At 32.8% G+C, this 144,179-nt stretch overlaps 8 protein-coding genes and 3 pseudogenes across 18 annotated transcripts; 3 read left to right on the top strand and 8 right to left on the bottom strand.

The window, feature by feature from the left end:
• Positions 1 to 1,984: 1,984 nt before the first annotated feature.
• On the bottom strand, positions 1,985 to 4,741 carry LOC123229288 (pentatricopeptide repeat-containing protein At1g12775, mitochondrial-like). 6 transcript variants are annotated; one of them, XR_006504848.1, is made up of 3 exons: positions 3,217 to 4,567; positions 2,579 to 3,036; positions 1,985 to 2,406 (listed from the first exon to the last, which is right to left on the bottom strand). XR_006504848.1 is itself a non-coding variant. In XM_044654994.1 (3 exons), exons 1-3 carry the CDS (start codon positions 4,600 to 4,602, stop codon positions 2,657 to 2,659), a joined length of 903 nt encoding a protein of 300 aa, XP_044510929.1. In that variant the 5' UTR covers positions 4,603 to 4,741; the 3' UTR covers positions 2,491 to 2,656. The 6 variants fall into 6 exon arrangements, 5 of the variants coding, with proteins under 5 accessions (XP_044510929.1, XP_044510927.1, XP_044510928.1 ...); XM_044654994.1 differs by lacking the exon at positions 1,985 to 2,406 and having other exon boundaries at positions 2,491 to 3,036; positions 3,217 to 3,561; positions 4,425 to 4,741; XM_044654992.1 differs by lacking the exon at positions 1,985 to 2,406 and having other exon boundaries at positions 2,491 to 2,585; positions 2,616 to 3,036.
• Positions 4,742 to 34,005: 29,264 nt separating this feature from the next.
• On the top strand, positions 34,006 to 35,637 carry LOC123228722 (annotated as a pseudogene).
• A 12,970-nt stretch (positions 35,638 to 48,607) lies between these two features.
• On the bottom strand, positions 48,608 to 52,249 carry LOC123229281 (pentatricopeptide repeat-containing protein At1g63330-like). The gene is made up of 2 exons (XM_044654978.1): positions 49,166 to 52,249; positions 48,608 to 49,013 (listed from the first exon to the last, which is right to left on the bottom strand). The coding sequence occupies exon 1, from the start codon at positions 52,203 to 52,205 to the stop codon at positions 50,262 to 50,264; it is 1,944 nt and encodes a 647-aa protein (XP_044510913.1). The 5' UTR covers positions 52,206 to 52,249; the 3' UTR covers positions 48,608 to 49,013; positions 49,166 to 50,261.
• Positions 52,250 to 57,018: 4,769 nt separating this feature from the next.
• Positions 57,019 to 57,761, bottom strand: LOC123228721 (annotated as a pseudogene).
• Positions 57,762 to 75,493: 17,732 nt separating this feature from the next.
• Positions 75,494 to 79,422, top strand: LOC123229294. Of its 2 annotated transcripts, none has more exons than XM_044655001.1 (7): positions 75,494 to 75,604; positions 75,700 to 75,736; positions 75,821 to 75,894; positions 76,300 to 76,444; positions 78,019 to 78,141; positions 78,254 to 78,478; positions 79,029 to 79,422. In XM_044655001.1, the coding sequence occupies exons 1-7, from the start codon at positions 75,504 to 75,506 to the stop codon at positions 79,167 to 79,169; spliced, it is 846 nt and encodes a 281-aa protein (XP_044510936.1). In that variant the 5' UTR covers positions 75,494 to 75,503; the 3' UTR covers positions 79,170 to 79,422. The 2 variants fall into 2 exon arrangements, with proteins under 2 accessions (XP_044510936.1, XP_044510935.1); XM_044655000.1 differs by having other exon boundaries at positions 78,233 to 78,478.
• A 1,295-nt stretch (positions 79,423 to 80,717) lies between these two features.
• LOC123229293 (pentatricopeptide repeat-containing protein At1g63130, mitochondrial-like) lies at positions 80,718 to 84,602 on the bottom strand. The gene is made up of 3 exons (XM_044654999.1): positions 83,669 to 84,602; positions 81,385 to 81,499; positions 80,718 to 80,936 (listed from the first exon to the last, which is right to left on the bottom strand). The coding sequence occupies exons 1-2, from the start codon at positions 84,561 to 84,563 to the stop codon at positions 81,462 to 81,464; spliced, it is 933 nt and encodes a 310-aa protein (XP_044510934.1). The 5' UTR covers positions 84,564 to 84,602; the 3' UTR covers positions 80,718 to 80,936; positions 81,385 to 81,461.
• Positions 84,603 to 91,308: 6,706 nt separating this feature from the next.
• On the top strand, positions 91,309 to 92,717 carry LOC123228720 (annotated as a pseudogene).
• A 2,099-nt stretch (positions 92,718 to 94,816) lies between these two features.
• On the bottom strand, positions 94,817 to 97,592 carry LOC123229284 (pentatricopeptide repeat-containing protein At1g12300, mitochondrial-like). 5 transcript variants are annotated; one of them, XR_006504847.1, is made up of 4 exons: positions 96,097 to 97,588; positions 95,798 to 95,916; positions 95,459 to 95,710; positions 94,817 to 95,286 (listed from the first exon to the last, which is right to left on the bottom strand). XR_006504847.1 is itself a non-coding variant. In XM_044654985.1 (4 exons), exons 1-3 carry the CDS (start codon positions 97,481 to 97,483, stop codon positions 95,537 to 95,539), a joined length of 1,680 nt encoding a protein of 559 aa, XP_044510920.1. In that variant the 5' UTR covers positions 97,484 to 97,590; the 3' UTR covers positions 95,310 to 95,467; positions 95,498 to 95,536. The 5 variants fall into 5 exon arrangements, 4 of the variants coding, with proteins under 4 accessions (XP_044510920.1, XP_044510921.1, XP_044510919.1 ...); XM_044654985.1 differs by lacking the exon at positions 94,817 to 95,286 and having other exon boundaries at positions 95,310 to 95,467; positions 95,498 to 95,710; positions 96,097 to 97,590; XM_044654986.1 differs by lacking the exon at positions 94,817 to 95,286 and having other exon boundaries at positions 95,310 to 95,710; positions 95,798 to 95,829; positions 95,887 to 95,916.
• A 9,313-nt stretch (positions 97,593 to 106,905) lies between these two features.
• LOC123229287 (pentatricopeptide repeat-containing protein At1g12300, mitochondrial-like) lies at positions 106,906 to 108,738 on the bottom strand. Its single transcript, XM_044654990.1, has 2 exons — positions 107,332 to 108,738; positions 106,906 to 106,945 (listed from the first exon to the last, which is right to left on the bottom strand). Exons 1-2 carry the CDS (start codon positions 108,716 to 108,718, stop codon positions 106,941 to 106,943), a joined length of 1,392 nt encoding a protein of 463 aa, XP_044510925.1. The 5' UTR covers positions 108,719 to 108,738; the 3' UTR covers positions 106,906 to 106,940.
• An 8,635-nt stretch (positions 108,739 to 117,373) lies between these two features.
• On the bottom strand, positions 117,374 to 120,022 carry LOC123229286 (pentatricopeptide repeat-containing protein At1g12300, mitochondrial-like). Its single transcript, XM_044654989.1, has 2 exons — positions 118,460 to 120,022; positions 117,374 to 118,073 (listed from the first exon to the last, which is right to left on the bottom strand). The coding sequence occupies exons 1-2, from the start codon at positions 119,844 to 119,846 to the stop codon at positions 118,069 to 118,071; spliced, it is 1,392 nt and encodes a 463-aa protein (XP_044510924.1). The 5' UTR covers positions 119,847 to 120,022; the 3' UTR covers positions 117,374 to 118,068.
• Positions 120,023 to 134,343: 14,321 nt separating this feature from the next.
• Positions 134,344 to 137,020, bottom strand: LOC123229292 (pentatricopeptide repeat-containing protein At1g12300, mitochondrial-like). Its single transcript, XM_044654998.1, has 2 exons — positions 135,680 to 137,020; positions 134,344 to 135,293 (listed from the first exon to the last, which is right to left on the bottom strand). The coding sequence occupies exons 1-2, from the start codon at positions 136,674 to 136,676 to the stop codon at positions 135,289 to 135,291; spliced, it is 1,002 nt and encodes a 333-aa protein (XP_044510933.1). The 5' UTR covers positions 136,677 to 137,020; the 3' UTR covers positions 134,344 to 135,288.
• Between the last annotated feature and the right edge of the window lie 7,159 nt (positions 137,021 to 144,179).

Genomic DNA, 144,179 nt, shown 5'->3' with positions numbered 1-144,179 from the left:
TAATGGCCAAATGACTATGTTCCACCCAAGGTGTAATGAACTTTGTTTCTGATACTTGAAAAATAAATTAAAACATAAAAAAGTAACATAGTCTAAAAACCAACTATAACCTCAGTGTCTGGCTCTTTCTCTCAAAAACACAACACAAATTAGGTGTCGTTGTTACTAGGGCTGGACTCGAGCCCGAAACGAGCCGGGCTTTGCTCGGCTCGATCGAGCTCGAGCTGAATCGGGTTGGCTCGGTAGATTTTTTTTTAAATTTTTTATACAAAACGACGTCGTTTTGATTCATATATATATACAAAACGATGTCGTTTTGATATGAAAAACGAGCCAAACCAAAAACGAGCCGAACTCAAGCCGGCCATAAATAAACCGAGCCGAGCCCGAGCTCGGCTCGAATCCAGCCCTAGTTGTTACTGTTAAGCCTCAACATTTCTCCAATGGGTTGCTATTGCTTTTCTTTATGTAACTAATTTTCATAGCTATATGTCTCCATTGTTATAGTTAAATTACCAAATTTAAATTTTAATCAACCCTGATTGCATAATTTAATAAATGAATTATTTCAAAATAAAAAAATAAATCGGTAAAAAACTTCATTCCACCTGAGATTTCTCACATATTGTGTGTTTTGACATGTATATGAAAACTATTAATTACCCCCCAACATAAAATATCTATACCCCTATGCAATACATAATGTAAAATATCTATAGGCCCCCACACATAACACATTATATACCCTATATTTTCAATTAGAGTTAGATTCGAAGCAAGTTTACAAGCTTTATGAATAAAACTTAATGATTAAATGGTTGTTCTACTGAAATAAATCGAGTTGTTAATGTAATGGTATCAACTTAATAATTAAATGGTTGTGCTCTTGAAATAAATCGAAGAAGAAAAGTATTGGAATAAATGGTTATGAATGTACTGTGGTATCCATTGTCAAACTTCACTTAACTGAGAAAGAAAAAACCAAAAAAAAAAAAGGTGGATGCCTTATGGTTCACTGACAATGGAAACTAAGGGTGGTTCTGGTTTAGTTCATTAGAGTTAACATAATAAGATGCAGCTTTTCTATTTGAGAAAAGTAGAGCCGAGAAACAAAAAAACATACGCTACTAGTGATGTTACGAGCTCCAATGTCCAACTTGGATGAATTAGAAGTAGTTTAGAACTATTGGAATCATAGGGACAAAAATTAATTTAATTGAATATGTTTTTTTGATAAGTTTATTTGGATTATGTTACTTTTAGGTGTTATATACATTTTAATAACGTTCTGTTGTTCTCTTCTTTCGCTTTATTTTTTATTGCGTTTCAGGGTTAGGGAGTATCATGTTATTCAAGTGGATATATTCTGATTTATGCTAGTATACTTTGTCGAGATTCTGATGGTGCTCCAGTTAGTGCTCCACCACACTTAAGGGATTTGTATGATTGCCATTAACATAATTAGTGTGAAATGCAACTTTTTCTATTGGTGGATATATGTATAATTGAAGTCATTTTTATTATTTTGTAAATGTGAACTTTATAATTTCTTTTTTATTTTTCTTTTTGGTGTTTGGTGGGAAAAGTTAGTAACTACTTTATAATTTGTTGCACACTAGTGTTGTTGACACCATAATTAATAGTTCCTCATGTACATTTATAATCTAATTGTTGATGATGCTGAGAAGAGACTCTAATTTTGACACAAGCCTCAAAGACAAGCCCTATTTTCAGTGCATGAATTAAAGCAGAAGGCTAATTTGTGTTGTGTGATAGCAGTAGTCTTCCACTCGCAATTTGAAACTCCATTCTGCTAGCAAACTTTAAAAGCCCATTTTTGAGATAACTGAACTTAGGTACCAAAAAGAGCAAAGAAATCAAAGGATGCAGAAGAAAATCGCCAAATTAATCAGAAGAATTTTGTTGCCATATAGAATATTCAAAAAGCACCACAACTCTCTTAATCACTAACCAGACTTGAATCTTCGTGTACTTGTTTGGCAGTTACTATTAAGAATAATTATTCCACGTAAACAATAAATCGAGAAGTAAATGTATCGAAACCTCTCAAGGACCCTCTAGTGATGGATCACAAGAGAGATTCCCTTCTACCAGGAAGGCAGCATCATCATCCAAGTTCAACTTAGCATCAGCTACCACCAACTTCTTACTAGAGACTTCATCAAGGGGATTCATCTCTCCAAAGAAATAAAGATTCCCACTAACATTGATTGGTAAAAACGAAAAAATGTAGAGACTATATTTATGTATGTATATTACAAGTAGCACTAAGAGCACACAGATGAGACATTAATGTTCATACCATTTCTCAATAGCATCATTTTGATCAGTGGCCTTAGGTGCTAAACCATCTACAACCTTACGAGCATCTTCGTCAGTATTTTCCTTTGAAAACAAAAATAGGCAACTGTCAGAAACAAAGATGTATACTAATACAGCAACTTGGTAGTCAAGCCAAATCAACAGAGATGAAGACAAAATCTATAACTTCAATTATATGACTTCTTCATTAATGGATTCACATAAATACAATCACCACTACAATGTTGGCACACACCTTTACACGGAAACTTTAACGTTTGCCAGGGCTCTCTTGATAAGCTATACTCCCCTGGAAAATGCACTTACTCAACAATCAACATCCTGTTGGTTCTTGGGTTGAAAACGATGGTAGCAAATTCAGGACTTCACGATAATCTTCATGCTTTCCCAGTAAATCTAATATTGTTGAACCTATGGATGCATCTGGTTTCACAATTCTCTCTTTCATTTTGTGAAGAAGTTCCACCACTTTTAAAGTCTCATTATTCTGCAAGAAACCAGACATAAGCGTATTGAAAGTGACCAAATCTGGCGCAACACCATTTTGCTCCATATCTGAGAAACATTTACTTGCCATTTCTAACTTTCCTTCCTTACAAAATCCATGCATTATAATGTTATATGTAATAACATCTGGAACAAAGCCATTACTATGTAATCTGTTGAACATTTCCCAAGCAATATTGAGTCTCCCTGTTTTGCACAACCCATTAATGAGACAATTGAAAGTTGTGATGTCAGGTTGAATGTTTCGATTTATTAAAGTATAGAACAGTTCAACAGCCTCCAAAACACAACCATTTTTGCAATAACCATCAATAAGAATACTATACGTAAATAAATCGGGAGGCAAATTACTAAGTTGCATCTTACCAAATAGCTTTTTTGCATGTCTGACATTACCGTTCATAAAAAGCCCAGATAGCAAGGTATTATAAGCAACAACATCTGGCCTAACTCCCTCTGAAGTCATTTCCTCATAAAGATTCAAGGCTTCATCAATTTTTCGACTCTTGCAATACCATTTGATCAGAGTATTGTAGCTAACTACATCAGGTGTGCATCCCATACTCAACATTGAGGCTAAAAGTTCCTTGGCATCATCAATTTTATTTGTCAAGCATAAACCATTCATCAAAATATTGTAGCTAAAAACATCAGGCTTACACCCCATACTTGCCATGGAATCAAATAGCCTTCTAGCATCATCAATTTGACCTGCCAAGCAAAAACCACTCAAAAGTGTGTTATAAGTTATTGTGTTGGGACAAACACCTCTATTAATCATTAGTTGGAACAACCCATTGGCTTCGTCCATCTTTCCATTGATACAGAGCTTATCAATTACCACGCTAAATGTCACCACATTAGGTTTTACACCTTCCTCCAACATCTCTATAAACAAAGTTTTAGCCTCCTCCCAATTAGATGTATTACACAAACCATAAATTAGAGTGGTGTAAGTAATCACGTCTGGATTAATGCCCTTGGTCTTCATTTCTGAAAACAGTTTCTTTGCCTTGTCTACTAACCCATATTTGCAAAGACCATCAATAATTGTAGTATAGCAAACAATATTAGGCTTACAAATGACACCAAATTCACCATTCCCGTTATTCATTTCTTCAAACAACTGAAGGGCAACAGTGACATTACCAGTTCTACACAACCCAGTAATCAAAGTCCCAACTGTAACCACATCCGGTCTACAACCAACCGAAACCATTTTCCTAAAAAATTCAATGGCCTTCTTAATCTTGCCCGCCATACAAAGACCATTAATCAGATTGTTAAAAGTCAAAGCGTTTGGGTAAAAACCCTCCTAAAAATACTCCCAAGAACAACAAAACCATCAGAATCGCGTGCCATTTTGCTTAAGCAATCAATTAAAATATTCAAAATAATGAAATCCGGCAACAACCCAGCTGAAATGAATCTCGTGTACATCACAAGAAGTTGATCAAAATGTTTTTTCTTAACAAGTGCAGAAAACAAAATACTGAAGGAAGACATAGCAGGAGTTGGGTGCATATGAATCATATAATTGAAGGAATCAAAAGCTTCATCAAGAGAAAAGTTACCTGACCTGCAGTTTACACGAAGGAAATTATAAAGTTGAGAATGGTGCTTAAGAGTGGAGATGTGTTTGGGTGGTGATTTGGTGTGTTGATTTTGGGAAACTGAAGAAAGAATAGATGAAGATGAAAATCTAACATTGAAAGATGATTTTGAAGAAACAAGTGAAGTTTTAAGAAACATTTTCAGAGGACATTTGAAAAAAAAAACCCTAAATTTTTTTTTTGAAACAAATCAGGTCGATTCGGGTTTATCAAAGCATGAACTACATCTATAAGACATTTTACTGTCAAACATTTCTTTTTCAATATATAGTTTCTCTTCAAATTTCCCTTTGAGCTACTCTACAGATTTGCATATTTAAAAACAGAAGAACTAATCAAAATTTAATATGAAAACTACGTCACTGTTAATAAAGAATTAAAATTTTTCAATCACATCACATATATTAATAAGGCACTTTATTTTGCATATTCAGAATTAGTAATATATTTAATAAATAAAGGTATATGTTTTAAATAATTTTATTAATTTATTTATATATAATAATAAGATATTATATAATTGAATAATTGAATAATTTATTATTTATTTTATTTTAAAATTATTTAATTATATAAATTAAATTGTACAAATAAATTAATAAAATTTATTTAGGTATATAATATTATTTATGTTTAATTATGTAGACAGGAATATGTACAGATAATAAAAATTCAAGAAATTTTAAAGATACACACAAGAATAAATTCTTGAAAATGAACGGCTAACACTGACGCATCCCATCAAACAAATCTAAACTGCAAATTAAAAGAAGAAACAAGCCTCATCTAATTTAATTTAGGCCAAAAGACATCCCACTGCTCTCAAACTTTCATCCATAATGTTTTAAAAACTCAAATACCTACCTGTTATTCAACTTTTGTTAAGTTTTCTATTAGAGTTAAGAGTAAAAATATCATTTAACCTGTAATATAAAAAAATATAAAAGTTTATATCATTTCTCTCTTTGGTTTGGAAAACTAATAATTTCTCATAATATTAAGTTTTGAAAAGTTATATTTTTCTTCTAGGGTTTCAAAATCTTCCTTCCATTCTTCAGCAGCTGACTTTGGTCGAGCCATCTTTTTTTTTTCTACTATCGATGATGGATGATAACACCTTTCTTTCTCCCTCCGGCGACAAAGGCTCTCTCTTGAATGAAGGCTTCGTCCGGATGACAAAGGATTTGCCATCTAGACAAAGATGAATCCCTTTCACCTGGATGATTTGTTGTCGTTTAAAAGAAGACAAGATGATTCATCTTTATCTTTGTTTGGATGAAGGATGGCTAGACTTTCCTTCTCCATTTGGGGACAATGATGACCCAAAGATGACGAAGACGGTGAAGAGAAGATAGTCGAAGATGGATTGGTTAGTCACAAAAAGAGAAGGTAGCCAGACAAAGATGGAAGGTTGCCAAAAATTATTAACCCTAGGGGGTAGAATATAACATTTTAAAACTTAATCTTAGAGAAAAATTATTAGTTTTACAAACTAATAAGAAAAATGATATAAACTTATATATTATTGATTAAATTGCATACTCTATTAGAGAATCTTAATAGAAGTTGAATGATGAGTGAGTTTTTGAGTTTTTAAAACATTGCAAGTGGGAGTTTGAAGATGGACTAAACCTTGGATAAGAATAAGTTTTTTGGCCTTTAATTTATTATGAATAATATTTTATTTTCTCTCGATTCTTAAGGGAAACAGAACAAACAAAGTGAAACAACCCTTAATGTAATCATGCAAACTTCTAATAAATTTTCAATGTATAAATATAAATAATAGAGAGAAAGAAAATTTAAAAAAAAAATTATCGATTCTCAAATATTTAATGGTAATTGGTAAGCACAATTGTTAACAAATAATCATACTTTTCTTAAATTTTTTGCCACATAGATAAGAAAATTAAAGCATTGCAAGAATTTCATCTTTGAGCAAATATAATTTTGATTTTTATTCATTATAAAAAACACCTACAATTTACAAGTCATACTTTTTTCTTTTCCCTCTTAAACACGCTTGAGCACTTTTTCCTTTAATTAAAAGGACACAAACAAATCATACTATTTAAAAAATTAAAATAAAGGCCAAAGGACTTTTTCCCACCAAAGTATACTGATTTCTCAAGTTTCCCCTCGTTAATTTAGAAAATCCTATTTACCCACCTATGGATGGTTAAATTTAAGGGTTTCAAAGGTAAAATCATCATTTTATCTGAAATATAAAAAAATAAACTTAAATTTTATTTTATTTTCTCCCCAAACCTAAAAACTAACATTGTCCTCAAATCCAAGTTTTCAAAAACAACATTTCCCCCAGTAGGATTTCCAAACTTTTAGATATAATTTTTTCAATGACGACCAAACATCTACTCTTTCTCTCTGGCGCCTTCTCCTTCCGGCCGTGCATCTTTTGACATTGTGTGGCGCCGTCGTCGTTGACGAAGACAATGTCACACGACGTCGAAAGATGCATGACCAGAAGGAGGAGACACCAGAGATGAAGAGTAGGTGCTTAGAGATCACTAGTCATAAAAAAAAAATTGGATCTGAAAGTTTGGAAATCCTAAGGGGGGGGGGGGGGGGGGGAATATTATTTTTGAAAACTTGGGTTAGGGGACAATGTTAGTTTTTAAGGTTTGAGAGGGGGGGGGGGGGGGGGGAATGATATGACTAACGAACTCAGTTAATTTTAATCGCTCATAAGTGGGTAAATGAGATTTTCAAAGTTAACAGAGGAAAACTTGGGAAATCAATATACTTTGGACGGGGGGTGGGGGTGAATAAGTCCTTTGGCCTAAAATAAAAAAGAAAATAATGCAAAGTATATCAAGTATATGGAGGCTCAAGCAATGTAAACACTGTGGAGAAGGGTGGATGACTTGTGCTCAACTTGCATCTATAGTGTCAACTCATGATTGAGTGATGCCAAAAAGAAGAAAATGAAAAGAGAAATCGTCAAAAAAGGAAAAAGAATCAATACCGAAGAAGAAGAATATAAAAAACCATTGAAGAAGAAGAAGCATCGACATGGTGAGATTAAGTGTTACTATACTAGTCAGATATCAATCTTGGGTAGAACAACAATCTAAACTCAAACTAGCTCATATCACATCCACCTTAAACTATGAGAGACCATTTTCTCAATATTGCCAACACCAATCTCCAAGAGCATTCCTCATTCCAACCTTTCTTTTGTTGTCTTTAACTCAATTCTAGTAAATTCTTTCCTTGATTCATCCAAAACAAGCTTTAGAATCATACTTGACATGTTACTATACTTAGTGAGCACACTCTATAGTCACATGTAGCTTTCTAAGGTTTAAGACCCAACTTCACTTCAACTTGGTTCAAAATCGTAGGCCCACTAAAATATGCAACTCAAAAGACTGAGTTCCAATCTGACATATCTAAGCATTGTAATACCTATATTAGGTTGTTGTCAATATGATTCGAAATAAGGTTGGTAACTTGCTTTCTAATATGAAAGGTAAGCTCATGCTCATGAATACTCTAACTAATAGTTTCAAGAAAAATGACCATCTTGGTCATACATTGTTTGTATATGGAGATGAATGATGGTTAAGACATAATCTGTTGACTAAGAAAATGTTAAGTTTAGGATATCCACTGATTCGATCTAGATTTGAGTTCCAAAACAAATGCCAATAAATATTTGAAATTAAAATCTCTGGCCAAAGTATAATGTAAGTTATGTGAAGGATGTTTATGATCAAGTGTTTTGAATATATCAATTGACGATCTGTATAGAATTAAAATTAGGGTTTTGATTAACCATGAGCCTAAAATCGATCAGGATTAGATGATAGAAAGATCTTATCTACACGAAATGTACGATTGGAGATATTAAGTTCAATGGAGTGTTTCTTTATCTTGGTTTAAGGGCTATGACACATTGCTAGATGTTTACCATAATCGTTGAGTTTTCAAATGCACTTTTGGATTGTCCGAAAAAAGACTTAAGACTATGTCATGGTGAACTTAAAATGTCACACTAATAAACCAAACTTTTGAGAGTAAGGAGTAAATTATCTAGGGTTGGCTAACACCTTTTGAAGAATAATTAAAATTAGTATTAGATAAAATGTTATATGGGTACAAAAGTAACATTTTAAAAGTTAAAATATTTGTGAAGTGGAATTAGGGTAACTAAGGTATATAATTGATATACATATATGATCGTAGTTTAAATTAAAAATTTAAAGAAACCAATTAATAATTTCATAATTGTTAATTAGCCACCAACATAAAAATGGCTCATTAGTTTATCTTAAATGAACTAAGCTCATTTGAAACAAACTTTCTGTCACAAAAACAACATTCCTTTCTCTTCTCTCTACTCCACAGGTTTGGGTGTTTTTGGCTTGGAAGTGAAACTTTTTTGAGATTCTTTAAAGTGAGAGACTCCTTCCATCATCCTACATCAAGATTAACGCAAAGGAGTCGGTAATCTTCTAACCTTCTCATATATGTTTCTTTTCATGCTTTGATTCTTGCTTTTATGTACATGCATGTCCACTTTGCTTTATTCTTCTTCCCCATTTATTTCAAAAACTATGTCACTGTTGATCAAGAATTAAAATTTTCTCATCACATACATTAACAAAACACTTCACTTTGTATATTTACAAATAACAGTATATTTAATAAATAAAGTTGTGTGTGCAAACAAATATTATCAACTTATTTTTATAAACTGATATAATAATTTGAAATTGAATAATGTGATTGTTTATTTTTATCATATTTTAAAATTATCTAATTACATATTGTTATATTTGATTATACGAATAAGTTAGTAAAATTTGTTTGTATATAAATTATTACTCATGTTTAATTACTAAAACTATAATGTGTATTTTAAATCTTCATACATTGAACTTGAAATAGTATTAGTTAGAAAACAATTAAACATGCCAAGATTCGAATTCTGTGAAAACTGTAAATACAAGTTTCGCGTACCCATTTCCGTTTTCGATGAAGCGTCTTCGAATTCTATGCAAGGTGTTGACGTTAGTCTGTTTCCACGACGTCATTTGCCCACGTACTAATTTTCATTTGGGAGACTAATTTACTGTGCATTGGTTTTGGCAGGAGGGAAGAGTTTTCTGTAAAAATGGCATTCTCTCATCACTTTTCTTTGGGAGGCAGTTAAGACTTTATATAAAAGTCCAACTGCTAATAATAACCGCCAATAACCGCTAATAACTGCCCTTTGGTAGTTAATCAAATCGGGTTGGGTGGACCCGGATCCAATATCTTTCACTCACACATGATGGAAGACCCGAACCAAATGCGTAACCACAGAAATCTCATATAACAGTACATTTCAACTTGCAAATGTGTCGTGCGACCTCTCGAGCAACCTGCACTTGGGAGCTAAATACTATGCATCTATTAGGAATAATATAGTCGCTTCAATCCGAATAAAACAAAAATAAAGCGTTAGGCTCGCAGCACCCCAGACTTACTCAATAACACTAGCTCCCTTTAATCCCTCATTTTTCATTGTGTTATTTTCCTATGTATCCATGATCAAGTCCAATCTTCATATGAGTGACATGATTGGCCGGCCAATGGACACACGTAATATATATAAGTCTTCCTCTTCTACTCGAAATTCTCAATTTAAACTTAACTGCTTTTCTAGTCATGTTCCATAGACCGAATCATGCGTGGCCATAGGTTCCAAGCTAAGATAGCAACACTAAGAGTAAATATCGAACAACAGTAAAGAGTCAAAGGGCACCAACATAAGTTAATCCTCATAAAGTCTCACACAGTGAAGGAGCAGGGATTCATCCTTCCACTACTTTAACTGGTTGTCTTACTTATGCACACATGGTATGAATCATGTGCTACAGTGTGTATTTTCTCAAATGTCATTCACAACACTGTACAGATCTTAGTTCAGTCGCTACCTCGAGCGCCTAACCTGAGTTCTTAATCATCTTCACACTTGCAGGTATTTATTTATATTAAGAACTCACATCTGGTATTCACAAGTTATTTGGACGTGAGGAATCCAAATCGGTCATTTTCAAATGTATCTATTCATGACCTCATCTTGATCAATTATCAAGGCGACATTTTTTATTTCGATAAATCTTTTCTTGAGAAATTTGTCTCTCATTGGTATGCTCTCTCAGCATCACAATTCTCAAGAATAATGTCTCATCTTTGCTCGCTCTCTCAGCGCCAAAGGCGATTGCTCGTGTGAGTGAGCCAATCTCTAACTTGTGTGACATTACAATCTTGTTGAGCTAAAAACGATGTGTATGTAGTGAAAACCCAAGAATTTCGGGACATAAGTTCAAAACATAAAATGAACTTAAATTCATGGTTTTCGACGTTGTGTCATCAGTACAATATATAAGCTCAACACTCATCAATCATTGTCTATGCAATCCGAGAAATTTAACATGTGCAAGATATACTTTTCTTGGAAGAATCTCAGTCAAAGGATCAGTGACCATATAATACGTAGAATTATATTGTACGTTCATTTCCCTCTTGGAAATTGAGTCTCTTATTACGTTGTGTCTAGTGTCGATATGTTTGGTTATCTTATAAAAAATCAAGATCTTTCATTTCAACAGACACCCATTGCTCTGACAATATTGTCCTGTTTACTCAGATTCACAAAGAATCTTCTTAACCAAACAGTTTCTTGCACATTTACTGAACAAGCTATATACTAGGCTTCCGATGTGGATACAGCTACGCATCTCTGTTTCTTATCGCTCCAAGATATGGGTCCTTTTGGAGTAAGAAAACTTAGTCGTTATCTAATTTGCGTTGGTTTAAAAACACTTCCCCAACTGGCATCTCAATAGCCAATCAAACACAAGTTCGATCCTTAATCACATAATCAATCATCCACAGAGCCTTAAAAATATCAAAATTCTACATACAGCCTTTCAATGTTCTTTTCAACATTTACTTATATCGACTAACCAGCCCAATCAAAATAAATATCTAGGCATGTATGCATCATAGCATACATAATACATCTGATGACATCTGAATAGGTAACCTTTGACATTTCTCTGCTTCTATTTTAAGTTTTGGGACATATCTCTTTTGGCTTAATAATTTGTCATTTGACACAGGAATATCAATGGGTTCACAAAATACCATATTGGATTGTTCTAGAACCTTTTGAATATTACGCTCTTATGACAGAGTCAAAAGTTTCTTTGAATAATTCCTCTAAATGTAAATTCATAATATGTATTCTGTTTTACCACATCCTGCAAGTCAAATATATGGACAACCATCCTTTGATGATTATCACTTACTTTAAATCATTTCTAGCTATCTATACATCATCACACACATTGATAGAATTACAAATTTGTCATCAGACTTTGTCACATAGACATGATGGTCTTGATTAATCATTTCAAAGTTCAAGTACCAGTATCTATATGACAGTTTTAGGGCATTCAATGTCTTTGAAGCTTGCACACTCTACACTTCAGACCTATAACGATAAGATCTATATCTCATTTCATGCAGATTTCTTTGTCAAGTTTTCCACTAAGAAAAATTGTTTTGACATTCATCTGGTGTAATTCTAAATTCAAATGTGTTATTATAGCTAAAACCAAATACATTGAAGTAAATATTATAAATAACGAAAATATCCTTCTACACAATTTATACCTTCTCATTAGGTATAGTTTTTCGCTATTAAGCAAAATTGTATCTATTTATTGAGTCATCTGTCTTACTACTAATTCAGGAAACGCATTCATTCCCAATGAATTTACAATCTGGCGATAAGTCAACTAAAACCTAGAATTGGTTTGTTTTCTTTGTATTCCATCTTTTCTTCCAATGCATTTCAAAATTTTTCTTATCAAAGGATGAGATATTTATTTCAGGTTCTTCATCATCTTGGGGAGTGGTTATGAAAACTTTGTTTTCACTTTAAAAACGTCACTTGAATACTTTTGGACGTCCACTCTAATGCAATTGAGAATTAATGTTCTCACTATCCGAAATAGATTAAAGCTTTATCTCAATGCTCCCACTAGGGTGAGATGAATGAAGCAAACAATTAACAAATATATTCACTATGTTCCCAATCATCTCCCATGACACAAATGCATGACATTTTAAACTTTAATCTAATTGCGCCAATATTAATTCTGGATGAGAATTTCATTAAATTCTACCAATCTCAGAATTCTCACACTAAACAAATATATATGATACAACGAATGCATCATTTATTTTGACTAGGACTATTTCATCAACCCCGTATCGATCTTTGAGTCACTTTATCCATGATAAAGTCTTTATTACATTTGCATTAGGTCAAATACCTTGCATCTCTTTAGTTTTGGGAATACCGATAAAATAATGGATATTCTATCGTACATTACTAAGCGTCGCTCTATAGCAAGCTGTAATGAATCCACTCAGTCCCAAAAGGTTTCAAATTTTTGTCCCGAATAAGATCATTGATTACGGGGATCATATTCACGCATGGATATTATCTCTTTTCCAACTAAGAGAATTCAATAGGATATTGATAGTTTTGACATGCAACGTAATGGTCCCTAATCAACAAACTTGCATGAAGTAGAAAAATGTATCCCAAAACACCATTATGTGTTTTTAGGAGTCGGAATAAGATATTACATGTCATTATATGCCGTAAGACCCATGAAACACATCTCATATACCGATCGAAGTATTACACAACTTCCAAGGACTAGAAAACAAGTTTCACGTGCCAATACACATTGAAAGTGGGTGTTTATGCGCGGAAATAAGCACATATGCTCCTTCACGCGCCAAGCAAACACTGCACGTGCCTCCACGCGCCGTATATATGTATGCACGCGCCCTCACGCGCCAGGGATGACTCAGACGCGCTGAAATAAGGCTGTCACGCGCCGCCACGTGCCGAACAACTCATTCACGGGCCGAAAATGGGTCTCACGCTCGGTCAAATGTTGACCTTTGACTGGTCAACTATTTGACCATTGCCCGGGTTATCCATGGGTTAGGATCCGGGTTGGGTGACCCGGTTGACTAAACGGGTTATCCTGTTGACCGGTTCGGGTCTTAACCAACCCGTTGACCTTCGGTTCGGGTAATCAGGTTTTCCCAACCCGATTTTGACCCGAAATCGCATAATGAACCCTAATCTTGTTGTCCGTCTAATTGGCCATTTTCCGACGACAAGACTATAGGGCTTTTGTAGTCCAGTCTACTCGGAGTCGAATCGTTCCAAGTTCCGACGCCAATGGCGCCGGAATCCATCGAAACGACGAAGAAGAAAAACACGCCTTGGGTCTCGAATTTGGGTCTATTTCGATCGATTTCGGCGTTAATTCGAGTCGTTTTTCAATTTAAAACATATAATATCATTCCTAGCATTCATCCAACATGTTTCCCAACAACAATTTCATGCAATTTTGGTCGAATTAAATTCATCCACAAAAACGAAATTTTAAACAAACTTCCATATACAGATTCTAATTGGCATAATACATGCAATACCATTCACAGAAAACATTACAAATATGTATCCTAGGCTCTGATACCAATGTTAGAAAACAATTAAACATGCCAGGATCCAAATTCTGTGAAAACTGTAAACACAAGTTTCGCTTACCCATTTCCGTTTTCGATGAAGCGTCTTCAAATTTTATGCAAGGTGTTGACGTTAGTCTGTTTCCACGACGCCATTTGCCCATGTACTGATTTCCATTTGGGAGACTATTTTACTGTGTATTGGTTTTGGCAGGAGAGAAGAGTTCTCTGTAAAAATGGCGTTCTCTCATCACTTTTCTTTGGGAGGCAGTTAGAACTTTATATAAAAAACCAACTGCCAATAATAACCGCTAATAACTGCCCTTTAGCAGTTAATCAAATTGGCGGGTCGACTCATCATGGGTGAACCGGGATCCAATAGTATTGATACTAAACATAGTTAAAATTAAAAAAATTTTAAAAATATATAGAAGAATAAATTGTTGAAAATGTTATTAGTAATACATCCTTAAACAAATTTAAACTGCAACCTACAAGAAGAAACAAGCCAAAATTATCTAATTTAATTTATTATGAATGTTAAAATATGAATAAATTATATATTTAGTATATTAAAATGTTTGAATAATAGATAAGTTTATACCTATAATAAATCTTATATAAGATAATAAAAATTAATATAAGCAATATACAATAATATAAAAAAAGAAAACATATATTTAGAATATTTGTTAACTTAGGAAATAAATTATTTAGAATATATTCGAAATCTATTCAAATATATTATAACCGAAATAATATATTTGAAATATATTCTAACACCCTCCTCAAAGTTAAATAAGCAAATAATATAAAAAATAATACATATTTTAGTTAGGCTCGCTCACGCCCTCGCTTTCATATATGAGAAAAGTGGAAAGATGAATTTATTAGTTTGAATACGCTTATGTCTTCACTTATGTAGAAAGTAAAAAGATGAGTTTTTAGCTCGAACATGGTCACGCCTTCATCTGTGTAGAAAGTAAAAGGATAAATTTAACAGATTCATGCATTCACCTATGTGGAAAGTGGAAATATGAGTTTGCAAACTTAATGTTCGTTTAATTGAGTTTGCAAACTCATCTTTCCACTTTCCACTTATGTGAAGGCATGAGTGAACCTGATAAACTCATCTTTCTACTTGCTACACAGATGAAGACATAAGCATACCCAAATCTTTCCACTTTCTATATAGGTGAAGAAATAAGTGTGTCCAAAGTAATAAATTCATTTTTTCACTTTCCACAAACATGAAGACGAAGACGTAAGTGAGCCTAACTAAAATGCCAGGAGGATACTCATCTCTAATACCATGTAAAAATACGAATAAATTGTATTTTTTGTATATTAAACTATCTGAATAATACATAAATTTATACCTATCATAAATTCAATATAAAGAAATACAAATCAATATAATTAATATACAATAATATAAAAATGAAAAATATATATTTAGAATATCTATTAACCTAGGAAATAATAATATATTTAGGATATATTCTAATACATAAAATAATATATTCGAAATCTATTCAAATATATTCTAACCAAAATAATATATTTAAAATATATTCTAACAATAAATAATATTTTCTTTTCTAGGTTTTCTAAGGGAAATAAAACAAACAATCATCTAATTTAATTTAATTTAATGTAATCACGCAAACTTCTAGTAAATTTTCAATGTATAAAATTAAAAAATAATTGAGAGGAAGAAAATTAAAAAAAAATTATATTGATTCCAAAATATTTAACGCTAATTGGTAAGCAAGCTTGTTAACAAAGAATCATACTTTGCTCAAAATTTCAACCACATAGATAAGATAATTAAAGCATTGCCTAAATTTCAACTTAGAGTAAACATAGTTTTGATTTTTATTCATTATAAAGAGCACCTACAATTTTCAAGGGGATATTAATTAAAAGGCCAAAAGACATATTCCCACCCAAGGTAGAGTGAAATCCCAAAGTTATACCCTCAAACTTTCAAAAACCCAAATACCCACCAATGAAATAATTTCTATTAAAAATCTCAGTTAAAGTTAGGGGTAAAATTGTTATTTACTAATAACTTTAAAAAAATTAAAGTTTTATCACATTTTCCTCCCTCATGTTTTAAAAACTTGCAATTTCCCTCTACCCAAAGTTTGAAAAATGATAATTTTTCTCTAAGGTTTTTTTCTCTTTTCCCTAACGAGGATCCGCCGTCTTCGACCGTCGATCATCTTCCCTCTTGGCCTTTCTCCAACCACCAATTGAAGAAAATTGTTTGGAAATCTAGACAAAATTCGTCTAAAAATCCAAACGATTTTCGTTGTTCAGTGGTTAAAGAGGGGTTGAAAGGGAGGATGGTCAATAGTCGAAGATGGTGGATCGTCACCAAAGAAAAAAGCCCACTTTCCAAACTTTGAAGGAAAATTTCAAGGGGGAATTGTGATAAAAGTTTAGTTTTTTAAATTTTTTATTAAATAACAATTTTATCTTGAACTCTAACTAAAATTTTTAACAAAAATTACTTCATAGGTGGGTTTGTGGGTTTTTGAAAGTTGGAGGGTATGATTTTAGGATTTTACAATACTTTAGATGGGAATAAGTCTTTTGGCCTAATTAAAATAGACACAAAAATTTATGCCTAAACTTTTTCAGACAAACTTTTAATGAATTTACTCTTTTAAGAAAACTCAATTTTTATTCCAATAATACCCTTATCTGGTAATTATCTTTTTCTTCAATCGTGTTTTTTCTTTAGCAACATTTTCTTCTATAGCATACTCCAGCATCATTGCATTGATTGTAAGTTTGGTAACTTATGAATTGAAACATTCATAAACTTGTTCAGAAACAAGTCAATTTTTGGTTTGATTATTGATTCGTCTAGATTAGAACGAAAAATAGAATAGATCTGAGTGTGAATGTAAGTGCAAATAGTACGGGTGTGAGTGTGAAGAGTATGAGATTTCAGTATTTCAAAATTGTTTGAATTTTGAATTAAAAAATTGAATGGAAACAATTGCTTGTCATTAATGTTTGGATAGGGTAGATTTGGAGGTGGATGAAATTATTTACTGTAGTTTGGCTTGACCTCTTGATTTATAAACAAACCAACACTTGTTTGTTTCAAGAAGTTAATTGATTTAAACAAACCTGTGCACTTGTTAGTTTCAAAAAATTAATTAATTGATTAGAAAAATGGTAGGAGTGATATACATGCTTGGATTTGGTGGGCAATGGCTTGATAAGGGTGATAATATTTTTAAATATATTGGTGGAGTTTAGACGTTAGTTTCAATTTATAGGAAAATCAATTATGATGGATATGTGAAAGTAGTGTCTTCTTATTTGAGTATTGATTGAAGTTATAATAAGGTAAAAATTTATCCATTTTTTGGTATAGAGCCTCGTAAAGATGTAGAAAATGAGAGAATTGAAATTCACACAGTTGCATCCCAAGATGGAAGATTCAAAGTGAAATATCAATTTGCTTGTAAACAAATTTTAATAGATATGTTACCTAGGGATGCATTAAAAAAATATTGGATATAAAATGTGTGCATCAACAATACAAATGGAAAGAAGGAGGGGTGAAGTTAAGTAACAGTGACATTTTTGTGTTATGAAAGCTGGGAATACATACTTATCTATGGGATGTCATAAGAACTTATCACAGAAAAATAGACAAAAGGCCACTTGGAAAAATATTGCGAACATTGTTAACTACAGGTGATCTTGTGTATAGGTCAAAAAACATCATAACAAACATGATGGATAGGTATCAAATCGATATCTCTCATGCACAAGTTTGGCATGCCCAAAATTGGGCTTTGAATGAGATAAAAGGTTCACCGAAGGAGTCATTTAGACTATTACTGACATATTGTTACAACCTTGAGCAACGAAACGTTGACACTATAACACAAATAGATACTGACGTGGATAATCAGTTCCATTTTGTCTTTATGGCTTTAGGATGCTTTATTAGAGTATTTCATTATTATTGTCGTCTTGTCATTTGTATTGATGAGACATTCTTGAAAGGTCGATATTAGGATACACTTTTTATTGCTATGGGCACGAATGAAAATAATCAAATTTATCCACTAGCATTTGGTGTTAGAGAAAAAGAAGAAATGATAACTTAGATCTCATTCCTCCGAGTGTTACATAGGTATCACTCATTGTGTGAGAGAAGTGTTCTTGAATATGCACCATAGTTGGTCCAACCATTATATAAAGAGGAATATATGTAATCAGTATAAACAAACAAAACATATAAAAAGATTATTTTGGAAAGCCATAAAAACATATCAAATAAAAGATTTTGAGGAGGCTGTGTAGATGGTTAAAACTGGAAATCCCATTGCAGTAGCTTATTTGGAAGGTATTGACTATCGATGATAGGCTTGTGCCCATTTCCCAGCATCTGATATAATATCATAACCACAAATATGTTTAATGCATTCGCACAACACACACACAAGTTACTAGTGATGATGCTCCTTGAATTTCTACGTTCCACCTTATAGAAATGGTTTTATACTCATCGTAATATGATAGGTTTGATCAATTTCGTGTTTCTTTGGTTGTCAAAAGAGTTAACATGAAAAAACTACATGTAAGTGAACATGACGTGATACGTATAGATGCACTCTTTTGATGCCTATGTACAGGTGTACTTCAGTATTATGATCGAGGAGATTGGATTTCTATGAGAGATTTTATAAGGCTATAATCATTATCTTATTCTTCACTATCGCCAACATAATCCACAACATCTCTATACCATGAAGATTCCCTCTCGACCATAGACAAAATCAAAATAAGAGTCATGACATTCTGTTACATGTGACAAATATTTAGCTAAAAATTTGTAAAAATAGTTGTTTTCACGTATAATGTTATAACTGTAATAACATACAAGAGAAGTCTTAAAGATGCGATCAACATCCTCCCACCCTAAGCCTTTCAAACTTTTCCATCTTAACATTTAGGGGACATTGTGTCTGGACTTGCAAACCACAAAATCCCCTAGATTACTCAGAGTTTTATATATCCACAACTACAATGTTAAAAATACGTTATTAGTTTTACATAATCATTCATGAAATGTAAGAGCAAAATAGTCATTATCTTAATACTTAAGTTACCTAAAATGTCACTGCATATCTCATCATCTCATAAGAGATATCTTCTTTCTATGGTGGATATGCTTTCGAAACTTCATCATGTTTCTCCTCTATCGTTTAATTCATACAACCCTATCATCATCGTCCAAAAAATTTTCACCCATGGATATCTATTAAACGCATCCTAATCATCAACTAGACCGAGGATACTTTTCGATTTGACTTTCCTATTATTTGATCCCATCAATCCATAATGAAACAAATATTGGGCAACTACTTTCACCACATCTTTATCATTATTCCTTCATGCCTTTTCTTTAAAACTTTTGTGCAGATCATCATAGGACACATGTTTGACACCTGGAAAGTACCTTTCTCTCAATTGTGCTTCCCTCATGGTAACGTAATCACTTGTATCCATCTTTTTACTAAATTTCAACCTCGTTATCATAACAAACTCAATAGGGTCAAATCTACAATCCACCCCATTTAGTTTAAACCAAAATATCTCTTCTAACACTTATTTATTAACTTGTCAAAAGACTACACAACGTATCAAAGTTGAGTTATGCTTATGAATTTCAAGATCCAAAATTTGTCCGAAACAACTTTCCCAAAACATTTCTTTCTAGTGACAATTAAGATTACTCTTTATATGCTTAATTGTTTCTATGTGACTTTGAACTTTAAAAGTAGCCATGAAGCTATGAGCATCACTATATCATTTTTCCCCAAGCTGATGATTAACAAGAATTCCTTGAAAAAAACATTTGCAATATTAATCCATTTAAACAAAAAAAATCCATCCCATGAAAAGTGTAGGTGCCAGTGCAAAGAGTGTGGGTGCGATGCGAAGAGTGTGAGTGCGAGTATTGCCAGAATCCGGTTTTCTTCTCCATTAACGACAACACAATCAAATCTGGCCAAAATATACCACATACAACTATTTGCAAAGTAAATCATCACAACCTGCAAACCACAAGCCAAACGTAACACTCAAATCAAAATCGAGGCAAAAAAACACCCATTTCAAACTTAACAACCCTAAACTGAGAGGGAAAAAGAAACTCATTTCAAACTTAACAAGGCAAGGAATCAAACTTACCTCAAATGACATTGTCGAACGCTATTGTGTTTGTCGATCTTCAAAATGCAAGAAATGGAGTTGTCATTACTTTTTATGTTTTTTGAATGCAACAAGATGAAGCTACTACTTAGAAAGGAAATGTTTTATTAGATTTTAGATATAAGGATGAATGGGTAAAATGGTTGTCTCTCGTGTTCTTCACACTCACACTCGCATTTATCCTGCTTTTTGTTCTTATTTGGATATATCAACAATCAAACAAAAAATCAACTTGTTTTTGAATAAGTTTATAAATGTTTTCATTCATAAGTTACCAAACTTATAATCAATGTGATGATGTTGGAGTATGCTACAGAAGAAAATGCTGCTGAAGAAAGAGGTTATTACCAGATATGGGTATTATTGGAATAAAAACTAAGTTTGCTTAAAAAAGTAATTTCATTAAAAGTTTCCCTAAAAAGGTTTAAACACAAATTTTTTTGTCTATTTTAATTAATATCTCATTTTCAAGTCATACTTTGTTTTGTCTCAAACACATTTTTGCAGTTTGTCCTTTAAGTAAAAGACAAACAAATAATACTATTTAAAAATGAAAAAAAAAACAAAAAGAATGCAAATATATTAAGTCTATGGAGGCTTAAGCAATACAAGCACTATGGATATAAGTGGATGGCTTGATCTTAACTTGCAACCATAATGGTCAACTTAAGATCGAGTTCAGTTTGTTTAAGTTTTTCATTTTGTGATACCACAAAAAAGGAAAAGAAAAGTCATTGTTGAAGAAGAAGAATCATCACTAAAAAAAAAAAAGAACAAATAGTAACTAAATAAAATGAATCATCTATAAGGTGAGATTCAATGTCATGATGCTAGTGAGATATTAATTTTGGGTCAAACAATTATTCGAGCTCAAAATAGCTTGGATCACATTCACCATAAACTGTGAAAGATCATGATCTTAATAGTAAGCCAACACCAATCTCGAAATGCACCTCCCATTCCAAGCCCTCTTTTGTTGTCTTTAACCCAATTCCAGTTGACTTTTTCCTTGATTAATCCAAACAAACTGTAGAATCATACTTGATAGATTATTATACTTAGTAAGCACACTTGTAGTCACATGGAGCACATTTTAGGTTTAAAACCCAACTTCTCCTCAACTTGGTTCAAAATTGTAAGCCTACTAGGAGGTGCAACCCAAGATATCAAGTTCTAGTCTGACATATGTAAATGTCGGAATACCTCAATTAGTTTTTTCTCCATATGAATTGAAATAAGGTTGATAACTTGCTTTCTAATAAGAATGGTAAGTTCATGCTCATGAATACTCTTACAAATAGCTTCAAGGCATTTAAGCACTAATGTTAGGGTTTACAAATAGTTTCAAGGTTATTATGCACTAATGTTGGGGTCATAGAGACTAATTCAAAATTGAGTTTTTCCACATTAAGAATTGGATTTGCTTTGCATTATCTGCAAACAAATAATAGGTCAAAGAACATTAACATCAGTTTCATTAGGGTAATGAAAGTCATCTATAGTTATTTCAAGGCAAACAATCAGGACAGATGTATCTTTAGTGTTTTCAACCAAATCTTTAGAGTCACAAAGGATAGTGCCACCTTTATTACAACCTTGTTGATACAACATAACTCATTTCATAAATAGGTCAAGACAAGTTAAGTTGAATAATTTTTTGGTAGTCATACATTCCCACATGTGATGATCCATAGTGTTATATCAGACAGAATGAGTGATTTTTTTGTTTAGGTTGACCATATTTTGCAATGGCCTTGTTGTAGTTTCCTTCCCTGACTACCATATCTTGCCTAGTATCCAGTTAAGGTGTCTTTTGATAGTATTAGAACATTCAAAAAGGCCTATTAGGTTGAGATGTTTCTTTGAATTACTCATAATTTGGTGTACTGAATTTGGACATTAAGAATCAATAGGTGTGAAAATCCATTTCTAATAACACCCAAGTAAAGGGCTTTTTAAATTCCAAAAATCTACCAAAAATCATGTTAGTAATACTAACTTTTACTAATTTCATTAATAAAATTACAATTTTAACCCTTAGAGAAAAAAATCCAAAATCACTAAAACACCCCTAGGCACTTTTGGTTCTTTTAAAATTTGTTTTATTAGGTTTCTTATTATTCACATGTATTAGAACACATGTACAGTTATGTTCTACCCAGTTTTCATTTTAAATATTTCTTAAGCATAACTAGCAAATGAAAAAAAATCTTTGAAAGGTTTTTTTTTTTTTTTTTACATTTAAATACTTCGATTCATTTAATTTTACATAAAAATTTTAAGGGTGTAATTTTTTTCCTTTTTGTAACGAGAAACTTGTAATACTCACAAATAATTTATACGGGTATTTGTAATACCCTCAGGTACATTTTAGGGGTATTTATGTCTTTTGACTCAGTTTTCAGATATTTCCAGTTTTAAATATATATATGTTCAAACGTATATGTGGATATATATATATATATACACACACACACATAAAACAATTACAAAAAGACAAATATATATAAATATTAAAAAGTATGTATATATATAAAGACAAAAAAGACATAAAAGGAGAATTTATGCCTTTTCCATTATCTTCTCCCGTCTCTTCCATAAGAAAGCAGCCTTCTTCATGCTTTTTCTTTGTTTTTGGAAGGAAAGTGGATGATTTGTAGGGCTTTAAAAGAAAAGTAAGGAAAGAAAAAAAGAGGAAATACTTTAGGTATCTTGGTAACCAAAAGATCTTTTTCTTTTCTCTTTACCTATGTTTATATATATTGGATGCATATTATATAAAGATGTTAGTGTGTTTTGGTGTTGATTTAAGGTAATTTTGGTGATCAAAGAAGGAAGACAAAAATGAGGGAGCTAACTTAACAAAGATTGGCTTGAAACAAGGTAAGTGGAATCATTTTTTATATGTTTCATGTTTTATACTTTTGGTTCATTTCCTCTATGTTATAAATGATGATTTTGAAGTTGAGAAATGTTGTTTTACCATTTGGGGTATCTATGTGTGTGATTTTTTCCATGACAAAGAGTTAAAAAATATTTACTGTTTTGCCACTGATTTTGTCCCACATTTGGATTGTCTTATCTGATGAATTATGAGTACTATTATAGCTTATTGGAAAGCTCTTTGAATCTTTATTTCAATAGCTTGTATGAATTAGAGATCGTTTAAACTGTTAAATTGTATTAACAAAAAGACTGCCCTACTAAATAAACAATCCAATGAACAATAAATTACAGTTTTTGGAATAAAAGAAAGAAAGAAGAGGAGAAAAAGAAAAGGGAGAAAAGAAAGAAAGGAAAGGAAAGAAAGAAAAGAAAAAGAAAAGAAATAAAAGCAAGAAAAAGAATTTGGGGCTCAAGATTCAAGGGTCGTCCTAAGAGTATGGTTTGGTGGGTTATAAATAGTTTTAGATGGAAACAAAATTAGTAAGAGATAACGCACGCATGCATGCTACGAACTATAATAGGGCACTTTACGTTACACCACCTGCAGTAGGCCATGTCTGCAGTAAGACATGTCTGTAATAGGACATAGACTCGCAGTAGAGTCTGCTCGCAGTAGAGCATGCTCGTAGTATAGCACAATTCAGATTCATAAATGGTATAGTGAGAGAAAGGAAGAGAGCTTGAGTTCAGAAATGTGTCAAGTCCTTGTAGTCATTTCCAGAATGTATCAATGAAAACCAGATGGGACAAAATGTGACTCAATAGTAAAGGATGAACTAGACTATCCCCTCGTTTCCTTAAGAAGGTTATGATGTAAGATTGAGTCATGAGTGATTTAGAATAAGAAATGAGATAATTTACTTCATTCTTTCCTTTAACTGTATGTTCTTATCTCTCACTTCCATTTCTTTCATGATTGCAGGTACAGGTGATCGAGGTAGCTGCAAGGCAAGATCAGATCAACGAAGATAGATTCAGGCTGAGACAGGTTATATATGGTTTTTGGTTACATGCATATGATATTGTTGACTTTTAACTCTATTCAGATAGTTGTATAGTTATATATAGGGGCATGTATATGATTACTTTATGATCTCAGATGAGTTTTCATATGAGATATAAGCATCTTTTGTTACTTTCAAATTTGCAGTTTTCTCAAAATAATTTCAGAATGTTTTTAACGACGAGTTCATTTTAAAATTTGTTTTAAAATAAATGCCCCAGATATGAATTCGTAACATTTTTCCTCCGAAAGACAACATTTCTAAGGAGGGATGTTACGGTATTAGTGCCCATTTCAAAAATTTCGCTTTTGATCTGAATCCAATTCAGACCAAAATTGGGTTGAAATTGAGAAGTTTATTTTAATAGTTGGCCCATATTAGGGAAGTTCAATTACGAATTTTATGTAATTAGTTTAAAATTAATTAATTAATTAATTAAATAAGTTGCCTATATAAGACTTCTTGTTATATTAGGGTTCCACATAGGACAAATTCCACCCAAAGTTGGGATTTTTTAGGGGTATTAGAAGTTTTATCACAAAATAGGCTTGCCTATATAAATTTACCATATTTTTCACATACTAAACATTTATAACACAAGATTGGTTAAACACCTAAACTACCTTGTCTTTAATCTTATAAAACAAGGGAAAGCCAACCTTTTCACACCAAAAAAAGAATATATCTTTCAAAGATCTTGCAGGAAAATTATCCAAGCCTAGGTCAATGTTGATCCATACCCTTTATGTTATATCTTTTCTTGTTTAACAATTGAAATTCAAAGAATGTGTGCTAGACAATGTATGTGATTTATGTGAAATATAATTTAAGCTATTTGTTTAATGTTGTGATTTCATATTTTAATAATATAGTTAGAGTACTGATAGTGAAACTAGGAATGAGTTGACAAAGATCCAGACAAATTGTGGATAAAAAACAGCATGTAGAACTGGTTGGCGAGGTTGCCAACCATAGGTGATCTCGCCAACCGTTGGTGAGGTCGCCATGAATCCATGAATTTCTAATTAGTTATCCAAGGTTATTGCTTTATGTTTCAGGTTTAGTTTAAGCAAAAGATGGAAAAAGCTACATTTAAGGTTCGCTATGGACAACAATGGGATTCAGGTGATGATGATGTGATAAGATATGTTGGTGGGAATGAGAGACCAATCTGCATTGACACAAATATTGATTTAGAAGGATTTCGCCAAGGCTTAAAGACCTCACCGACCTATCCTTACTTGATTTTTATTCCTAAACCCTAAATCTAACAAAATAATGCATCTATCTATAATAATCTATGAATCATGCCATCAACCGGAAAGAATAACTCACTTGCTCTCAATAATCCATGTTTGGGTTTTGTGTGATTACATTTGTAGACTTTCGGTTGTAAAAATCGGTTCATGAATGAATAGTCAACAAAGTTAGAGAGTCACGCATCCAATAGTAATGCAGGGTTATTTTTTAGACTTAATAGCTATTGTGGTATAAATGTTTAAACATTCAAATGTGTTGTATTTTCGTATAAACACTCACTTTTTATGGCAGAAATTTTAATATTCCATAATAAAATAACAAAAATTAAAGAAAGATTAAGGAAAATAAGGAGAGCTCGCCACTACAAAAAAGGAAGAAGGAAACAAGCCACCGCCACCACCCCCTTGCCTTCTTCGTATCCTAGATGTAAGGAAACAAAAAGGAAACTAGGGGAGAGAAAAAAAAAAAGCCGCCACCAACAACCAAGGAGAGGAGCGTCGGTAGTAGCTTGAAAGAGGGGAAAAAGAAGTGATTGTAGCGACAATCTCGATGGAAATTTTCCACGCATGTAGGTTTCATCCTCTTCCCTTCAATGTGTATAAATCTTTGTTTGATTTGTGCATATTCAAAGTTAACCTCTCTGGTTTACTACACTGGGTTCTTGGTGAAGAAATTTGTAAGGAAATACCTTTGAAAATATAATACTTATGTGTTAAACCTAGGTGTATGTTTATGTGTTGTGTGCGATGATTTGCTGTTTGCTTTCCTAAAGATTTTGGCCAGCTGTGATGGATGTTTTTGTTAGCTGTGTTGCAGGATTTTGGCACATATTTATGGAAGGAATTGTGGCCAAAATCTTGATGCTTTGACACAGCTAATGCATGCAAAATTGTGGGATGATTTTTCATGGCTGAATGTGCTAGTGTGTAAGTTCCTTTTACTGTGTAAGTGATGTTTATTAAATATGTTATAGAGTTGTTCCATGAGTGGGATGCATGGGCTCATTATGTGGCATGAATTATTGAAGTTGTAGCATTGGAAAAATTTATGTATTTTGGGATTATTCATGAGGAAAATTGCAAATAGATGAAAGTGGCCATGCCGTGAAAATCATAGACATTTTGTGTGTTGCATGCTTAAAAATTTTGAGAAATTTTCAAGTGTAACCCGAGAATTAATTAAGTAATGGGTATTTGGCTCTTGAATAGAAAATCCACCCAAGCATCGGCCTAGTTTAGGTCGTGAAGTTTTGTCTCCCGAGGACACCAACAAGCTTTTGAAAGGTACTCCGTGGGATGACTTCATATGTTTTAAATGTAAGTTATTCGTTCTAGAGTTGTAAGGTAAGTGAACATTCAGTATAAGACGAGCATCTACTTGTGGTAGCTATTAGAGACCGAGGGAAGAAGACATCTAGCATCATTCAAAGTAGACAAAAATTACCATTTTACCCCTAAGTTAAGTGAATGATAGGGATTTAAACTAGAATAGCCTAGGAAAGTATAGGAAAGGGAAAAAAGGTTATTTGGCCAATTAAAGGTGTTAAACTATGTGAAAGACAACATCAAACCTTATCGAGTCAGATCCAAATAAAAAATAGCAAAAGTTTAGAAACGCATATATAGTTAGATAACCACTAGTTGTGTGCATAAGTGACAAGCTATGTAAAAGCAACAAGGTTATATGAGAGATAGATATTCATGAGATGTATTATGCACTTGATGTTAAGGTGCATGTGATAAGGGAGGGAATATGATAAGAGGGTGGCTTTAAAGTTAACTTTTCACGTGGTTATTGAGATGTATCACATATGTGTTCGTGGTTAGGGTCACTCGAGGGTGATTTTTAATTAGCGGTCTTGTAATTATGCGTATGTGACAAGGGAGGGAATATGATTAGCTCCGAGTGTGATAAAGGTAAAGTTATAGCTAGTTGGTCTGATAGTTCGATCGACATATGCGCAAAACACAATAATTAATGGACACTCGAGGTGTCAAATGCTTTCACAAGATGTCAGATAAGTCAAGTTTAGGTTAGGTCTTATTAGACTATGTGAAATGACCTATCTTTAAGGCATGAGGGTGTCGAGTTATGAGCACATAGATTTTCTAACATTGAATGCCAATTTCAGTTATGTTTTGCTAGATGTCAAGAGACCACCTACTAACTGAGTGTTCTTTTACTTACATATTTCTTTTCTATGGTTTTACAAGTAGAGGTGAATAATGATGCATGTAAAGGAGCCACTAGTTCAACTCAGTTGGTTACATGAGACAGATGGGCAAGATTGCCATTTTCATAATTTACAAATCAGACATGTTATTTTAGTATTGCAATTTGTGGTGGATTTATATTGATTAAGCTATACTATGACTACTTTATAAGTCGAACTTTTTTATTTGTTACACCTTTTGCATGCACATGATTAATTAAGTGTTTTAATACATGCTCATATACTATTGTCATGTTAAGAAGTTGAGTTGTGAACGTCTTTTCAATCATATTCCATGTAAATATATATATCCAATATATATTTGAAGAAGAGTGTTATAGAATTCCACGCAAACCAAACCATCCCTAAGGGTGCAATTTCCTTTGCACTTTATTATTAAATGTTTTGATTTCTTTACTTTATTTTTCATCCAGAGATGAATTATTTCGAGATTTATCTACCCTATGTCAACCAAATTACTAAAATCCTGAATTTATTTTAAATTATTTTTATATTGAACATTTATCTTTGATAAACGGTTTTATTATGCATTTATCTCCTTTAAATTAAAATAATTAGCTAACAATAATTTTTTAAACTCATCAACATGAATACAAGAAAATAAAAAGTGATATAGAAGTGTTACATGTATCATCTAGTTGGAATCCTTTGAAAAAATTGGAAAAACAAAACAATAGAGAAAATTGGTCCTTTACCAAAATCAAATAAACATGTAAAAGATCACACATGAAAGTATTTTTTTTGTAATAATGTGAAAAATAGAAATGTATTCAAATATTAGAATTAGTGTATAAGTCACTACTTTTCAACACTATTAACCAACAAAATTTGAACAAATTAAGGATTCCAAAGCAATTAAAACAAATAATAATGTCATGTAAGGGAATTTCATCTAGTTCAACAAGTCCAAGGCATAGCAGCCCACAAGACCAAAAAACAAAGAAACAACAAAATGATGTCACAGTTATAGTCAATAACCTATAAAAAATTGCTATGTAATATTAAACTACATGTCAGTTTTACGGATAAAATAAGGGATGACACACATTATATTTAGAAACTTGCTTAATCACATGGTTTCTCCAAAAAATGCATGGGTAATGCGAAGAAGAAATCAGTCTTGTACCTTTTCTCAAAAATATGCTCTCCAACATCAAACAACTCTTGCCTGCTAAGGCCATCCTTTTTCATTAATGCACTGAATAACATCATTCTAAATTAAAAGAAAATTATATAAATTACATAAATAAATTAGGTAGAATTATTTAGAAAGAAATGATGTAAAACCCATATATTATCTTCAAAGAACCACAATCATGTTAAACAATGTAGCAAACATATGAAAGAAAATATTAAAAGATGTAAAAAGCTTAAAATTAAAGGCGAAGAAATGTCTCTTATTATAGATATTGAATAGGTAATTGGTCTTCGTCTTAAAATATAGAAATCACCATACTGTAAAATTGTCCTTATTCTCTGGTGTTTCCTTTTTGGTTTTTATTGTAATTTAAAGGTTCACAAATCCTTTTGTTTCCAATTTTTTCATTTTCTTTATTTTCAGGAATAAATTTAAACTAACCATAATTTCGAGCCATTGTCTTAAAAAAATCTCATTAAACTCTAATATGACTACTTAATAAAGTCTAAAAAAAGGCTGAAAACACAAACTAAAGTAACATACAAATTTTTTATTGAATTCATTTTCTTGAATTTTATAAGGAAACAAACAGATCTAAACACATTAAGCTGAATCTAAGTTAAATATATCAATAATAATAAAAAAGAATACAAAATATGTAAAATCAGCCCCAAAATTGAGATTTATATGCATGAATAACACGAGAAGTGAAACTAATTGTTAGGAGAGTAAAGTAAAAACTCCTTACTAATTTGTTTACAGGAATCCATGGGAAAGTGCAAGAAAATCATACAAAAAAGAACAAACTGGAGGGGACGTTTAGCATCAATATCTTGTGGACTTGAAGTCTTTGCACGAATAGATTTCTTTAATGAAAGAGTTTCTGAAATTATATTTTTTTGAAGAAAATTAATTAAGCTAATCGAAGACTTTACTAGTTCTTTCACTATAACCAATCAGGACAATAACTGAAAATTACTTGGTTTGTATTCTCCATAAATTTTACATTGTCACGTAAAATTAGTAATAAAAAATAATAAAACCAAACATACCATAAACCCTAAAAATTCACTCACATCGAAACCCAAAAATCAATTGCAAAGAAAAAACACAAAGTATAAAGAATAAATCGAATCCTCCCTAATATATTTAAATCATAAATCAAACTATCTACTTTAACCCAAATTCAATAATGAATAAACAAGTAAGATTTCAAATCAGTGTGTGGGGAGACAAAAAAACAACTTTATAACATTAAAGAATATGACATGTGAGTCACATTACTAGAGTCGTAGTTGCAAGTTAAGGGAGATCAATCCTATTTACGAAGGAATACAAACAAAGTGAGATAGTATTATGAAAAATGAATTGATCTAAATTTTTTTTCATCTTATATGTTAATCAAAGGGCAATTTTGTTTGAAATAAAAATTTCACAAGTTAAAAAAATTGATTTCATTCAACCTTTGATTCAATGAACTGTGCTTAGCCCCCCCGCTCATGAAACAGCTCTACTGCAATGGATGGCAGAGGGTCCGTAGTACCCAAAGCACTGGAATGATCCAATAGCCGGGAAAGGGCCTAGAAGTGCCTACTACACTTGGCTCTACACATTTACTGAGCTAACCCCTGTCCAATGCCTGGCAGAGCTAAGGGGGCTTCAATCCTTATTCCTTATCCCCATCTTTGCCCAGGCTAACGGGGCGTGACTTTTTTTCATAGGGGAGAGCCTCAAGAAGCACTAGCACTGTTGAGAGGAAGATCCTTGGCCCCTTTTCATTCTCTGTAGGGTTAGGGTTCCAAACCTTTCTTCAACATAGGTGACAACAAACGGGTCAGAGATGGAAGAGATCGAACACGGGAATACGAAGCAAGCTTGCCTTCCTAATAAAATATTTTTCATCTTATATGTTAATCAAAGGGCAATTTTGTTTGAAATAAAAATTTCACAAGTTAAAAAAATTGATTTCATTCAACCTTTGATTCAATGAACTACGCTTAGCCCCTCCGCTCATGAAACGACTCTACTGCAATGGATGGCAGAGGGTCCATAGTACCCAAAGCACTAGAATGATCCAATAGCCGGGAAAGGGCCTAGAAGTGCCTACTACTACACTTGGCTCTACACATTTACTGAGCTAACCCCTGTCCAGTGCCTGGCAGAGCTAAGGGGGCTTCAATCCTTATTCCTTATCCCCATCTTTGCCCAGGCTAACGAGGCCTGACTTTTTTTCAAAGGGGAGAGCCTCAAGAAGCACTAGCACTGTTGAGAGGAAGATCCTTGGCCTTTCTTCATTCTCTATAGGGTTAGGGTTCCAAACCTTTCTTCAACATAGGTGACAACAAACGGGTCAGAGATGGAAGAGATTGAACACAAGAATAAGAAGCAAGCTTGCCTTCCTTTTTGATCGTTTTGATTGAAGGGGACGAAGAAAGTATACAAAGCATACTCACATTTCCCAGTCGAAAAGATGGGTTCCTTTTTCTTCTCGCATTTCTCATCGAACAAATACAGGAAAAGAATCATATTGAAAACATTCTTAACCCCCTTCATAGAGCTGTGTATTGTAAGTGATCCGTACCTACCCGGAGCGAGCCTCTCATAGAGGCAAGTCAAGTTAGTGAGCCGTATGATGGGTAACTATCTTCTGTGGTTCGGAGAGGACTCAGTTGTTAGTTAGTACCCCCTTGGTTTTAGGGTGGACCCTTTCACTCATGTTTTTGATACACCTAGGACATGGATTCTATATGAACCAATGGATCATAACAAGTTGTTACTACTAGCAATGACTTCCTTTTTCATTACTTCATTCTTTATATATCCCTCTCCCTTGTTCTCAGTTACTCATTGAATGGAACTCAGTTCATATCTTTAAGTTCAATCATTGACAGGGTTCAAAGAAAGGGTGGGCAATTAATAAAGAATCGATTCAAAACCACAATGCTAGCTTCAGGCGAGGTAGGAAATACTTCTGAAAAGATACCTTCAAGTATATCTTCCCCTTCATACATTCCAGAGAAGCTTCCGCCTTATCTTTAATAGCATTGCTATTGCTAATCTCGTAATCTTCAAGCAACTCGGGGTAGGTAGTGTGCATTCTTCTCTCGGCTCTGGAACAAGAATCAAGGAAGTTAGCCTTTCTTTCTTTGCCAAAGAAAGGGCCCACCATTATCATGTTGCATGATGAAACCTACGGGTCTTCATCTAAAGAGCGATTTTTTTGCGTTCTTGGATTTCGGGTGGTTCACAAGGGTGACCGAAACCCTTAATTCTTGCTTTGGGGGTAACCACTTCCGTCCTCCTCTCTTTTAAAGTTTTAAAAAAGGTGCGCTTTCAGTCTTTTATCCTTTTTAGGCTTAGGAAGGAAGCCAAAAAAAGATTTTTAGATGTTGTACCAAAGGTCAATGAACATCGACCCACTCTATTAAAATACAAGCAAACACATCAATCAAAACGAAAAACTCTCACTCTCCCCGCTGAGACAAGATAAAGGTTCCTTCCATCCATTCCTTCCTTTTTTTTTAAGAAAGAGAAAAAGATCACTCATAAAAGCAGCCTTAATCTTATAAGGTCGCGTCTCCTTAGTAGTCTAGTCTTGGAAAGAAGCGGTAGAGAGCCTCGTTCCTATAGGCCGAGAACAAGGAATCAATAACTACTGCCTAAAGCAGGCAGTTAGCTGGGCAGGGAAGCCTATTGGACGAAGCTACGACTATTTAGAAAAAAGAGTGGAATGCGAGTAGACTGCATGCTACATAGGGCCCTAGCTGAGGAAGCATTGGTTCTCCTTGATAGGAGTGTGTACAGAAGTGATCATCCGCCCCCATAGGAAGGAGGGTAGTGGCATTCCGAACATGAGTTGAAATGTGATCCAAAACAAGGAAAGTGAACAACGACCATAAGAACTGACCAATGGAAGGGGGTGAAGAGTGGCAAGATAGGAGCTCTGGAGCAAGGGGAGCTTAACGACGTCAAAATAAAGGCAATCGACGAAACAATCAACAATCCACGGGATATATACAGTACAATGATAAGTGCCTCAACTGTGGAAGAAGAAAGAGGCCATTATGTACGGGTTGTTGATTCCGTCGAAGGAAATACGACAACCTCCAAGAACTTTGACCGTTCAATCTCTTCCTTAGCATTCTGTCTATACATCCATTCGACACCCCAAGAGCACTTCCATGCGATTCTGTCTGAAACTGTAATAATCCGATTCATTAGTGTCGTGAACTTCTCTACGAAAATGTGGAAACCGCTCACTATGCTCGTTTTCACCTTACGAAGTTGTGGGCTCAACCTATTTTTGGATGCAAGGTTGTATAGATCACTCACTCCAAGTGATTTTTGCTACAAAAGAGAGAGAGCCCCTATTGAATAAATGGAAATTAGTCCATTGCTATTATGCATTAGTCCACGCTTACCAATAGATAGCGAACTTGACGAAACGCATTGCCAACATGTTTACCAAAGATATGGATCAATCCATACGGGCAATTTAAGAGGGTTAAAGAAAGGGTTGACTAAAAAGGGTGTTAAGGACCTTCTTATTTTGCTAAAGACCATCCCAGCTCATGACATTCTCCTGTGTTCAATCAATTCATGACTGAGTAAGAACTCATCCGCCCCATAACATTGTATTGGGGATCATGTAGAAAGGAATTCTTTCTCTTTTTTAGGGTCAAAACATTTCAATAGGTTAATAAGGATAAGAAGGTCACATTCCATTCGAAGGAAAAAGTCTTCTTTATTTTAATTGATAGATTTTTTCTACTTTATTAATCAATAATATAATGGGTTTTTGATGGAAGGGAAGTTTCTTTTGAAAGGGTGCTCATAGATCAAATGCAAAAGAGGGGAAATCGGCCTTGAGAGAACTAAATGCCAACTCACTCTTTTCATAGCCGATTGATTTTGTTTTCTCCAGTCTATTTTGAAATGAAAAATTGTCTTTGTTTAAAGATCTTCTATCTGCTTATTTGTTGGCTTAACATTGATATGATTGTTGCTGGTAGCTTCTGTCTCTTATTGATGGATTTTCCTATGTTAATTGGATTAGAACTGCCAATGAAAAATCAACATGAAACCGCTTTCATCACGTAAGAAGGCTTTCACCCCAATATCCTTTAGTCAATAATGGGCCTTTCGGTTCTGAGAATGCTGGTACTACCTATCAACGAGTTGTGACAACCATCTTGAACGATATGATGGTTTTTAATAGCAGTATTTTCTTTTTTCTTGTTTCTCACATCATAAGTTTAGAGAGGAATTTGACATGACACCTTTTAGACCCATTTCATGATATTCTCAGGCTGTTTCAGTAAAAACTAATGGTGGGTATTAAACAACTTTACTGCTAAAAGAAATCCTGGCCGACTGCTTGGCTTGGGGGAGCAAGACTGAAGATTTGAATCTATCACTTTACTCTCCCTCCCATCACTCTTCAACTGTTATCATGACCTCTCGATTCTCCCCACATTGAAGGATCACCTTAGACCTGCCCAACATGCCGTTGACTTGGAGATGAATTCTCCAGCCATACCTTTTGTAGTTGTCACGCTTGGTCAATCATGTTTGGACCAAAATAAAGTATAAGCTTCTACCGTGTAGAAGGCATTATAACTAAAGTACGTGACCTCCAAAATCAACAGCTACATCTTGTTGCTACCCTTTCAATCCTTTCAATGTTCATTTTCCCGTGTGAGGGTGATCAACGCTCTCATTCACGAAGCCAACCGACTTTCTTATGGGAAGGAGCATATGGGGGAGAAGGACCTTTAGTCATCTATTCGAATAGAGCCCAAGTTGAATCTACCCCTTCGTTTCCTTTTTTAACTATGTATGACCTTATCAATAGACATTTCTCGAATAATCATTTTTTTAATGAAAAACCTACTTTCATGGAAAACTATGTATGACCTTCTCGAATAGCTGTTTGATGGAAAACTACTTTCACGTTTGATTCAGAGAGCACTTTTTCCGTTGAGAATTCCTCATTCCCTTTTGTGTGAATTCCCCAGCGACGAATTTGAAACTTGTGGGGCCCTATCTACTTATTCCATTTCTTGATACTCGAAGAAAACCCCTTCCCTTTCAAGCTTCATATCTCTTTTGACTCTATATATATGGGCACCTGATATCTATGAAGGTTCACCCACCTCGGTTATAGCATTCTTTTCTATTGCATCTAAAATCTCGATTTTTGCTAATATTTCACATGTTTCTATTTATGGTTCCTATGGAGCTACATTGCAACAAATCTTCTTTTTTTGCAACATTGCTTCTATGATTTTAAGAGCACTGGCCGCCATGGCCCAAACGAAAGTAAAAAACCCTCTAGCTCATAGTTAAATTGGACATGTAGGTTATATTCGTATTGGTTTCTCATGTGGAACCATAGAAGGAATTCATTCACTACTAATTGGTATCTTTATTTATGCATTAATGATGATAGATGTATTCGCCATAGTTTCAACATTACGACAAACCTGTGTTAAATATATAGTGGATTTGGGCTCTCTAGCCAAAACGAATCCTATTTTGGCTATTACCTTCTCCATTACTATGTTCTCATACACAAGAATACCCTTATTAGCCAGCTTTTGTAGCAAATTCTATTTGTTCTTCGCCGTTTTGGGTTGTGGGGCTGACTTCCTAGCCCCAGTGGGAGTAGTGACTAGTGCTATAGGTTGTTGGGTAGTCAAAAGGTTGCCACGAGTAAGTCAGTTTAAGGGAACGAAGGTAGTTCTCTGTGCACCAAACATGTAGTTTACCAAATCAGTTACGACACGGATAGGAATACATGCTACGAAAGATAGGGTCGAGTTTGATACATCAAATGTCTACTCAATATCCTTGTACGAGTCCACAATCACTACACGAGATGAACCTTGGTTTGGTGAATTAAAGTTGGCCTTAGGTGTAATAGGACTCCCAGTTACTGCAAGCGATCGTATACTGAGGTGCTCCCCACCGGTTGTTGAAATGATGCCAGCCGGGCTGGGCCTCGATTCAAAAGATGAAGGGCCAAAAAGTCTAAATAAGGGGTTACAAATCCCCTATCTCACTGGGGGCAAAAAATGAATCGACATCTCGATGCAAGACAACCTTTTCGATTTGAGTTGGGAAAGAACGGCAAAGCCCATCTGAACCGTCCAATGAATATCGTTGACTTATGCATATTGTAGCAAAATTGGGCTCCGAACCTCCAATAGTGTCAATGGTTGTTGACCGAGTGCTAGCTCCGTGGGGCTAATCCCTATAGTCGATGACTTATGCATATTGTAGCAAAATTGGACAGAGTCAAGTAATGTCACCCAATTTCTTTGGGTGCGCCACCACAATTTTGCATCATTCATGAGATACATGCTAGTAATCATTACATGTTCACCTTTCTCAATTCGGATAGCCTTGAAATACTGCTCTATGTCCCACAAGAAATTCTTCAATTCTTTAGCATTTTTGCTTCCACCAAACAATTTTGGTTTAAGGATTTTCAACTTTGAAGGAATCAGACTACTATCACTCCCACTAGAAGAGCCAGTGATAACCGTCTTTAGGATATTTATATCCCCTTTTATATTAGTGATCCGTTCCTCTATACGATCAACCATCGAGAGCAACTGGGATAGAATATTGTTGTACCAATCAACGAGGTCTTTCTAAATAACCCTGGTGAGTTGACACAATTCAATAATTGTTTCTAAATGGACCATAGCCTACTCTGTAAGAGATGCAACATCTCGTCCCGACTCTCCTACTAGCACCTCAAAAACTCTAACATGATTACTAAAGGTCAACATGAACCCAATTTGGCTCTGATACCAACTTGTCACGAAGCTTGGAGTTGATATGAACTGTTTTGCCTAGTGAGAGCACTAAGTTGCCCACTTAGTCAACCCACCTGTAATGCACACACACACAAAAGAAATGTATAAGAAGAGAGCTCAATATACAAGAAAATTCCCAACCTTTTTATTAATGTCAAAAAGGAATGCAAAGCTCATTGTAAGGAAGAGTTTACACTCAATTTCTTCACACTGTTTTCCTGCCTTTCACAGCTTCTATTTATAAAAAAATACAAGTAGCAAACGTCTCCTACTTTTAGGCATTATCTAATAGCACTACTAGATCCTGACTTAGGTGTTTTTCATTCAAAATTGCCACCTATCCCTCTGAGTCCAATCAGTCACGTTTTTCCTGCTCACCATCCATGCTTTGTGCTAAAGTTTTAACTTTATGGGTCATCTTTGCGCCCCACTTACTTTCCCCTACGTTCTTAGCTCTTCCTCATGTTTTGGGAGCTTATTTTGGGCTTAGAAGGGCTTGCTTTGACCTCTTAGGTCCCTCACCAATCCAAACACAATAGCCTAGTCTTTCCTGTCTAGGCCAGAGCTCATCTGCCTGCCTACATGTCGGTGTTGCGTGCGATAGCACGACACAAAAACACGCACACGACTATTCAGACAAGCTCTAAAGCACTCGCACATCCCATTCAAACAAGGCCCCGAAAATCATGGGCACGCAAGACAATGTATAATACGTGCATGACACTCGGACAGATGTGCACGCACGACACTTGGACAGACATGTGCGCATGTCACGCAGAGAGACATATGCACATGACATTTGCATAAACATTGTCGTGTGCAACACGAGCGTGTAGGTAGGCAAATGAGCTCAAACCCAGACAAGCAAGACCAAGCTATTGTGTTTAGATTGGTGAGTGACCTAGGAGGCCAAAGCAAGCCCTTCCAAGTACATGGGGGAAAGGAAGTGGGACAAAAAAATGACCTATGAAGCCAAAACTTTAGCACAAAGCATGGATGGTGGGCAGGAAAAACGTGGCTAACTAGGCTCAGAGGGACAGTGGCAATTTTTCATGAAAGACACCTAAGTCATGATCTAGTAATGCTATTAAAAAATGCCTAAAAGTAGGGGATGTTCACTACTTGTATTTTCCTATAAATAGAAGCTGTGAAAGGTAAGGAAGCAGTGTGAAGAAATTAAGCATGAACTCTTCCCTGAAGCAAGTTTTGTATTCCTTTTTGATATCAATAAAAAGGTTGAAAATTTTATTGTACATTGACCTCTCTTCTTATACATTTCTTTTATGGGTGTGTGCATTACAGGTGGGGTTGACTAAGTGGGCAACTTAGTGCCACCACTAGGCAAAACAATTCATATCAACTCCAAGCCTCATGATAAATTGGTATCAGAATCAAGTTGGATTCATATCAATCTTTAGTGATCAAGTTGGAGTTCTTAAGGTGCTGATAGGAGAGCCAGCACGAGATGTTGCTTCTTTTTTGGAGTAGGTTATGCTCTATTCACAAGCAATTATTGAATCGCGTCAACTCACCATGAGTATTCAGAAAGACCTCATTGATCTATACAACAATGTTCTATCCCAATTGCTCTTGATCGCTGACCGTATAGAGGAACGAATCACTAATATAAAAGGGGATATGAACATCCTAAAGAAGGCTATCGTTGGCTCTTCTAGTGGGAATGATAGTAGCTTGATTCCTTCGAAGCTTAAAATCCTCGAACCAAAACTGTTTGGTAAGAGCAGAAATGCTAAAGAATTGAAGAATTTCTTATATGACATGGAGCAGTATTTCAAGGCTTCCCGAATTGAGAAAGGTGAACAAATAACGATTACTAACATATATCTCAAGAGTGATGCAAAATTGTGGTGGCGCACCCGATTAGATGACAATGGCAGTGCAGGGCATCCACCAATCGAGATGTGGGAAACAATGAAAAAATGAATTGAAAGATCAATTCCTACCCCAAAATTCTACTTGGGTAGCAAGAGATGCCCTAAAGAAGTTGAAACACATAAGCTCGATGCAGAAGTATGTGAAGGAATTCAACTCCTTGATGTTGGATATTAAGAACATGTCCGATGAGGACAAATTGTTTAATTTCTTTTCAGGTTTGCAACTATGGGCACAGGCCGAACTACAAAGGCAAAACGTGAAAGACTTGCCTAGTGTTATTACAACCGCCGATGGTTTGATGGATTACAAGTTGGGACCGTCATCATCTAACAATGATAAGAAAAAGCCCAAATTTGAAGGCAAAAAGCTTTAAAAATACGACAAGGAAAGAAAGAAGGACAAGAAAAATAAGGAAAGAGAATTCATTTCCAAACAAAGGGTTCGGATCCACCCCAAGGGGAAAAAACTTACTACCTTCATTGCTCAAGATGTCCCTGAAACTGAAACAAACAGGAGCCGAAGACTGAATCCAATATGGTTGCTTAATGCCATCATGGGGGATAAACACAACACACATAAAGACTTGTTGTATGTGAAGGTGTTGATCAATGGAAAGGCAATTCGGGTAATGTTGGACACAAGAGCCATAAACAATTTCATAATACAATGGGTTGTGGCAGGGCTTGGGCTGATGGTTTCGAAATGTTCAAGCCGAATCAAGGTTGTAAATTTTATGGCACAACCAATCCTAGAAACCACCACATCACGACTAAAGGTGGGGGATTAGGAGGATGAATACGGGTTTATGGGGATAACACTAGATGATTTTGATTTAATCCTTGGCCTTGAATTCTTTGTGAAAGCACGCGCTATTACAATACCACACTTATGCGGATTGTTTGTCACGGATGAAATACACCTATGCTTTGTCTAGGCCAAATATGGTGAACAAGCTACAGAAAAACTAATGTTGCAATCTGCCACGCAAGTGCGAACATGTCTTAAACACTAGAAGGAAGTCATACTAGCAGCATTGGTGGAAATTAAACCGGACCAGGTGGTTGAAGTCCTTGATTGTATATCTGAAATGCTGGACAAATTCAGTGATGTCATGCCGTTAGAATTACCTAAGGTGTTTACTCCATGATGAAATATTGACCATAGAATAGAGCTGGAGCCTGAGGCAAGGCCTTTAGCCCATGCACCTTATCGAATGGCATTCCTCGAGCTGGTGGAATTACGAAAGCAATTGAATGAGTTGCTAAAGGTTGGATACATCCAGCCATCAAAAGCCCCATAAGGTGCACCTGTGCTATTTCAGAAAAAATAGGATGGCACGTTGCATATGTGCATGGATTACCAGGCCTTCAACAAGGTAATTATCAAAAACAAATACCCTATCCCTAATATTACTAACTTGTTTGATTGGTTGTCAAGGGTGACTTATTTCACCAAGTTGGACTTATGTTCAAGTTATTAGCAAGTTTGTATTACAGCGGCAGATGAGGCAAAAACGGTCATGGTAACAAGGTATGAGCTATTTGCAATCTAATGAATAATGTGTTGTCCAAGTTTTTCAATCGATTTGTGGTGGTCTATCTAGATGATATTATGGTGTATAGTAAAACTCTAAACGATCACTATAACAGTTGGAAAAGGTGTTGGCAAGGTTGTGGGAACAACAGTTGGAAAAATGTGAATTTTGTATGAGAGAAATTATGTTCTTGGGGCACAAGATTAGCAAAGGGCAGATCCGGATTGATGAACGCAAAATTCAGGCCATTGTGGATTAGACCTTGCCTACAAAGGTAATCGAACTACGGTCTTTTCTTGGATTGGCTAACTATTACAGACACTTTATCGAGGGATACTCCAAGATAATGGCTCCACTCACTGACTTATTGAAAAAGAATCAAAAAAAGGAGTGGACAAACCATTGCCAGCAAGCTTTTGAAAGGGTAAAGGATGCAGTCACAACAAAGCTAGTTTTACAACTACCCGACTTTAACTTTCCATTTGAAGTTCACACAGACGCATCTGATAAAGCTCTTGGAGGAGTTTTGGTCCAGGAGAAGCATCCAATTGCCTATGAGAGCATAAAACTTAAGGATACAGAGCAGCGTTATAGTGTCCGTGAAAATGAGATGGCATCCCTTTATATGTCTATATATCCTTTATCATCTCCCGATTTCTTTTTATATCGTTCTAATTGCTCTCTCTAAAAAGAAAATGGAGAGAGAAAGAGCAAACGGATCTTATCCCTTTTATTGAACCAAAATTCCTATCTATTGATGGGAAGATCTTTGTCAAATACCAGACTTTTTAAAAGTTTCTCACATTCAAGGTAGCTTACCACAAGCACCCTACCCCATACAACTAGTTGGGGGGAAGGGGTTGTTCGCCTTTTGAATCAAAGAAAGTAAGTAATAGGGGCATCATAGCTACTTTCATTCTAAAGGAAACTGAAGAACTAACCTTTAGTCAATAGGAGCCCTACTTCCTTCTTTGCGATCTCATCACTGAAATTCAAATGCAAACCAATTTCTTTCTTAATCATTGGGCGGAGTGCACTTTTAGTACTTCAGTAGGGCAAGCTCTTTAATAGTGACTTCTTTTGTTTGGTAGGTCAATGAAATGCTACTTCAATCTAGGAAACAGTCGAAAACTCGAGAAGGTCGCCTTTGGAAGCCTTCGCCAGTAACCAAAGTTTCACTCCTTCCTTTTGATTATGTCATGATATTGACTAAATCCAATCCACAAACCAGGAAACGAAACAAAGTTCATTCCCTTTTATCAAGTAGGTAAAGTAGGCATACAAACCACTTTAGCTTTGCCTTAAACTTTATTGGAACAAAGCAAAGAAAGAGGTGGAATGGAGAAAGGAAAGGGATAAGAGCGGTCTTGTTTGGCGCAAAAGCTACTGGTTCAAAGGTAAGGTACAGTACTAAAGGTCCTCAAACTTCCAGGCGATTTTTCTTTTGGGCAACTGTTCACCGTTAGATCTCGCCAATACAGTCCCCTAACGTTTTCATTACCAAGATATTTTTTTTTAATTATTCCCAAGAATTTTTTGGGTAATCAACTCCCATTCTGCAAACAGTCAAATCTGAACTTAACCTTACTGCTCTTCTTTCTTTCCTCGTGGACAAGAAGCACACCAAAAACGTGCGTTGTTTGATTCTACTATGTTTTTTGCACTTGACTGGATGGACAATTCACTGGAAGAGAACTTCAATTCGCCAGCTAGCAGGCAAGCAACTTACTTATCTTATGTGACAACACTACAGAGCAAGTGGCTCTTCTAGGCGGGCAGCTGTGATAACACTCCAGAGAAAGCCCGACCCGCGCGCGGTTAGGAAGATTGGTTGTAATTTGAGTAGGACTACCCACCTTACCCTAGCACCTATAGGCGGTCGTCCATCATACAATTGCTCGAAAAGGAACTACAGTGATCTTGAATAAGGATCCTACAGTGATAGATAAAATCCCCATAAATACACCATTAGATCAAGCACCTGTGATTTCGTATCCGATCAAAATCTTGGTTAAGTGATCAAAATGGGTAGCTCTAGTAGACCCATAGATCATGGAACAAATAGGGTAGGTGAGCCTAACCACCACACTACACGTATAGACGTGAATCTCCCTATTACCGTACGTGCGACTCTCATTACATACGACTCACACAAAGACTCCTAAATCTATCCCAAGCCTTTTCTTACACCTCTCCTCTCCAATCCTCGATCAAACTTGTGTTCCCCAGGCACTATGCTATTAAATGGGGGTCTTTCCTTCGCCTATCGTATATCGGCTTGGCTTCATCTAGAACAGGATCAAGGAGGCATTCTAGCGAGCATGTGCGTATACAAAGGCTGACCACTACATAAGCTAAATATGATTACAAGCCAAGCCAAAAGCGACTCGTTTCTATTATCGTTAGGATTGGATATAGATGGGAAATCTATAGATCGTGGTAATTCGCCAACCTCTCTAACAAACATACGATACAATTTCACTTTACGGCACGACCAAAAAAAAAAAAGAGCTTTGCTCGGTAGGCTTCCTACGTTGACGAATACGTCCTTTCTCTTCTCTGAAGTCTATAACAAACAAGTGAGAAAGGCAGGATTAGAACCTACATAGAAAAGCTTCAACATATTTACAGTCTGTCGCTTTTAACCACTCGACAACTCTCTCCTTCCCAGGCCAAGGCCCCCTTTAATGGGTTCTAAGAAGGAGGTTTTTTCCCTAAATCAATAAATAAAAAAGCTTATTGATTTGATTGAAGGGAACTAATACTATTTATTAGCATAGCTAGTGTTCCGGGAGAATCTAGTCAATTCATAACAATCTTTATAAAGCAAGAGGTAAAGCTTCTACGAAAGCTTCCCCCCTTCGTTGCTTTTGGGTAAGCATCTTTCGGCGGAGGAAAAGAGGCGATTGGTCGCTTCTGGCGAAGCTACGAGCCTACTTAAATAGCTTACGCTTACCAAACCTAGTATACTAAAATAAGGCTATAACAAACAAGCTTTCCCCTTTTGTTTGTTATGGGTTATGTCTCTCCGAGTTTCTACTACTAAGTAGCACTTCTACTATTCAACCATAGAATTGATTCCAATCAAGCTGAAAAAGCCCTATAAGTACCCCTTCTTTCTTAAAGTCAAGTTTCTCACTTGTTAGTCAAGCTTTGAAACCCCTTCCTTGTACCTTGATTTATGGGATATTTGAATAAGCATGGGTTTGGAACCCTATACAAGGTGCTAGACTCAACATTAATTTCGTGCTTGAGTTGGAGGGCCCTCCCTCCATCCATCAAGTCAAGTAATTTGCTATCAAAAATTTGTTCGTCGGCTATCTTATGCCATGCTTTTTCTTTCTTCAAATCGGTTTCTAATATTAGTCAATCAAGATTCACCAAAGGGAAGAGCCTTGACTTTAGGTTAGGTTGGTCTCATCATTCATGTAATTCCCTTGTCCATCAATCGATCACGCAAGTAGGCATCCAATCAGCACATAGCGAATGAAAAAAAGTGTTCATCCTGGATAATGGATTCTCTTCCTTAATCAAATGTCTATCAATTGATCCCTATTCATTCGGTCAAAGTCTCCATGGCGTTTTCACGCCCTTCTACTGAGAGGTGCACCATGTTGATAGGAATCGACAAAGACCTTCTTGTACACATCCTCGAGGGCAACATTCATGGCAATCATCACTAGTTTCTCTGAGGGCATGGTATAGCTTTGTTTCTGGTGTTGTTTAATAGATGTCGAGTGCCGATAGCTTGAGAATCTTTATCTGCTCTAAGTGGGCGAGCTAGAATCCTTATGTTAGGTTTGTTGTTCAACTTTCTTTCTTTTTACCCTTTGCACCTTCATCTTTTCGAAAGCCCAGACCCGTTCATCTGGATTTTCATTAGTCCTATTTCAAGTGCAAAGCCTCTTCAATAAAGACTTCTTTCTTTTCACCATTTTGAATTTTGTTGATTAAAAGAGGATAAACGTTATCTATTGAGTAAAGGAAAGGTTTGCTATAGTGATTCAAGCGGTTGGTGGCCCCTTCGAGAGTTACGGGCCCTTGCCACTACATGAGTGGTAGCTCACGCTCAAAACTTCTGCAACACGAGTCCTAGTTGTTGTGGTGCGGTCCCTTTCCCGACTTTGCTTGGGCGATTTTCACTTCTGATTGGTTCCATCCATCCCCGACCTTAATGAAGCAAGTATGAAGAGGTCTATTAGTCCAGTCAAGCGATTCAGGTTCTCGGTCAGTTCCCATTCAGTTACCCCCCTCATATCATAGTCCATTAGTAGGTAGGGTGGTCAACTTAGAGGGTAGAGGGCGCCCACCTCCCCTTTTGACATGCCCTCGACAACCTAGCGGTGTTCAGTCTCCGTTATGGGGGCGGGAGTGCTCGGTCACTAGCGTTTCCTTTTCCTCAATCAATTTCGTTGTGTCAGCCCTGAGATTGGTCTAACATTTTGTTATGAGCTGGCTGAACATACCACCTAGATAACCTAAACCTTTGTACATGAATGAATGCACACTCACTACTCCTTATAGTTGTCTATCTATCCAGATATATACGAGATCTCCTACCTATCAGTCATCGACTTGATACATACGGGAACAACCCACCAACAAATCAAGGATAAGTCTTATATGCGTTTTGAGCATGGCACCAGTAGCCAGTGAATGCGAGGACCCATAGCTCCATTTCAAAGCCCTATCATCTATGCTGCATTTCCAACACACTGGACCTTAACAGTTCTCAGCAGGGGAAATAGCTACTTCTAGCTTGAAGAGTCAAAATCATAAAGTTGGTTTCTTCGTTACCTCGGGTTAGGATCTCCGATGGAAGAGATGGCTCTCGATCACCACAATTTTCTCATGACTTGCATAAAACATATTCTGGTTAGCCGACCCTGTTTCGCTACAAGTTTCGATCTTGGCAAAGAAGTGGAATTTACCACCAACACCAACTCAGATTAAAGACGACTCTTCCTTGCTAGTCGAAGAAGCAGCATTTGTCAATCTCGCGAGGACAGCCCCCATCTTACTCAACTGAGGGCTGCAATCATCAGACGAGAAAAAAGTTGTTCTTACCTTTCTTCTAGTTGAATACAGAGATGTTTTCACATGGTCTTATGTTGCAGGTCCCAATTCCTCCTTGGTGGAGTAGCACCACTTGGTTGTACGGTCTGATGCCAAGCCGGTTAAACAGGAATCGAAGAAAATGCATCCTAAAGTGTTGAGCTCTTTCGGTGAAAAAAGGCAGGAATTCATTCACTCTTGGAGGTGTCAAAACATTCATCCTATTGATTATGAAGATCAGATCCTTGTCCCAGTGGCCGAGGAAACTAAGGGCATCAGAATCCGTAGTTCTTTCAAAGATATAAAATAATGGCAGTTGGATTGTATGTTATTTTACAATAAAATGAGATTATTTATATCTTAAAATAATATAAGATAAGATAAAATCGTAAGAAATTTTAGATTATCTAATTAATTTTGAATACCTAAGGTAGAAAGAGTAAATTTAGATTATTCATATATCTCTTACCATCTTTGATTATAAAAGATTACTAAAATATTTTATCATTTAATGAATTAAGATAATCATAGACAGATTACCGATACCAGGGTAATTTTTTATTATCCTAAACAAAATGACACCAAGTCTAAATTTTTTTTTTTATCATTTTAAAAGTAATTTATATAATTATATAAATCCATTTTCTTATTAATTTTTTTTATCGATGACTTATCTATTATATTTATCCATAAATTAACATTCTTATCTAAGATATGTCAAGAGACAGGTCAACCCATAGGTCGACCCAATCCATTAAAAAAAAACATTACCTATAATTTTACAAACCTGTCCACCTGTGGCTAAAGGAAAACACCATACAAATATCCCAAATGAATTAACAAATCACTTCTTCCAAACATCATAATACAATCACCTTTTCGAGTTTTCCCTTGCCACCCTTTTGACGTTTTTTGGAGAACTTTTTAGACTTTAACATTCACAAATATCTTTTAAACATGACTAGTTGGATGTTTGGTTCCCACACCTTTTGTCAACAAACTATGCCCTTGGTCTGTTTTGGTTGACTTTAGTAGGGGTGAACGGGGTGCAGGTTTAGATATCTTGTAAAAATTTAAAAAATCATAACCAAAATCGAAACTTAAAACCTATAAGATTGATTCCGACCTAGAATCGACCTTGAGGTTTTGATTCCTACTTGAGACCTCTCTCTCTCTCTCTCTCTCTCTCTCTATCTATATATATATGTATGTAGACACACACACATCTATATTATGAAATCCAAATCTTTCTTGTTTTGATCCCCCTAATACAATTTGTTGTGAAATGTTGTACTGAATATGAAATATTTTAAATTAATGTTGTCAATACTAGTTGAATGTATCACCATTAAAAAAATTTCAAAATTAATTCAGTTTCATTGGAAAGAAATACCTGTGTGTGTGTTTATAAGTGTGTGTGTGTTTATGGCAGCACCAAACAATTACGAAACAATCATGACAAGGTAAGTTTATATGTGTGTGTGTCTGTTTTAATTTCATCTCCCTTGCTCAAGAACTCTTCTCTAACTTGGTTATTTCAATTCATGAAGTTAAATTTGGTAAATGATGGACCACTCACAATGCAGTTTGACTCATCAACATCTTCCAAAAGCATGATTAGGGATATTTTAGTGTTTACATTAGTTAATTCATTTAATTATTAAACAAGGCTGAACCATTTCAGGTATACAAATTAGGGCATGTATATGTACTGGTAAATAGATCCAACCCTTAAAAAACTTTCAGGAGAATTGGAATGGAATGGACAGGTAACTCAGACGTAGGAATACAATGGATAGGTAAATAAATCCAACCCTTAAAAAACTTTCAGGAGACTAGGAATAGAATGGACAGGTAACTCAGACATATAAACACCCTTTAGAGTTGGAAGACTTACTGTTTGGAATGGCAGTAGCAATGCTAGCGACAGCAGCTGTCTTGGCTCCTGCAGTTACACCTTCTGTTGATTAATAAACACAATCAATTACATTTTAATCATTGATTTATATGATTAATTTCTAAAAACTATTTCATCTAATTATAAATTTATGATTAATAAATCATATTTAACTTTATTATTTTTATAATATATGAATGGGCACCAATGAATATCACATGTTAAATGTGCAGTCTGTCATGTACCCCCCATAAATTAACTAGAAACATGAGTGTGTGAGCATCTGCCTAACAATGTATGCAGAGATATGGATAAAAACATTTCTGAGTTCCCTAACAATTTGCTAGGCTGTATAACAAGACATAATCCTAGAGGAAAGGTGTGTTGTTGCTCCAACTCCAGTAATTTAATTGATATATTCCTACTAGCATGTCTTATTAATTTCTAAATAGCAAGCTAATACAAGAACTGAGTACCAGCTGTAAAGGAATTCCCATAAAACGCAATATCACTGTTTCCTTGCTCTGTCTCAGTTATTTCTGTCCCAATGCTATTTGAAGCCACAAGAGGAACCTGAATCAGCCAAGTCTAGGTTAATCTCCTTCCCAAATATATTCATTTTCCGAAACAAACTCATATAATCTGAGGCACGACAGGAACTGACATCTAGCCACTAAACTATATTGGCAACTAGAGTTCATACAGGCAGGGTCGAAACATGATAGGATAGACAAACAGACTCTTTTCACTTTCCTTTTACACAGGACTTGACATTTTGCTGAAATAACAATAAAGTATCATCCTCACAACCAACAACAAACCCCAAAGTAATCAATGCACATAAATTAAAGGTAAAAATCAACCTACCTTGACAAAGAGTGTGGTTTTGATCCAGAGTAGAGATTTTTGGTCAATCTAATTGGATGTGCTAACACCATGTTCCAATCCTTCTCTGATTCCATCTCATACTCTGATTCAAACCTCTAGAAGACTGGATCCAAACCAAGGAAGGAGATAAAGATTAGCAAAGAAATTTTGAAAGTGGGCAAATAGGGTTTTCTAGAGTAATACTGGGTTGATTTATACATCAGTTTTAAAAAAAAAAAAATTGTTGGGTTGAGAAACCGACCCAATGCATTAAATGAGTGAATCGAGTTGGTTGCTAATCGATTTCGACCCCCCAAGGGCAAGGAATCAAAATCAGAACTGGTCATGAACCCTATAGGTTCCTTTAATTTATTACTCAGAATCTACTCAATCTGGAATAGACAATTGGATATCTGATGATTCCAGTTTGAAACGAGTAATTTTCTCACCCCTAAACTTTATCAGTGACAAGACTACAAGAGAACACTTTTAGGAGTGAAGTATGCTGGCTGGCTTTAGTTTTATCATAAACAAATTTTAACTAATACTTTAGTATAAATTATTCATTATAAGATATTCTTTTTTAAAATAATAATAAATGTGAAAGCGGAGATCATTATGCCAATTATCAACATCAGCACACCACATTCCACCCTTTCATGCACAAAAACTCTATTTAAATGAGCTTTTTATAAGGTTGATATGAGACAAATATGATGTTTAGACCTGTTAAAGACAACCCCTTATATACTTTACTATCACCTCAAATGAATACTAACAAATTCATTGTGGCATTCACTTGCAGACTACAAGTTCCAATTATTAAGAGATGGATCACATGACTGGATGTTATTTTCAATGGAAAGTCATCTTAATTTCCATAGGCATCCTGTTCTTATGGCTTGGGGATACTTTCCAGAGCACATGACACTACTTAAAAATGCAAAACTTACTAGCGCTGAATCATCATTTCCATCCCTAAGCCAATCAAAGGAACTCCCACAATTGCACCAGCTTCTTTTACAACACCATTTCCCAGATTTTAAGCAAGAATACTTTCTCTTTCCTGTTCATCATCAACAAAGATTCAAAAGAATTCTTAGAAATTATGAAGAATAAGAATAACAGGCTTGCATATTTGATTTACTAGTTTGGCAGTTGCTATTATGAATAATTATTCCATGTAAATAGTAAAATGGACAGCAAACATATCAATACCTCTCAATGGTACTGCAGTGATGAATCACAAGAGCAAATACCTCTTTCAACGGAAGGCAGCATCATCATCATCGAAGTTCAATGTAGCGTCAGTCACCACAAATTGGGTACCAGAAGCTTTGGCAAGGAGATTGATCTCTTCAAAGAGAGTTGTACCAACATATCTATTGGTAATAATATATATATATATATTTAAGTCTATGACAAGTAGCACTTGTGACCCACAAAATAATGAATATACAGATCAACAACAATTTTAGGTATACAAAAGTTTTAGCTAGCTTCTAGTAATGTAGACTCACATTTGCAAAAGAGTTCATACAATTCCTCCAATGATTCAAAAGCATCATTACAATCAGTGGCCTTAAATGTTTAACCATCTACATCCTAGAAACATCTTCATCAGTAATTCTTTTGAAAACATCAATAAGCACCTGTCAAACTCAGAAACAAAGCTGTGCCAGGCACATACTAATATAACAACTTGATGGTCAAGCTAAATCACCAAAGATGAAGACATGGATTAACTATCTAATATCACTTTAAAATTAATTACGTTCAGAAACTAAATCACTGTGTTTAAATGAATAATTTCACTGCTACTATTAAACATGTTATTCCAGTAAGAAAAAATGCATACACTCAAACACACAATTATTAAAAACTTCAATGATTTGGATATTATAAAAATAAATCAGAGAGACTTTCAGCAAACCAACAAACTGGTGAGTTGAATACTAAACATATTTAGTACACCACCGTCTCATGTTTTTTAGGAATGAAGAGAGACACTAGGCTGGACACAAATAGGAATGCAAAATTCACCATCAGTCATTCATCTAGCAGATTGACTATGACTAAGAGGTTGAGATGCGCATTGCAGTCAATAAAATATCATGATTTAATTTATCCCGACAGGTTTTTAGTAAGATCTATCTCAAAAACATTTTCAAGTGTATGACTTCTTCATTAACGGATTCATTTAAATACAATCACCGCTACAATGTTGGCACACACCTTAAAATGGAAACTTTGACATCTAGCAAGGCTCTGATGAAAAGCTATATTCCCCTAGGAAAATGCAATTACTTGAAAATCAACATCCTGTCGGTTCTTGGGTTGAAAAGGATGGTAGCAAATTCAAGACTTCATGATAATTTTCATGCTTTTCCAGTAAATCTAATACAATTGAAGCTATAGATGCATCTGGCTTTACATTTCTCTCTTTCATTTTGTGAAGAAGTTCAACAACTTTTGAAGTCTCATTATTCCGCAAGAATCCCAACATAAGAGTATTAAAAGTGATGAAATCTGGAGCACAATGGTCTTGCTCCATATCTAACAAGAAATTACTTGCCATTTCTAACTTCCCTTCTTTACAAAATCCATGCATCATAATGTTATATGTTCTGACATTCAGAACAAAGCCTTTATTGCGCAATCTGTTAAACAGTTCCCAAGCAATTTTGAGCCTCCCTGTTTTGCATAACCCATCAATGAGACAGTTGAAAGTTATGATATTAGGTTGAATGTTTCGACTTATTAAAGTATGGAACAGTTCAACAGCCTCCAAAACACAACCATTTTTGCAATACCCATCAATAAGAATATTATACGTAATTACATTGGGAGGCACATTACTAAGTCGCATCTCACCAAATAGCTTTTTTGCATGTCTGACATTACCGTTCATAAAAAGGCCAGATAGCAAGGTGCTATAAGTAACAACTGTTGGCCTAACTCCCTTTAAAGTCATTTCCTTATAAAGATTCATAGCTTCATCAACTTTTCGATTCTTGCAGTACCAATTGATCAAAGTATTGTAGTTAACTACATTAGGCATACATCCCTTGCTCAACATTGAAGCAAACAATTCCTTAGCATTATCAGCTTTATTCACCAAGCATAAACCATCCATCAAAATATTGTAGCTAAAAACATCAGGCTTACACCCTGTACTAGCCATGGAATCAAATAGCTTTCTAGCATCATCAGTTCTACCTGCCAAGCAAAAACCACTCAAAAGTGTGTTATAAGTAATTGTGTCAGGACAAACACCTCTATTAATCATTAGCTGGAGCAAAGCATTGGCTTCATCTATCTTTCCATTCAAACAAAGCTTATCCATTATCACACTAAATGTCACCACATCAGGCTTTACCCCTTGCTCCAACATCTCTATAAACAAAGTTCTAGCCTCCTCCCAATTAGATATATTACACAAGCCATAAATTAGAGTGTTGTAAGTAATCACGTTTGGATTAATGCCCTTGGTCTTCATTTCTGAAAACAGTTTCTTTGCCTTGTCTACTAACCCATATTTGCAAAGACCATCAATAAGTGCAGAATAGGAAACAATATCAGGCCTACAAGTGGCACCAAATTCCCCATTCCCGTTATTCATTTCCTCAAATAACTGAAGGGCAACAGTGACATTACTTGTTCGACACAACCCAGTAATCAAAGTCCCAACCGTAAACCCATTGGGTCTACAACCAACCAAAACCATTTTCCTATGCAATTGGATGGCCTTCTTAATCTTTCCCTCCATACAAAGACCATTAACCAGACAATTAAAAGTAACCGCATCGGGATATAAACCCCTCCTAAAAATACTCCCCAAAACCAAAAAGCCTTCAGAAACCCGGGCCATTTTGCAAATGAAATTAACTAAAATGTTCAAAATAATTAAATCCGGCAACAACCCAGCTGAAATGAATCTCGTGTACAGCACAAGAAGTTGATCAATATGCTTTTTCTTACCAAGCGCAGAAAACAAAAGGCTGAATGATGACATAGCGGGAGTGGGATTCATATGAATCATGTAATCGAAGGAATCAAGAACTTCATGAAGAGAAAAGTTACCTGACCTGCAGTTCACATGGAGGAAATGATCAAGTTGAGAATGGCGTTTAAACGTAGAGGTGTGCTTGGGTGATTTTGCGTGTTGATGTTGGGAAACTGAAGAACGAATAAATGAAGATGAAAATCTAACACCGAAAGATGATTTTGAAGAAACAAGTGAAGTTTTAGGAAACATTTCCAGAAGGGACTTTTGAATTGGGACCGGGAAGAGTTGAAATAAACATATATATTAGGATCTGGTCTCTCTTTGAGATTCCGTAATATTTATAGAAGAAATAAATCGGGTCGGGTCAAATCGGGTCTGCCTAGATTTTTTAATTTTTGTTATAAATTGTCACGTTTCTTGGTTTGAACTTTGTTGTTGATTGATGGAAATACATGTTTTTTCATTCAATAAAACTATGTGTACTCACTTTGGGTACATAAATATGTACACATTTATATGTGTCATCATGTGATTTGATGATTTTGAATTAAGAATAAAACAATAACCAATCATATGATGACACATATGAGTGTGTATATATTTATGTATCCAAAATAGGTACACATAATATTACACTTTTTCATTAGACTAGAGTGTAATTCATGGTTTGAATCTAGAAATTTGATTAAAAAAAAGGTAGATTTTTAGTATGTAGGAAGTTTAGAATTTCAGCTTAGATATTTGAATTTTGTTTAATAATGTAATATTTTTAAAATTAAAATTAGTTGTTAGATGATGAAAAATATTTATAATCACTTTTATATATATATATTATAATTTGTTAAGTAAAAGTCTGATTTTGATAAGAAAATTGTCAAAATACCCACCCTAGTAGATAAGTCATACTACTATTGGCAAGGTGTACGTCGTCATGGGGGTGTATTTGCTAGGCATTATGCCTACTAAGAGGCAATTTCATATTTGTACAAGTAAACTTTATCCATGTTAAAATGGTATAGTATAGGGAAATGATATTTTATATTTTTAATTATTTTTAAAATTAAATTCTTTTTATAAAATATATATAATTGTTAAATTTCTTAAAATTTTACTTGTTTTAATCTTTAAATTAATAAAAATTTTATTTTTTATTTTATAAATCAATATAAGGAGTAGAAAAGATTAAGAAGTCTTACTCATTATAAGCTAATGAATCAAAAAGAGAAAAGTTACCTGACCTGCACCTTACGTAGAGGAAATTGTCATATTCATTCAGAATGGTATTTAATGGTAGAAGAAGGAATGAACGAAATTAAAAACCTAACATTCAAAGAAGATTATAAATATTTTAAATTTATTTTCAACTCTACCGGACCGGATCATGAATTGGAAGAGTGCATATTTACCCACTCTATTCACCATAATTTCTTCTCACATTGCAAATTTTTTTTAATGTTTTCTATTATTAATAGAAAACATTAAAAAAATTTCAGCTTTTATAGTTTGAGCTCACCTTGTGGGTTTGACAACTTCAATCTAGAATTCACCACAAACTCTCTGAACCACAATTTGGCCAAACATAAAACAAGCAATGGACAAAATACATAACCCTCTGAGCCACAAAAGGCTAAACCATAAACCCAACAAAAAATTATCACAAATTGTTCTTCTTTTCTTATTGTTGTATTCCTTCTAAACTTCGACAATTCATGTTATTAGATTATATTATCAGTTTGAGTTTCAAATTAAAGACCTTACACCTAACCCAATCCAAAACAGAATCGTATCAAAATTTTTCAACATTAAACCAAACCCAAATATTTACGTGTTAACTTGACTTAATCTAACATATAAGGACATAATTTATTACGAAATAACACATTTTCTATATCAAATAATCACTCAATTTATTACAAAATAACATATAAAAATACATTTTGGCATAAAACGACATTTTGTTAAAACATAATTATTCTATTTCAAGGTAATACTAATAATTTACTTATTATTTTTTTATATAATCAATTGTAGGGATGAAAACAAAATATCATAATCAAGAACTCAAATAAGTCTACAATCTCAACTTTAAAATAATGCAATTAATAATTAATGTGATTAATAACTACTTGTCAAATATTTAAAAAATTTAATTTTTATTCTATATGATGAATGTGACTATCATAAATTTAAAATAATTAACAAATATATATATATAACATATCAAACATAATAATTTCAATTTACTTGTATCTATAACAAACCAACAAAAAAGAAAACTACAAATAGTTTTTACAAGTTTATTACTAAATTAAAATGAATGTCTTTGGTAGAAGATGATAAAAATTTTGGAAAAGGTCTAAAACTAGCTTCTCCAAATAGGTATCTAAAATTTATTTTTTTAAAAAAAAAAAACATCTAGCTAACCTCTATAATGTTTCAAGGAACAGTGGATTAGTGATGCAAATTTGGTGTTTGATGATATAATGTCAATTTATTTGTTTATTCGAATTAGAGAATATAAATCATATATTGAAACTCTTTCTGTTAAACAAATAAAATAAATAATATTAGAGATTTTTTCATGATATCATGTTATTCAATAATTTGTTTAAAATATTTGAGTCAATTCGAGTTAGTTTTGTATCAATCCGAATCTAATCTCATTTTTTAATGGTAAACCCTAACCCAACCCAAATTACTATTTGTGTCAAAACTTATCACTCTAACCTGATTTTTTTGTATCATATCGTGTCAAGTTAATGGATCATATCAAAGGTCTAATTCCTTTTTTTAATGTTTGTTTTTATTTCCTTTCTTTGTACACCTTTATTTCTTTGTGCCTTTGTTATCTAATCTCACCCCACTACTTGGAACCTTACAATAGCAAACCATTTTCTATTAACCACCAAACAACACCCTACTATAATTGTCTAACCCATCAGTACCCCATCCTTTCACAACCATGAGAGAAGAGTCGAGTGACAACAAATGGGCAAAAAAAAGGGAGAATCAAAGAAAGAATGAAACCAATCCATTCGCATGCTATCGGTCAACCATGGAAGTCATGAAAACTCTAAATAATTTATGCAATTAGAATAAATAATCGACTCCAATGAGCAGGTAGAGAATGGGACTACTAAGGTCTTGGGAAGAAAATGAATTGGCTTTGAGATTTATATATTAGGCCAAAATTACTATTTCCCACCAAGGTAAAGTGAAACCTTAAAGTGACCCCCTCTAACTTTCAAAACCTCAAACACCCACCTTTGAGCAAAATTCCTTTAAAAAACTCAATTAAAGTTAAGGGTAAATCATTATTTAACCAAATAAATTTAAAAAACATAAAAGTTATGATATTTTCTCCCCTAAATTTTAAAAACTAACAACTTCACCCTTGCCTAAAGTTTTCAGACTTTAAAAACTACCATTCCTTCTCCCTCCCCCCCAAAAACTTAGGGTTTTCTTCTTCCCAACTCTAACCACCATCTTCGACTAATGACAACTTGTCTTTCTTTCTCTCGGTGAAACCTCTTCCTTTGACAACCTCAGAAGATGTCTGGATCGAAAAATTTAGACGTCCTTCATCTAGATTTTTTGATCCAGGCGAAGGGTCCTTTGTTTGGACGATAAAGGTGTCATCCAGATGAGTCTTCATGGTAGATGACGATGATGAGACCAAGACATCATTATCGTTTAGATGACACCTTCATTATCTAGACAAATGACCCTTTGTTTAGGTCAAAAAATTATGACAAAAGACGTATAGATTTTTAGATCCAAACATCTTTTGAGGTTATCGGAGGAAGAGGCCTTATTGGGAGGAAGAAAGACAAGTTGTCATTCATCGGAGATGGTGGCTAGAGTTGGGAGAAAGAAAACCTTAAGTTTTTTTTTGGGTGGGATGCTAGTTTTTAAAATTTGAAAACTTATGACAGAGATAAAGTTATTAATTTTTAAAACTTAAGGGGGAAAATATAATAAATTTTATGTTTTTTAAATTTTTTTGTTAAATAATAATTTTGCCCTTAATTTTAACTGAGTTTTTTAATGAAATTTTACTCATAGATAGTGGTTTGAATTTTCTAAAGTTAAAAGGGGTCACTAGAGTTTCACTATACCCTGGGTGGGAAATAGTATTTTAGGCCTATATATTAATAGAATATTGGCAAATATTATAAAATGCAATAGGTATTTTAGTAAATTAGGCAGAGACGGTGGGTACTGGTGGGGCAGGTGTGACGTGGGCAGGCATCCATCTCCATTCTACCCATGTTTCTGCTTGTAGGATTTTTTATCCACATCGCCATCTCTATCCTTGCTTATTTCACGGAATCCTCTCCTCGTAGAGACATGGTTATCCTAGTAAATATCATCTTAGTGCATGATTATGCATTGAGTGGTATATAATTTTGGTTCAAATTATAAAATTAGGTCGAACAGTTTAAAAATTATAATTTAATTTGATTGGATTTATAAAATAATAATTTTCAAACTGAAATAAACCATAAATTATATATATATAATTTGTTTTTTAATTTTTATATATATATATATAAAATTTGTTTTTTAATTTATTTTATATATTTATATTATGCTTTAAAAAACTAAAATTTAACTAATTTGATTAAATAATATATATTTAAAAACAAATTATTTTAATCGGTTGGAATTATAATTTAAACTATATTTTTTTAGTTTGATTTAATTTAATTTAAAAATCTTTTAAACTGTTTCTTTTTTTTATTTTAAAAATTTTTAGATCGCACAAAAATAAACTATGCACACCCCTAATTATAGATATTTTAAATTCCTCTTCAATTTCCAATAACAAATACCTTCTAATATCTGCAAAAATTGTATTCTTATTTTTATAATATTTAACAAATGTATCAAGGTTTTTAAAACAAGACCGAAGTAAAAACCGTTTTGAGTATTAGTTTTAATTGAACCGGTCAGACCGTTTGAACTGGCTGATTCAACCGGTTACCCTTGAGAATCACTGCACGCTCAGCTAATTCATTCTTATTAGTTTCACAGCCAATCAAATCTTGCAGACTCTCATTTAAGCTCCGCTCATCAAACAAATCACAATTGGAGTTTCAACACAAACAATGAGGACACGTGCATCTTTGGTATTCTCGGCTAGGTCTTTAGCTATACGAAGTATAGTGCCACCTCCATTACAACCTTGTTGATACAACATGACTCGCTTAATAGATAGGTCAAGGCCTAAGAGTTGCACAAGTTGGTAGTCATAGCCAGGCATGAATGGTCCCATGGTGCTACAAAAGATTAAATGAGTTATTTTTGATTTGGGTTGGCCCATTCCTCAATGGCCTTAACTGCAGCTTGCTTCCCTAGCTCTGGTATCAGTGTTGCTGCCATATCTTGTCTAGTATCCAGCGAAGGTGCCTTGTATGTAGCAATGTTTGGGTTTTCTTTGATAACTTCTTCTGTAGTATATGAGTGCCGATTTTTTATAGTGGTTCTATCACCTGAAATGAACAATACATTGTCGTTATTTTCTCTTTTTGAATCTCTTCTGAAACAATTAAACCTAATCAGAAAATTTACACCCGAAAATATTAAGAACAACATCACCTAAAGAAAAGAGAAATATTTCTTACACATGCGCTGCATTTTGTTTTTGACTTGCGTCAAGTGCTCAGAATTGGTCATACGAAAGTAGGCATCAGGATATGTGGTTTGGTCATAGGTAGTTGGAGGATTTGCGGTGGCAATGGCCATGATGGTGGCAGTGCCTTGAGCACGTTGAGCCCTGCGAACTTCCTCAACAGTAACCATTTTTTCTCTCGAAAATAATTATTAATTCTACAGTGTTGAAGTTGTTTGAACCTTGTTATTGTACTGATGACGATGATGAGGGGGGAAGGATTCATTTATATACACAAATAGATTGATTTTTAAAATATTTTTCATGTATCTTGATGTTTGTTTAATAACATCATGGACAATGTACCTAATTAAATTATCAGAAGATGCAGAACACTAGCATGTATTTTAGTTCAAGTTATAGATTTGGTCTGCAAAATATGTGTTTAAACAGTTGAAAATCGATCTTTGTTAAGAACTTGAGGTTTTTTTCTAATATCATGATTAACCTATTTTAAATTTGTTAAAGTACTCCATAAACTAGTTTTTCCAATTCTCTAAACATGCATAGCAGTTAGCCACTGTTTCTCACCATTATGTACTTGTAGACAATTGCCAGAAGTAATTTTTATCCCCTTATGATAATAACCAGGCAACCAATTTCACCATCTGTAATTTTTATAAATTCATTGAACTATCTTTCGAGCAGATACAGATTTTTTAACTTGAAAGTTTTATTTAACATAATTTTTTAATGCTCCAATTCAAATGTATTGGAGTTGGTAAAGTAAATAACTATCTTTAATTCTTTTTAACACATTGAATTCCAAAATATTTATAAACAGAAATTTGTTTCTCAATTTAAGTAGTAAAAATTGTTTTAAAAGATTATGCCATTACACTGATAAATTTACTATGATAACAATAGTGAGGGATTTTATCAGTTTTGCGATGATGATTGTGAAACTATAAGAAAGAAGACACATTTTGGAATAGCCAGAAAAAGGGTGGTCGAAAATTCTTTAACAACAGTTCTTCAGCAGAAAAATTAGAAGAGTTAAATACTCTTATACTAATTATATTTTTTTTTTAAAAACATATGATTAAAAAATATAAGATTTAAAAAAGTATATTATTTTAAAAAATAAATTAAGATGATAGAAAAAGTAAAAAATACACATGAACAAACAAATAAAATCATGCAATCCTAAACCACAAAATATTTACATAGATTATAAAATACAGAACTAAATTTTAAGGTTATAAGAATATCTAGATCATCATGTAATTTGAATTTATAAAACTGTTAAAATTATCTGTCGAAATTACCTCTTAATTAGTATTTTACTCTAAAAATCACTCTGAATGACAAGTTTGAATGGGCAAGCTATACCTGCAGGTGGGGTTGGATTCGAACCGAGAGCTCAAGCTCGGCTCAGTCCAGCCAGAAACGAGACGACCTTAGCCGAGCTCAAGCTCGAGCTACTCTTTAGATTTTCTAATTAAAATTTTTTATACAAAACGATATCGTTTTGATCAATATGTATTAAAACGACATTGTTTTGATAACGAAAAATAAGTTGAGCCAAATTTGAGTCGAATTCGAGCCAGCCTTAGCCGAGCTCGGTCGAGTTTGAACTTGAAGTCGAGCCAACTATATATAAACCGAACCGAGCTTTGTTAGAAGGATAATTTTTATTATTTTATTTAATTAGAGCCAACTATATATGAAACAGATCTTTAAGCAAATGAGAGCCAGTAACAATGGAAAGAAGGATAATGGCAACGGTTAAATCTAGTAAGCGGTTCCATGTAATATGATTAAAAAATATTCATAAGGCATGGATGCGATTTGTTAGAAGCAGAATGATGAAAAGTCTATCTTAAGATTTATGGTGTGAAAACATGCTAGGAGGCAGCAAGCAAAAGTACTGATTTAGCTTTCTGACTACCTAGCTTCCCAGGGTCTTATAGTTTTTCTGTAAGTTTCAATTAGGATTAAGTCCATAGAATAATTTAGGGTAATTTTATTATTAATAGGGTGTATAGATTTGAAAAAAATATATATATTAGGGTTTTGTAATTTAGGTAGCTAACTATAGTTGATGTAGGGAGATTTTCGGTATTACAAATGGTTGAAAAATATGAGACCCTAGACTCTTAGAATTGTCTAAAATAAAAGATTTTGAACTTCTTAAATTGTTTAATTTATTTTTATAATTTTTTTATTAATTAAATAATTTTTAATTATTATATTTTTATGTTTTAATTTTCTTTTATAAATGAATAAAGGGTTGAATTCCAAAGAAATGGTATCAGAGCTATATAGCTTGTGGGAAGACTAATCAACAAACAGTAAATCGGTGGCAGAAGATTGTTGGAAAGTTGAAAAGTTATAATCGGAGGAGAGATCAGCGTGTTGGGCAAAGGGAAGATCCATGTTTGAAAATGAGAGTGGAAAAGAAAACGGCAATCACATATCTGAAAAGTCACTGAAGTCGACGCCGAGAAATGGCTGGAAAAAAAAAAACAGAAGAAAAGGAAGCAGCAAAAACTGTGAAGAAAGAAGAGAAGAAAGGAGGAGAGAGAAAAACTTTTAAAATGAGGACCGCAAAAGGTAAGACAAGTGTAGGAAAAGTTGGCCAAAAAAAAAAAAGTTGGAAGAGAAGGTGTAGTGGCAGGTGGTAGGCGGCAAAATCAGAAAAAAAAGTTCGCAGGGAAAATGAAAAGCAAAGAGATAGAAAAAATGTTCTATTTTGTAACTACTATCAAAAACATTTTTTTTTAAATTGTATAAAAATCCAGCAAAACAAATTTCAAAAAACAGAAGTTTACCCACCATAAGGACAAGGTGGTTTTTTAAGGGAGCAAAATGTTAAAATTGAGACACTTATCCTTAATTATAAGTAGGGTGTGTAGTTTTCAAAAGGGAGGAGGAAGAAAAAAATATATTAAGGTTTTATAATTTAGGAAGAGAACCATGGTTGATTTAGGGAAGTCTCCGACATCTCGAATGGTCAAAAAATGGAGGCTTGGACTTCTCAAATTGTCTAGAATGAGAGGTCCTAAACTCCTCAAATTATTCGGTTTATCTTTGTAACTCTCTTATTTATGAAATAATTTTTAGTTATTATATTTTTGTATTTTAATTTTCTATTTTAGATGAATAAAGGGTTGGGTTCTGAACAGATTCGCATCAGTTTGGTATTAGAGTTTGGCTCTAAATCATATTTGTTTATCATTTAAATTGTTTCATTTTGTTTTGTTTCTTGTTATTGGATTCGGGTCCACCTATGATGGGTCGACCCGATCCGGTTTAATATAACTGTCAAGGGCAGCTATAAGAGAAAGTTGGAGGGCATTGAACATATATGAATTGTCCAAATTACCTCCTCAAAAAAGATCAACATGCCATTTTTATCAAAAAGAAAAAGGAATTCTCCTTTCCTTTCCTACAAAACAAAAAATTACTTCGGGTACGCAAATTCTTATTTACAGAATACATAGAATTTGATCTTGACATGTTTGATTATCCCAACATTGGTATCAAAGCCTAGGATACGTATTTGCTATGTTTTATGTGAATTGTATTGCATGCATTGTGCAAATTAGAATATGTATATTGAATTTTGTTTTAAAAATTCATTTTTGGGCATGAATTTAACTGGGCCAAAATTGCATGAAATTGGTGTTGGGAAACATGTTAGATGAATGATTGGAATAGTATTACGTGTTTTAAATTGAAAAACGACTCAAATTAATGTCGAAATCAATAAAAATTGACCCAAAATCGAGACCATAGGTGCTTTATTCTTTGTCACCGTTTCGATGGATTCCGATGTCATTGGCACCGAAACTTGGAATGATCAGATTTGTTGTCAACTGGGCTATAAAAGCCCTATGGTGCGTTGCCTGAAAACAACCAATTAGAAGGACAACAAACTACAGTTTACGCGTAAAACTGGGTCAAAATTGGGTTGGAAAAACCCAATTACTCGATTCGAAGGTCAATAGGTCAACCCATTGAGTCAACCATTTCACCCCGAATTAGTCAATGCCTTATCAGGGTTAGTTGACCAGCCAACGGTCAAATTATTGATCGTAGCTTTGACTAATGCATGTGAGTGTGTGACAGCCTTATTCTGAGCGTGGCGACATGTGCAAGCCTATGACAGTTATTAATTGACATGTTCGACCCATTCTTGGTGCGTGAAGTCACGTGCTAACTATTTTACGGTGCATGGAGGTGTGTGTGACGTCGTCTCGGCCTATGAAAGAGCGTATGAGCTTATTTTGGCGTGTGAACACCCATTTCAACGCGTCTTGGCACATGAAACTTGTTTTCTGGTCCTTGGAAGTTGTGTAGTACTGAAATCTATATATGAGATGTGATTTTATGGGTCTTACGACGCATAATGACATGCATTATCTTATTCTTACTCCTGAAAACACATATTGGTGTTTTAAAATACATGTTTCTACTTCATGCAAGTTTGTTGACTAGAGACCATCACATTACATACCAAAACTATTAATACTCTGTTGAATTCTTTTAATTGGAAAAGAGATAATATCTATGCGTGAATGTGAGCCCTGTAATTAATGATCTTATTTGGGACAAGAATTTGTAACTTTTTGGAATTGAGTGGATTCATTACAGCTTGCTATAGAGCAATGCTTAGTAATGTACGAGAAAATATCCACTACTTTAATGTTATTCCCAAAACTAACATAATGTGAGGTATTTGACCTAACGCAAATGTAATAGAGACTTTATCATGGATAAAGTGACTCAAAGATCAATACAGGTTGATGAAATGGTTCTAATCAAAATAGATGATGCATTTGTTATATCATATATATTTGTTAAATGTGGAAATTCTGAAATTGGTAGAATTTAATGAAATTCTCATCCAGAATTAATATTGGCACAATTATATTAAAATTTAAAATGTTAAGCATTTGTGTCATGGAAGATGATTAGGAACATAGTGAACTTTCGATTTTGTGCCTTATGTTAGATATTTTAAAAATTTTAATATGTAGTTGTGACAATCGATGTTATTTGATAGCATTGTGTCTAATAGATATATCTCTGTGATCTAGTTAACCATAACATCTTAGAAAATAATAGTTAATTTGAATGAGAATGACACTAAATAAAGAGAATTACAACGTATGACATTTGAAATGCATAATATCCTAGACAAACAAAAAGCTTTAGAGGTCGTAGATCAAGTTAAAATAGAGTTGTGGATGACTAAGGGACGAAAACCCAAATGAGTGTCTTACACAAATGTGATAATGTTAAGTTTTTCATTATTTGCTTCTCCTATATGTATGGATATGAATGCAAATATATGACATGTTAAATTAGGACATGTTGGTCAAGATAAGCTGAATAAATTGGCCTATGAAAGTTTATTAGGAATTTTCACATAAATAGAACTGTTCACATGTAAGCATTCCCTAGTTGGAAATACTTCTAGAAAACCATTTCGATAAAGCTATAAGAGTTTGACTTCTTTTGCAATCTACATACTTAGGTATATGTTTTCTTATGAATATAAAGTTTGAGAATGTATCTCATATTTCATTACTAGTGATGATAATAATGTTCGATTCAGTCTTGTCTACTTGATCTTCTATAAGTCAGAAGTAGTAAACTACTTTAGACATTATATATAACTGAGATTGAGAATCAATTAGACAAAATAGATAAAAGTTTTATGAACTCACCGAGATCTTGACCATTTGTCTAAGAAGTTCAAGAAACTAAGTAATGAAAAAGAAATAGTATGATAAATAGTAATTCCAAAACTTTGCAACAACTAGTGTAGCAAAGAAGAGTAATTGAACTCTATTGGAAATGGTCAAAAGTTATATCTCATAATATTCAAGGAATTGTTCAAAGAAACTTTTGACTCTATCATAAGAGCATAATATTCAAAAGATTCTAGAATAATCCAATATGATATATTGTGAACCCATTGATATTCATGTGTCAAATGATGAATTATTGAGCCAAAAGAGATATGTCCCAAAACTTAAGATAGAAGTAGAGAAATGTCAAAGATTACCTATTTAGATGTTATCAGATATATTATATATGCTATGAAGTGTACATGCCCAGATATTTATTTTTGTTATTGGGCTAGTTAGTTGATATAAGTAAATGTTGAAAAGAGCACTAAAAGGCTATATGTAGAATTTTGATATTTTTAAAAGGCTCTATGGATGATTAATTATGTGATTAAGGATCAAACTTGCATTTGATTGGCTATTGAGATGCCAATTGGAGAAAGAATTTAGACTAATGCAAATTAAATTACGACTATGTTTTCTTACTCCAAAATGGCTCATATCTTGGAGCGATAAGAAATAGAGATGCATAGTCGTATCCACATTGGAAGCCTAGTATATAGTCAGTTCAGTAAATGTGCAAAAAACTGTATGATTAAGAAGATTCATCGTGAATCTGGTAAACTGGACAATATTGTCAAAGCAATAGTTGTCTGTTGAAATAAAAGAACCTGAATTTTTTCTAAGATAACCAAATGTATCGATGCTGGACACAACATAATAAGAGACTATATTTCCAAGAGGGAAATGAACGTACAATATAATTCTACGCATTGTATGGTCACTGATCTTTTGATTGAGATTGTTTCAAGAAGTATATCTTGCACATGTTAAATTTCTTGGATTACATAGACTATGATTGATGAGTGTTGAGCTTATATATATCATACTAGTGACACAACGTCGAAAACCATGAATTCAAATTTATTTTATGTTTTGAACTTACATCCTGAAATTCTTGGGTTTTCATTGCATACACATCTTTTTTAGCTCAACAAGATTGTAATGTCAGATGTGAGTTCTTAATATAGATAAATACCTATAAGTGTGAAGATGATTAAAAACTCTGGTTAGACGCTGGGTACAGTGACTAAACTAAGATCTATACAGTGTTGTGAATGACATTTGAGAAAATATACACTGTAACACATGATTCATATCATATGTGTATAAGTAAGATGACCAATTAAAGTAGTGAGGGATGAATCCCTGCTCCCTCACTATGTAAGACTTTATGAGGATTATCTCATATTGGTACCCTTTGACTTTTTACTGTTGTTCGATATTTACTCTTAGTGTTGCTATCTTAGCTTGGAACCTATGGTCATGCATGATTCGATCTATAGAACATGACTAGAAAAGCAACTAAGTTTAAATTGAGAATTTTGAGTAGAAGAGGAAGACTTACATGTTATGTGTGTCCATTAGTCGGCTAATCATGTCACTCATATGGAGATTGGACTTGATCATAGATACATAGGAAAATAACACAGTGATAAATAAGGGATTAAAGGGAGCTAGTGTTATCGAGTAAGTCTATGGTGTTGCGAGCCTATGCTTTATTTTTGTTTTATTCGGGTTGAAGCACCTATGTTATTCCTAACAGATGCATAGTTTTTAGCTCCCAAGTGCAGGTTGCTCACGAGGTTGCACGACATATTTGCAAGTATGAAACATACTACTATATAGGATTTCTGTGGCTAAGTATTTGGTTCGAGTCTTCTGTTATATGAGTGAGAGATATTAGATTCGGGTCCACCCCTGACGGGTTGACGTAATCTTGTTTAATATAACTATCAAGGGCATTTATAAGAGGAAGTTTGAGGGCAGTTGGACATATATAAATTGTCTAAACTGCCTCCTAAAAAAAGATCATCATGCCATTTTTATCAAAAAGAAAAAGGAATTCTCCTTTCCTCTCCTACAAAACCAAAAATGCATAGTAAACATGTCTCCCTAATTGAAAATTAGTACGTGGGCAAATGGCATCGTAGAAATAGACTAACGTCGATACCTTGCACCATATACGAAGAAGCTTCATCGAAAATTACTCTAAGTACGCAAATCCTTATTTACAAAATACATAGAATTTGATCCTAGCATGTTTGATTATCCCAACACTTGTTTTTTCCCTTGTGTGCAATTCCATAATTACTTGTGTTAAATTTCTTTCATTTTCTCCTTTGTGCACAAGCTTTTAAGTCTACTTATTTACTTTTGTTATTTACATTATTGAATAGTATAAAAAAAGGCAAATAAAAAAGGTAAAAAACAACAATAAAAAAAAAAAAAGACAAGAAAAAGAAAGTAGCTAGTAAACTAAAATCAAAAAGAGCAACCTTATTTCCTTTTCATTTTATTAAATTCCTCTTGTGCACATATTGAGTCTAATTTTTTTGTTTATACTAATTTGTTGATTTGGATTGTAATAAGTGCATTTTTTACTAAGTTTTATTAGTTGGATAAAGAACTGAAGGGGAAAGTTCAATCGAGTGGAAAAAAGGCAAAAGTGTGAGCACATTAGAGTGAAAGTCAATTTAGAGTGTGCAAACACAAGTAATTGAGTAACTTCTTTTTTAGAGAAGAGTGAAACAAGTGATGGAGTGTGTAAGGTCCTTTCTAACATATTTTGTAGGTTACAATCATGTTATCAAGCCAAGTTCGCTTAAAGTGATGATTTAAGAATGAATTCTTTTAAGGAGATAGGGTATGATAGAAACCAAAGCCTAAGAGTGCGTGCTAGTTAAAGTGGCAATTCAAGTGCAAGAGATATCCATTGTATATACAAGAAGGCCCAATGACAAGAGCAAGATCCAAGAGGATATGTGAGACACTTAAGGGGTCGATTCAAAACATTTTCACTTCAAATGCATAAAATATTATGAAACAAGAAAATTTTGGCTTGAAAGAGAATCAAGGACTTGTAAACCTTATCCAAGTTTGTGAAGAGTCTGAATGAGGTAGGTGGGCTAACAACAAGGTTAAACCAGGCTTGTATAAGCATAAAGAGTGAAAGGCCTGTACACACACATTGAGATTATATGGCTCATGCGTTACTTATTTTATTTAATGTAATAGGTTGAACTTATGTTAATTAATTTAAATAATCTAACCTTTTATTTATTTTAGGATTAGTTTTTTTCTTTATTATCTTATTTATATTAGGATTATTATTCAAATTAGGGTTGTTATTATCCTAAAAGCATGTGGGCTAACAACAAGGTTGGACTAGGCTTGTACATGCATAAAGAGTGAAAGACTCATGCACACATATTGAGATTATATTGGTCATGCTTTACTTGTTTTATTTAATGTAATAGGCTGAACTTATGTTAATTAATTTAAACAACCTAGCCTTTTATTTATTTTAGGATATTATTCTTCATTAATATTTTATTTAGATTAGGATTATGATTATGATTATTATTCTGATTAGAAATATATATTATTCAAATTAAGGTTGTTATTATCCTAAATATTGGAATTGTTATTATTCGGTCTAACCTTGCTATCAACCAACATGCCTCCTCCAGACTCTTTACAAACTTAGATAAAGTTTACAAGACCTTGATTCTCCTTCGAGCCTAAATTTGCTTGTTTCATAATATTTGATGCATTTGAAGTGAATATGCTTTGAATTAGCCCATTAAGTGCCTCACACATCCTCTCGGCTCTTACTTTTTTCATTAGGCCTTCTTGTATGTAATGTTTAAAAGATGAGTTGGCAAAACTGGTAGAATATGAAAACTTCTAGAGAGAAAATCTGGGTTTTAGTCTCTGTCACGTTTGTGAAACCCTTTAATTAGTTACTTACAAAAAAAAGTAATGTTTAAAAAATTAGTTGTAAAACAACATCATATAATATTGGCGATAAATCCTCATGCAAGATATATTTATAGAATATTATCATGCATACATGCTTAAACAGTCTTACCAAACATACGTTGTGAAAAATTATCATTCCAATGTTGGTGGCTCCTTTATCTTTTACGAAGGTGTAGTTTTGCAAATTATATGTTTTTGTTTCAAGGACAAGAAGGCACTTTGTTATCTACATAGAGAATGAGCTAAAAAGAGGCTAGAAATGAACACTATAAAGTTTGCTAAGGTTATAGTGAATGAGTGTGAGTGTGTTTAGACTGGAGTGAATGGAAGTACTTTTCAAAAGTCTCTAAATGTTGAAAATTCATCTTCTTTTATAGAAGACGATGTGTAATCATTCATCATTATGCACAACTAGACACTCGATCCTTATCATATCCCATTGAATCATGATTATCTAGATTTTTGTATATATTAGAAGATTGATGCATACGCATGCATGGACCATGCACGTTTATGCATATGACTTGACATTCATTCATTTTCAACTTATCATTATCCAATTTTGATAAAGTCAACACTTGTTAATTACATTCTTACTCACTCAAATATGGGTTATTTCATCTTTGTCCTCAAAGTACAAAAGTTCATACTTCAAATCCAATAATTTTATGAGACTCAAAACTGATAATCTAAACATCAAACCCAATTCATTCCAATCAACCCAATGCCTTTAAAACTTGATCTACCCTTATTATGTATGACTCCTAGAATCTTTGTCATATTGGTAGTGTATAGACTTATACTGAATGTACAATCCGACAAGCTTTTGTTTACATACCAAGATTAGTCTCTAATAATACATCATGACAACCTAACAAATGAAGTGTCAGTATTGACTTTTACTTATCAATAATATGATTGTTGTAAAATTCAAACATTTCATAATACAATCTCTTGTTAAGACTAAGACATATAATTAGTGTCTACGTGAAGGAGTCCTTGATATGTTTTTATTGACGTTTATATCAATGACCAAAAGACATTAAACTATACAATTACTCAATCCAACTACAGCGACATATTCAAGTTGTCATTGATGTTTGTTAGGAAGTTTATCAAAGATATTAGTTTTTGTACTTGAAAGTGATGAATCTCCTTTTGATCCACTGTAGCCTTCATTCATCTCTCAATATGACCAATCGCCACTATTTTGGTAATAATTTCTTAAAGACTAAACCATATTGATCCTTATATAAAATAGTCTAATCACTTCAAGTCGAAGGATCATATGTACCACCATTTGTTAAGGGATATATTCCATAGTACAAAGGCAACATCCATATGTAATCCTTTTGATGGGTCAATTTAGTGGACACGTCTACATAACATGTACATATGTGTTATAGTAAGTCATTTAAAATTATGATAGTCTCAACAGTATCACATGTGCCCTTGGACAAGATAATATTGAGATTGTAAATGTTTCTAGAACGCTCACCTTATGTGGGCATAGAATTCCTATGATTAGTTGACATACAATGATTCTTTTGTCACAATTCTACCACTCTAACGATACTTATTTACTCTGGAATATTAGATTCATGATAAGTATAAAACAATTTTATTAATTAAAATCATGATTACAATCATTATTATGCAACTATGACGATTGGCTTAATCAAATAATTTAATCATTCATTAGATGTAAAAATTGGTTTCTAGGAAAAAGATGTAATCGGAATGATATTTCTATAAATTATCCTAATTTTTTTATTAGTGTTCTATAAGGGTACATATGTAATTGTCACTAAATGAATAATTTTAACGAGATAATTTAATCATATTAAATTGTTAAAATTTCTAATAAATGGAGTGTCTGATTTGGGAGTACAATGTTTTTAGTATAGTGGAGTTGGACAACTTTAACAAGCTTAGAGTCTTATGTTTATAAGATAAAGGGGTACGAATGGAATACATTGGTGCCTATTATTAAGCATTCCCATAAAGGTCCTCAAAGTAGCTAATAAAAATTACTCCGAATGATATGTGATGAGAAGCTATAATCTAATTTAATTAGAATAATTTGCAGTAGTTCAAGAAATTAAATTAGATTAGTTACATCTAGCCACAAGTTTCCTCACATTCTCTTGGTTTCTCTATTGTTTCAAATATTTTGAAAACCAAATCAAAGATAGTTCTCACACATTCAAGTTTTAGAATCATTCCACAAGTGCAAACACCCATTCATTTTCATTAAGGATGTTTTAGTCATACTTCTAAAAATTATGTGGTGTAGAAACAAACTTGAGAGGTAACATTTTTTCATATATAGTTATTATTATCTCATTTTACTTGATCTTGGGAAAATAAGGATGAACTTAATTCTTTCTTAATGAAAAAGTATTTCAAACTCTTGTTATCCATGTATACATTGCATTTGACTTCACATAGATAATATCACCAAATTTTCAAAATGAACACAATTGCGACTAACTTGAAGTCATGAGTGGGGTACCTAGTCTCATAATCCTTGAGTTGTTGAGAAGCATATGCAATTACCTTATTCAATTCTCTATAATTAATGCACATATGCATCGACTTATCATTCTTTTTCATAAAAGAATCTGTGCACCCCAAGGTGAATGACTTAGTCTGAGAAAGCCAATATCTAGAACCTCATGCAATTATTTCTTCAATTCCTAAAGTTCAATCGAGGTCATCTTGTATGGTGCTTTGGAAATAGGCATTATCTCGAGAGCTAACTCAATACTAAATTCCACCTTCCTTTTAGGTACCAACTCTAGTAGATTATTAAGAAACACATTTTGAAACTAATACACATAATATGCAAGCTCGAGACTGATTCATCAATCTTATTCACAACATGTAACAGATGACTCGTACATCCTTACTAAACATTTTTCTTGTTTTTGCGTTACTTATAATCATTCTTAGGATACGACCCTTACCAAAAGTGAATTCCTCACCATCATCCAAGTGCAATTGAACTTTATTTTTCTTACGGTTAATCTCAATCCCATATTTTTTTCAAGAAGTTTATACCCAAAGTTACATCAAAATCAAATCAATAGCCTCTTAGAATCACTGGCTCACTATCATAATCTAATTACTTAAAATTTTATTCTCATCAAGCATTTCAATGGATATATGCTCAACCCATGTGAGTTATAGTCCTAACCTCTCAACTATACCTCGTGTAATAAAATTGAGTGATATCAGAATCAATTAGAACATATAATGGACATGAATGAAATATCAACTAACCCGTCACTGTAAAAGGGTTAAGCTCCTGTGAGTTTGTTTGCTAGTATATAAGTGTCATAAGACTTTCCTAATTCAATAAAAAAAAAATCTTATCTCTCTTCCAATACTAATAGAGTTGAAAAGTCAAAAGGTCATAGCTTCAAGCTTAACTTGAGCTAGCTGAAAAAGAGAGATCTTCAACTTCAACGTAAACCCCGCTTCCCCATATCGTTGATATAGTTGTTACACTTTGATTCCTTATTCCCTTTGCAATTATTGGATTAGGTGATATATTAGATCTAAATTGACCATTGGCACAATAGTAGGTAAGAGAGTGATTGATTCAATAGATGGTTATCCATAATCTAATTTACAAAGATATTTTCGATTGGACTTGTAAAAAGAGAAAAACAATAAAAAAAAGAAAAAATAACTAAATAATGTAATTATAATTAATCTTAAAATGAGTTTTGAGTATTTTCATTATTTTAATAGAAAAATAATGATATATTGGTAATTGATATATGTAATAAGTATTAAAAAAAATTTGTAATTTTACTAAAATAGTGAATTAATAATTTATAGTAAAACAAAATATTTTGTACTAACAGAATTGACTAATAAGTAAATATAAATTTTTCAAATTTAAAAAATGAAAAATGTTATTTCATCAAAGTTTAGGTAAAAAATAGTCATTTGACTATTACACTTGAATAATAAATCTAATTAACTGAATCACTTATATGTCATATTTTGTCATTTCATAATGTCTTAATGTTGATATACTAGACCAAAAAAAATCCAACTTTAAAGTCGGTTTGATTTTTTATAAAAATTCAATATTTAAAAAGAAGAATATGATTCGAAATATGAATTATATTATGACATTTAATATTTAAATGTACATTTAATGTAAAATACACAAATTAGTTTTTTAATTGAAAAACAATAAGAAATACAAACAATAAGTTTACAAAATTAAAAATTACTATCTTCTTGTAAGTTGTTAGTTAATGTATTATTATTTGACTGAATAATTTTGAATTAAAGATATAATAAATAATTAAATACTCTAATTTTATTATAACATATAAATTATTTTTGCTATAAATTAATAAATTTCACTGTTTTGTCATCTAATGGATTATTTTAACACTTAGAAAACTAAATACTGGAGAAATTTTTTATTATTTTTGAAATAATAGAGATGCATTTGATTTGAGTAATTTTTTATTATAAAAATACAAATTATTATATTAATTATCTAAAAATATTTTTTATGTCATTTATTACATTAATTAAACATAAGAGTATTTTTTATCCTAAAAAATTAATAAGAAATGATAATGATAATCATATTATCTCTTATATTATTTGTCATATTATCATTAATAATAAAAAATTATTAAAATATTTTATTATTTGATAAACCAAAAAAAATAATATTAATAATAAAAGACATTTTATCAAATTAATCTTCGATACTTGAACCAAAGTTACTTAAGGATTTTGTTATTTTATCAAGGCAAATTAATTATTATACCCAAAAGTTACCCCACCTATCGTATATAACCACCAATTTTTTTATATTATATAATTATATCCAAAGTAGTGTAAAGTCCATAAAATACCCTTACTTTTCCAAACCCGTCTACGTCTATCTTCTTTTCCAAACCCTTTTACACGTGTGTTCTCCCTGCATGGGTGCAATATTTCTTAGCTTCACAAATTTTTGTCTTGCCGTTTTTGAAGACTTTTGTTCCAATCTTTCGATTTTCTTCATAGTTTCAACAATAATCGTCTTAACAATAGTAGTGGAGGTAAGTAATTATTTGGTTTTCTCTTAGATTAATTCTTTGATGAAGATTACGATAGGGTTAGGAATTGTTGACTCAAAAATCATTATTTGTTGAGGGAAAATGTTTAGTTGTTTGTTTAGTTCATGATTTAGGCTTATTTACCCATTTTAGTCATTGAAAAATAAAAAGGTGTACTTTTTCATCTGCTTTGGTTGTGCGATTTGAATTTTGGTTATGTAAAATTGTGATTTTTTTAGTTAGAAATGATTAATATGTGTTGGAAAGATGGTTCTGAACAATTATTTAATTGTAGATTGTGAAATATGGGTTATTTGCGTCAGATTCATCGTTATGGGCGTTGTTTAAGCAAAAATTTGCCAAGCACAAATGCCTTGGACTATTTAAGCAAAGAAAAGCTAGATGTGTCATGCTTAAAGCCCCCAAGTGCACCCAGTCTAGCTATATTTAGGGTAAAATAAACAAACTAGTTGTGTCTAGGGCCTCGAGCATGCCCAATATGATACTATTTAACAACAATAGCGTGCATTACTATTTTGTATATTTTTACAACCAATTTGTGTTATTATATGTAATGGACTGGTTTCATTAACTAATTTTAAAATTTTTTTTTTTTCAAATAATTGGTGTTAACCATTAGGAGGGAAAGTACAAATTTAACAAAGCCCACAAATTTCGGGTCTAATTGGTGGTCTATAAGCGTAAGGACACAGTGAGGATCATCCACAAAAAATTAACCATGACCCAAACAGACATTTTAAGGATGACATGTTTCAGACATTTCTTGGGCTTGGAAAAGACTTGGTTTAACATTGTACTTGTACACTCGATGTTATTCCATTTAATAAACCGTGGGGACGCAGAAAGAAAACTGTGGTTTAGATTAAATGGCGTCACCGTTTCAACTCTTTGGAGTTCACAATGGTCGCAGGGCATGATTATTACCATCTTTCCTAACAATAAAGAATAGCATCCCGAGTACTTCCCTTTTAAATATAAATCGTCAATACAAATCACCAAATGACAAAACTGTTTAAATGCCCTTATTAAGCACCTTAATGCCATAAAGAAAAACTTAAACTTATTACCCACATCGGTGTGAATATGTGTTATTGTTCTAGGCATCCGTAACTCTAGCTTATGATAATACACTAATAAAAGTATGAAAGACCCCTTAGGTGATTTTTTTAATGCATCTAATGTCCATGTCTTGGTATGTCATGTTTGTGTGTTTGATTTATTGATGTTGTACCTATCTAGCTTATCGAAGATAATTTCTTTTAGTCGATATATGTGGTCAACTGCAAACATTGATCTAAGGATTTCCCATAAGGCTCAAACACCAACTTGTTTATGATATGACAATATTTGATCTCATAGACAAGTGTATTCTTTTTCCATATGATGTAACACCTATATGTCAAAGATATCATTTTTGTTGCTCGTGCCTACCATTTGCATTACTCCTCTAAACACCTAATTTTCCATCGTTTTGTGTGGTACTTTGTATTGAAAATTTGTTTCTAAAGCTTCTTTTTCAAATAATTCTTGCAATTCTTCCCTAGAATTATAAAAACCTATTACTTTTGATACTCCTATTAAGTTGTGTTTCATGATTATCAATAACCGCATTCTCAACATCCACAACAACCTACAAAACCCACTAAAATGGATTGGGAACATGAATATTTCTTGTATATACTTTATGATAAGTCAAACCATGATGTCCCGTGCTATACAATCGAGGTACCCTATATTAAAAAACCTATTTTTAAAGCATGTCTTTCAAATAATTCTTGCAATTCTTCATTAGAACTATAATAACGCATTACTTTAATACTTCTATTAGGTCGTGTTTCAAAATTAGCAATGTTTGCATTCTCAACATCCATGATAGCTTGCAAAACCCACTAAAATAGATTGGGAACATAAATATTTCCTATATATGATCAACCGAACCATGACATCCTTCGCTACACTCGACCTTGACATTATGAATATTAATTGAACTTATCTCAACATCTTCTTTTGCATCCAACTCAAGGTCTTCAATCGGTATATCATACATCTCGTCAACCTCCACAAACCTCGCAAATTGATCATCATTATCATCATCATCATTACACTTAGCATCATAATCATTATCATTGTTATTATTATTATTATTTTATGACCAAGGAACCCCACCCGATTTCATCAGACAAGTAAACCTAGGGTATAGTAACTAGACTTATAATCACTATACCGAGTAAATCAGGTATTCGTTTTGTTATAGTACACTAGTAGTCAACCCCAAGCTATTCATACCTCAATCTTTCACATGTGGGAGGTCATGATATTCAAACTCTGACCTTTCACAACTCTGACCTTTTTCTTCACCATTTAGGCTAACCCTTATGGTCTTTATTATCCTCATTATCATCATTCACATCATCCTCCTAGAAACTCTATGGTTGCATCTAGTTGTATGTCGGATCATTCTCCCTTTGTTCTTCATCAACCTACTCTTCTTAAAGATGGGCATGCATGGCCTAAATGTCTAGGTCAGGCATGCCTACCCCATGTTCTTTACCAATTACGTTTTCTATATCAAATTTTTCACAAAACAGAATAAATATGCATTCAACCTAATCTAGTAAATTTTTTCAATTAAAATATCAGTACTCAAAGTAATTTAACTAACAAGCAACAACATTCATCAAGAAATCATCATTTCTATAATAGTATATGTTACATGAAATTCTAAAGTTTTCAAACGTCTAACAATATAAATAGGATTATAAAGGTTTAGATCTATACTTATTTAGATTAAAATGAGTTAGATGCAAAATTTCTACGATTGTGCTTCAATTATGGCAAAATCGTTGCTTAATTTGTAGTAAGAAGCTGATTGAAGCATGTATTCTTAAAGTTGAAGATAAATCTGATATTATACTAGACTCTTGGTTATATGCATACTAAAAAAATTTGTGGGTTAATAGATAGGGAGAGTAAATTTTGGATATCATATTAATTTCACATAGTTGCATTAACCTAGCTAATTTTTTTAATTCACTTAGCCACGTAAGACTTTATTACCAACGTGTCTGTTGACGTGTCAGCCCCATCTCCATCTCCATATCGTCTCCCGCAAACGTAAAAAGAAAACAGAGTTTACCCATTCGTAATGTGTATTAAATTTATGAAAGTGATGGAAATGAAGCTCAGCCGCAGACAAGGACGACCTCTTTCTTTCCCTAACCAGACCTCAACTTTCCCTTCTCACAGGTTTCTCTTTTTCTTCTTCTCTTCTTCTTTCTCTGTTCATTCTTGTTCTTTCCCACAAATCAACAAACTTTTTACCACTTCCTTCTGTTTTTTAGTTTCCATTTCAAGAGGCATTTGAGAGGTCTTGCAAAGGTACATTTTTTACCTCAAAATTTTTATGTTTTCTTAGTTTTCTGGAACAAATGGCAATAAATCATTGTGTTTTGTGGGTTGCAGAAGTGGAGAATTCAGCTTCATGAAGTAGCAAATGGGCTCAATCACAAGCACTTGTTGGGTCATGTGGTCAAAGGGTAAGCTTGGGCATGTTTTCTTTGATTATGTTCGTGATTTTAAGGAAACCTTTTCTGGGTTATTTTGTTTTCATAATTTTGTTGTGAATTTTGTTGAATTGATGTGCCTTTTCTGTGCATTTGAGAAGTTTAAAGATTCTTATAAGGAACGAAAATCCTTCGAAATCCAGGTAAGGTGGGGTTTTTAAGTTTCAGTATTTTGACTAGATGTGACTGAAATTTAAGCCCAACAATTTATAAGCATCATGAGGATGGGATCTCTCGCAAACTTTTGACTTTCTTTTGTTGACTTATATCTTACAATTTGCTTGAGTTAGTACTGCAATTTATTTTAGCTGTTGATATGGGGTTGATTCCGGTCTTAAATGGTGTTAATTCACTGAATTTGGTAATTTTTGGTGGCAGGGGTGAAACTTTGACGTCGATTTTGAAGCAATATGGAGCGTCTGTATATTCACTGACTGCAGCAAATAAGAGTATTGTGGATGTTGATAATGTATTTGAAGGGCAGCACCTTAAAATTCCTTCTGCCAGGAAAGAAGTGCAACTGGTAAGCACATTTACATGGTCATTATTAAATAAGTCTTTTAATTGTCTATATGTTTCGTTGTTTATTGTAAAAGTACATGTTAAAAGTTGTAAGTTGCATAGCATTCTAAATTCTCTTCTTTTCATAGGTAGTTTCATTATAATTGAACTCTTGTTTACCAAAATAACTTGCTTTCTTGCACATGTAATGTGCTCTCGGTTCAAGTATGCACATTGTCAATGACGTTTCTTGAGATTGTGGTTATGTATGCTCATTGATGTTGAATAATCTAGAGATTTTAGGAATTTAATTTCCTTAAGATTTACTCTTATGTGTTTCCCGATTAGTTGTTTAGATTTCCTATATTTAGAGGCCTACAATATTATTTTAGGGTGACCTAAGATTTGAATGGATAAATAATAATGACTTCCTCTCCAATTTTATGTTGTTTCTCCCTTGATTCTTCTTGTTTTTGTTGTCTTTCTTTGCTTCCTCTGTCTGTCCTGATCACTATAACTCAATGTATAAGTTATGCTATGTTATTAATTATTATTTTATTTCTGTATATTGAAACTTTAAGAGGTTTGGGCAAAATATCCTGCAGTCTGTATGAAAAGACAGATTTTTTTGGTGTTAACATCTGCCAATTGCATGTATTAGGGCTTGAGCTTTAATGAAAACAGTAGGAGTATATACACAAACAATGAATATAAACTTGTGTACAAACGATGATATATCACTATGTGATTGGATGTTGTTTTATTTCTAATTTAAAATCATTGAATCACATGATGAGATATCATTGTTTATGCACATGTTTGTGCTCGCTGATTGGCTTTATAATTTTTTTGTAATGAAAATATGACTAGAGGTGAAATGGAAACAAATGGCAGGTATTATAACCTTATGATAATATATATGTAAAAAGACTAATAATGTAGCTCATCTTCACGTGGTTTTTATGTCCACACTGAAATGCAAACATTTTTTTATTATTAATTTCTTCAATTGATCAAACATCAACCAATAGATATTTAGCTGTTGGAGATTTTTCCGAAAAATAGTAGACAAACTTCAGAGTTGTTTAAATGCAACAAAAAAGTTGTGCCCATAGAAGGAAAAAAGCAGTTCTTCACTCTTTGTGAAAAACATATCTTTAGTTGAGTCATCACTAATAAATAAATAGAAGTTTGTATCTAGTCTATTAATTGAACCATTTCTTTGTTATTATGTGGCATGTGCTTGAAACTATGGGTGGTTATTGATTTGATACACTTAAAAATCAGTTTACAAAGCAACTTCATTGAGCCTTATCTCTAGGCAGGGTTTTAGATATAAGCTAGGGTGCTGTTTCAAATTATGCCACAGGAGCAGTTTCATGCACATAAAATAAATAAATGATTTAAATTCAGTACCTTGTTAGACTATTAAACACATTGACAATTTGAAATATTTTTGACAGAGTAGAATAATTTGTGGATCACAACTAAAATTGGTTCACTTGTATTTCATGCTTGGGGTACATTAATTTTGTATATTGATGTTGACTTCTGGCTTCTAATGCGGCATTACTTCCATAACATGAACTATGACAGACTAAAAAGGATACTTTGTCCACTGTCAATCTCACAGAGACTCATCAAACTTCCCTGAACATCTTCAATGGACTTTTGGGCAAAAAGAACCTCACCATGCAAATTTCCCATAGTTTGCCACATGTAAGATTATCTCTAAATATGCAGCATCATCCTCGATTTTATCTTCCTGTTGGTTATCTTATTTATTTGTCAATGGTAGTGACCTCAACAGGCTTATCCATTCTATTATCAGGCAAAAACCACCGCTTATTTTCTAGTTCTGGTTCCTCTTATAGCATTTTGCATCAGATGCATAATTGTTTCCTTTAACACTAGAATTTCTGGAAAATTGAGACTCAAAGCTGTGAATGCATCCAAGGGACATCATCATGGGTCCAAAAGCATGTGGTGGAAGTCTGCTCTCAGAGACATAATGGAAGCAGATAATTCGGATTCTGAAACAAGACCAGAGTTGAGTGTACGTATAATGCTACAGTTGTAACTCAATTGCCACTTCCCTCTAATGTTTCTTGGATTCAACTTGGCTTATGAATACCAGTTTCAATTGTGGCGGTTTCATGCATGTGACTGATCTCTATATTTTAAACGTTATGCTCATTGAAGCAATCAAAACCATGGGAAGACTACGTATTAGTTTCACTAGTATCTTGCCAACAAAGTAGAATTATGGAACATATTAAATGCTTATTTCCTTGGTTCAATAATCACAAATGGTAGTGTTGCTTTCCCTATTCTGTAAGGCCTACCTATCATGAACTTTTTTACATCCAAGATCACAAATACCCCAAATGTGTACTTTTTTTTTCTGGATATTAAGCTTGTCCAAAAGTTACAAGTTTGAAAGGAATTCATTTGGTGTAAAAAGTTTTTCATGCTTCCAATGTGGTGGTAAAGTTGAAGATTGAAATTTGTTTTCAGTTATGTCCATAATTCATAGTTGCTGTTTATCTTTATTTTTAATAGATAACGGTGGTGGATCATGCCATTGATTTATCAACTCTATGCAGGATCTGGCAGAAGATAAAACTCAAACTTCTTTTGAAGATATGTCTCATGCTTACGGCAAACTAGAAAATGATGATGAAAAATTTCTTGTTGAATGTGGAATGAGTCAGTGGGGATACTGGCGAGGAGGTTCTCCTGAATAAAGTGGGTTGTCGTGCAAACTTAAAACATTACACAACAATTTTGATGTCGATTTTTGGTGCTCTTGTGCATACCCAGTGTTGAATAACTTGATCATATGTTACATTGCTTCAAGGTCTTAGGATATGTAGAATGTAAATTGAGTCAAGGTGAAGACATCACAAGTAGGTCATTGTACATATGATATATCTTCAAGTTATTGATTTACTTCTGATATGATTTGTATGGGAATCACACAAGTATAGTTTACTTTCATTTTGATTAGTCAGTTTTAATTAAAACCTTAGTCTGGAGTTTTAGAATTACAATCACTCAAGTTTAGGGGTGATTCAAGCTTGAATTTGGGCTTACTCGAGTTTGGCTTGGCTTAGGAAAATCAAGCTCAATAAGTGTTGATAAAGTTGAGTTCGAGCTCAATATGATGAGGTAGTATTGTATCATGGGAGTTAAATTATATTGAAAAGTTAAAAAGTAACCTTATTTATAAATGGTGAGGTGAGTTGTCAGAGTTTTTTTCCTAGAATTTTGGAATTAATGGATAAAGTGACTTGCTAAAATGTAAAATTCCCACAATAGAAAGGTATATTTAACAACCTGACCTATTATAAGTTTACTCTTTTACCTTTTCAAGACTATTTAACTTGCATGTTTTGATTTATCAGGATGCTTAAATTTTTAAAAAATAAATTTTGAAGTTTGGCTCCCATGACCTTGATGAAATTTTAAAATTATGGCACAAACTTGAGCCATGGTTATACGTTTCACGCTCAATCGAGCCATGCTCATAATCAGGCTCAAATCAACTCAACTCAAATACAACCCTCCTAAGTTATTGTAGTTACAAGTCATCTAGTTTTTGCATCTAAAGTATAAATACCATCATTTTGCAGAAATTAATTAGTTCAAGCATAAAAACTGTTCCATTACTACTAGAAATACTATTACTTCAACTTTCTCCCAGAAAATTAGAACAAATATCTCATTTAAGTGGATTCGCCACAAGAATTTAGAAGATCTAAAAATAAATTCTCAAAACAGTATTAAGATTAAGCAAACTTGAGTTTGATTATAGTGCCTGTCAATTAAGAAATCAAAACTTATTGCTCTTTGGGGGGTTTGGTTTGGATAATGTTTTATTACCAAAATAGAAAGATTAGCTTGAAGATAGATTATTTAAAAGACTATTATGTTTGATAAAATTTGATAAGTATAAATAATTATAGTATTTGATTAAAGGTAATAAAATATTACTAATAAATTATTTTAGTTAAATACTTTTGAATATAATTATTTTTAAATATTTTTTATATTATTTGTCATATTAATTAAAAATAAATTTATTTTTGTCTTAACAAATTAATAAATAATAATATAATTATAATAAAATCAAAATTACCTTGGTAATCTTTAAATACCTAAGGTGAAGGTGATAATTATATTACCACCTATATTACCTGTCATGTTAGTATTGGTAATAGAAGATTACTGTAATATTTTATTACTAACAAACTAAACAAAGGAATAAAAGATAGATTACTAAGACAATCTTCAAAAATTGGAACCAAACACCCCCTTAAGGTCATTCCATTCAGAATTCTTAGTTTGATTGGAAGCCAAAAGTCATAAAAATATGACAATCCAAATACTGTTAAAATTACAACCACATGGAATCACCGCATCTCTAAATTCTATTCCTCAACGAACACGACGAGCTTTTTCTTCCTGTCCTAACCCAAGGGATTTCTGTGCACCAGCAATGCCTTCAGGATCTGTGACATAAAAAGTTAGAATCACAAAATATTGTAGAAAGAGCATATTTGAAGATAAACAGTCCATTCAATCACGGATTTAACTATTCTCATAATCAACAAAGTTCAGAGAACTCAACTAACAGGTTCATTGAATAGCCTAAATTTTCAACAAACTAGATTGCAAACTTGCAACAAAGATAATTTGATTGTACCACACAACAAACATGCAGTCAGTTTGCCTTTGTAAGTGGAAAAAATGTGACAAATTACACTCCTATATCAATCAAACATGTTTGATTTTTTATTGTTACAATATTTAAGCATAGAGAAAGATGTGACTGTTTTTTATTTAGTTGAAGGCAAAAGTAAAAGAAAGGAACCCTTTAAAACAATTGGGTTGGAACTGTTAAAATGATGCATAACTTAGTTAAAATTTAATCCATGAAGCTACCGAAATCAAACTTACCAAAAAACTGTGTGAAAATCCTTGTGAAGAAATTCAGGTTGCGGGAAACATTGTATGCCATGGCAGGTGGAAGAGGCTTAACAATGGTGTCTATGCTGAATACTCTTTGAAGAAACTGAATGAAAATGGAAGAATCAAAATACAGCTCTACGAAATATGCAACCTTTTGTTAACGAAAGTTAAATAGAAAACATATCAATTGGGATCATATACATATAAAGGTCAAACTAAATCAATGAAGGCAGATGTCTTAGCTTAAGCAGAGAACAAACAACTGTTAATATTTCAATTAGATAAACAGAGAGAATATGTGTTGTAACAACAGATAGCATGCAAACAATTTGAAGAAATTCAAACTAACTCCAGTAAACATGGCTTTCCTAATAAAGTAATATATGAATGTATAGTGCAATCCTAGATAATAGTATGGCTACTCCAATGTTTTCTATTTTCCTTCTTCCACTAGAAAATCAAATAGATTTTTGTGGTATTCTTTAAGATTTTTTTTAATAAAACTCTGAAAACTATTAAATAACTAGAAACATTAGAAAATAATGAGTCAGGTAAACTTGTTTATTCCCTGCAGCAGAATGATCCACGCTCACTCAGAAAACTTGTGTGTTTACTTTGCATAATGTTAGGATTGAAACACTTGTCATCAATGGTCTATTTTTATTATAAATGTATGTTTTGAGTTTTAAAAAGAGGAGGAGAAGAAAAATATTGGGGTTTTGGTTTGAGGGCAGCCAGCTTAGGCTGATTTAGGGAGGTCTCCCGCACCTCGAATGGTCAGAAAATGGGAGGTCTCCGGCGCCTCGAATGGCCGGAAAATGGGAGGTCCCGAACTCCTCAAATTGTTCGGTTTGACTTTGTAATGTTTTAGTTAATGAATAGTTTTAGTTTATTACGTTTTTGTGTTTTAATTTTGCGTTTTGGTTGAATAAGAGCTGGGTTCTTAACAAATGGTATCAGAACATTCGATCCAGCGAAGAAAATAGATGATGGCTGGAAAAGTAAAAAGCCGTCAAAAAATGTTCATGGAGGAGGCTGACTTGAAGAAAAATCATCACAGGGAATCCAATGTTCGGACGAAAGAATCCCCTACTCTTGTTCGAGAATCTGCTCCACATGAATGCCCAGAATCTGCTGCTCTCTTTCCTGCTTACAAACCGAAGCTTTTTTCGCCTTCACCAGAGCTGCTAAAGCAACTGCAAATTTCCTGTTGATTTCGTAGGACAGACCGATATGGAATTAACAGAGAAGTCAGGTGACAGAAGGAAGAAAAGAGAAAGGAGAGAGAGAGAAAAGAAAAAAAAAAGGGTGAAGGCAATAGGTGGGTTTATTGGGAAGAGAAAAAGAATGAGAAGTGGGGCCATTGGAAAGAAGAAAAGAAAAGTGAAGAAGCAACATAAGAGAAAAAAAATATATTAAAAAAGAGACAGCTGTAAATGAAAAAAAAAAGTAAAAAAGTAAAAACAGTGGGCGGGAAACTGCTTTGGACAGACAGAGCAGCTGTGAAAAAAAAAAAAAAACTCATCTTGAAGACAAGATGATTTTGAAGGGGAGGAAAATGTTAGGATTGAGACACTTGTCATCAATCCAATGATCTATTTTTATTATAAATGTATGTTTTGAGTTTTAAAAAGGGGAGGAGAAGAAAAATATTGGGGTTTTGGTTTGAAGACAACCAGCTTAGGCTGATTTAGGGAGGTCTCCGGCGCCTTGAATGGCCGAAAGATGAGAGGTCCTGAACTCTTCGAATTGTTCGGTTTATCTTTGTAATGTTTTAGTTAATGAATAGTTTTAGTTTATTACAATTTTGTGTTTTAATTTTTTGTTTTGGTTGAATAAAAGTTGGGTTCCTAACAAAGTTCCACCACTTCTAAAGTCTCATTATTCTGCAAGAAACCAGACATAAGCGTATTGAAAGTGACCAAGTCTGGCGCAACACCATTTTGCTCCATATCTGAGAAACATTTACTTGCCATTTCTAACTTTCCTTCCGTACAAAATTCATGCATTATAATGTTATATGTAATAACATCTGGAACGAAGCCATTACTATGTAATCTGTTGAACATTTCCCAAGCAATAGTGAGGATCCCTGTTTTGCACAACCCATTAATGAGACAATTGAAAGTTGTGATGTCAGGTCGAATGTTTCGATTTATTAAGGTATGGAACAGTTCAACAGCCTCCAAAACACAACCATTTCTGCAGTACCCATCAATAAGAATATTATACGTAAATAAATCGGGAGGCAAATTACTAAGTTGCATCTTACCAAATAGCTTTTTTGCATGTCTGACATTACCGTTCATAAAAAACCCAGATAGCAAGGTACTATAAGTAACAACATCTGGCCTAACTCCCTCTGAAGTCATTTCCTCATAAAGATTCAAGGCTTTATCAATTTTTCGATTCTTGCAATACCCATTGATCAGAGTATTGTAGCTAACTACATCAGGTGTGCATCCCATACTCAACATTGAGGCTAAAAGTTCCTTGGCATCGTCAATTTTATTTGTCAAGCATAAACCCTCCATCAAAATATTGTAGCTAAAAACATCAGGCCTACACCCCACACTTGCCATGGAATCAAATAGCCTTCTAGCATCATCAATTTGACCTGCCAAGCAAAAACCACTCAAAAGTGTGTTATAAGTTATTATGTCGGGACAAACACCTCTATTAATCATTAGTTGGAACAACCCATTGGCTTCGTCCATCTTTCCATTGATACAGAACTTATCAATTACCACGCTAAATGTCACCACATTAGGTTTTACACCTTCCTCCAACATCTCTATAAACAAAGTTTTAGCCTCCTCCCAATTAGATGTATTACACAAACCATAAATTAGAGTGGTGTAAGTAATCACGTTTGGATTAATGCCCGTGGTCTTCATTTCTGAAAACAGTTTCTTTGCCTTGCCTACTAACCCATATTTGCAAAGACCATCAATAATTGTAGTACAGCAAACAATATTAGGCTTACAAATGACACCAAATTCACCATTCCCGTTATTCATTTCTTCAAACAACTGAAGGGCAACAGTGACATTACCAGTTCTACACAACCCAGTAATCAAAGTCCCAACTGTAACCACATCCGGTCTACAACCAACCGAAACCATTTTCCTAAAAAATTCAATGGCCTTCGTAATCTTGCCCGCCATACAAAGACCATTAATCAGACTGTTAAAAGTCAAAGCGTTTGGGTAAAAACCCCTCCTAAAAATACTCCCAAGAACTGCAAAACCTCTAAGGTTTGTTTCCTTTTCCAGCTACCATCATTCTGACTGACGACCGATGCTTTTCATCTTTCTTCCAGATCTGACTACGAAGGACGATGAAGTTCAGTCATCTAGACTCGATGATAAAACATCATCCTTCTTCTTTAGTCTTCCCATTCTAAATGACAAGAGTCATCCTTTGTCAAAGAAAACTTTCGTTTCTTCCCATCATCTACCAATTCCCTAAGCCACCGAAAATGAAATCTGGAAAGAGGGAAAAAAGTGAATTTTTCAAAGTTTAATCATGACGGGTGAATGTGAGTTTTCTAAACTAAGGGGTGAAAATGATATAAATTTTTTAGGTTTTATGATTTATGGGTAAAATAATGATTTTACCCTTACTTCTAAGTAAAAATTTGGACGATAGTTAGCCCATGAGTGTGTGTTTGACTTTTTCATCAATCGTGGATATAATTTTGAATTTGGACTGAAACTAGGGTGGAAAATTGTCCTTTTCCCTATATTTAATAAATAAAACTATATGTACAAATAATTTTATTAATTTATTTGTATATAATGATGTGATATTATGTGATTAAATGATTAAATTGTTTATTTTTTATTTTATTTCAACATTATTCAATCAGGAAAAGGACAATTTTTCACCAAAGTTTTAGTCCAAATTCAAAATCATATTCATGGCAAATATAAAATCCAAATAGCTATTCATAGGCTAACTGTAATCTAAATTTTTAGTTAGAGACAAGGGTAAAATCGTTATTTTATCCATAAATCCTAATTTTTAGTTAGAGACAAGGGTAAAATCGTTATTTTATCCATAAATCCTAAAACCTAAAAACTTTATATCATTCCACCCTCAGTTTAAAAAACTCATATTTACCCCATGATTAAACTTTAAAAAATTCACGTTTTCCCCTTTTGAGGTTTAATCTCTAGTGGCTCAGGAAACTGATTGGAGATCAAGAAGAAGTGTAGGTCTTCTCTAGCTACAAAGGAAAGTGAAAAACGACCATTCGTTGTCCAAATCTGAACGACGAAGCGTCGTCTAGATCTGTAAGAATGAGACGAAGGACGATGTTTCGTCCTCCTTTGTCTCATTGTCTAGACATGACGAAAGATGATGCTTTGTCATCCTTCGTCTCTTCTTATAGATCTGGATGATGCTTCATTGTCCAGATCTAGATGATAAAGGGTGGTCATTCATAAAAGTTATATTATTGATTAATTATATTTTAACCCCATAACTCTAATAGAAAATTTTAATAGAAGTTGAATGATGAATGAGCATTTGAATTTTTAAAACATTGTGAGTGAGAGTTTGAGGATGGACTAAATCTTAGGTGGGAATATGTCTTTTGGCCTTTAATTTATTATGAATAATATTTTACTTTCTCTCGGTTTCTTAAGGGAAACAGAACAAACAAAGTGAGACAACCTTTAATGTAATCATGCAAACTTCTAATAAATTTTCAATGTGTAAATATAAATAATTGAGAAAAAGAAAGTTAAAAAAAATTATCGATTCTCAAATATTTAATGGTAATTGTAAGCACACTTGTTAACAAATAATCATACTTTTCTTAAATTTTCTGCCACGTAGATAAGAAAATTAAAGCATTGCATGAATTTCATCTTTGAGGAAATATAATTTTGATTTTTATTCATTATAAACAACACCTACAATTTACAAGTCATACTTTGTTTTTTTCCCTCTTAAACATGCTTTAGCACTTTTTCCTTTAATTAAAAGACACAAACAAATCATGTTATTTAAAAAATTAAAATAAAAAGAAAATAATGCAAAGTATATCAAGTCTATGGAGGCTTAAGCAATGTAAACACTATGGAGAAGGGTGGATGACTTGTGCTCAACTTGCATCTAGAATGGTCAACTCATGATCAAGTGACGCCAAAAAAAAAAAAAAAAAGAAAAGAAAAGTCATCAAAGAAGAAAAAGAATCAATACCAAAGAACATAAAAAGCCATTGAAGAAGAAGAATCATCCACATGGCGAGATAAAGTGTCACTATACTAGTGAGATATCAATCTTGGGTAGAACAACAATCCAAACTCAAACTAGCTCACATCACATCCACCCTAAACTATGAGAGACCATGGTCTCAATACTACCAACGCCAATCTCGAAAGGCACTCCCCATTCCAACCTTTCTTTTGTTGTCTTTAACTCAATTCTAGTAGATTGTTTCCTTCATTCATCCAAGACAAACTTTAGAATCATACTTGACATGTTACTATACTTAGTGAGCACACTTTATAGTCACGTGTTGCTTTCTAAGGTTTAAGACCCAACTTTGCTTCAACTTGGTTCAAAATCGTAGGTACATTAGAATATGCAACTCAAAAGACCGAGTTCCAATCTGACATATCTAAACATTGGAATACCTATATTAGGTTGTTGTCAATATGATTTGAAATAAGGTTGGTAACTTGCTTCTTAATGTGAAAGGTAAGCTCATGCTCATGAATACTCAAACTAATAGTTTCAAGACGAAAGGCCATGTTGGTTATGTGTTGTTTGTATGTGAAGACGAATGATGATAAAGATAGAATCCATTAACTCGAAAAATATTAGGTTTAGGATATCTGTTGATTTGACACATATTTGAGTTCCGAAAAAAGTGTCGATAAATATTTGAAATCAAAATCTCTAGCCAGAGCATAATATAAGTTATACGAAAGATATTTGTGATGAAGTGTTTTGAACATATCAATTGATGATTTGTATAGAATTGAAATCAGGACTTGACGAACCATGAGCCCGAAATTGATCAAGATTAGATTATGGAAAGATCTTATCTACATGAAATGTACAATTGATGGTATTAGGTTCAATAAAGTGTTTTTTCATCGTAGTTTAAGGGGCTATGACACATTGCTAAATGTTTATCATAATCGTTGAATTTTCATATGTATTTTAGATTGTTCAAAAAAAGACTCATGATTATGTCATAGTGACCTTAAAGGGTCACACTAATAAACCAAGCTTTTGAGAATAAGGAGTATATTATCTGAGATTGGCTAGCACCTTTCGAATGATACTTAACATTAGTATCATATAAAGTGTTACATAGGTACAAAAGTAACATTTTAAAAGTTAAAATGTTTGTGAAGCAGAATTAGGGTAGCTAAGATATATAATTGATATGCATGCATGATTATAGTGTTACATAGGTACACATATTGTTATATTAGATTATACAAATAAGTTAATAAAATTTGTTTTTATACATATTATTTTTCATATTTAATTACTAAAACAATAATGTGTATTTTAAATCTTCGTACATTGACCTTGAAATGGTATTGATACTAAACATGGTTAAAATTCAAAAAATTTTAAAAATATATAGAAGAATTAATTGTTGAAAATATTGTTAGTAACACATCCTTAAACAAATTTAAACTACAACTTACAAGAAGAAACAAGCCAAAATTATCTAATTTAATTTATTATAAATGTTAAAATATGAATTAATTGTATATTAGAATATTAAAATATCTGAATAATACAAAAGTGTATACCTATCATAAATCTTATATAAAAAAATAAAGTTAATATAATTAATATACAATAATGTAAGAAGGGAAAATATATATTTAGAATATTTGCTAACTTAGGAAATAAAATATTTGGATTATATTCTAATATAGAATATAATATATTCGAAATCTATTCAAATATATTATAACTGAAATAATATATTTGAAATATATTCCAACACACCCCACAAACTTAAGTAAGCAAATAAAATAGAAAATAATATATATTTTAGTTAGGCTTGCTCACGCCCTTGCTTTCACATATGAAAAAAGTGGAAAGATGAGTTCATTAGTTTGGGTACATTCACACTTTCACTTATGTAGAAAGTGAAAAAATGAATTTTCAATTCAAATATTGTCACGCTTTCACCTGCTTAGAAAGTGAAAATATGAGTTTATCAGACTCACACCTTCACCTATGTGGAAAGTGAAAAGATGAGTTTGCAAACGTGATGTTTGCTTAATTGAGTTTGCAAACTCACCTTTTATGTTTGCAAACTCATCTTTTCACTTTTCACTTAGGTGAAGGCATGACAAAACCTAATAAACTCATCTTCCTACTTTTTACACAAATGACGGCATGAGCGTGCCCAAACTGAAACTCATATTTCCACTTTCTACATAGGCGAAGGCATAAGTGTGTCCAAAGTAATAAACTTATTTTTTCACTTTCCATATATGTGGAGATGAAGACATAAGTGAACTTAACTAAAATGCCAGAAGGATGCTTGTCTTTGATACCATCTAAAAATATGAATAAATTGTATTTTTTTTTCTATATTAAACTATCTAAATAATACATAAATTTTTTTGTATATTAAATTATCTATCATAAATTTTATATAAGGAAATACAAATCAAGATAATTAATATACAATAATATAAAAATGGAAAACATATATTTAGAATATCTGTTAACTTAGGAAATAATATATTTAGAATATATTCCAATATATAAAATAATATATTCGAAATCTATTTAAATATATTCTAACCGAAATAATATATTTTAACAATAAATAATATTTTCTTTTCTTAGTTTTTTAAGGGAAATAAAACAAACAATCATCTAATTTAATTTAATTTATTGTAATCACGCAAATTTGTAGTAAGTTTTCAATGTATAAAATTAAATAGGAATTGAGAGTAAGAAAATTAAAAAAAAGTTATATAGATTCCAAAATATTTAACGCTAATTGGTAAGCAAACTTGTTAACAAAGAATCATGCTTTGCTTAAAATTTCAGCCACATAGACAAAAAAATTAAAGCATTGCCTAAATTTCAACTTAGAGTAAATATAGTTTTGATTTTTATTCATTATAAAGAACACCTACAATTTTCAAGGGCATATTAATTAAAAGGCCAAAAAGTTTATTCCCACCCAAGGCCAGAATAAATTACAAGTAGTTTAGAAGTGTTGGAATTAGAAGTAGATATCAGAAAAAATATGACTATGGATGTTATTACTGTGTAACCACACCATATCAGAAAAATATGACTGATGCATATCTTGCGTAGAATTGATCCTTCTTTGTACTAATTTTTAAATGTAGATGTTATTGTTGTGTAACTGTTTTCACAAAGATAATTTTGTGATTATCTGAAACAATAATACTATTTAATGATATACCATCTATGTATCCAAATTATGTATAAAAATTATGTACGTATAATATTGCTCTTCAAGAAAGGAATACTATTTAATGCTAATTTAATTGGTTTACCCTTTCTTTTTTTTTTCTCTGATAGGTTTATTTGAATTACGTTACTTTTAGGTGTTATATACATTTTAATAACGATTTGTTATTCTCTTCTTTCTCTTTTATTTTCTATTGCATTTTAGGGTTATTGAATATCATGTGATTTAAGTGGATGGATTCTGATTTAACCTTGCGACTTTGCTAGTATACTTTGTCAAGATTCTAATGATGCTCCAACATTTATTACATTTATGAGATCCAATCCAACCCCTTTCAACCTAACATTGTTTTGTCATTTAATCTTAGGGAGAACGACTATTTCCCACCCAACTTTTGATGCGTTCTTAACTGCCACCCACAGCAGATGAAAATCCATTTTTTCCACCCATGAGCCGTTAATATGAATGATATCTGTTTGCATAAGGGTAAAATATCCATTTTTCCCTTATTAGATGAAATAACAAAGATACCCCTCAATTTAATTTGTAAAATTCATCCCAAAATTGATGTGAGGGTTTTACCTTCACCCCCCTTAGGTTTTAGAAACTAACATTTCACATTTCCTAAAGTTTTTAAACTTTGAAAACTAACATTTTCACCCCCAAACCTAGGGTTTCCATATTTTTCAAAAAATAGTCGCCCCCCATAACTTTCAAAACTAGCAGTTTCACCCCCATTCTTCAACTTCAGCTCTCAACGTTGTCTTCAATGTCTTCACCGACCTCCTTCTTCTCCTGGTGTGACGGCGGTGGTGCGACGAAGAGATCTTCATCTCCTCGTCGTCGCACGGTGCGACGAAGAGACAGAGATCTCTTCGTTGCACCACCGTGCGACGAAGAGGTCTCTCTTCGTTGCTCCACCCAGATGACGAAGGATGACGCTTTGCCATCCTTTGTCGCTCGTCACGTCGTCCAGACGTGACGACGAAGTGTCGTCCTTCATCTGTTCTTCCCGATTTGGACGACGCTTCGTCGTCCAGATCTGGGCGACGAAGGGTCATCTTTCGTCGTCCTTTGTAGTTGGAGATGGGAGATCGGTTGAATGCGTCAGCCGTCGGTGGTTGCCGGAGAAGGAAGCGAACCCTAGGGGTGAAACTAAACTTTTCAAACTTTGAGGATGGGTTAGTTATTAGTTTTTAAAACCTAGAGGGGGGAAACGGTAAAATTTTAAAGTTTTAAGGTTTTAAATAGTAAGTGACGATTTTGCCCCTGTCCCTAAATGAAAAATTGGACGGCAATTTGGTCATAAGTGGGAAAAGTGGATTTCTATCTGCTATGGGTGGCAATTTAAAAACACATCAAAAGTTGGGTGGGAAATAGTCCTTCTCCCTTTAATCTTATCTATTTTCACATTTTGACTAAGTCACGAGGAGTTCAGTTTGACATGCTCTTAATGGCAAAATTAAATGTCTTTATCATCTCTTAATAATTACCAATTTAAAGGTATTTTCCTCTTAGTAACTAGGATTAATTATAATAATAACCTCATTTGTTTTAATTGATGTGTTATGCATTTATTCAGCTGTGGAGTTGGGGCTTCCCTTGATCCCTGCATACTCTGAAGCTTCTGGAGATCAAGTTCTTCATGGAGTCAACTATGCTTCTGCCGCCGCTGGCATCCTTGACATCACCGGAAGAAACTTCGTAAGAAAACTTCATTTATAAGGAAGAATTCATATGCATATAATAGAGGAGTTAAATTTTTATAAAGAGTTTGTCTGTATAATGTTTGATCAGGTGGGCCGTATACCGTTTAGTCAACAAATAAGGAACTTCCAAAATACTCTGGATCAAATTACTGGTAATCTTGGGGCAACTGATTTGTCCAAGGCTATCGCAAGATCTATATTCTTTGTAGGGATGGGGAGCAATGACTACTTGAACAACTATCTCATGCCAAATTACAATACCAAGAATGAATATAATGCTCAACAATATGCTGATCTTTTGGTTGAACAATTTACGCCCGGCAACTCACTGTGAGATCTCTTAACCTGGTTTACACACCATAAATCTTTACTTTTAAAACTTTTACCAATCTATATCATTTCTTTTTGATTGATTTTGATTCAACCATATATAGTACCCAATTGAGCTTAACTTATTAGTTAAACTGACAAATTTTTTAATCTAATTATGTGCATGACAAATACAGAGCCTGTACAATCTGGGCGCTCGGAAAGTTGTACTGGTTGGATTAGGAAGAATGGGCTGCATACCAAGCATCTTAGCTCAAAACCAGCTTGGTGCCTGCTCAGAAGAAGTTAACCAGCTTGTTTTACCTTTCAATACAAATGTGAAGATGATGATCAACAATCTTAATGCCAATCTTCCCGGTTCGAAATTCATTTACATCGATATCGCTAGAATGTTTATAGATCTGTTAGTCAACTACAGATCCTATGGTATGCATACACTACTTCTATACTTAATATTTTATCATTCAATAAAATTATGTTTACCCATTTTGAATATACAAAATTACTTTTTCTCGTTTTCTTTATATTATCTTCAGCTATTTAAAATATTGATACAAATTTACGTCTTCCTCACTACTTTGAACTGTTTTATGCACACAGGGTTTAGTGTTATAGATCGTGGATGTTGCGGAATTGGGTGAAATAGAGGACAAATTACGTGTCTTCCATTCCAAACACCATGTCCAAACAGAGATCAGTATGTGTTTTGGGATGCATTTCATCCAATAGAAGCTGTCAACATTTTATTTGGAAAGAAGGCCTTCTCGGGCGACTTAAGCATCGTTTCTCCCATGAACATACAGCAACTTGCCAATGTTGACATTGGACCCAATTAATAAGAATTTAGAATGAGAGCCATGCCCATGCATGTAGTTGTTTCAGTTTTTAGGGCTTGTTGTAATAAGAGGAAAGTTGGGATTGTGGTTTTTTCTTTCATAATGCAGCAACTTTAATTTGGTTACCCTTGGATGGATTTGTTTCCTTTGTCTTTTAGTATAAACGAATGTTTGGCTCTTAGATTGGACATATCCTTATTTATTTCTGCTGTAGTAGTTTAATCTTTTAGGGAATTATGATGTTATGGCTAGCAGCCTTTCATAATTCTATGTATAAAGCTCCACCAAATCTTCACTATTCATAGCGGCATACCTGTACCTGTTGAGTGATGGGTTCCACGTCAAGTTAAAAAGGCCAAATGACCATGTTCCACCCAAGGTGTAATGAACTTTGTTTCTGATACTTGAAAAATAATTAAAACATAAAAAAGTAACATAGTCTAAAAACCAACTATAACCTCAGTGTCTGGCTCTTTCTCTCAAAAACACAACTCAAATCAGGTGTCGTTGTTACTGTTAAGCCTCAACATTTCTCCAATGGGTTGCTATTGCTTTTCTTTATGTAACTAATTTTCATAGCTATATGTCTCCATTGTTATAGTTAAATAACCAAATTTAAATTTTAATCAACCCTGATTGCATAATTTAATAAATGAATTATTTCAAAATAAAAAAATAAATCGGTAAAAAACTTCATTCCACCCGAGATTTCTCACATATTGTGTGTTTTGACATGTATATGAAAACTATCAATTACCCCCCAACATAAAATATCCATACCCCCATGCAGTACATAATGTAAAATATCTATAGGCCCCCACACATAACACATTATATACCCTATATTTTCAGTTGGAGTTAGATTCGAAGCAAGTTTACAAACTTTATTAATAAAACTTAATGATTAAATGGTTGTGCTGCTGAAATAAATCGAGTTGTTAATGTAATGGTGTCAACTTAATAATTAAATGGTTGTGCTCTTGAAATAAATCGAAGAAGAAAAGTATTGGAATAAATGGTTGTGAATGTAAATGGTATCCATTGTCAAACTTCACTTAACTGAGGAAGAAATACCAAAAAACAAAAAAGGTGGATGCCTTATGGTTCACTGACAATGGAAACTAAGGGTGGTTCTGGTTTATTTCATTAGAGTTAACATAGTAAGATGCAGCTTTTTTATTTGAGAAAAGTACCGCCAAGAAAAAAAAAAACATACGCTACTAGTGATGTTATGAGCTCCAATGTCCAACTTGGATGAATTAGAAGTAGTTTAGAACTGTTGGAATCATAGGGACAAAGATTAATTTAATTGGATTATGTTTTTTTCTTGTTTTTTTGATAGGTTTATTTGGATTATATTACTTTTAGGTGTTATGTACATTTTAATAACGTTCTGTTGTTCTCTTATTTCGCTTTATTTTCTATTGCGTTTCAGAGTTATGGAGTATCATGTTATTCAAGTGGATGGATTCAGATTTAACCTTACTACTTTGCTAGTATACTTTGTCGAGATTCTGATGGTGCTTCAATTAGTGCTCCACCACTTAAGGGATTTGTATGCATCTTAAATTTTATGATTGCCATTAACATAATTAGTGTGAAATGCAGCTTTTTCTATCGGTGGATATATGTATAATTGAAGTCATTTTTATTATTTTGTAAATGTGAACTTTATAATTTCTTTTTTATTTTTCTTTTCGATGTTTGGTGGGAAAAGTTAGTAACTACTTTATAAAATCATGCAAAGTGAGAAACTACTTTATAATCTGTTGCACACTAGTGTTGTTGACACCATAATTAATAGTTCTTCATGTACATTTATAATCTAATTGTTGATGATTCCGAAAAGAGAGACTCTAATTTTGACACAAGCCTCAAAGACAAGCCCTATTTTCAGTGCATGAATTAAAGCAGAAGGCTAATTTGTGTTGTGTGATAGCAGTAGTCTTCCACTCGCAATTTGAAACTCCATTCTGCTAGCAAACTTTAAAAGCCCATTTTTGAGATAACTGAACTTAGGTACCAAAAAGAGCAAAGAAATCAAAGGATGCAGAAGAAAATCGCCAAATTAACCAGAAGAATTTGGTTGCCGTATAGAATATCCAAAAAGCACCACAACTCTCTTAATCACTAACCAGACTTGAATCTTCGTGTACTTGTTTGGCAGTTACTATTAAGAATAATTATTCCACGTAAACAATAAATCGAGAAGTAAATGTATCGAAACCTCTCAAGGACCCTCTAGTGATGGATCACAAGAGAGATTCCCTTCTACCAGGAAGGCAGCATCATCATCGAAGTTCAACTTAGCATCAGCTACCACCAACTTCTTACTAGAGACTTCATCAAGGGGATTCATCTCTCCAAAGAAATAAAGATTCCCACTAACATTGATTGGTAAAAACGAACAAATGTAGAGACCATATTTATGTATGTATATTACAAGTAGCACTAAGAGTACACAGATGAGACATTCATGTTCATACCATTTCTCAATAGCATCATTTTGATCAGTGGCCTTAGGTGCCAAACCATCTACAACCTTACGAGCATCTTCGTCAGTATTTTCCTTTGAAAACAAAAATAGGCAACTGTCAGAAACAAAGATGTATACTAATACAGCAACTTGGTAGTCAAGCCAAATCAACATAGATGAAGACAAAATCTATAACTTAAATTATATGACTTCTTCATTAATGGATTCACATAAATACAATCACCACTACAATGTTGGCACACACCTTTACATGGAAACTTTAACGTTTGCCAGGGCTCTCTTGATAAGCTATACTCCCCTGGAAAATGCACTTACTCAACAATCAACATCCTGTTGGTTCTTGGGTTGAAAAGGATGGTAGCAAATTCAGGACTTCACGATAATCTTCATGCTTTCCCAGTAAATCTAATATTATTGAACCTATGGATGCATCTGGTTTCACATTTCTCTCTTTCATTTTGTGAAGAAGTTCCACCACTTTTAAAGTCTCATTATTCTGCAAGAAACCAGACATAAGCGCATCGAAAGTGACCAAATTTGGCACAACACCATTTTGCTCCATATCTGAGAACCATTTACTTGCCATTTCTAACTTTCCTTCCTTACAAAATCCATGCATTATAATGTTATATGTAATAACATTAGGAACAAAGCCATTACTATGTAATCTGTTGAACATTTCCCAAGCAATATTGAGTCTCCCTGTTTTGCACAACCCATTAATGAGACAATTGAAAGTTGTGATGTTAGGTTGAATGTTTCGATTTATTAAAGTATGGAACAGTTCAACAGCCTCCAAAACACAACCATTTTTGCAATACCCATCAATAAGAATATTATACGTAAATAAATTGGGAGGCAAATTACTAAGTTGCATCTCACCAAATAGCTTTTTTGCATGTCTGACATTACCGTTCATAAAAAACCCAGATAGCAAGGTACTATAAGTAACAACATCTGGCCTAACTCCCTCTGAAGTCATTTCCTCATAAAGATTCAAGGCTTCATCAATTTTTTTATTCTTGCAATACCAATTGATCAGAGTATTATAGCTAACTACATTAGGTGTGCATCCCATACTCAACATTGAGGCCAAAACTTCCTTAGCATCATCAATTTTATTTGTCAAGCATAAACCATCCATCAAAATATTGCAGCTAAAAACATCAAGCTTACACCCCATACTTGCCATGGAATCAAATAGCCTTCCAGCATCATCAATTTGACCTGCCAAGCAAAAACCACTCAAAAGTGTGTTATAAGTTATTGTGTTGGGACAAACACCTCTATTAATCATTAGTTGGAACAACCCATTGGCTTCATCCATCTTTCCATTGATACAGAGCTTATCAATTACCACGCTAAATGTCACCACATTAGGTTTTACACCTTCCTCCAACATCTCTATAAACAAAGTTTTAGCCTCCTCCCAATTAGATGTACTACACAAACCATAAATTAGAGTGGTGTAAGTAATCACGTTTGGATTAATGCCCTTGGTCTTCATTTCTGAAAACAGTTTCTTTGCCTTGTCTACTAACCCATATTTGCAAAAACCATCAATAATTGTAGTATAGCAAACAATATTAGGCTTACAAATGACACCAAATTCACCATTCCCGTTATTCATTTCTTCAAACAACTGAAGGGCAACAGTGACATTACCAGTTCTACACAACCCAGTAATCAAAGTCCCAACTGTAACCACATTCGGTCTACAACCAACCGAAACCATTTTCCTAAAAAATTCAATGGCCTTCTTAATCTTGCCCTCCATACAAAGACCATTAATCAGATTGGTAAAAGTCAAAGCGTTTGGGTAAAAACCCCTCCTAAAAATACTCCTAAGAACTACAAAACCATCAGAATCGCGTGCCATTTTGGTTAAGCAATCAATTAAAATATTCAAAATAATGAAATCCGGCAACAACCCAGCTGAAATGAATCTCGTGTACATCACAAGAAGTTGATCAAAATGTTTTTTCTTAACAAGTGCAGAAAACAAAATACAGAAAGAAGACATAGCAGGAGTTGGGTGCATATGAATCATATAATTGAAGGAATCAAAAGCTTCATCAAGAGAAAAGTTACCTGACCTGCAGTTTACACGAAGGAAATTATAAAGTTGAGAATGGTGCTTAAGAGTGAAGATGTGTTTGGGTGGTGATTTGGGGTGTTGATTTTGGGAAACTGAAGAAAGAATAGATGAAGATGAAAATCTAACATTGAAAGATGATTTTGAAGAAACAAGTGAAGTTTTAAGAAACATTTTCAGAGGACATTTGAAAAAAAAAACCCTAAATTTTTTTTTTGAAACAAATCAGGTCGATTCGGGTTTATCAAAGCATGAACTACATCTATAAGACATTTTACTGTCAAACATTCCTTTTTCAGTTACACACATTAATAAGGCACTTCATTTTGCACATTCACAATTAGTAATATATTTAAGGGAAAAAGCATATTTCCCACCCAACTTTTAGTCTAATCTCAAAATCATACCTATGACACATAGAAAACCCAAACACCCACCCATGAACTAACTACCATCCAAATTTTCAGTTAAGGATAGAGGTAAAATCGTTATTTTACTGATAAATCTTAAAACTTTGAAATTGATATCATTTTTTCCCTAGGTTTTAAAAACTAACATTTCAATTCATCCTCAAAGTTTAAAAAGTTTAAGTTTCACCTCTAAGGTTTGTTTCCTTCTCCAGCCACCATCATTCTGACTGACGATTGATGCTTTTCATCTTTCTTCCAGATCTGACTATGAAAGACGTTGAAGTACAGTCATCTAGACTCGATGATAAAACATCATCCTTCTTTTTGAGTCTTCCCATTCTAGATGACAAGAGTCATCCTTTGTCAAAGAAAACTTTCGTTTCTTCCTATCATCTACCAATTCCCTAAGCCAACGAAAATGAAACCTGGAAAGGGGGAAAAAAGTGAATTTTTCTAAGTTTAATCATGACGGGTGAATATGAGTTTTCTAAACTAAGGGTTGAAAATGATATAAATTTTTTAGGTTTTAGGGTTTATGGGTAAAATAATGATTTTACTCTTACTTCTAAGTAAAAATTTGGACGATAGTTAGCCCATGAGTGGATGTTTGAGTTTTTCATCTATCGTGGATATAATTTTGAATTTGGACTAAAACTTGGGTGGAAAATTGTCCTTTTCCCTATATTTAATAAATAAAACTATATGTACAAATAATTTTATTAATTTATTTATATATAATGATGTGATGTTATGTGATTAAATAATTAAATTGTTTATTTTTTATTTTATTTCAACATTATTCAATTAGGAAAAGGACAATTTTCCACCAAAATTTTTAGTCGAATTTCAAAATCATATTCATGGCAGATATAAAATCCAAATACCTATTCATAGGCTAACTGTAATCTAAATTTTTAGTTAGAGACAGAGGTAAAATCGTTATTTTATCCATAAATCCTAAAACCTAAAAACTTTATATCATTCCACCTTCAGTTTAAAAAACTCACATTTACCCCCATGATTAAACTTTAAAAAATTTACTTTTCCCCCTTTTGAGGTTTAATCTCTAGTGGCTTAGGAAACCGACTGGAGATCAAGAAGAAGTGTAGGTCTTCTCTGGCTACAAAGGATAATGAAAAACAACCTTTCGTTGTCCAGATCTGAACGACGAAACGTCGTTTAGATCTGTAAGAAGAGACGAAGGACGATGCTTCATCGTCCTTCGTCTCATTGCCTAGACATGACGAAAGATGATGCTTTGTCATCCTTCGTCTCTTCTTATAGATCTGGATGATGCTTCATTATGTAGATCTGAATGATAAAAGGTCGTCTTTCATAAAAATTATATTATTGATTAATTATATTTTAACCCCATAACTCTAATAGAAAATTTTAATAGAAGTTGAATGATGAATGAGCATTTGAATTTTTAAAACATTGTGAGTGAGAGTTTGAGGATGGACTAAATCTTAGGTGGGAATAAGTCTTTTGGCCTTTAATTTATTATGAATAATATTTTACTTTCTCTCGGTTTCTTAAGGGAAACAGAACAAACAAAGTGAGACAACCTTTAATGTAATCATGCAAACTTCTAATAAATTTTCAATGTGTAAATATAAATAATTGAGAAAAAGAAAGTTAAAAAAAAACTATCGATTCTCAAATATTTAATGGTAATTGGTAAGCACACTTGTTAACAAATAATCATACTTTTCTTAAATTTTCTGCCACGTAGATAAGAAAATTAAAGCATTGCATGAATTTCATCTTTGAGGAAATATAATTTTGATTTTTATTCATTATAAAAAACACCTACAATTTACAAGTCATACTTTGTTTTTTTCCCTCTTAAACACACTTTAGCACTTTTTCCTTTAATTAAAAGACACAAACAAATCATACTATTTAAAAAATTAAAATAAAAAAGAAAATAATGCAAAGTATATCAAGTCTATGGAGGCTTAAGCAATGTAAACACTATGGAGAAGGGTGGATGACTTGTGCTCAACTTGCATCTAGAATGGTCAACTCATGATCAAGTGACACCAAAAAAAAAAAAAAAGAAAAGAAAAGTCATCAAAGAAGAAAAAGAATCAATACCAAAGAAGAACATAAAAAGCCATTGAAGAAGAAGAATCATCCACATGGTGAGATAAAGTGTCACTATACTAGTGAGATATCAATCTTGGGTAGAACAACATTCCAAACTCAAACTAGCTCACATCACATCCACCCTAAACTATGAGAGACCATGGTCTCAATACTACCAATGCCAATCTCGAAAGGCACTCCCCATTCCAACCTTTCTTTTGTTGTCTTTAACTCAATTCTAGTAGATTGTTTCCTTCATTCATCCAAGACAAACTTTAGAATCATACTTGACATGTTACTATACTTAGTGAGCACACTCTATAGTCACGTGTAGCTTTCTAAGGTTTAAGACCCAACTTTGCTTCAACTTGGTTCAAAATCATAAGTACACTAGAATATGCAACTCAAAAGACTGAGTTCCAATCTGACATATCTAAACATTGGAATACCTATATTAGGTTGTTGTCAATATGATTTGAAATAAGGTTGGTAACTTGCTTCTTAATGTGAAAGGTAAGCTCATGCTCATGAATACTCAAACTAATAGTTTCAAGACGAAAGGCCATGTTGGTTATGTGTTGTTTGTATGTGAAGACGAATGATGATAAAGATAGAATCCATTGACTCGAAAAATATTAGGTTTAGGATATCTGTTGATTTGACCCATATTTGAGTTCCGAAAAAAATGTCGATAAATATTTGAAATCAAAATCTCTAGCCAGAGTATAATATAAGTTATACGAAAGATATTTGTGATGAAGTGTTTTGAACATATCAATTGATGATTTGTATAGAATTGAAATTAGGACTTTGACGAACTATGAGCCCGAAATTGATCAAGATTAGATGATGGAAAGATCTTATCTACATGAAATGTACGATTGAAGGTATTAGGTTCAATAAAGTGTTTTTTCATCGTAGTTTAGGGGCTATGACACATTGCTAAATGTTTATCATAATCGTTGAGTTTTTATATGTATTTCAGATTGTTCAAAAAAAGACTCATGATTATGTCATAATGAATCTAAAGGGTCACACTAATAAATCAAGCTTTTGAGAGTAAGGAGTATATTATCTGAGATTGGCTAGCACCTTTCGAAGGATACTTAACATTAGTATCATATAAAGTGTTACATAGGTACAAAAGTAACATTTTAAAAGTAAAAATGTTTGTGAAGCAGAATTAGGGTAGCTAAGATATATAATTGATATGCATGCATGATTGTACTTTAAATTAAAATTTTAAAGGACCGATTAATAATTTCATTATTGTTTATTAGCCACCAATATAAAAATGGCTCATTAGTTTATCTTAGATGAACTAAGCTCGTTTGAAACAAACTTTTTATCACAAAAACAACATTCCTTTCCCTTCTCTCTACCCCTCGGGTTTGGGTGTTTTTGGCTTGGAGGTGCAACTTTTTTGAGATTTTTTAAAGTTAGAGACTCCTTCCATCATCCTACATCTAAAGCAAAGGAGCAGGTAATCTTCTAACCTTCTCATGTATGTTTCTTTTCATGCTTTGATTCTTGCTTTTATGTATATGCATGCCCATTTTGCTTCATTCTTCTTCCCCATTTATTTCAAAAACTATGTCACTGCTGATCAAGAATTAAAATTTTCTCATCACATACATTAACAAACACTTCACTTTGCATATTTAAAAATAACAATATATTTAATGAATAAAGTTACATGTACAAACAAATATTATCAACTTATTTTTATAAACTGATGTGACAATTTGTAATTGAATAATATGATTGCTTTTTTTTTTATCTTATTTTAACATTATCTAATCACATATTGTTATATTAGATTATACAAATAAGTTAATAAAATTTGTTTTTATACATATTATTTTTCATGTTTAATTACTAAAACAATAATGTGTATTTTAAATCTTCGTACATTGACCTTGAAATGGTATTGATACTAAACACGGTTAAAATTCAAAAAATTTTAAAAATATATAGAAGAATTAATTGTTGAAAAATATTGTTAGTAACACATCCTTAAATAAATTTAAACTGCAACTTACAAGAAGAAACAAGCCAAAATTATCTAATTTAATTTATTATAAATGTTAAAATATAAATTAATTGTATATTAGAATATTAAAATATCTGAATAATACATAAGTGTATACCTATCATAAATCTTATAGAAAGAAATAAAATTAATATAATTAATATACAATATTGTAAAAAGGGAAAATATATATTTAGAATATTTGCTAACTTAGGAAATAAAATATTTGGATTATATTCTAATATAGAAAATAATATATTTGAAATCTATTCAAATATATTATAACTAAAATAATATATTTGAAATATATTCTAACACACCCCTCAAACTTAAGTAAGCAAATAAAATAGAAAATAATATATATTTTAGTTAGGCTTGCTCACGCCCTTGTTTTCACATATGAAATAAGTAAAAAGATGAGTTCATTAGTTTGGGTACATTTACACTTTCACTTATGTAGAAAGTGAAAAGACGAGTTTTTAGTTCAAATATTGTCACGCTTTCACCTGCGTAGAAAGTGAAAAGACGAGTTTATCAGACTCACGCCTTCACCTATGTGGAAAGTGAAAAGATGAGTTTGCAAAAGTAATGTTTGCTTAATTGAGTTTGCAAACTCATCTTTTCACTTTCCACTTAGGTGAAGGCATGAGAGAATCTAATGAACTCATCTTCCTACTTTTTACACAAATGAAGGCACGAACGTGCCCAAACTAAAACTCATATTTCCACTTTCTACATAAGTTAAGGAATAAGTGTGTTCAAAGTAATAAACTCATTTTTTCACTTTCCATATCTGTGGAGATGAAGACATAAGTGCGCTTAACTAAATTGCTAGAAGGATGCTTGTCTTTGATACCATCTAAAAATATGAATAAATTGTATTTTTTTGTATATTAAACTACCTGAATAATACATAAATTTTTTTGTATGTTAAACTATCTATCATAAATTTTATATAAGGAAATACAAATCAAGATAATTATATACAATAATATAAAAATGGAAAACTATTTTGTTACTTTTAGGTGTTATATACATTTTAATAACAATTTGTTATTCTCTTCTTTCTCTTTTATTTTCTATTGCATTTTAGAGTTATTAAGTATCATGTGATTCAAGTGGATGGATTCTGATTTAACCTTGTTACTTTGCTAGTATACTTTGTCGAGATTCTAATGGTTCTCCAGTCAATGCTCCACCACACTTAAGGGATTTGTATGATTGCCATTAACATAATTAGTGTGAAATGCAACTTTTTCTATTGATCGATATATGAATAATTGAAGGCACTTTTATCATTTTGTAAGTGTGAACTTTATAATTTCTTTTTTATTTTTCTTTTTGGTGTTTGGTGGGAAAAGTTAGTAACTACTTTATAATTTGTTACACACTAGTGTTGTTGACACCATAATTAATAGTTCCTTGTAATACCCTCAGGTATATTCCAGGGGTAATTATGTCTTTTGACCCTGTTTTGAGATTTTTCTCATTTTAAATATATATATATATAAATGCAAAAAAGGGCAAAAAGGGAAAATAGAAAAAAAGAAAGGGATAAGGCTTTAGATATAAAGAGAAAGAGAAGACTTTTCCATCATTTACATCTTCTCCCGTAAAAAAACTCCAGCAGCCTCCTTTGATGTTCTTTTCTTTGCTTTCTTGAAGCCAAAGGAAGAAGTTGAAGGAATATTAGAAGATAAAATAAGAAGAAAGGAAAAAGAAGCACTTGGAAGCTTTGGTAACCAAAGATCTCCTTCCTTCTTCTTTCATCTATGTTTATATGCATGTTATGTGAATATGTTAGAGTGTTTTGGTATTGATTTAAAGTTGTCTTGATGATAAAGGAAGCAAAACAAAGAGGAGAAAACCAACTTGCAAAGGTTTGACTTGAAATAAGGTAAGGGGTACCCTCCTTGATATGTGATATGTTTTAGGGTTTTGGTTCCTTAGATCTATATTATATATGTTGATTTTGATGTTGAGGAATGTTGTTTTGCCATTTGGGATGTCTATGCATGTGATTTTGTTCATGGCAGAAAGTTACAGAATATTTACAGTTTTTGCCACTGAGTTCGTCCCATGTTTTGGCTGCCTTATTGAATGAATTATGAGTGCTATTATATCTTGTTGAAAAGATCTTTGAATCCTCTTTCCAATGATATATAGCTTGTATGAATTAGAGATCATTTGGACTGTTAAAGATTGTATAAACCGAAAGGACTGTTTTACTAAAGAAAAACAGGGGAGGCAGTTTTTGCCACTGAATTTATCTGCTGTTTTGACTGCCTGATTGAATGAATTATGAGTGCTATTATAGCTTGTTGGAAAGATCTTTGAATCTTCTTTTCAACGATATATAGTTTGTATGAATTAGAAACCATTTGGGCTGTTAAATTGTATAAAAAGTATGCTGCCCTGCTAAATGTCTGTTTTGTGAACAGTATTTCGTAATTTTATCACTGAGTTTAGCTCACGTTTTGACTGCCTTATCTATTGAGTTATGAGTGCTATTATAGGTCGTTGGAAAGATCTTTGAATCCTCTTTCCAATGATATATAGCTTGTATAAATTAGAAACCGTTTGGGATGTTAAATTGTATGAAAAAGAAGGTTGCCCTGTTAAATGACTGTTCTGTGAACAGTATTTTGCAATTCTGGGCAGGAAAGAAAGAAGGAAAGAAGGAAAGAAAGAAAGAAAGAAAGAAAGAAAAGGAAGAAGAAAGGAAAGAAAGGAAAGGAAAGGAAAGGAAAGAAAAGAAGGAAAGAAAAAGAAAGAAAAATAAGAAAAAGAATTTGGGACTCAAGATTTAAGGGTCGTCCCAAGAGTAATGTCTGGTGAGTTATGAATAAAATTAAATGGAAGCAAATTTAGTAAAATATAAGACCCGTATGTATGCTATAAACTATGAGGGGGCACTTTACACTACACCGCCCGCAGTAGGGCACGTCCGCAGTAGGACACGTCCGTAGTAGGACATAGACCCCCAGTAGGGTCCGCTCGCAGTAGAGCATGCTCGCAGTAGAGGTTAATTCAGAGTCAGAAATAGTGTAGTGAAAGAAAAAGAGCTTGAGCTTAAAAAAAAAAAAGTGCCAAATCCCTATAGTTAGCTTCCAGAAAGTATTAAATAGACACCAGATGGGACAAAGTATGACCCAAATAGTAAAGAGTGAACTAAATTACCCCCTCAATCTCTTATAGAGGTTAGGACGTGGGGTTGAGTCCCAAAAGTGAATTAGAACAGGAAAAAAGGATAATTTACTTAATTTTTCCCCTTACTGAGTGTTCTTATCACTCACTCCCTTTTCTTTCCTGACTGCAGGTACAGGTGATCGAGGTAGCTGCGAGGCAGGGTCAGGTCAGCGTAGGTAGATCCGGCTGGAGCAGGTTATCTCTGGTTTATATTACATGCATACAGTAGCATGTTCTTATGGACTTTTGACTTTTGAGATTATGGTACAGTTACATATGATTACTCCCTGTTTTCAGATACTTTCAGACGAGTCTTCATATGAGTATATACATCTTTTGTTCGCTTCCAGATTTTTAGTTTTCTTGGAATACTTCCTAAACACTTTTAATGATGCGTTTATTTTAAAGTATTTTTTTAAAAAGAAAAAAAATAGACGCTACGAATATTAATTCGTAACATTCCTCCTTCGGTGGGTAGTACTTCTAAGGAGGGATGTTACATTCCTCATGTACATTTATAATCTAATTGTTGACGATACTGAGAAGAGAGAACTCTAGTTTTGACATGAGCCTAAAAGATGAGCTCAAAGCCGAGTCATGTGAACCCGAGCAAAGTTCGGTTAGTACGCACGAACCCAAGATAAGTACGGGCCAATCACAAACTTAAAATTAAGAAGTCAGCCAAACCTTAACTCATGTTCCACTGAGCTTGGCAACCCCGAGCCGAGCTTGAGGCTCAATCTTTTAAAAACAAGCTGGGCCCTGCTCAAGATTGGCTCGGCTTGTATTCAATCCTATTTTAGTGTATGAATTAAAGCGGAAGGCTAATTTGTGTTGTGTGATAGCAGTAGTCTTCCATACGCAATTTCAAACTCCATTTTGCTAGCAAACTTTAAAAGCCCATTTTTGACATAAACTGAACTTAGGTACCGAAAAGAGCAAAGAAATCTAAGGATGCAGAAGAAAATCGCCAAATTAATCAGAAGAATTTGGTTGCCATATAGAATATCTAAAAAGCACCACAACTCTCTTAATCACTAAACACTAAATTTCAACCAGACTTGCATCTTCGTGTACTTGTTTGGCAGTTACTATTAAGAATAATTATTCCACGTAAACAATAAATCGAGAAGTAAATGTATCGAAACCTCTCAAGGACCCTCTAGTGATGGATCACAAGAGAGATTCCTTTATACCAGGAAGGCAGCATCATCATCGAAGTTCAACTTAGCATCAGCTACCACCAACTTCTTACTAGAGACTTCATCAAGGGGATTCATCTCTCCAAAGAAATAAAGATTCCCACTAACATTGATTGGTAAAAACGAACAAATGTAGAGACTATATTTATGTATGTATATTACAAGTAGCACTAAGAGTACACAGATGAGACATTCATGTTCATAACATTTCTCAATAGCATCATTTTGATCAGTGGCCTTGGGTGCTAAACCATCTACAACCTTACGAGCATCTTCGTCAGTATTTTCCTTTGAAAACAAAAATAGGCAACTGTCAGAAACAAAGATGTATACTAATACAGAAACTTGGTAGTCAAGCCAAATCAACAGAGATGAAGACAAAATCTATAACTTCAATTATATGACTTCTTCATTAATGGATTCACATAAATACAATCACCACTACAATGTTGGCACACACCTTTACACGGAAACTTTAACGTTTGCCAGGGCTCTCTTGATAAGCTATACTCCCCTGGAAAATGCACTTACTCAACAATCAACATCCTGTTGGTTCTTGGGTTGAAAAGGATGGTAGCAAATTCAGGACTTCACGATAATCTTCATGCTTTCCCAGTAAATCTAATATTGTTGAACCTATGGATGCATCTGGTTTCACATTTCTCTCTTTCATTTTGTGAAGAAGTTCCACCACTTTTAAAGTCTCATTATTCTGCAAGAAACCAGACATAAGCGTATTGAAAGTGACCAAATCTGGCGCAACACCATTTTGCTCCATATCTGAGAAACATTTACTTGCCATTTCTAACTTTCCTTCCTTACAAAATCCATGCATCATAATGTTATATGTAATAACATCTGGAACAAAGCCATTACTATGTAATCTGTTGAACATTTCCCTAGCAATATTGAGTCTCCCTGTCTTGCACAACCCATTAATGAGACAATTGAAAGTTGTGATGTTAGGTTGAATGTTTCGATTTATTAAAGTATGGAACAGTTCAACAGCCTCCAAAACACAACCATTTTTGCAATACCCATCAATAAGAATATTATACGTAAATAAGTCGGGAGGCAAATTACTAAGTTGCATCTTACCAAATAGCTTTTTTGCATGTCTGACATTACCGTTCATAAAAAGCCCAGATAGCAAGGTATTATAAGCAACAACATCTGGCCTAACTCCCTCTGAAGTCATTTCCTCATAAAGATTCAAGGCTTCATCAATTTTTTTATTCTTGCAATACCAATTGATCAGAGTATTATAGCTAACTACATTAGGTGTGCATCCCATACTCAACATTGCGGCTAAAACTTCCTTAGCATCATCAATTTTATTTGTCAAACATAAACCATCCATCAAAATATTGTAGCTAAAAACATCAGGCTTACACCCCATACTTGCCATGGAATCAAATAGCCTTCTAGCATCATCAATTTGACCTGCCAAGCAAAAACCACTCAAAAGTGTGTTATAAGTTATTGTGTTGGGACAAACACCTCTATTAATCATTAGTTGGAACAACCCATTGGCTTCATCCATCTTTCCATTGATACAGAGCTTATCAATTACCACGCTAAATGTCACCACATTAGGTTTTACACCTTCCTCCAACATCTCTATAAACAAAGTTTTAGCCTCCTCCCAATTAGATGTATTACACAAACCATAAATTAGAGTGGTGTAAGTAATCACGTTTGGATTAATGCCCTTGGTCTTCATTTCTGAAAACAGTTTCTTTGCCTTGTCTACTAACCCATATTTGCAGAGACCATCAATAATTGTAGTATAGCAAACAATATTAGGCTTACAAATGACACCAAATTCACCATTGCCGTTATTCATTTCTTCAAACAACTGAAGGGCAACAGTGACATTACCAGTTCTACACAACCCAGTAATCAAAGTCCCAACTGTAACCACATCCGGTCTACAACCAACCGAAACCATTTTCCTAAAAAATTCAATGGCCTTTTTAATCTTGCCCGCCATACAAAGACCATTAATCAGACTAGTAAAAGTCAAAGCGTTTGGGTAAAAACCCCTCCTAAAAATACTCCCAAAAACAACAAAACCATCAGAATCGCGGGCCATTTTGCTTAAGCAATCAATTAAAATGTTCGAAATAATGAGATCCCGCAACAACCCAGCTGAAATGAATCTCGTGTACATCACAAGAAGTTGATCAAAATGTTTTTTCTTAACAAGTGCAGAAAACAAAATACTGAAGGAAGACATAGCAGGAGTTGGGTGCATATGAATCATATAATTGAAGGAATCAAAAGCTTCATCAAGAGAAAAGTTACCTGACCTGCAGTTTACATGAAGGAAATTATAAAGTTGAGAATGGTGCTTAAGAGTGGAGAAGTGTTTGGGTGGTGATTTTGTGTGTTGATTTTGGGAAACTGAAGAAAGAATAGATGAAGATGAAAATCTAACATTGAAAGATGATTTTGAAGAAACAAGTGAAGTTTTAAGAAACATTTTCAGAGGACATTTAAAAAAAAAAACCCTAAATTTTTTTTTGAAACAAATCAGGTCGATTTGGGTTTATCAAATCATGAACTACATCTATAAGACATTTTACTTTAGATTTTACTGTCAAACATTTCTTGAATAATTGAATAATTTAATTTATTTTAAAATTATTTAATCATATAAACTAAATTGTACAAATGAATTAATAAAATTTATTTAGGTATATAATATTATTTATGTTTAATTATGTAGACAGCAATATGTACAGATAATAAAAATTCAAGAAATTTTAAAGATACACACAAGAATAAATTCTTGAAAATGAACGGCTAACACTGACGCATCCCATCAAACAAATCTAAACTGCAAATTAAAAGAAGAAACAAGCCTCATCTAATTTAATTTAGGCCAAAAGACATCCCACTGCTCTCAAACTTTCATCCATAATATTTTAAAAACTCAAATATCTGTTATTCAACTTTTGTTAAGTTTTCTATTAAAGTTAAGGGTAAAAATGTCATTTAGTTGATAATATTAAAAAAAATAAAAGTTTCTATCATTTCTTTCTTTGGTTTGGAAAACTAACAATTTCTCTTAATATTAAATTTTGAAAAGTTATATTTTCTCCTAGGGTTTCAAAATCTTCCTGATATTCTTTAACAACTAACGTTGGTTGAGTCATCTTTTTTTTCTACTATCAATGATGGATGATAACACCTTTCTTTCTCCCTTCGGTGACAAAGGCTTTCTCTCCGATGAAGGCTTCATCCGATGACAGAGGATTTGTCATATAGACAAAAATGAATCCCTTTCACCTGGATGATTTGTTGTCGTTTAGAAAAAGACAAGGATGATTCATTTTTATCTTTGTCTGGATGAAGGATGGCTAGACTTTCCTTCTCCATTTGGTGACAATGATGACCCAGAGATGATGAAGATGACGAAGAGAAGATAGTCGAAGATGGATTGGTCAATCACGAAAAGAGAAGGTAGCCAGACAGAGATGGAAGGTTGCCAAAAATTATTAACCATAGGGGGTAGAATATAATGTTTTAAAACTTAATCTTAGGGAGAAATTATTAGTTTTATAAACTAATAAGAAAAATGATATAAACTTATGTATTATTGATTAAATTACATACTCTATTAGAGAATCTTAATAGAAGTTGAATGATGAGTGAGTTTTTGAGTTTTTAAAACATTACAAATAGGAGTTTGAAGATGGACTAAACCCTAGATAAGAATAAGTTTTTTGGCCTTTAATTTATTATGAATAACATTTTATTTTCTCTCGGTTCTTAAGGGAAACAGAACAAATAAAGTGAAACAACCCTTAATGTAATCATGCAAACTTCTAATAAATTTTCAATGTATAAATATAAATAATAAAGAGAAAGAAAATTTAAAAAAAAAATTATCGATTCTCAAATATTTAATGGTAATTGGTAAGCACAATTGTTAACAAATAATCATACTTTTCTTAAATTTTCTGCCACGTAGATAAGAAAATTAAAGCATTGCAAGAATTTCATCTTTGAGCAAATATAATTTTGATTTTTATTCATTATAAAAAACACCTACAATTTACAAGTCATACTTTTTTCTTTTCCCTCTTAAACACGTTTGAGCACTTTTTCCTTTAATTAAAAGGACACAAACAAATTATACTATTTAAAAAATTAAAATAAAGGCCAAAGGACTTTTTCCCACCAAAGTATACTGATTTCTCAAGTTTCCCCTCGTTAATTTTGAAAATCTTATTTACCTATTTACGGATGGTTAAATTTAAGGGTTTCAAAGGTAAAATCGTCACTTTATCTGAAATATAAAAAAAAAACTTAAATTTTATTTTATTTTCTCCCCAAACCTAAAAACTAACATTGTCCTCCAATCAAAGTTTTCAAAAACAACATTTCCCCCGGTAGGATTTCCAAACTTTTAGATCTAATTTTTTCAATAATGGCCAAACATCTACTCTTTCTCTCTGGCGCCTTCTTCTTCCGGCCGTGCATCTTTTGACACTGTGTGGCGTCGTCGTCATTGACAAAGACAATGCCACACGACGTTGGAAGATGCATGACCAGAAGGAGGAGGCACTAGAGAGGAATAGTAGGTGTTTGGAGATCACCGGTCATCATCGAAAAAATTGGATTTGAAAGTTTGGAAATCCTAGGGGGGGAAATATTGTTTTTGAAAACTTGGGTTGGGGGACAATGTTAGTTTTTAAGGTTTGGAGGGGGGGGAATGATATGACTAATAAACTCAGTTAATTTTAATCGCCCATAAGTGGGTAAATGAGATTTTCAAAGTTAACAAAGGAAAACTTAGGAAATCAATATACTTTGGGCGGGGGGTGGGGGTGAATAAGTCCTTTGGCCTAAAATAAAAAAGAAAAGAATGCAAAGTATATCAAGCATATGAAGGCTCAAGCAATGTAAACACTATGGAGAAAAGTGGATGACTTGTGCTCAACTTGCACCTATAGTGGTCAACTCATGATCGAGTGATGCCAAAAAGAAAAAAATGAAAAGAGAAATCGTCAAAGAAGAAAAAAGAATCAATACCGAAGAAGAAGAATATAAAAAACCATTAAAGAAGAAAAAGCATCAACATGGTGAGATTAAGTGTTACTACACTAGTCAGATATCAATCTTGGGTAGAACAACAATCTAAACTCAAACTAGCTCATATCACATCTTAAACTATGAGAGACCATTTTCTCAATATTGCCAACACCAATCTCGAAAAGCATTCCCCATTCCAACCTTTCTTTTGTTGTCTTTAACTCAATTCTAGTAAATTCTTTCCTTAATTCATCCAAGACAAACTTTAGAATGATACTTGACATGTTACTATACTTAGTGAGCACACTCTATAGTCACATGTAGCTTTCTAAGGTTTAAAACCCAACTTCACTTCAACTTGGTTCAAAATCGTAGGCCCACTAAAATATGCAACTCAAAAGACTGAGTTCCAATTTGACATATCTAAACATTGGAATACCTATATTAGGTTGTTGTCAATATGATTAGAAATAAGGTTGGTAACTTGCTTTCTAATATGAAAGGTAAGCTTATGCTCATGAATACTCTAACTAATAGTTTCAAGAAAAATGACTATGTTGGACATACATTGTTTGTATGTGGAGATGAATGATGATTAAGACATAATTTGTTGACTAAGAAAATGTTAAGTTTAGGATATCCACTGATTCGATCTAGATTTGAGTTTCGAAACAAATGTCAATAAATATTTGAAATTAAAATCTCTGACCAAAGTATAATGTAAGTTATATGAAGGATGTTCATGATCAAGTGTTTTGAATATATCAATTGACGATCTGTATAGAATTAAAATTAGAGTTTTGATTAACCATAAACCTAAAATCAATCAGGATTAGATGATAGAAAGATCTTATCTACACGAAATGTACGATTGGAGATATTAAGTTCAATGGAGTGTTTCTTCATCTTGGTTTAAGGGCTACAACACATTGCTAGATATTTACCATAATCATTCAGTTTTCAAATGCACTTTTGGATTGTCCGAAAAAAGACTTAGGACTATGTCATGGTGAACTTAAAATGTCACACTAATAAACCAAACTTTCGAGAGTAAGGAGTAAATTATCTAGGGTTGGCTAACACCTTCTGAAGAATAATTAAAATTAGTATTAGATAAAATGTTATATGGGTACAAAAGTAACATTTTAAAAGTTAAAATATTTGTGAAGTGGAATTAGGGTAACTAATATATATAATTGATATACATATATGATCGTAGTTTAAATTAAAAATTTAAAGAAACCAATTAATAATTTCATAATTGTTAATTAGCCACTAACATAAAAATGGCTTATTAGTTTATCTTAAATGAACTAAGCTCATTTGAAACAAACTTTCTGTCACAAAAACAACATTCCTTTCTCTTCTCTCTACCCCACGGGTTTGGGTGTTTTTTGGGTTGGAAGTGAAACTTTTTTGAGATTCTTTAAAGTGAGAGGCTCCTTCTATCATCCTACATCAAGATTAAAGCAAAGGAGTAGGTAATCTTCTAACCTTCTCATATATGTTTCTTTTCATGCTTTCATTCTTGCTTTTATGTACATGCATGTCCACTTTGCTTTATTCTTCTTCCCCATTTATTTCAAACACTATGTCACTGCTGATCAAGAATTAAAATTTTCTCATCACATACATTAACAAAACACTTCACTTTGCATATTTACAAATAGCAGTATATTTAATAAATAAAGTTGCGTGTATAAACAAATATTATCAACTTATTTTTACAAACTGATATAATAATTTGAAATTGAATAATGTGATTGTTTATTTTTATCTTATTTTAAAATTATCCAATTATACGAATAAGTTAGTAAAATTTGTTTGTATATATATTATTACTCATGTTTAATTACTAAAACTATAATGTGTATTTTAAATCTTCATACATTGAACTTGAAATAGTATTGATACTAAACATAGTTAAAATTCAAAAAATTTTAAAAATATATAGAAGAATAAATTGTTGAAAATGTTATAAGTAATACATCCTTAAACAAATTTAAACTACAACCTACAAAAAGAAACAAGCCAAAATTATCTAATTTAATTTATTATAAATGTTAAAATATGAATAAATTATATATTTAGTATATTAAAATGTTTAAATAATAGATAAGTTTATACCTATAATAAATCTTATATAAGATAATAAAAATTAATACAAGCAATATACAATAATATAAAAAAAGAAAACATATATTTAGAATATTTGTTAACTTAGGAAATAAATTATTTAGAATATATTCGAAATCTATTCAAATATATTATAACCGAAATAATATATTTGAAATATATTCTAACACCCTCCTCAAACTTAAATAAGCAAATAATATAAAAAATAATACATATTTTAGTTAGGCTCGCTCACGCCCTTGCTTTCATATATGAGAAAAGTGGAAAGATGAATTTATTAGTTTGAATACGCTTATGTCTTCACTTATGTAGAAAGTGAAAAGATGAGTTTTTAGCTCGAACATGGTCACGCCTTCATCTGTGTAGAAAGTAGAAGGATAAGTTTAACAGATTCATGTATTCACTTATGTGGAAAGTGGAAATATGAGTTTGCAAACTTAATGTTCGTTTAATTGACTTTGCAAACTCATCTTTCTACTTTTCACTTATGTGAAGGCATGAGTGAACCTGATAAACTCATCTTTCTACTTGCTACACAGATGAAGGCATAAGCGTACCCAAATCTTTCCACTTTCTATATAGGTGAAGGCATAAGTGTGTCTAAAGTAATAAATTCATTTTTTCACTTTCCACAGACATGAAGACGAAGACGTAAGTGAGCCTAACTAAAATGTTAGGAGGATACTCATCTCTAATACCATGTAAAAATATGAATAAATTGTATTTTTTGTATATTAAACTATCTGAATAATGCATAAATTTATACCTATCATAAATTCAATATAAAGAAATACAAATCAATATAATTAATATACAATAATATAAAAATGGAAAACATATATTTAGAATATCTATTAACCTAGGAAATAATAATATATTTAGGATATATTCTTATATATAAAATAATATATTCGAAATCTATTCAAATATATTCTAACCAAAATAATATATTTAAAATATATTCTAACAATAAATAATATTTTCTTTTCTAGGTTTTCTAAGGGAAATAAAAGAAACAATCATCTAATTTAATTTAATTTAATGTAATCACGCAAACTTCTAGTAAATTTTCAATGTATAAAATTAAAAAATAATTGAGAGGAAGAAAATTAAAAAAAAAATTATATTGATTCCGAAATATTTAACGCTAATTGGTAAGCAAGCTTGTTAACAAAGAATCATACTTTGCTCAAAATTTCAACCACATAGATAAGATAATTAAAGCATTGCCTAAATTTCAACTTAGAGTAAATATAGTTTTGATTTTTATTCATTATAAAGAACACCTACAATTTTCAAGGGGATATTAATTAAAAGGCCAAAAGACATATTCCCACCCAAGGTATAGTGAAATCCCTAAGTTATACCTTCAAACTTTCAAAAACCTAAATACCCACCAATGAAATAATTTCTATTAAAAATCTCAGTTAAAGTTAGGGGTAAAATTGTTATTTACTAATAACTTTAAAAAAATTAAAGTTTTATCACATTTTCCTCCCTCAAGTTTTAAAAACTTGCAATTTCCCTCTACCCAAAGTTTGAAAAATGACAATTTTTTTCTAAGGTTTTTTTCTCTTCTCCCTAAAGAAAAATCTTGTTTTCTTTATATAATCTTCAGCTATTTAAAATAGTGATACAAATTTACGTCTTCCTCACTAGTTTAAACTATTTTATGCACACAGGGTTTAGTGTTATAAATTGAGGATGTTGTGGGATCAGGCGAAACAGAGGACAAATTACGTGTCTTCCATTCCAAACACCATGTCCAAACAGAGATCAGTATGTGTTTTGGGATGCATTTCATCCAACAGAAGCTGTCAACATTTTATTTGGAAAGAAGGCCTTCTCGGGCGACTTAAGCATCATTTATCCCATGAACATACAGCAACTTGCCAATCTTGACATTGGACCCAATTAAGAAGAATTTAGAATGAGAGCCATGCCCATGCATGTAGTTGTTTCAGTTTTTAGGGCTTGTTGTAATCAGAGGAAAGTTGGGATTGTGGTTTTTTCTTTCATAATGCAGCAACTTTAATTTGGTTACCCTTTGATGGATTTGTTTCCTTTGTCTTTTAGTATAAACGAATGTTTGGCTCTTAGATTGGACATATCCTTATTTATTTCTGCTGTAGTAGTTTAATATTTTAGGGAATTATGATGTTATGGCTAGCAGCCTTTCATAATTCTATGTATAAAGCTCCACCATATCTTCAGTATTCATAGCGGCATACCTGTACCTGTTGAGTGATGGGTTCCACGTCAAGTTAAAAAGGTCAAATGACCATGTTCCACCCAAGGTGTAATGGCCAAATAACTATGTTCCACCCAAGGTGTAATGAACTTTGTTTCTGATACTTGAAAAATAAATTAAAACATAAAAAAGTAACATAGTCTAAAAACCAACTATAACCTCAGTGTCTGGCTCTTTCTCTCAAAAACACAACTCAAATTAGGTGTCGTTGTTACTGTTAAGCCTCAACATTTCTCCAATGGGTTGCTATCGCTTTTCTTTATGTAACTAACTTTCATAGCTATATGTCTCCATTGTTATAGTTAAATAACCAAATTTAAATTTTAATCAACCCTGATTGCATAATTTAATAAATGAATTATTTCAAAATAAAAAATTAAATCGGTAAAAAACTTCATTCTACCCAAGATTTCTCACATATTGTGTGTTTTGACATGTATATGAAAACTATCAATTACCCCCCAACATAAAATATCCATACCCCCATGCAGTACATAATGTAAAATATCTATAGGCCCCCACACATAACACATTATATACCCTATATTTTCAATTAGAGTTAGATTCGAAACAAGTTTACAAGCTTTATTAATAAAACTTAATGATTAAATGCTTGTGCTGCTGAAATAAATCGAGTTGTTAATGTAATGGCGTCAACTTAATAATTAAATGGTTGTGCTCTTGAAATAAATCGAAGAAGAAAAGTATTGGAATAAATGGTTGTGAAAGTATTGTGGTATCCATTGTCAAACTTCACTTAACTGAGGAAGAGAAACCAAAAAACAAAAAAGGTGGATGCCTTATGGTTCACTGACAATGGAAACTAAGGGTGGTTCTGGTTTAGTTCATTAAAGTTAACATAGTAAGATGCAGCTTTTCTATTTAAGAAAAGTAGAGCCAAGAAACAAAAAAACATACGCTACTAGTGATGTTACGAGCTCCAATGTCCAACTTGGATGAATTAGAAGTAGTTTAGAACTGTTAGAGTCATAGGGACAAAGATTAATTTAATTGAATATGTTTTTTTGATAAGTTTATTTGGATTATGTTACTTTTAGGTGTTATATACATTTTAATAACGTTTTGTTGTTCTCTTTTTTCGCTTTATTTTCTATTGCGTTTCAAGGTTATGGAGTATCATGTTATTCAAGTGGATAGATTCTGATTTATGCTAGTATACTTTGTCGAGATTCTAATAGTGCTCCACTTAGTGCTCCACCACGCTTAAGGGATTTGTATGATTGCCATTAACATAATTAGTGTGAAATGCAGCTTTTTCTATTGGCGGATATATGTATAATTGAAGTCATTTTTATTATTTTGTAAATGTGAACTTTATAATTTCTTTTTTATTTATCTTTTTGGTGTTTGGTGGGAAAAGTTAGTAACTACTTTATAACATCATGCAAAGTGAGAAACTACTTTATAATTTGTTGCACACAAGTGTTGTTGACACCATAATTAATAGTTCCTCATGTACATTTATAATCTAATTGTTGATGATGCCGAGAAGAGACTCTAATTTTGACACAAGCCTCACAGACAAGCCCTATTTTCAGTGCATGAATTAAAGCAGAAGGCTAATTTGTGTTGTGTGATAGCAGTAGTCTTCCACTCGCAATTTGAAACTCCATTCTGCTAGCAAACTTTAAAAGCCCATTTTTGAGATAACTGAACTTAGGTACCAAAAAGAGCAAAGAAATCAAAGGATGCAGAAGAAAATCGCCAAATTAATCAGAAGAATTTGGTTGCCATATAGAATATCCAAAAAGCACCACAACTCTCTTAATCACTAACCAGACTTGAATCTTCGTGTACTTGTTTGGCAGTTACTATTAAGAATAATTATTCCACGTAAACAATAAATCGAGAAGTAAATGTATCGAAACCTCTCAAGGACCCTCTAGTGATGGATCACAAGAGAGATTCCCTTCTACCAGGAAGGCAGCATCATCATCCAAGTTCAACTTAGCATCAGCTACCACCAACTTCTTACTAGAGACTTTGTCAAGGGGATTCATCTCTCCAAAGAAATATAGCAACTTGGTAGTCAAGCCAAATCGACAGAGATGAAGACAAAATCTATAACTTCAATTATATGACTTCTTCATTAATGGATTCACATAAATACAATCACCACTACAATGTTGGCACACACCTTTACACGGAAACTTTAACGTTTGCCAGGGCTCTCTTGATAAGCTATACTCCCCTGGAAAATGCACGTACTCAACAATCAACATCCTGCTGGTTCTTGGGTTGAGAAGGATGGTAGCAAATTCAGGACTTCATGATAATCTTCATGCTTTCCCAGTAAATCTAATATTATTGAACCTGTGGATGCATCTGGTTTCACGTTTCTCTCTTTCATTTTGTGAAGAAGTTCCACCACTTTTAAAGTCTCATTATTCTGCAAGAAACCAGACATAAGCGTATTGAAAGTGACCAAATCTGGCGCAACACCATTTTGCTCCATATCTGAGAAACATTTACTTGCCATTTCTAACTTTCCTTCCTTACAAAATCCATGCATTATAATGCTATATGTAATAACATCTGGAACAAAGCCATTACTATGTAATCTGTTGAACATTTCCCAAGCAATATTGAGTCTCCCTGTTTTGCACAACCCATTAATGAGACAATTGAAAGTTGTGATGTTAGGTTGAATGTTTCGATTTATTAAAGTATAGAACAGTTCAACAGCCTCCAAAACACAACCATTTTTGCAATAACCATCAATAAGAATACTATACGTAAATAAGTCGGGAGGCAAATTACTAAGTTGCATCTTACCAAATAGCTTTTTCGCATGTCTGACATTACCGTTCATAAAAAGCCCAGATAGCAAGGTATTATAAGCAACAACATCTGGCCTAACTCCCTCTGAAGTCATTTCCTCATAAAGATTCAAGGCTTTATCAATTTTTCGATTCTTGCAATACCATTTGATCAGAGTATTGTAGCTAACTACATCAGGTGTGCATCCCATACTCAACATTGAGGCTAAAAGTTCCTTGGCATCATCAATTTTATTTGTCAAGCATAAACCATCCATCAAAATATTGTAGCTAAAAACATCAGGCTTACACCCCATACTTGCCATGGAATCAAATAGCCTTCTAGCATCATCAATTTGACCTGCCAAGCAAAAACCACTCAAAAGTGTGTTATAAGTTATTGTGTTGGGACAAACACCTCTATTAATCATTAGTTGGAACAACCCATTGGCTTCGTCCATCTTTCCATTGATACAGAGCTTATCAATTACCACGCCAAATGTCACCACATCAGGTTTTACACCTTCCTCCAACATCTCTATAAACAAAGTTTTAGCCTCCTCCCAATTAGATGTATTAGACAAACCATAAATTAGAGTGGTGTAAGTAATCACGTCTGGATTAATGCCCTTGGTCTTCATTTCTGAAAACAGTTTCTTTGCCTTGTCTACTAACCCATATTTGCAGAGACCATCAATAATTGTAGTATAGCAAACAATATTAGGCTTACAAATGACACCAAATTCACCATTCCCGTTATTCATTTCTTCAAACAACTGAAGGGCAACAGTGACATTACCAGTTCTACACAACCCAGCAATCAAAGTCCCAACTGTAACCGCATCCGGTCTACAACCAACCGAAACCATTTTCCTAAAAAATTCAATGGCCTTCTTAATCTTGCCCGCCATACAAAGACCATTAATCAGATTGTTAAAAGTCAAAGCGTTTGGGTAAAAACCCCTCCTAAAAATACTCCCAAGAACTACAAAACCATCAGAATCGCGTGCCATTTTTCTTAAGCAATCAATTAAAATATTCAAAATAAAGAAATCCGGCAACAACCCAGCTGAAATGAATCTCGTGTACATCACAAGAAGTTGATCAAAATGTTTTTTCTTAACAAGTGCAGAAAACAAAATACTGAAGGAAGACATAGCAGGAGTTGGGTGCATATGAATCATATAATTGAAGGAATCAAAAGCTTCATCAAGAGAAAAGTTACCTGACCTGCAGTTTACACGAAGGAAATTATAAAGTTGAGAATGGTGCTTAAGAGTGGAGATGTGTTTGGGTGGTGATTTGGTGTGTTGATTTTGGGAAACTGAAGAAAGAATAGATGAAGATGAAAATCTAACATTGAAAGATGATTTTGAAGAAACAAGGGAAGTTTTAAGAAACATTTTCAGAGGACATTTGAAAAACAAAACCCTAAATTTTTTTTTTGAAACAAATCAGGTCGATTCGGGTTTATCAAAGCATGAACTACATCTATAAGACATTTTACGGTCAAACATTTCTTTTTCAATATATAGTTTCTCTTCAAATTTCCCTTTGAGCAGCTCTACAAATTTGCATATTTAAAAACAGAAGAACTAACTGATTAAAAGTTAAAATTTATAAGGGAAATTATTAAAAATGGCCAAAATACCCTCCCACTAAGCAAAAATGCCCAAAATCACTATTTTCAAGCAAAAATGCCCAAAATCACTATTCCTAACAAAAATGCCCATGACTTTTTCTAAATACCAAAATTGTCCTTCCTCTCATTTATATTAACCCTCCTCACTCAATATGAGGGGTTAAATGAAATTTTATTACAATTAGGGGGGCATTTTAATATTAGGGGTTAAATGTTAGATTTCCAAATAATTTTTCGATTATTGCCATTCTAGGGTATTTCAACTTTTAGAATTCGAATTTCAGTTCCGTTTTTTCGAATTTCACCGTTTTATAATATATCGACTTGTATTTTTCAGATTTCTAAAGAATTTTTCGATTGTTGCCATTCTAGGATATTTCAACTCTTAGAATTCGAATTTCAGTTTCGTTTTTTCTAATTTCACCGTTTTACGATATATCGATTTGTATTTTCTAAATTTTCAAAGAATTTTTCGATTGTTACCATGCTAAGGTATTTCAACTTTTAGAATTCGAATTTCAGTTCTGTTTTTTTGAATTTCACCGTTTTACGATATATCGACTCATATTTTTCAGATTTTCAAAGAATTTTTCGATTGTTGCCATTCTAGGGTATTTCAACTTTTAGAATTCGAATTTCAGTTTTGTTTTTTCGAATTTCACGATTTTAGGATATATTGATTCGTATTTTCTGAATTTTTAAAGAATTTTTCGATTGTTGCTGGATAGTAACATCACTCAAATCACATATAAAATGAAATCAAATACATATCTATATATAATCATAGATAAAATACATCGTACACATACGCACATATAATAAATATATACATACGAACATATGAAGAATGATAAATAAACAATGAGCTAACTAAATATACATCCGTGAGCTACTTGATATAGTGAAAATACAACTACGACACTAAACGACGACGCATAGAGGTAGACGACTCTTGGGGAAAATCGACGCTCCGTGACAATGCCAGACACTCAAAAAAACGTAACATAAACACGCCACAGTCACCGGATCCTAGTCCCTACTGAGGGACATTCGCTCCATATAAAGCGAGGGAATCACGTCGTGGAGTCTGTCCAGAAGCGGTCTAAAAACTCGTCGCCTCTAATAACGTCGGTATGAATGTCAGATACGGTCGTATCCGCTGCTCAAGAGACCCCATATTCCCCGAATATGATACCTTTGAATCGTATACCGTAATCGACCACTCACGAAAATCTATAACTCCGATGACCCAATGTGCATTCTCGAAGTTTATAGGGATGTAAACCTATAAACAGTGACAAATTTTAGTTAATTATCGTTGACATCAACCAATTCAATGTAATAGAAATATATATATACTATACCTGATCGACCATCCCCCATGGTTTGTACAACAATCCCGGGGTGTACGCTGCCTTAACCATCCTCGTGAAGAGCTTCGAAAACTCAAACTCCTCAAACGGTGTGGTCTGCCAACTCTTCCAAGCCATCTCAATATGGCCTCCGAAGAATGTGTGGACAGTCATCCAACGGTGTGAAACAGTTGCACGGTGGTCGTCCCGGTGCTGACGTAATAAAGCCAAAAAAGAATCCACGTACTAAAATGGTATAAACAAGTTCACATGTGTTAGTTATTGATAAATATATCAAACTTTTTCCCGACTTATATAGTATAGACAACTTACATCGTCGGTCAGCCATTGGCGCAACTCTACCATAAGCCACCAAAAACTGTCCTTTGACTTCGACCCGATGAAGTAGACATCATATGTGTCAGAAGCCGCAGCTGTGGTGTACCACATGAGGAAAGATTCCTCACACTCTGAGGCAAAGGATGGAATGGTCCTAAGTTGCCGTTTCGCCCTCTCTTTGAGTGGATTTGTATATGGAGTGCGAACCAACGGACCCTTCTGGACGATCCGACCACATGCTGTACGAATCAGCTGCATGATCCCAAAAAACAATTAAGTTATCATTCCATCTTACATAACAATTAGCATTAATCAATTTATTTTACCTTCTTCATGTATGCGGGAGGAGGTTTAGCTGGAGAATCTTGAATCACGGTCAAGTCCACCACGTGTGCTCCCTCGGCAGGCTAAAAAATTGTAATTTTGAACTTCTTAGTGACCAATATATACGAATATTTATATACTAAGTATAATTGATATACTTCAATATAAATGGCCTTAGAAACGTCCTCTTGGAAGTCCTCCTCCTGTGAACCAATATCCACTATTTTTTTGGTTGAGCTTGGGATATCAGCAAGTAACCATAATCGCTCATCCTGAAAAAGAGTCAAAACATCATTAAATAAACAATATAATTGAAAAGACAACTCGATCAATGTCATTTTTTAAAAAAAGTTAACCTCAACTTCTGGAGAAGGTGTTCGGGGAGAACCCTCAATCGATAATATATCAATGTCGATTCCCTATATGCATGAAAAGGACAAAATGGTAAATGACATTTCATTTAAAATATAATATCTATAATAATTATCATACCTCAAGTAGAGGATCTAAAGCAACTAGAGATCCGACCGGATGACCTTCATGAGGAAGACCCTATACGAATATATATACTCTATATTAATCGACAACTGAACAATCATAAAAATAAAGTTTCATTGATAAGTGACATACCTCAGCTCGGATAGGTGATGCAGCAACAAAAGGGCTAACCGGTGCTTCCTCCTAGCGACTACCCTAAGATAATAGTAATAATAACTTAATCAATGACATTTCATATATAACAATACTATAATATAATAATGACATTTAACATTAAATATAAATTTGAAATGTCATACGGACCTCGTGTGATTGATGGGATGGTATTGTGATATCAATGGGGGATGTCGATCGGATATCGTCATCCCTCTCCTGTACGAATGTAATAATAGTTGTCAGAATAATAACACTGCTATCATTTTTTATAAGTAATAAATTAGAAGTAGTTTAACAACCTGAGCGACGGGGGCTGGATATGTACGCGTGACAATGTCTTCTAGACGAGCATACGATCCTATAATCGAGTCATATCATTGCGTAATCGAGTCATCTGGGAAGAGATATCGTCACGAAAACTCGATATCTCAAGTAAAATCATAGCACCCCAGTGCGCTAATGTAACATCTAATGGGTGATACGAATAGGGGACACTGCTCGGTGGCATGATGGGTAGATCGGTCTTCTGCTCCAGGATGGTCTATCATCCGTGGGCTCTGAACTACAAGGGAATATATAGGCTGCTCCATAACAAGAGGCTGAATGGGCTCCTTATATGTCTCAGAAGTCTGGACAGGTACATCTGAAGGTCCTAAGTCTGGAAAAGCCCCATCTCTGATTGCAAAAGGAACCGAAAAAGATGAGGAGGAATCAACATCGGGTAAACCGGTGTACTCGCAAACCTTAACGTACCATGGTAAACCTGACTCGATTGATGATAGACGAAGAGGGAATGTGACATCCTCCTAATGATGAAGAGATATAAGTCAAAATAATTGCAACATATAATGAATTAATCGACTTATTAATTAACGAGTACATACCGAATCACCAGTGAAAATACGACATATATGAGTCCAACTAGGGACATCTCGTGTATGCTACCTAAACATCCGTGGGGACGTATAGGGATCAACAAGGTCAATCCAATCATATAACGTGTCCATGGTCTCATATATCCAATACTGCAATATAATCATTTACGATTTAAATAATCCAATTCATATTTTTTCCAATTAATATATATAATCAATAAATTTAAACTAACCTGAAATGCGAAAGGAAATCTGTAGATGTCGTATCTACGCATCTCAGGCATCCGTTCGGTGCACACTCTGTCACTCGCTTGTGACATAGACTTGCATGTCATCTGCCACACGGGGACACCCTAAGGGTAAGAATTAAACCCGTCCAGATGATCGACCAACTATAAATAGTCTGAAGACACCTTCTTTCGTCGATTATTCCCTAACAAAACCATGTGAAGAACATACAATAAGGCCATCTTGACGGCGTCAATATCGTCATTCCCCCATGGCCTCGACAAGAAAACACGCTCTAGGTCATGATACTGCACCTTTAGACAACCTCGAAAGTACGTATCTCTGATCCTATGTCTAAAGGAGCAAGGAATATATGAAGAGATATCAATGCATCGGCTAAACGAAAGACCTATCACCAAAGCAAACTCAAACGGGCTAAAATGAACATCAACGCTGCTAATTCGAAACCAAAACTCGTCTTTGACAGAGAATCGATGTAGCTGCCGTAATAGAAATGAATAAACTAATATACCAGAGAATTTAGTCTTGGGTAAACGAAGAAGATACCCGAAACATGTCCTCTCAAATAGTCGTAGCTACTCCGGGGTCAAAGTAGACGTAATCCTAAATAATACAGTGCGTTGTGCACGACATATCAGATCTATCTGAAAGTGTCTGGACTCATCGAAGATTCGTAGCTCGCTTTCAACACGTTTTCTTTTGCGAGAAATATCCTACGAAAATTTACAAAATTCATTAGTCATTCATAAACAGTTAAAAGGAAAAAAAGGAACTGAAATTTAAATTCTAAAGGTTGAAAAACCCTAAAATGACAACAATCGAAAAATTCTTCAAAAATCTAAAAAATACGAGTCGATATATCATAAAATGATGAAATTCAAAAAAACAGAATTGAAATTCGAATTCTAAAAGTTGAAAAATCGTAGAATGACAACAATCAAAAAATTCTTCGAAAATCTAAAAAATACGAGTCGATATATCATAAAATAATGAAATTCAAAAAAATGGAATTGAAATTCGAATTCTAAAAGTTGAAATACCCTAGAATGGCAACAATCAAACAATTCTTTGGCAATATGAAAAATACGAGTCGACATATCGTAAAATGGTGAAATTCGAAAAAATGGAACTGAAATTCGAATTCTAAAAATTGAAATACCCTAGAATGGTAACAATCAAACAATTCTTCGGCAATCTGAAAAATACGAGTCGATATATCGTAAAACGGTGAAATTCAAAAAAACGGAACTGAAATTCGAATTCTAAAAGTTGAAATACCCTAAAATGGGAATAATAAAAAAATTCTCTAGAAATCTGAAAAATACGAGGTCATTACATCGTAAAATGTGTCCTAAAGACACAAAAATCGAAAAACTTAATCTCAAATTCGAAAACTACATATTGAAAAATCTTAAAATAGAAAAAACGGATATAAAATTCGAAAACTACACGTCGAGAAACCCTAGATGTGTGAAATATCAATTTACCCCCTGAGAAAATTTCTATTACAAACAGGTCCAAGATTTATCCCTTGCCCCCTCAGTAATTTTTGAATCTTTACCGCCCCTGCAGTTTTAAAATAGTTAATTTTCACCCCAACCCACTGTTATTCGCCAGCAGCCCACTGTTACATGGAAAATTTCAAAAAAGCCTACAATGGACTAAACTATTACGACTAGATCCCTAATTTTTTAAAAAATCAGCTTAACCCCCCACTCCCACTGTCACAGTGGGAGTGTTCTTCATCACAGTGGGAAAGCGTTGGAGTGCCGAATGCTTTGGACCGATTTTTCGGCCAAAAATCGGTCATTTTGGCCTCCAATTTCAACATCTATCGAATCAACATAAGCTATAACACAAAACCCCTCGATCAATTCAATGAAAACAACCAAGAATCAAAACATATTAAGCATTGTTCAAAATCGAAACCCTAAAGTTTCAAAATATAAGATAAGATAATTGTTATCAATGGAATGAAGGAAATATTTTCATTATTAATTAACATTATATTAATCAAAATTTAACATGTAAACTACCTCACTGTTAATCAAGAATCAAAATTTTTCTATTACATACATTAATAAGGCACTTCCTTTTGCATATTCACAATTAGTAATATATTTAAGGGAAAAGGACTATTTCCCACCCAACTTTTAGTCTAATCTCAAAATCATACCTATGACACATAGAAAACCCAAACACCTACCCATGAATTAATTACCATCCAAATTTTTAGTAAAGGACAGAGGTAAAATTGTTATTTTACCTATAAATCTTAACGCTTTGAAATTGATATCATTTTTCCCCCAGGTTTTAAAAACTAACATTTCAATCTATCCTCAAAGTTTGAAAAGTTTAAATTTCACCTCTAAGGTTTGTTTCCTTCTCCAGCCACCATCATTCTGACTGACGACCGATGCTTTTCATCTTTCTTCCAGATCTGACTATGAAGGACGATGAAGTACAATCATCTAGACTCGATGATAAAACATCATCCTTCTTTTTGAGTCTTCCCATTCTGGATGACAAGAGTCATCCTTTATCAAAGAAAACTTTTGTTTCTTCCTATCATCTACCAGTTCCCTAAGCCACCGAAAGTGAAACCTGGAAAGGGGGAAAAAAGTGAATTTTTCAAAGTTTAATCATGACGGGTGAATGTGAGTTTTCTAAACTAAGGGGTGAAAATGATATAAATTTTTTAAGTTTTAGGGTTTATGGGTAAAATAATGATTTTACTCTTACTTTTAAGTAAAAATTTGGATGATAGTTAGCCCATGAGTAGATGTTTGAGTTTTTTACCTATCGTGGATATAATTTTGAATTTGGACTGAAACTTGGGTGGAAAATTGTTCTTTTCCCTATATTTAATAAATAAAACAATATGTACAAATAATTTTATTAATTTATTTATATATAATGATGTGATATTATGTGATTAAATGATTAAATTGTTTATTTTTTTTAATTTCGACATTATTCAATCAGGGAAAGGACAATTTTCCACCAAAGTTTTAGTCGAAATTCAAAATCATATTCATGGCAGATATAAAATCCAAATAGCTATTCATAGGCTAACTGTAATCTAAATTTTTAGTTAGAGACAAGGGTAAAATCGTTATTTTATCCATAAATCCTAAAACCTAAAAACTCTATATCATTCCACCTTCAGTTTAAAAAACTCACATTTACCCCCATGATTAAACTTTAAAAAATTCACTTTTCCCCCTTTTGAGGTTTAATCTCTAGTGGCTCAGGAAACCGACTGGAGATCAAGAAGAAGTGTAGGTCTTCTCTGGCTACAAAGGATAATAAAAAACAACCCTTCGTTGTCCAGATCTAAACGACGAAGCATTGTTTAGATCTGTAAGAAGAGACGAAGGACGATGCTTCATCGTCCTTCGTCTCATTGTCTAGACATGACGAAAGATGATGCTTTGTCATCCTTCGTCTCTCCTTATAGATCTGGATGATGTTTCATTGTCTAGATTTGGATGATAAAAGGTCTTCTTTCATAAAAATTATATTATTGATTAATTATATTTTAACCCCATAACTCTAATAGAAAATTTTAATAGAAGTTGAATGATGAATGAGCATTTGAATTTTTAAAACATTGTGAGTGAGAGTTTGAGGATGGACTAATTCTTAGGTGGGAATAAGTCTTTTGGCCTTTAATTTATTATGAATAATATTTTACTTTCTCTCAGTTTCTTAAGGGAAACAGAACAAACAAAGTGAGACAACCTTTAATGTAATCATGCAAACTTCTAATAAATTTTCACTGTGTAAATATAAATAATTGAGAAAAAGAAAGTTAAAAAAAAATTATCGATTCTCAAATATTTAATGGTAATTGGTAAGCACATTGTTAACAAATAATCATACTTTTCTTAAATTTTTTGCCACGTAGATAAGAAAATTAAAGCATTGCATGAATTTCATCTTTGAGGAAATATAATTTTGATTTTTATTCATTATAAAAAACACCTACAATCTACAAGTCATACTTTGTTTTTTTTCCCTCTTAAACACGCTTTAGCACTTTTTCCTTTAATTAAAAGGCACAAACAAATCATACTATTTAAAAAATTAAAATAAAAAAGAAAATAATGCAAAGTATATCAAGTCTGTGGAGGCTTAAGCAGTGTAAACACTATGGAGAATGGTGGATGACTTGTGCTCAACTTGCATCTAGAATGGTCAACTCATGATGAAGTGACGCCAAAAAAAAAAAAGAAAAGAAAAGTCATCAAAGAAGAAAAAGAATCAATACCGAAGAAGAACATAAAAAGCCATTGAAGAAGAAGAATCATCCACATGGTGAGATAAAGTGTCACTATACTAGTGAGATATCAATCTTGGGTAGAACAACAATCCAAACTCAAACTAGCTCACATCACATCCACCCTAAACTATGAGAGACAATGGTCTCAATACTACCAACGCCAATCTCGAAAGGCACTCCCCATTCCAACCTTTCTTTTGTTGTCTTTAACTCAATTCTAGTAGATTGTTTCCTTCATTCATCCAAGACAAACTTTAGAATCATACTTGACATGTTACTATACTTAGTGAGCACACTCTATAGTCACGTGTAGCTTTCTAAGGTTTAAGACCCAACTTTGCTTCAACTTGGTTCAAAATCATAAGTACACTAGAATAAGCGACTCAAAAGACTGAGTTCTAATCTGACATATCTAAACATTGGAATACCTATATTAGGTTGTTGTCAATATGATTTGAAATAAGGTTGGTAACTTGCTTCTTAATATGAAAGGTAAGCTCATGCTCATGAATACTCGAACTAATAGTTTCAAGATGAAAGACCATGTTGGTTATGTGTTGTTTGTATGTGAAGACGAATGATGATAAAGATAGAATCCATTGACTCCAAAAATATTAAGTTTAGGATATCTGTTGATTTGACCCATATTTGAGTTTCGAAAAAAATGTCGATAAATATTTGAAATCAAAATCTCTAGCCAGAGTATAATATAAGTTATACGAAAGATATTTGTGATGAAGTGTTTTGAACATATCAATTGATGATTTGTGTAGAATTGAAATTAGGACTTTGACGAACCATGAGCTCGAAATTGATCAAGATTAGATGATGGAAAGATCTTATTTACATGAAATGTATGATTGAATGTATTAGGTTCAATAAAGTGTTTTTTCATCATAGTTTAGGGGCTATGACACATTTCTAAATGTTTATCATAATCGTTGAGTTTTCATATGTATTTTAGATTGTTCAAAAAAAGACTCATGATTATGTCATAGTGAATCTAAAGGGTCACACTAATAAACCAAACTTTTGAGAGTAAGGAGTATATTATCTGAGATTGGCTAGCACCTTTCGAAGGATACTTAACATTAGTATCATATAAAGTGTTACATAGGTACAAAAGTAACATTTTAAAAGTTAAAATGTTTGTGAAGCAGAATTAGGGTAGCTAAGATATATAATTGATATGCATGCATGATTGTAATTTAAATTAAAATTTTAAAGGACCAATTAATAATTTCATTATTGTTTATTAGCCACCAACATTAAAATGGCTCATTAGTTTATCTTAGATGAACTAAGCTCGTTTGAAAGAAACTTTCTATCACAAAAACAACATTCCTTTCCCCTTCTCTCTACCCCTCGGGTTTGGGTGTTTTTGGCTTGGAGGTGCAACTTTTTTGAGATTTTTTAAAGTGAGAGACTCCTTCCATCATCCTACATCTAAAGCAAAGGAGTAGGTAATCTTCTAACCTTCTCATGTATGTTTCTTTTCATGCTTTGATTCTTGCTTTTATGTATATGCATGCCCATTTTGCTTCATTCTTCTTCCCCATTTATTTCAAAAACTGTCACTGCTGATCAAGAATTAAAATTTTCTCATCACATACATTAACAAACACTTCACTTTGCATATTTAAAAATAACAATATATTTAATGAATAAAGCTACATGTACAAACAAATATTATCAACTTATTTTTATAAACTGATGTGACAATTTGTAGTTGAATAATATGATTGCTTATTTTTTTTTAATCTTATTTTAACATTATCTAATCACATATTGTTATATTAGATTATACAAATAAGTTAATAAAATTTGTTTTTATACATATTATTTTTCATATTTAATTACTAAAACAATAATGTGTATTTTAAATCTTCGTACATTGACCTTGAAATGGTATTGATACTAAACATGGTTAAAATTCAAAAAATTTTAAAAATATATAGAAGAATTAATTGTTGAAAATATTGTTAGTAACACATCCTTAGACAAATTTAAACTACAACTTACAAGAAGAAACAAGCCAAAATTATCTAATTTAATTTATTATAAATGTTAAAATATGAATTAATTGTATATTAGAATATTAAAATATCTGAATAATACAAAAGTGTATACCTATCATAAATCTTATATAAAAAAATAAAGTTAATATAATTAATATACAATAATGTAAGAAGGGAAAATATATATTTAGAATATTTGCTAACTTAGGAAATAAAATATTTGGATTATATTCTAATATAGAATATAATATATTCGAAATCTATTCAAATATATTATAACTGAAATAATATATTTGAAATATATTCCAACACACCCCACAAACTTAAGTAAGCAAATAAAATAGAAAATAATATATATTTTAGTTAGGCTTGCTCACGCCCTTGCTTTCACATATGAAAAAAGTGGAAAGATGAGTTCATTAGTTTGGGTACATTCACACTTTCACTTATGTAGAAAGTGAAAAAATGAATTTTCAATTCAAATATTGTCACGCTTTCACCTGCTTAGAAAGTGAAAAGATGAGTTTATCAGACTCACACCTTCACCTATGTGGAAAGTGAAAAGATGAGTTTGCAAACGTGATGTTTGCTTAATTGAGTTTGCAAACTCACCTTTTATGTTTGCAAACTCATCTTTTCACTTTTCACTTAGGAGAAGGCATGACAGAACCTAATAAACTCATCTTCCTACTTTTTACACAAATGACGGCATGAGCGTGCCCAAACTAAAACTCATATTTCCACTTTCTACATAGGCGAAGGCATAAGTGTGTCCAAAGTAATAAACTTATTTTTTCACTTTCCATATATGTGGAGATGAAGACATAAGTGAACTTAACTAAAATGCCAGAAGGATGCTTGTCTTTGATACCATCTAAAAATATGAATAAATTGTATTTTTTTTCTATATTAAACTATCTAAATAATACATAAATTTTTTTGTATATTAAATTATCTATCATAAATTTTATATAAGGAAATACAAATCAAGATAATTAATATACAATAATATAAAAATGGAAAACATATATTTAGAATATCTGTTAACTTAGGAAATAATATATTTAGAATATATTCCAATATATAAAATAATATATTCGAAATCTATTTAAATATATTCTAACCGAAATAATATATTTTAACAATAAATAATATTTTCTTTTCTTAGTTTTTTAAGGGAAATAAAACAAACAATCATCTAATTTAATTTAATTTATTGTAATCACGCAAATTTGTAGTAAGTTTTCAATGTATAAAATTAAATAGGAATTGAGAGTAAGAAAATTAAAAAAAAGTTATATAGATTCCAAAATATTTAACGCTAATTGGTAAGCAAACTTGTTAACAAAGAATCATGCTTTGCTCAAAATTTCAGCCACATAGACAAAAAAATTAAAGCATTGCCTAAATTTCAACTTAGAGTAAATATAGTTTTGATTTTTATTCATTATAAAGAACACCTACAATTTTCAAGGGCATATTAATTAAAAGGCCAAAAAGTTTATTCCCACCCAAGGCCAGAATAAATTAGAAGTAGTTTAAAAGTGTTGGAATTATAGGGACAAAAATTAGAAGTAGATATCAGAAAAAATATGACTATGGAAGTAGAATTGATCCTTCTTTGTACTAATTTTTAAATGTAGATGTTATTGTTGTGTAACTGTTTTCACAAAGATAATTTTGTGATTATCCGAAACAGTAATACTATATATATACATTTTTTTGTATATAATTTATATGCATAGATAATGTATTACTATATGATTTGATGATTTTAAATTAAAAATAAAATAATACCCAATTACATAATGATATACTATCTATGTATCCAAATTATGTATAAAAATTATATACGTATAATATTGCTCTTCATGAAAGGAATACTATTTAATGCTAATTTAATTGGTTTATCCTTCTTTTTTTTTTTCTGATAGGTTTATTGGGATTATGTTATTTTTAGGTGTTATATACATTTTAATAACGATTTGTTATTCTCTTCTTTCTCTTTTATTTTCTATTGCATTTTAGGGTTATTGAGTATCATGTGATTTAAGTGGATGGATTCTGATTTAACCTTACTACTTTGCTAGTATACTTTATCGAGATTCTGATGGTGCTCTAGTTAGTGCTCCACCACTTAAGGGATTTGTATGCATCTTAAATTTTATGATTGCCATTAACATAATTAGTGTGAAATGCGGCTTTTTCTATTGGTGGATATATGTATAATTGAAGTCATTTTTATTATTTTGGAAATGTGAACTTTATAATTTCTTTTTTATTTTTCTTTTCGGTGTTTGGTGGGAAAAGTTAGTAACTACTTTATAACATCATGCAAAGTGAGAAACTACTTTATAATTTGTTGCACACAAGTGTTTTTGACACCATAATTAATAGTTCCTCATGTACATATCTAATTGTTGATGATGCTGAGAAGAGAGACTCTAATTTTGTCACAAGCCTCAAAGACAAGCCCTATTTTCAGTGCATGAATTAAAGCAGAAGGCTAATTTGTGTTGTGTGATAGCAGTAGTCTTCCTCTCGCAATTTGAAACTCCATTCTGCTAGCAAACTTTAAAAGCCCATTTTTGACATGTACAAAATGTAAAATATCTATAGGCCCCCACGCATAACACATTATATACCCTATATTCATTTCACATGGTAAAATTTCAATGAGGTTCCCTGCATGGAAATTATAAAAAACCACATAATTTAGAAAAGAACTCCTAAAATTGCACCAGCTTCTTTAACAATACCACTTCCATATTTTCAATTAGGGTTAGATTCGAAGCGAGTTTACAAGCTTTATTAATAAAACTTAATGATTAAATGGTTGTGCTGTTGAAATAAATCGAGTTGTGAATGTAATGGTATAAACTTAATAATTAAATGGTTGTGCTCTTGAAATAAATCGAAGAAGAAAAGTATTGAAATAAATGGTTGTTAATGTAATGTGGTATGCATTGTCAAACTTCACTTAACTGAGGAAGAAAAACCAAAAAACAAAAATGGTGGATGTCTTATAGTTCACTGACAATGGAAACTAAGGGTTCTGGTTTAGTTCATTAGAGTTAACATAATACAGACTCAACTTTTCTATTTGAGAAAAGTACAGCCAAGAAACAAAAAAACATACGCTACTAGTGATGTTAGAAGCTCCATAGTCCAACTTGGATGAATTAGAAGTAGTTAGAACTATTGGAATCATAGGGACAAAGATTAATTTAATTGGATTATGTTTTTTTCTGGTTTTTTTGATAGATTTATTTGGATAATGTTACTTTTAGGTATTATATACATTTTAATAGCGTTCTGTTGTTCTTTTCTTTCGCTTTATTTTCTATTGCATTTCAGGGTTATAGAGTATTATGTTATTCAAGTGGATGGATTCTGATTTAGCCTTACTACTTTGCTAGTATACTTTGTCGAGATTCTGATGATGCTCCAGTTAGTGCTCTACCACTTAAGGGATTTGTATGCATCTTAAATTTTATGATTGCCTTTAACATAATTAGTGTGAAATGCAGCTTTTTCTATTGGTGGATACATGAATAATTGAAGGCACTATTATCATTCTGTAAATGTGAACTTTATAATTTCTTTTTTTTTAATTTTTGGTGATTGGTGGGAAAAGTTGGTAGCTACTTTATAACATCTTGCAAAGTGAGAAACTACTGTATAATTTGTTGCACACTAGTGTTGTTGACACCATAATTAATAGTTCCTCATGTACATTTATAATCTAATTGTTGATGATGCTGAGAAGAGACTCTAATTTCGACACAAGCCTCAAAGACAAGCCCGAGTCGAGCCATATGAACCTGAGCAAAGTTTGGTCAGTACACACAAACCTAAGATAAGTACGAACTGATCACGAACTTTAAAATTAAGAAGCGAGTCGAACTTGAACTCGTGTTACACCAAGCTTGGCAAGCCCAAGACTCAGTCTTCTAAAAACACGCTAGGCCTTGCTCAAACTCGACTCGGCTAGTATCCAACCCTATTTTCAGTGCATGAATTAAAGCAGAAGGCTAATTTGTGTTGTGTGATAGCAGTAGTCTTCCACTCGCAATTTGAAACTCCGTTCTGCTAGCAAACTTTAAAAGCCCATTTTTGAGATAACTGAACTTAGGTACCAAAAAGAGCAAAGAAATCAAAGGATGCAGAAGAAAATCGCCAAATTAATCAGAAGAATTTGGTTGCCATATAGAATATCCAAAAAGCACCACAACTCTCTTAATCACTAACCAGACTCGAATCTTCGTGTACTTGTTTGGCAGTTACTATTAAGAATAATTATTCCACGTAAAAAATAAATCGAGAAGTAAATATATCGAAACCTCTCAAGGACCCTCTAGTGATGGATCACAAGAGATATTCCCTTCTACCAGGAAGGCAGCACCATCATCGAAGTTCAACTTAGCATCAGCTACCACCAACTTCTTACTAGAGACTTCATCAAGGGGATTCATCTCTCCAAAGAAATAAAGATTCCTACTAACATTGATTGGTAAAAACGAACAAATAATGTAGAGACTATATTTATGTATGTATATTACAAGTAGCACTAAGAGTACTCAGATGAGACATTCATGTTCATACCATTTCTCAATAGAATCATTTTGATCAGTGGCCTTAGGTGCTAAACCATCTACAACCTTACGAGCATCTTTGTCAGTATTTTCCTTTGAAAACAAAAATAGGCAACTGTCAGAAACAAAGATGTATACTAATATAGCAACTTGGTAGTCAAGCCAAATCAACAGAGACGAAGACAAAATCTATAACTTCAATTATATGACTTCTTCATTAATGGATTCACATAAATACAATCACCACTACAATGTTGACACACACCATTACATGGAAACTTTAACGTTTGCCAGGGCTCTCTTGATAAGCTATACTCCCCTGGAAAATGCACTTACTCAACAATCAACATCCTGTTGGTTCTTGGGTTGAAAAGGATGGTAGCAAATTCAGGACTTCACGATAATCTTCATGCTTTCCCAGTAAATCTAATATTATTGAACCTGTGGATGCATCTGGTTTCACATTTCTCTCTTTCATTTTGTGAAGAAGTTCCACCACTTTTAAAGTCTCATTATTCTGCAAGAAACCAGACATAAGCGTATTGAAAGTGACCAAATCTGGCGCAACACCATTTTGCTCCATATCTGAGAAAAATTTACTTGTCATTTCTAACTTTCCTTCCGTACAAAATCCATGCATTATAATGTTATATGTAATAACATCTGGAACAAAGCCATTACTATGTAATCTGTTGAACATTTCCCAAGCAATATTGAGTCTCCCTGTTTTGCACAACCCATTAATGAGACAATTGAAAGTTGTGATGTCAGGTTGAATGTTTCGATTTATTAAAGGATGGAACAGTTCAACAGCCTCCAAAACACAACCATTTTTGCAATAACCATCAATAAGAATACTATACGTATATAAGTCGGGAGGCAAATTACTAAGTTGCATCTTACCAAATAGCTTTTTTGCATGTCTGACATTACCGTTCATAAAAAACCCAGATAGCAAGGTATTATAAGTAACAACATTTGGCCTAACTCCCTCTGAAGTCATTTCCTCATAAAGATTCAGAGCTTCATCAATTTTTCGATTCTTGCAATACCATTTGATCAGAGTATTGTAGCTAACTACATCAGGTGTGCATCCCATACTCAACATTGAGGCTAAAAGTTCCTTGGCATCATCAATTTTATTTGTCAAGCATAAACCCTCCATCAAAATATTGTAGCTAAAAACATCAGGCTTACACCCCACACTTGCCATGGAATCAAATAGCCTTCTAGCATCATCAATTTGACCTGCCAAGCAAAAACCACTCAAAAATCTGTTATAAGTTATTGTGTCGGGACAAACACCTCTATTAATCATTAGTTGGAACAACCCATTGGCTTCGTCCATCTTTCCATTGATACAAAACTTATCAATTACCACGTTAAACGTCACCACATTAGGTTTTACACCTTCCTCCAACATCCCTATAAACAAAGTTTTAGCCTCCTCCCAATTAGATGTATTACACAAACCATAAATTAGAGTGGTGTAAGTAATCACGTCTGGATTAATGCCCTTGGTCTTCATTTCTGAAAACAGTTTCTTTGCCTTGCCTACTAACCCATATTTGCAGAGACCATCAATAATTGTAGTATAGCAAACAGTATTAGGCTTACAAATGACACCAAATTCACCATTCCCGTTATTCATTTCTTCAAACAACTGAAGGGCAACAGTGACATTACCAGTTCTACACAACCCAGTAATCAAAGTCCCAACTGTAACCACATCCGGTCTACAACCAACCGAAACCATTTTCCTAAAAAATTCAATGGCCTTCTTAATCTTGCCCGCCATACAAAGACCATTAATCAGATTGCTAAAAGTGAAAGCGTCTGGGTAAAAACCCCTCCTAAAAATACTCCCAAGAACTACAAAACCATCAGAATCGCGTGCCATTTTGCTTAAGCAATCAATTAAAATATTCAAAATAAAGAAATCCGCAACAACCCAGCTGAAATGAATCTCGTGTACATCACAAGAAGTTGATCAAAATGTTTTTTCTTAACAAGTGCAGAAAACAAAATACTGAAGGAAGACATAGCAGGAGTTGGGTGCATATGAATCATATAATTGAAGGAATCAAAAGCTTCATCAAGAGAAAAGTTACCTGACCTGCAGTTTACACGAAGGAAATTATAAAGTTGAGAATGGTGCTTAAGAGTGGAGATGTGTTTGGGTGGTGATTTGGTGTGTTGATTTTGGGAAACTGAAGAAATAATAGATGAAGATGAAAATCTAACATTGAAAGATGATTTTGAAGAAACAAGTGAAGTTTTAAGAAACATTTTCAGAGGAAATTTGAAAAAAAAACCCTAAATTTTTTTTTTGAAACAAATCAGGTCGATTCGGGTTTATCAAAGCATGAACTACATCTATAAGACATTTTACTGTCAAACATTCCTTTTTCAATTACCCACATTAATAAGGCACTTCTTTTTGCATATTCACAATTAGTAATATATTTAAGGGAAAAAGCACTCTTTCCCACCCAACTTTTAGTCTAATCTCAAAATCATACCTATGACACATAGAAAACCCAAACACCCACCTATGAACTAACTACCATCCAAAATTTCAGTTAAAGATAAAGGTAAAATCGTTATTTTACCTATAAATTTTAAAACTTTGAAATTGATATTATTTTCCCCCCAGGTTTTAAAAACAAACATTTCAATCCATCCTCAAAGTTTGAAAAGTTCAAATTTCACCTCTAAGGTTTGTTTCCTTCTCCAGCCACCATCATTCTGACTGACGATTGATGCTTTTCATCTTTCTTCTAGATCTGACTATGAAGGACGATGAAGTACAGTCATCTAGACTCAATGATAAAACATCATCCTTCTTTTTGAGTCTTCCCATTCTGGATGACAAGAGTCATCCTTTGTCAAAGAAAACTTTTGTTTCTTCCCATCATCTACCAGTTCCCTAAGCCACCCAAAATGAAACCTAGAAAGGGGGAAAAAAGTGAATTTTTCAAAGTTTAATCATGACAGTGAATGTGAGTTTTCTAAACTAAGAGGTGAAAATGATATAAATTTTTTAGGTTTTAGGGTTTATCGATAAAATAATGATTTTACCCTTGCTTCTAAGTGAAAATTTGGACGATAGTTAGCCCATGAGTGGATGTTTGAGTTTTTCATCTATCGTGGATATAATTTTGAACTTGGATTGAAACTTGGGTGGAAAATTGTCCTTTTCCCAATATTTAATAAACAAAACTATATGTACAAATAATTTTATTAATTTATTTATATATAATGATGTGATGTTATGTGATTAAATAATTAAATTGTTTATCTTTTATTTTATTTCAACATTATTCAATTAGGAAAAGGACAATTTTCCACCAAAGTTTTAGTCGAAATTCAAAATCATATTAATGGCAGATATAAAATCCAAATAACTATTCATAGGCTAACTGTAATCTAAATTTTTAGTTAGAGACAAGGGTAAAATCATTATTTTATCCATAAATCCTAAAACCTAAAAACTTTATATCATTCCACACTCAGTTTAAAAAACTTACATTTACCCCCATTATTAAACTTTAAAAAATTCACTTTTCCCCCTTTTGAGGTTTAATCTCTAGTGGCTCAAGAAACCGACTAGAGATCAAGAAGAAGTGTAGGTCTTCTCTGACTATAAAGGATAATGAAAAATGACCCTTCATTGTCCAGATCTGAACGACAAAGCGACGAAGAAAAGACGAAGAAACGATGCTTCGTCGTCCTTCGTCTCATTGTCTAGACATGATGAAAGATGATGCTTTGTCATCCTTTGTCTCTTTTTATAGATCTGGATAATGCTTCATTGTCCAGATCTGGATGATAAAAGGTCATCCTTCATAAAAATTGTATTATTGATTAATTATATTTTAACCCCATAACTCTAATAGAAAATTTTAATAGAAGTTGAATAATGAATGAGCATTTGAATTTTTAAAACATTGTGAGTGAGAGTTTGAGGATGGACTAAATCTTAGGTGGGAATAAGTCTTTTGGCCTTTAATTTATTATGAATAATATTTTACTTTCTCTCGGTTTCTTAAGGGAAACAGAACAAACAAAGTGAGACAACCTTTAATGTAATCATGCAAACTTCTTATAAATTTTCAATGTGTAAATATAAATAATTGAGAAAAATAAAGTTAAAAAAAATTATTGATTCTCAAATATTTAATGGTAATTGGTAAGCACAGTTGTTAACAAATAATCATACTTTTCTTAAATTTTCTGCCACGTAGGTAAGAAAATTAAAGCATTGCATGAATTTCATCTTTGAGGAAATATAATTTTGATTTTTATTCATTATAAAAAACACCTACAATTTACAAGTCATACTTTGTTTTTTCCCCTCTTAAACACGCTTTAGCACTTTTTCCTTTAATTAAAAGACACAAACAAATCATACTATTTAAAAAATTAAAATAAAAAAGAAAATAATGCAAAGTATATCAAGTCTATGGAGGCTTAAGCAATGTAAACACTATGGAGAAGGGTGGATGACTTGTGCTCAACTTGCATCTAGAATGATCAACTCATGATCAAGTGACGCCAAAAAAATAAAAAAAAGAAAAGAAATGTCATCAAAGAAGAAAAAGAATCAATACTAAAGAAGAACATAAAAAGCCATTGAAGAAGAAGAATCATCCACATGGTGAGATAAAGTGTCACTATACTAGTGAGATATCAATCTTGGGTTGAACAACAATCCAAACTCAAACTAGCTCACATCACATCCACCTTAAACTATGAGAGACCATGGTCTCAATACTACCAACGCCAATCTTGAAAGGCACTCCCCATTCCAACCTTTCTTTCGTTGTCTTTAACTCAATTCTAATAGATTGTTTCCTTCATTCATCCAAGACAAACTTTAGAATCATACTTGACATGTTACTATACTTAGTGAGCACACTCTATAGTCACGTGTAGCTTTCTAAGGTTTAAGACCCAACTTTGCTTCAGCTTGGTTCAAAATCATAGGTACATTAGAATATGCAACTCAAAAGACTGAGTTTCAATCTGACATATCTAAACATTGGAATACCTATATTAGGTTGTTGTCAATATGATTTGAAATAAGGTTGGTAACTTGCTTCTTAATATGAAAGGTAAGCTCATGCTCATGAATACTCAAACTAATAGTTTCAAGACGAAAGGCCATGTTGGTTATGTGTTGTTTGTATGTGAAGACAAATGATGATAAAGATAGAATCCATTGACTCGAAAAATATTAGGCTTAGGATATCTGTTGATTTGACCCATATTTGAGTTCCGAAAAAAATGTGGATAAATATTTGAAATCAAAATCTCTAGCTAGAGTATAATATAAGTTATACGAAAGATATTTGTGATGAAGTGTTTTGAACATATCAATTGATGATTTGTATAGAATTGAAATTAGGACTTTGACGAACCATGAGCCCAAAATTGATCAAGATTAGATGATAGAAAGATCTTATTTACATGAAATGTACGATTGAAGGTATTAGGTTCAATAAAGTGTTTTTTTATCGTAGTTTAGGGGTTATGACACATTGCTAAATGTTTATTATAACCGTTGATTTTTCATATGTATTTCAGATTGTTCAAAAAAAGACTCATGATTATGTCATAGTGAACCTAAAGGGTCAAACTAATAAACCAAGGTTTTGAGAGTAAGGAGTATATTATCTTAGGTTGGCTAGCACCTTTCGAAGGATACTTAACATTAGTATCATGTAAAGTGTTACATAGGTACAAAAGTAATATTTTAAAAGTTAAAATGTTTGTGAAGTAGAATTAGGGTAGCTAAGATATATAATTGATATGCATGCATGATTGTAGTTTAAATTAAAATTTTAAAGGACCGATTAATAATTTCATTATTGTTAATTAGCCACCAACATAAAAATGGCTCATTAGTTTATCTTAGATGAACTAAGCTCGTTTGAAACAAACTTTCTATCACAAAAACAACATTCCTTTCCCTTCTCTCTACCCCTCGGGTTTGGGTGTTTTTGGCTTGGAGGTGCCACTTTTTTGAGATTTTTTAAAGTGAGAGACTCCTTCCATTATCCTACATCTAAAGCAAAGGAGTAGGTAATCTTCTGACCTTCTCATGTATGTTTCTTTTCATGCTTTGATTCTTGCTTTTATGTATATGCATGCCCATTTTGCTTCATTCTTCTTCCCCATTTATTTCAAGAACTATGTCACTGTTGATCAAGAATTAAAATTTTCTCATCACATACATTAACAAACACTTCACTTTGCATATTTACAAATAACAATATATTTAATGAATAAAGCTACATGTACAAACAAATATTATCAACTTATTTTTATAAACTGATGTGACAATTTGTAATTGAATAATATGATTGCTTATTTTTTTATCTTATTTTAACATTATCTAATCGCATATTGTTATATTAGATTATACAAATAATTAATAAAATTTGTTTTTATACATATTATTTTTCATGTTTAATTACTAAAACAATAATGTGTATTTTAAATCTCCGTACATTGACCTTGAAATGGTATTGATACTAAACATGGTTAAAATTCAAAAAATTTTAAAAATATATAGAAGAATTAATTGTTGAAAATATTTTTAGTAACACATCCTTAAACAAATTTAAACTGCAACTTACAAGAAGAAACAAGCCAAAATTATCTAATTTAATTTATTATAATTGTTAAAATATGAATTAATTGTATATTAGTATATTAAAATATCTGAATAATCCATAAGTGTATACCTATCCTAAATCTTATATAAAAAAATAAAATTAATATAATTAATATACAGTAATGTAAAAAAGGAAAATATATATTTAGAATATTTGCTAACTTAGGAAATAAAATATTTGGATTATATTCTAATATAGAAAATAATATATTCGAAATCTATTCAAATATATTATAACTAAAATAATATATTTGAAATATATTCCAACAGACCCCTCAAACTTAAGTAAGCAAATAAAATAGAAAATAATATATATTTTAGTTAGGCTTGCTCACGCCCTTACTTTCACATATGAAAAAAGTGAAATGATGAGTTCATTAGTTTGGGTACATTCACACTTTCACTTATGTAAAAAGTGAAAAGATGAGTTTTTAGTTCAAATATTGTCACGCTTTCACTTGCATAGAAAGTGAAAAGATGAGTTTGCAAACGTGATGTTTGCTTAATTGAGTTTGCAAACTCATCTTTTCACTTTCCACTTAGGTGAAGGCATAGGAGAACCTAATTAACTCATCTTCCTACTTTTTACACAAATGACGACATGAGCGTGCCGAAACTAAAACTCATATTTCCACTTTCTATATAGGTGAAGGCATAAGTGTGTCCAAAGTAATAAACTCATTTTTTCACTTTCCATATCTGTGGAGATGAAGACATAGGTGAGCTTAACTAAAATGCCAGAAGGATGCTTGTCTTAGATAACATCTAAAAATATGAATAAATTGTATTTTTTTGTATATTCAACTATTTGAATAATACATAAATTTTTTTGTATATTAAACTATCTATCATAAATTTTATATAAGGAAATACAAATCAAGATAAAAACAGAAGAACTAACTGATTAAAAGTTAAAAATTATAAATACATACACCAACACTATTTGTTCTTGTTCAACTTTAATTTTGATACATAAATATCACAACAAAATACAAGATAAGATAATTGGTATCAATGGAATGAAGGAAATATTTTCATTATTAATTAACAATATATTAATCAAAATTTAACATGTAAACTACCTCACTGTTAATCAAGAATCAAAATTTTTCTATTACATACATTAATTAATAAGCTACTTCATTTTGCATATTCACAATTAGTAATATATTTAAGGGAAAAAGGACTATTTCCCACCCAACTTTTAGTCTAAGCTCAAAATCATACCTATGACACATAGAAAACCCAAACACCCACCCATGAACTAATTAATATATTAAAAGCCAAATTGGTTTTTTCTTTTTTTCGGTTACAAATTAATGCTTTGGCGGTTGGTGTTTTCTTTAATTTCCTGGTACAAATTTTTGTTGCTAGCTTAACTTATTTCATAAATCACATGGAGTGTAAAGTGACTTTGGCGCAAAGTGAGCTTGCCATGAGTTGTTTGAAGTATCTATTCTGATATTTATGGGATGAATTGACCATCATTTATTGATATTAATTAATTATCTCTTTCTCTTTCCTCTCTGTAGATAATTAGATATTTAATAATGCTACTAATTATAATTGATTAGTAATACATACTAAGATTTTTTGAATTATTAGGGGTTCTTGTTTTGTTTGACCAATATCCAACATTTATTACATTTATGAGATCCAATCCAACCCCTTTGAACCTAGCATTGTTTTGTCATTTAATCTTAGGGAGAAGGACTATTTCCCACCCAACTTTTGATGCGTTCTTAAATTGCCACTCACGACAGATGAAAATCCACTTTTCCCAACATGTCCAAACAGAGATCAGTATGTGTTTTGGGATGCATTTCATCCAACAGAAGCTGTCAACATTTTATTTGGAAAGAAGGCCTTCTCAGGCGACTTAAGCATCGTTTATCCCATGAACATACAGCAACTTGCCAATCTTGACATTGGACCCAATTAATAAGAATTTAGAATGAGAGCCATGCCCATGCATGTAGTTCAGTTTTTAGGGCCTGTTGTGATCAGAGGAAAGTTGGGATTGTGGTTTTTTCTTTCATAATGCAGCAACTTTAATTTGGTTACCCTTGGATGGATTTGTTTCCTTTGTCTTTTAGTATAAACGAATGTTTGGCTCTTAGATTGGACATATCCTTATTTATTTCTGCTGTAGTAGTTTAATATTTTAGGGAATTATGATGTTATGGCTAGCAGCCTTTCATAATTCTATGTATAAAGCTCCACCATATCTTCAGTATTCATAGCGGCATACCTGTACCTGTTGAGTGATGGGTTCCACGTCAAGTTAAAAAGGCCAAATGACCATGTTCCACCCAAGGTGTAATGGCCAAATGACTATGTTCCACCCAAGGTGTAATGAACTTTGTTTCTGATACTTGAAAAATAAATTAAAACATAAAAAAGTAACATAGTCTAAAAACCAACTATAACCTCAGTGTCTGGCTCTTTCTCTCAAAAACACAACTCAAATTAGGTGTCGTTGTTACTGTTAAGCCTCAACATTTCTCCAATGGGTTGCTATCGCTTTTCTTTATGTAACTAACTTTCATAGCTATATGTCTCCATTGTTATAGTTAAATAACCAAATTTAAATTTTAATCAACCCTGATTGCATAATTTAATAAATGAATTATTTCAAAATAAAAAATTAAATCAGTAAAAAACTTCATTCTACCCAAGATTTCTCACATATTGTGTGTTTTGACATGTATATGAAAACTA

Source organism: Mangifera indica, chromosome 11, assembly GCF_011075055.1.
Source record: "Mangifera indica cultivar Alphonso chromosome 11, CATAS_Mindica_2.1, whole genome shotgun sequence".
In the NCBI taxonomy this organism is placed as follows: Eukaryota; Viridiplantae; Streptophyta; class Magnoliopsida; order Sapindales; family Anacardiaceae; genus Mangifera; species Mangifera indica.
This window is presented reverse-complemented; position numbering and strand designations above follow the sequence as displayed.

Bases quoted from the DNA above. Each gene is read 5' to 3' on its own strand.
- LOC123229288 (XM_044654991.1), bottom strand. From the start codon at position 4,111: ATGGCGGGCAAGATTAAGAAGGCCATTGAATTTTTTAGGAAAATGGTT. The intron at 3,037-3,216 runs GTAAGATGCAAC...TGTGCAAAACAG, and splicing joins ACATGCAAAAAAGCTATTTG to GGAGACTCAATATTGCTTGG.
- LOC123229294 (XM_044655000.1), top strand. From the start codon at position 75,504: ATGTGTATTAAATTTATGAAAGTGATGGAAATGAAGCTCAGCCGCAGA. The intron at 75,737-75,820 runs GTACATTTTTTA...TGTGGGTTGCAG, and splicing joins ATTTGAGAGGTCTTGCAAAG to AAGTGGAGAATTCAGCTTCA. The intron at 75,895-76,299 runs GTAAGCTTGGGC...TTTTGGTGGCAG, and splicing joins TTGGGTCATGTGGTCAAAGG to GGGTGAAACTTTGACGTCGA.
- LOC123229281 (XM_044654978.1), bottom strand. From the start codon at position 52,205: ATGTTTCCTAAAACTTCACTTGTTTCTTCAAAATCATCTTTCGGTGTT.
- LOC123229284 (XM_044654985.1), bottom strand. From the start codon at position 97,483: ATGTTTCTTAAAACTTCACTTGTTTCTTCAAAATCATCTTTCAATGTT. The intron at 95,917-96,096 runs GTGAGATGCAAC...TGTGCAAAACAG, and splicing joins ACATGCAAAAAAGCTATTTG to GGAGACTCAATATTGCTTGG. The intron at 95,711-95,797 runs GCAAGTAAATGG...GGTTTCTTGCAG, and splicing joins AGGAAGGAAAGTTAGAAATG to AATAATGAGACTTTAAAAGT.
- LOC123229292 (XM_044654998.1), bottom strand. From the start codon at position 136,676: ATGGCACGCGATTCTGATGGTTTTGTAGTTCTTGGGAGTATTTTTAGG.
- LOC123229286 (XM_044654989.1), bottom strand. From the start codon at position 119,846: ATGTTTCTTAAAACTTCCCTTGTTTCTTCAAAATCATCTTTCAATGTT.
- LOC123229293 (XM_044654999.1), bottom strand. From the start codon at position 84,563: ATGGCGGGCAAGATTACGAAGGCCATTGAATTTTTTAGGAAAATGGTT. The intron at 81,500-83,668 runs GTAAGATGCAAC...ATTTTCATTCAG, and splicing joins ACATGCAAAAAAGCTATTTG to TTTCTTCAAAGAGTATTCAG.
- LOC123229287 (XM_044654990.1), bottom strand. From the start codon at position 108,718: ATGTTTCTTAAAACTTCACTTGTTTCTTCAAAATCATCTTTCAATGTT.